This window comes from Xiphophorus hellerii, chromosome 5 (genome assembly GCF_003331165.1).
Source record: "Xiphophorus hellerii strain 12219 chromosome 5, Xiphophorus_hellerii-4.1, whole genome shotgun sequence".
Lineage (NCBI taxonomy): Eukaryota > Metazoa > Chordata > Actinopteri > Cyprinodontiformes > Poeciliidae > Xiphophorus > Xiphophorus hellerii.
Genome location: NC_045676.1, coordinates 32,238,231 through 32,353,421, shown reverse-complemented (window position 1 = coordinate 32,353,421; position 115,191 = coordinate 32,238,231). Strand labels below are relative to the sequence as shown.

The following is a 115,191-nucleotide window of genomic DNA, read 5'->3' as shown; positions in this document are numbered from 1 at the left end:
AACTAATGGGTGATTACCTCCTGTCATAATTCTGATCACAGAAAAAAAAATTAACGGATGCATGAGCCAAATCAATTAGCATGGAGTGATGCACTGCTTCCTATTTCACCTGACTTCATCAGCAATTATCGTTAGCTTCAAAAGGTCAGTGAAAATCTAAATAATTAACTATAAGGAATAACTTAGAAAGCTCAAAATCTCTTGAGAATCCAGTCTTCATAAAAATCAGTTGTCTTCACATTCCTTTACTAAGATGCATGAATTGTATGTACCTTTTATTTTCATAAGGTATGTATTTGCAGGAAGTGGTGCTCAGTTGCTTCAATTTTCTCATTTGTTCATGAATTCCATGCAGATTAAGAACTTAAATGTTTTGTTTATTCTCAGGAGAAAGCATAACACAGCACAAACACTCAGGCAGACGTCAGAGGTGTGGCGGTTAGAGGATCTCCGGTGTGAAACTTGATTCCACAGGACTGCGATTTTTAAAATCTGTGGCAGATGTAAAATGTTTAGGTTAAAACATTTTACAATGCATGGTTAAAAAAGTAAATAAATAAAAGAAATGCTGCACATCATTCTGAGCCCACCATCCCAGTGATAGCACATGTTTGGTAGCAGCATCATGCTGTGAAATGTTCTCTGCTGGGCAGAAGGAGGAACGGCATAGGGAATGCGACTATGGATGTGCGCCGGGCCCTTCTAATGGATCTCCCCAGCTGCAGCACCTGGGCGGTGCATTGCACTGAATGGTTGCCATGGGAGATCTGACAATGTCTCAAAAGTGTTTTGTTGAGAGAATGACTCATCATGAACATGGCATTATAAGATATTATGCTCAAACCTAAACAGTTGATGGTGATAAAAACACCAAATAAGTACTTTTACTTTTTAAATAACCGGCCCTTTGTTTTTGAATCTTTGGGGTATTTTCTCTACTGTTGTTGGACGGTGGTATTAGATCAGACTCTTTTATTGAGTTTGTCTTGTGTCATTTATCCATTTCAGTGTTACTTGTGCCGCCCCCAGATGGTTTGGTGCCCTGAGCAGTGAGCCTCATCTGAGCCCCAGATGAGGCTCACTGCTCATATTCATGTGAGACATGTTTTAGTAGAAACATTTATATTATTTATTTATTTATAATATTTGAAACCAGGACATTGTGGGCAAGAGTGCTAATAACTGCCACTATTTAGTCCACAAACACAACAAGAAGCAGAGAAACAAAAACTGCAGAAAATATAGATGAACTGCAGGATAGTTTGTAGATCAAACTGTTGAAACAAGAAAGACAAAACAATAGTAAAAGAGTAAGCGAGAGAAACAAGAATAACGTAAAGAAAAAGAGAAATTAAAAACTGGACAGAGAACTGAGGTTAAAGAAAACCAAAGTGATGTAAGGAAAATCTAATTAAGGATAGTATTTGAATTCTGAGGCCTCTGAAATTGAAACGGGTAAAATGCTTTTTCCACATCGGATGAGGCTGCCTCAAATAGAGTTTAACCATGGACAGACAGACAGATGGACAGAATAAAATGGAGCACCACAACTTCAGATAGCGCCACAGCAACTGTTTCGTCTTGCTTCTAGGACAAATTGGCACATTTAACAAAAAAACATTTCTCTATTATTAATATTCTTTTCTTAAGATTTGATAAAGACACGATTCCAGCTTGAAAAAGCAGTTGTCGCTCTGCCAATCACAGTAATGACATGGAGGTCACAGTCTGCCTGTGCTGCTGTAGCACCGGCTGGCAGAAACAGAGGAGCAGAGATGACACAGCCTCCTCAATATGATCCCTCTTATGATGCATCCTGGAACACAAAACACAAAATCCTGAAATCCAGTGGCTATGGAGAAACATAGCGTCTCACAAAATATTTATAAATCTTGAGTTTTTTTCATGTGTTGACAACCACAAACCACAATGATTGAACTACAATGAGGTTACATGGTTTCATCTGAGCAGAGCCCGTCCCTCCACATGTTCGCTCTCTCCACTAAATGGTTTTAAGCAAAGACAAAACCTCGTCTGGCGTTCTTTCAGCTTTCCTCTGGCTACTCTTTCAAAAAGGCCAGCTTTGTAGAATGCCAACTAATAGTTATCTGTTGTTGTAATTATTCAGATCATATCAAGCTGCATATTTCAAATCTGTACATTTTACTAAAATGCCTACATTCAAATAAAAGCTGAAAGTTAGACAGTTTTTTTTCATGTTTATTTAAAAAACTGAAATAACAATCTTTCCACCAGAAAAACAATACCTTAAGATGAAACCAAAATCCTTGGGCATATTGGTGTTTGGGTAACATCTGCTGTTAGGAACCTTGGGATAACTACTGACTCAAGTTTATGTTATGTTTTAAAATCATGTCAAATTATGTTGGTTTGAAAATTATGTCATTGTTTCCATCATTTGAAAAACATTGGCAGACTTGGTTTAATTGTTTCTCAGTCTGAAATTAAAGTTCTAATTAATGCTTTTGATTTGTTTCATCTGGATTATTGTAATAGATTCTAAGTAAAACTTCCCCAGACTGGATGCAGTCTGCTGTATCCAGGCTCCTGACCAAATCTTTCATATTGTTTCATGTGACCAAGCTGCTGATGGAAAATGGCTCCCAGTAGATTTATGAGAGCATTTCAAGAATCTGGTTTTGACTTAGTGAGCTCTTAGTGAGCAGATAAGCAGCATAGTAGGTGCAACCTAGCGCGTATGGCTTCACAAATACGCAGAACATATTTTGATAATCAGAAAGTGAAAATGCTGGGTGGAGGACATGCAACTGCATTGATTAACCGCAATGTTCTTGCATCTGTGTTTAGCACATTTGAAAGGCAAGTGGAAATTGGCATGAATGAAATGTCTGCAGTAACTGCAAGAAGGAGTCAGGGATCAGGGACAGAGCAGAATGGACTTCCTGAGGAAGATAAGATCCTTCAAGATCTGCAGCAAGACGCTGCAGATCTTCTATCAGTCTGTTGTTGAGAGCATCATCTCTGCTGCTGTCATGTGTTGGAGCAGCAGCATCAGAGGCTTCTTCAGATTTGCTGTAATACAGACTGCTACAAGAGATCTTTTCTGCCAACAACCACCACTATCTGCAATAACTCTTTGAAGAATCTGAATTGAAATGAGTTAAATTGATGTTTAATTTCCATTTGGAATCAAATAATTTTTCAATTCAAATTTGAAACTAAAAAGTCCAAACAGAGGATCAGAACAGCTGTTTAGAGCTTTATTCTGACAGAGTTTTAAATGTTTTAGCTGTTGTTATAACACTTTGAGAGACTCAACAATAAAATACATAACTACATAATTACTTTTTATATTATTACAATAATAACTCCATGGTTTTCAGACTCATCTTTCTCTCATGCTCACTCTGCTCTCAGACATTTTCTTTGTTTGACAGCCAGATGCAAAATTCTCATTTAAAAGGACAGCCTGCACCACTTCTGCAACGGTTCACATAATGTAGATCACCCGCAACATGCTCTCTAATTGCAAATACTTTTGTTGTTTGTTATACAAGTCATTTAGCACTACGTATTTGGAAACCTAAGATTAGCCCCACCGTTTTAAACTACTCTGATAAGAAAGTTGACTGTCTAACTTTTTCTTGGTTTTGTTTCTAAGCTCTAAAAACTCAAAGATAGAGCAGCAATCTTTTAAAGAAAAGTTTATCGTTTTTTTCTGATCTACTATTCTAGGATCACCTCAAGAAAAAAAAAAATTCAGTTTGTGAAAATTTGGAGGGGAACAAATTACAATTACTGCACTGACAGCAACTGTAATTAGCCCTCCAGAAATCTACATCTCTGCTGGTAAATGCTATTTATTTATTCATATAGTTTAAGCCTGCCCTTCTTCAAGGGCTGACTTCACCATAACAGCAGTGTCCTAATGGTTGGTTATAGTGGCGGTCAGTCCATGGCTGTGTCAAATTGTCTTACTGTTCAACGTTCTGCTGACCGTACCCAAGGGCTTAAATTCACTTTCCGTTTATATAGAGTAGAAAAGTGTGAATAATTAAGGAGCAATACGTGAGATGAAACAGAGACATGTACAGGAAAGGTTTCTTTTTTAGAATTCAGCGTTCTGGAGTTTTATCTTTTAAAATGTACACACCATTATTACAGGTTGAATGTGTAACAACAGTCTCCCTTATCCTCCATATGTCTGAACTCTGACAGAAGGTTGCAAGATAGTATTTATGTTCTTCCAAAGGCTTGAGTAAAACTGCAGTATGTAACTTTTACAAAGAATATCTTTATATATATTTGTTGAAACTGTCACACTGTCCTGACAATATGGTATGAGACGGATTATTTGTGAAAATACTGAGCTCCTTGGATTCTCCCAGTGCTATCTAGAAACAAGCGTGGTACCTGTGACGGTGGATAAAGAGTTTTCCTGTAGCAGTAAGTTGTTTCTCCACCATTAGCACATTTATCAATGAGAACATGAGGTTGACTGACAGCGCAACGACCTCCTGACTCTGATTGGTTGTTTTTGGTCGGAAGCAGTGCATTTCTTCAGAGAGCAATGTCAGCTCTTGAAGCAGGTTGAGAAGATTGATCTTCTCACAGATTATCTGCCTCATAGCATACTGTCACAACATGGTGACAAGTTTAACAAATATGTAGAAAACAAAAATATTCTTTATAAAAGCTATGTACTGCATCTTTAAATCTCCCAAAATCTTACAAAATAATGTGTCATGATGTTAATGAAAACAAGCTTAAAGTATGTATTTTTCAAGCACATAGTGTCATATAGCCCAATCAAGTATATGTACCTTAAGTTATTGTAAAAACGCTATACGTATCAAATATGACTCAAAAGAAATTTGACTTTGTAATTTAACACCTTGAAATTGGTCCTCTGTCTCTTTAAAAACTCCTGCTCTTTCTGAAACTCTCCCTTCAGGCAGTCTTCATAACATGGCTCCTCTTTTAATCCTTTAACAATGTTTTTACAAGCGCTACACTGAGAAGTAGATCCTATGTGCTCAGAAAATGGGAAGCTAAACCAGGCTTTTGCTAATTGCTGCTGGCTAGTCTGAAGGAGCTTAGTGGGAGACTTGCAGGGGAAGCTGCTCTGTGAGGCAGAAGCTTGGAAATTGCAGCTCTGAGGAGGAGCTGCACAGCCGAATGGTCGCCGTGGTTGCCGTCAATTTACATTGACGGCAACCACGGCGACCATTCGGCACAGAACAAGACACTCCATCACTAAAGAGAAACATGCCAACTGTGGAATATGGTGGTGGCAGCATTATGAGCTGAGGTTAATTTTATTCAGATGGGACTGAATTTCTGAACAGTTTCAAATACAGACAGTTTGGGCTCACCATCTTCAAATGACTGGTAGAAAGCAAGAAGACAAAGAATTATTTCATTTTTCATCATCACAGGAACTCCAAGCATATATTCAAAGCAATAAAAACATCAGCTCATAGGAGAAAAAATTTTATTGCGTTATTTTCCCCATTTTGAAATGATTTAATATGCTTTTATTTTTTTTAATTATACAAACCTGACATTTCACCAGGAGTGTGAAGACTTTTGAAGAACCGCTGTACACATGAAACTGTCCAAAAAGGAACAAATAATTTTGTGGCTAATCGAAGCTCTGCTGTTTAACCAAGCAACTGGCACACTTTTAATACTGTTAATGTTATAGCCAAACCAAATTAAGTCTAGTCCACAAAACCAATTAAAATATCTCATCTTGAGGCAGTGAGTTTTTATTGCTTTTCTAACAACATCAAAGCTGGAGGCTGCATCACAAACCTGACTAGGAATAGGGAAAAAACAACTTCATTGTGAGACTGAAGCATTTTTACATGTCATACAAACACTATTTCTTTCAAAGGGGTGTAAACCAATGTCATATGAAGCATCTCTAAAAGAAATAGAGACGTTTTAGAACCTATTAACTGTTTCAACAAACTGAACTGAGGATGTTACAGTTTGAACAGAATGATTGTCGGCTTTCAGGATCTGCCTCTCTGATATGAAACTTCCAACAAGCATGTGAACCTGCGAGTGCTTTCTGCTGAACTATCCCACTCCATCAGTGTATTTTTAGGTCCCCCTTGAACACTTAAAAGCCACAAGTGCACTTGTTTCTGCTGTTTTCTATTAACAATGATGACTGTAAAAAACCACTTACAATCATTTCAATCAAGGGAGCAGCTTAAGAGTTTGGTGTTGTTGAATAAACAGGCTGCAGCCTTGCAGGAGTTTATCTGGGGGGATAACTCCCCAGTTATGGGGATGAATCCAACAATGAGACGATAACATGAGCACCCAGTTCGCTCATTAGCCAACTGCTGATTGTGTTTCTATCTTGATGGTCTGAAGCTGGAATCAACATAATAGGTTAATAAAGAGAAACAATCAGTTGTTGCTACTCTGGGGATTAGAAAAGATTGTTGTTTTTTTGTTTGTCTGGGAAGAAGAAGAAAAAGAGAGAATCAAAGCAACACTCCAGGTATGTTTATGATGAAGGAATAACATTGTAACATGATGTAAAACTCAAAAACGTTCGAGTTTGAGCAGAATCCTGTTCTGCTTTACAAATACTAGATGAGGTAATTATGAAAGTACAAAACGAATAACTTTCAGCTGAGCCAGAAGCATTGGTGGAAGGTTAGACTGCCAGGAACATTTTACATCAATCAGGCAATTTCATACCAGATTAGCTGATGCTTCTCTTTTGTGCCACCCTTGGCAACAGCAACTGACATCAAGCATTTGCAATAAAGTAGCAATGAGTCTTTATAAAAAAAAAATATATATATAGACAGTACAGACCAAAAGTTTGGACACACCTTCTCATTGAATTCAATTAGAAAGTGTGTCCAAACTTTTGGTCTGTACTGTATATATATATATATATATATATATGTGTGTGTGTGTGTGGGGGCGTGGGCGTGTGTGTGTGTGTGTTTCTTATTATTACCATTTTAACCACTGTCATATTACTACACTGTAAAACATTTGAACAGCATTTAGCTGTGTCTACTATCTTCTGATCTTTAATGTAAAAAAAATTCAGCGAGTTTTAGATTTTGAACCTAAATGTGTGAGTTTGTCGAAGATAAGCTTACAGTAGTAAGTTGTGTTAACTTTTATTAATTTTGTCAAACCTTGAGTTGAATAAACCAGACTTTTTAGGTTAGCACTTCTTATTTTGTGAAGAAAAAGAAGAAGAAAAAGACAGGAGTCTGAACTATTTCCCAGAGTGCTTAGCGGCATGTTTTTGTATCCTGTGTTGCACCCTGAGTGAGATGGAAGTGTGTTCTGACTCTTGTGCATCATTAAGGCAAATGTTTACATTGGTCCAATTGACAGTTCGCTAAATTTGAAGATAATGTCCTATTCACAGAAAATGTTACTGAGCAAAATTTATTGTCATGTTTAATAAAATTCATTGTTAGATAGGAAATTTTGTTCATGAAATTTGAAAGAAGAATTTAAATTACTATAAAGTAGGAAGAGTGGTTATTTTAACTTGATATTTTGTGTATATATACAAACATAAAGATTTTTAATTGTTTTTGATTTGTTAGGTAATTCAACCATCAGATTGAGCAAAGTGTTATTACATCTATTTAGCTTTAAAGTGTTTCAGAAACCCGTGATCATTCCTCTAGCTTCTTTGAAAAAATACATCTTTAGAAATGTGGACTGGTGAACCTTTGCTACCACATTTCTTCTTTCCACTCAATCATCTGTTAATATGCTTGTACCTTTGTAAACATCCAGCTTCTGCAGAATGACCTTTTGTATCTTACCCTCCTTCTGAAGGCAGCCAGTGACTGTTTTCTGGACAGTCATTGGCTGTCTACTCAAAAGTCTACAAAACAGAAACAAAGCCAGTCGAAGATTTCAAATTAAGCACATCTCTACTCCAAGACAAATTATCTGAGTCATGTTTTTGGACAAAGGATATAATAAGCACAACCTGAACTCTCATCTGGGAAGCAGCAAAAGCAAAAAGGGAGAATAATTTCATATTCCCCATTCAAAAAATAAAAATTAACAAAATTTAGCAAATATCCTGAAGAATAAATGAAACGTTACTCAATTCTTTTGCAGATAATCCCACAGAACATACAATAAAAGAATTATGAAGTGGACACCAAAATTCAACTCAGCAGCATCAAAAAAGTCACAATCCATCTTACAAAAACTAAAATAAGAAGTCAGCAAATATTTAGATCTCACCTCACTCAATTAAAACGTGGACAGGGAACATAATGAAAGATCCACTGGCAATAAATAACACCATCAGACAATTTCATTTTGAGTTATACACCAGTAATAAGGAAAATCATTTAAAGAAAGCTTGTAACCCAAGAAAACAACATTGCTAGACCTCCTCAATGGAGCAACAATCAGTAATACATAATAAAAACTATTTGAATATTTCATTAACATATATCCTACAATTTCAAACATGTCAATGCTGGTGAGTAAATGCCAGCAGAATGATCAACATACCAGGAAATGAGAAAGGAAAAGGAGAAGAAAATGATTCTTTTATTCCCCTTCTTACCATAAAAAAATGCACGAGTGATTCAAGATGAACTAAAACCAGAAATGTTGAAAAAAGAAATCATGGTAAAGTAACTGCCAAGAGAAAGAGCAAGTAGTGAATTTAATCTCTAAACTACAGAAATGCAAATGTCTTATTCTGCATTCCTGCTCTCCTTGCTGGTATTTGGTTATTTTAGAGAGGAAAAAATACATCATGAAGCAGTTGAACAATTAGTCATATTAAGTTCACAGGCGACACCACAACATATGCTGTAATCTGTTAGAGTGATGAGTGAACAAGTGAATGTGTCAGGCCTAAATCAAGTGAACTAACTCCAGCTGTTCCTTAATCTTATCTCACACTATTTCCAGCTGTTTCTTAAAAAAAAAAAAAAAAAAACATAATTATTTATACATTTCTCACAGAGGTCGGGGTTCCACATAGTGATGTGAGACAAAAAATATACTTAATAGTCACAAAAAGTTTGTGCTGATTAACTGTGGGATCATTTCTGGAAAGAAGCACCTTAAGTTTTACTGGGACAGTTAAGACCAGTGAATTTCAGCGTCTGTCAGTGTACCAGGACCTCTGGGACTTTTAGGACACATACAAACAGGAGGACCCGGTGCCTGTGCAGTCTCAGTAGAAAGGAAGAGGAACATGCTATGTGGTTGTGGGATGAATTGAAGAAATTAAATCATTTATTTCAAACGAGGGGGTCCAGGATTTGTCTAGAGAAGGAAAGGCAGGTTCATGACCCAATCTTTGAAATTCCTGTAAAAAGTGGACCTCAGTGGTACCATCTGTCCTCAGTCATTTGCTGCTTGTACTTATGTGACAAACAGCAGGTTAGATTCATATGCAAAATATCCCATTTTTACATGTATATATGAGTTGGAAAACAAGACAAATACAAAACTTACATTTCTGCACATTTATTGACTAACATTTACTAATTTAGATGTCTATGAATGCATTTTTAATTAACAGTAATCTTACCCCATTCATAACTCCTTGTGTTTTCATAGCAACTAAAACAAACAAAACCCTGACACGGGTTGTTTGACATTATCGTATCCATGAGAACCTCTGTGTGATGTCAGTGATGTCATAAATGTTCAAAGAGATACAAGAATTCTCAGTTTGCTTTTCAACTTGGTTGGAGGTAGATCGATCCCAGAGAGACGACTTCAAACTGACTTTACAAACCATTTTAACTGAACACCAAGTCAAGAGGATTTTTGACTGTGATGGGACCTTGGATTTCTTGTTACGAAGGGAGTTGTAAATTTGTTAGAATATATCACAAGAGGCAATGACATTTTTGTAGAGAGCTCTGAGGACGAGAGATCAAACTACTTTGCTTTTGACATTGAACCCTGAAGACCAAAAGGACATGGAAGATTCCTCTAAGAATGAGAAAGTTGCCGTCAAAACCACAACTATGGATTTGACAGTAAAGGCATCAGAAGACTTTGTTGCTTTTGAAAGTGTCAATGTTCCTCATGACCAAATGGACCTGGATGTGTTTGCTTGCTCACAGTTTGAGTGAGTTACCTTTACAACCACACTACTCCAACATAAAGACAAAATGCTTTTTCAATGACACTGATGTGTTGACCCTGATACTCCCATGGTCAGTCAGTCCAGACGATTTAAGATATCCTTCAATTCCTGACCCAATCTTTGAAATTCCTGTAAAAAGTGGACCTCAGTGGTACCATCTGTCCTCAGTCATTTGCTGCTTGTACTTGTGTGACAAACAGCAGGTTAGATTACCCACCTTTTTTGGAATTGTTGGAGAGGTGCTGTTGAGTGGCCCTCCTGGGGACTTCCTTATACTGCTTTGAGATTTCAACGCTCAGGTGGGCAATGACAGTGAGACCTGGAGGGGTGTGGTTAGGAGGATCGGCCACCCTGATCTAAACCAGAGTTCTGTTCTGTTATTGGACCTCTGTGCTCTTCATGGATTGTCCATAACAATTTAAATTTGTTCATGAGTATTTTCATATGTAAAATATCCCATTTTTACATGTATATATTAGTTGGAAAACAAGACAAATACAAAACTTACATTTCTGCACATTTATTGACTAACATTTACTAATTTAGATGTCTATGCATGCATTTTTAATTGACAATAATCTTACGCCATTCATAACTCCATGTGTTTTCATAGCAACTAAAACAAACAAAAACCTGACACAGGTTGTTTGACATCATCGTATCCATGAGAGCCTCTGTGTGATGTCAGTGATGTCATAAATGTTCAAAGAGATACAAGAAATCTCAGTTTGCTTTTCAACTTGGTTGGAGGTAGATCGATCCCAGAAAGACGACTTCAAACTGACTTTACAAACCATTTTAACTGAACACCAAGTCAAGAGGATTTTTGCCTGTGATGGGACCTTGGATTTCTTGTTACGAAGGGAGTTGAAAAGTTGTTAGGATATAGCACAAGAGGCAACAATGTCCTTGTAGAGAGCTCTGAGGACGAGAGATGAAAATACTTTGCTTTTGACATTGAAACCTGAAGACCAAAAGGACATGGAAGATTCCTCTACGGATGAGAAAGTTACCGTCAAAACCACAACTATGGATTTGACAGTAAAGGCATCAGAAGACTTTGTTGCTTTAGAAAGTGTCAGTTTTCCTCATGACCAAATGGACCTGGATGTGTTTGTTTGCTCACAGTTTGAGTGAGTTACCTTTCCAACCACATTATCTCTTTGCCAACACAGATATTACAAAAAAATGTCTTTACCAGTCTTCCCATAAACATAATGGACCTGGATGTGAATCCAATCTGTAACAACAAGGAAATTGTGACAAACTTTGAAAAAGTCTCTGAGGATTCATCATTAGAAGAATCCTCTTCAGCAGAAGAAAATTGACAAGATGAAATTCAAAATGAGACACATGATTTCAACAGAGTGGATGCTAATCTTGAGCCAATCATGTACTTTTGCAAATTTTCCAATTCAATCTTCAACTGTTGGACGAATGCCACAACATATATCATTATGAACTTGATTATTACCTGATGGTTTGTGGCTCAGAATCTGGACTTTTGACAGAGACGCCATTGTTTGTGAGGTGTTTTTTTTTTTTTACAGCAATCCACCATTCAGGAAGATATTTTCCCCCAGATGAAGTTTTTTCAGTTCAGAATGTAATAATTGAAACACTGAAGATGAAGGTTGTAGTAAATCTGGACAAGCCAGGAGTCTTTTTGTTTATGTTGCACTATCTGATCCAATATGTCATTAACACAGACTGTGAGCTGTACACAACTGACTATTGTGAACGATGTCAGAAGTCTTCAAGTGTTATATGTAACCTTGGTCCTGTCATTCCCCTACCAAAGGAACAACGAGAGGACAATACAACTACTTTTCTAAACTGTTATATGTGTGAAATTGTAGAATGTTGTGACACCTCCTACTCCAACATAAAGACAAAATGCCTTTTCAATGACACTCATGTTTTTACCCTGATACTCCCATGGTCAGTCACTCCAGACAATTTAAGATATCCTTCGATTCCTGACCCAGTCTGTTTGTACTTACGTGCTAAACAGCAGGTTAGATTACCCACCTTTTTTGGAGTCTTTGGAGGTGTTCTAGAGAGTGCCCCCCCTGGGGACTTCTTTCTGCTGGGAGATTTCAACGCTCAGGTGGGCAATGACAGTGAGACCTGGAGGGGAGTGGTTGGGAGGATCAGCCACTCTGATCTAAACCCGAGTGCTGTTCTGTTATTGGACCTCTGTGCTCATCATGGATTGTCCATACCAAACACCATGTCCAAGCATCAGGGTGTCCATATGTGCTCTTAGAATTCTTGGGTGAAGACATGGGCAGAGCTGTCCACTGACCACTCCCTGGTGATGAGTTGACTTTGATGGGGGAAAGGGCCAGCACAATCCTCCATGGTCCCTAAGTGAAATTTGGTTTTGGGGCCCTCTAGTTTTGCTAATAATGTGTATTGCTGCAATCAACAGTCAGACCATTAGATCATTCGAACACCTGCTATAAACTTATTGCATCTCTGCCTGTGCTGTTTACATTATATCCTATATGGAGTTGCTTGACTTTCTGTCATATCAACCAGGTTTATGTTTCTTTTTAAGATTCATGTTTTTTACTGATTGACCAAAACAAGACCTGGGAAGAAGCCCTGAGCTACTGCAGACATAACCACAAAGAGCTGGCCTCCATCTTGTATAATCAGATGCAGACCTTTGCTGAACTGGAGGCTGAGAAAAGCCAACAGTCCCTTCGTATGGCTCTGCCTTCACTGCACCTCTTCCCTCCATTACTGGTTCTGGGTTGATGACAGTGCTGTAGAGTTTAAACACTGGGGCCACGACAAACCAAAAGAAAACTGTGACACCAGTGGAGCCATGGAGAAAGAAGGAGACCATCTCTGGTTCAGCAAGTCTGATCATGATGAGTTTCATTTTATCTGTGCTGTAAACTAAGAGCTGCAACTTAGTTTGTGAGTGATGGTAACCATAAAGTGAAAACTTCACATCTTGTCTAGTATTGCTTTGCTCATAGAAAAACTTTTTTTGACAATTTGAAACATTTAAAACATTTATTTTTGATTTTTCTTGTGTATTGTAGATGCTTGCTGTAAATTCTGACATTTGTGATTAGTGTAAATTTGACTCATAGCTTTAAATGCTAGTTAATTTGAATGTTCCATACGTTTAAGAAAAAAATACAAATGACATTTTTTGTTTCTTCTATAAGTGTATACAAATAGATTTCAAACATATTTTATAAAAAGACTTTTAGAAACAGTTTCTATCCTTTCAGAATATTGCACACTTTGTGTTGAACTATCGTACAAAATCACAGATTTAGTACGATAGTTGTATCAACAGAGATTGTGGATACATCACTACATCCACAACATCTGTTATGGATCTAGTGATACAAGCTGAAAAAAACTTTGAGGTTGAAATAATCTCATGACAAACTGTAAGGCATACAAATCAGTATGAAGAGTGATACAAAATAAAGCAAGCATATTTTCTTGAGATATAATCAAACTATTCGTCTGAAATCACAAAACAGTTTTGTCAGAGCAACAAATCTGTCAAGTCTGCAAACAAAGGGGTCCATTTTACCACAGGTTTACTGCTAACCTGTCATAGTAAAGCAAAACAACAACAGGTATGGCAGCCCTTGCTACACTAAAACAATAATTCATATAATATAATACATTTATTTTATTTATTTCAGTGCCAAGTCAAGTGTTATCTCTCTTCCACAGCAGAAAACATAAAAGCACAGGGTTGGATCCAAGTGGTTCCTGGTGATCAAGCAGGAGGAAATGCATAATAATTTCATCTGTTGGCCTAAAGCTACAAAATGTACAGCTGCATATTTGAAATATTCACCAGGTTCACTTTTTTGAACAACAATGACTCTGTGAAATCTAATTTGTTCAATATGTTCTCATATAACATCTCCTCACATTTAAAGATGTTCTGAGAAAAGGCTGACCGTAGAAATGTCAAGAAATCTGCTCTTCCTTTTTCTTATCATTCCTACATGTGGAAAGGGATCATGTAAATTCACTTCACTTTATAAGTTGAAATAAAATACAAACTTATCTTATGCTAATCATCCACAAATAATAAAATGGTGGATTATAACTGTGACTAGGATTTACAGCTCCAAAGTAGGTATGTTACTTTGTCAAATCTCTGTCAGCTTGTCTGCTCTGTCTTCCTATCCATCCTTTATTCCTCTATTGGGCACAGCAAGTTCATAGAAAAAAATATACTCCTAAATAACCTACAGATTATTACAGAACAGGATGAAGGATAAGGTAGCAAACATTAAAGACAGTATGTACTGTATGAACCTATCCACATATGTTTGTATCTATTCATGACTTATAAGTGCCTCTTAAAAGTCATGCATTTTAAGTGGCACTCAGATTGATATCTATTTACACATGTACGAATTCATGGCACCATAACTGATGGCGCCATGAATTCAGCTCTGTAACAGAAAACCGTAAAGGAGAATGCCATCAGTTTGTATCCTTAAGCTCAAGAGCATCTATGGTAGGACCTTAAACAGGTCACTTGAAAACCTTCTAGTATGAGTGAGAAAACACTATTCTACCATCATGTGAAGGTCTATTGCAGGATCTCCCTGCAACTGTTAGTTTGTTTTTCTTTTTTTTTAATGTCTCACTAATAGCTTGTATAAATACATGTGCGATTGTGTGATGGCTGCCACTGTTGCAGTGAGTTCCCCTTTGATTATCTAGTGAAGTGACGGTCAAAATTCCTTTACAGATTGCCAGTTATCGGATAAGGTCTGATGATAGTTGATGCTGCCAAGGGTCATTTAATTTAAGGGGTAATTACCTTAAACCCCATGTTGGAGTTCCTCAGATTATAGTTATCCTTCCAGTAAATGGAGTTAGTCCAAAATTAAACAAAATCTGGTAAAAAAAAAAAAAAAAAGACATAGTTAGATTCAGCAGTGGGCTGCACAGTGGTCCCACAGTGACACGGAACCTTCTTGCAGCAAGAAGGTCCTGGGGTCTTTCTGCATGGAGTCTTCCACACACAGTCCAAAAACATGACTGGCAAGTTGATTGGTCTCTCTAAATTCTCCATAGGTGTGTGTGCGGGGTTAGGCGTGTGGGTGTGTGTGTGGGCGTGGGGGCGTGTACGTGTGTGTGTGCATGATTGTTTGTCCTGTCTGTCTTTGTGTTGCCCTGTGATGGACTGGTGACCTGTCCAGGGTGACCTTACCTCTCACCCATTGACCTCTGGAGATGGGCACCAGCACCCCTCATGACCCCACTATGGATAAGCATGTATGATAATAGATGAATGGATTTTAAATGTTGGAAATAAGCAAATTATTCATTTAAAACATTACAAATCTCTAAGTTCTATCTAGGAATACAGTGTAGTTACCTAAAATACTAAAACTGTTCTACACGAGAAAAAAGTTACGCATTTGTAATCAGTAAGTTGACTGAGTAAATGTTTGTTTTTACATTTTAATGACTTAATTATTATTTCAAGTTCTTTCACTTAAATTCGTTCAACAAATTTAGCTTTTTCCTTTTGTAGTGAAGATCATTTGTTTAAAGAAGATGTGGTCATTTAACATTTAGGTTTAAACAAAAAACACAAACATTCATCTGACATTGTCTGGTTGTCCTTTACTTGGCAGAGGAGCAATATCCCAGAGTTGTCTATGAGGGACATATGAGGCAATAAATCTCAATAGCAACAAGAAAAAAAGGAAGTCATGCACTCAGATTGAATTAATTTACCATGTTGTTTTTGTGCAGCATTTTCAGCAGCACTCTCAGATATTTTGTGACTTTTCCTAGTAAGAAGATTCAGTTGTCCCTCACTTCATAAAAATCATCTAACACTTACTGTAGCACTCATAAAATCAATCAATTACAGAACATTGTGTGAGTAGTATCATTCATATGTAGATGGAATGACCTTCACTGTTAGGTGCAAAGCTCCATAAAACACACATGGGGACCTTTCTGTTCTCCCCAGTTAGATGACTCTAACTGGGGACTGTACTGCCACTGGTGTCACTCTATGTTAGGGCAGCAGAGAGAACCATAGGCTGCCCCCTCCCCACTATGGAACAGATTTACACTTCCAGGCTCCACAAGAAAGTTTTGGACATTTTAAATGACTCTTCACACCCTGGCCATGGTCTCTTCCAGCTGCTGCCATCAGGCAAGAGATACAGAGCAATAAAAACCAGGACAAATCGCCTAAAAAACAGTTTTTACCCGATGGCAATCATGGCACTAAATTCAAAGGCATAAGAACTTCTGCTCTTGACACCGCTTTGTTAAAAATGTAAATTCTGTTGCGACACCTCCAGGCGCTGCAACCATCTTCTGATGTCTATTTATTTCTCATTTTGTACTATTTATTTCTTTATCTTTGTATGTTATGAATATACACATAACCTGCATCTTAACTCGAGTCGAGCAAATCTCAATCTCGTTGTAATCTGTTGATGACAATGACAATAAATCTTATCTTATCTTATCTATCTTATCTTTGTGAGCCCTCACATCTTCAAACACTGACATGAATCTGGTCTGGTGATCCAGTGATGGACAGAAACCTCTGACATTAAGTTGTTTTTTTATTTATTTGTTTAATTTTTTTAATTTTGACATGCAGTAGAACAAATCAGGTTTAATAGATATAGGTGATATTTATCAAAACAAAATGAAAAACAAAAACAGCCCAATTCAAGTCATCAGTGATGGCAGCTTTAAACTCGGGGCTATAACCTTCAGAGAACCGTCACATCTCTTGTGTGATGTGAAAAAGTGTTCTGCAGCTGGAAAGCCACATCATCCTGGCGAACAAAAGTTTTATCTAAAAACATGAGGGTTTTTTTTTGTTTTTTCAAAATTGCCGTGTTGCTATTAAGCAAATTTGTTTTTAATTTCAATTTGCCCAATTTTATGGTTAATGGAAGCATGGCTATTTACATGTTCATATTCTTCTTTTCATCAATTATATACCTCTGACATTTAAAGTCAATATTAAGTGTGTTCAGTTCAATTTGCTCTTAGCTATGAATAAAATATGAAAAATACAATAGGGTGTATTTTTGTAATTAGCTAGGATAAACTTGCCCTGGGCTGGAGTACAACAGCAGTGAGGTGTGTCTTTGAACACGGAGGGATTCCATATTAAAAAAAAAACTGATGCTCCAACCACAGCAGGGATTATTCAAAACTGATGGACACACAGCGGGGCTTTCACCGCTCAGATAGCCTTGTTATCCTACACCATCCTGCCTTTCCAGGTGGAGCCTCGATTACTCAGATGTGGAGGATGTCCCCCGCTGCTTTCTTCTTTTCCTTCTTCCACTCTGGTCTCTCTCCTTCTCATCTGTCTGTCAGAGAATCTTTTCTGCTTCTTGCTGCTGTCCTCCACACAAGCACACACCTGTCCCCTGCTCCCAGCAGAAGCTTTCTACAGCCACCCCTGACCTGCTGCAGAGTGTGGATATCTCAGAGCAGCTGTTCCAGCTAAACACGGCAGACTTCTTCAGGAGGAAAACTGATATTGGTCACTGATTCAATGGCTACTGTTTCACTTTTGACTTCACTTTGCTCATGTTTTTGTTTGCACATATCAAACAAAAACATGTATATTCTAAATAAACTAACTTGCTCTAATATCTTAGTTTTTCCAATGGTGTGCCTTCTGATTGGATTTTTTTTTTTTTACCAAAGCAGTTGTTCATGTCAATTTGAAAACTTCTCTGGAGTCAGATGGTAAGGCCGATGTATTTTTTGTTTCAGCTATTTGAAAACTCAAAGAAAACAGCAGACCTCTCCCATCCCCAGTTCTTGATATGTAATTAGTTTTGTAAAGTAAGCAACTGCTGGAAGCCACAGACATGCATGGGAGTGATATTTTCATCAATATGAAGGATGCTTTCAACCTCATGGCAGGGTATGGTGACAGAAATAATTCAATTAGCATTCAGAATTAGGAAAAGCGGTTTTGAGGTTCAGTGATTGTGAATCATTCACATTATGGCATTGAAGTAAATTAATAAGCTGATAAATTTGCTAAAATTGCAACAAAATGAGATGTGATATGAATAATATTTATATTAATTTATATATAAACTTGAGCAAAAGTGAACTTGATAGTACAATCAAATATGAGCTAAGAACAAGTCATAGATTTGGTCACATTGGGTTAAATAGGTTCCATTAACATAATACAGCTAATTATGTGCATTGTAGAGAACTAGAAAAAGGTAAAGCACATATTCTTAGAAAGTACTACTTAAGGGATAGAAGAGGAAATTTTTGGGAAATATTGCTAGAATATTTTATAATGCTTAAATAACAAACATTAACCTAGATAGATAGATAGATAGATAGATAGATAGATAGATAGATAGATAGATAGATAGATAGATAGATAGATAGATAGATAGATAGATAGATAGATAGATAGATAGATAGATAGATAGATAGACAGAGACAGACAGACAGACAAATTATTGAATTTGTAATTTATTACAAATTTTAAATAAACTAGAATATAAAACAAGATCTGAATAAAGTACAAAAAAACATCTATCTATCTATCTATCTATCTATCTATCTATCTATCTATCTATCTATCTATCTATCTATCTATCTATCTATCTATCTATCTATCTATCTATCTATAGGCTCATGTCCTTGTGGAGGTTGTCAGTGACTCTTTGCTGGATAACTGTCAAATCAGCAGCGTTGTGTAGGCCATAGTGAGAAACTTCTTTCTTCAAAGTCTTTTTTTTTTAAACTTGTTCTCCTGTAGCCTTTAGATTTTCACAGGATAAGACATTCTACCACACTGCAATGATATTCAAATATTGAGATGCTCCTATTATATGAAGTGTATCACTTTAAAATCCATGCCTACAGGTGCTCTGACATTCATGCCTATATTTAGTCAGCTAAATGTATATTTTTATGTGTGCTCACTGAAGACATTGCAGGATTACATATAAAAAAGAGCTCTGATCTGACAGCTGCCTACCCTGACCAACACTGTTGAAGTTGTTTGTCTGCCAACTGCAACAGGAAGCCAAACATCTCCTGCAGTCTACATCAGTTCCTACAAATGATCGGATCTATAGTGTGTAAGTCACTGTTGCAGCAACAGCTCTAAAAATAGCACGAACGGAGCCAAAGGCGTGTTGCATGTTTTTTTCTAAAACCAGTCAGGTCCGAGCGTTGCGGGTTGGCCCCAGCAGGTATGATATCAAAGCCAAGAAGTGTTTTGATTCTGGCGGCCAGCTGGTGATGCCGGGAGACGGCAAGGTCGTCTGGGTTACGGATTGAATGCAGCAGTTTGTGGCGCTGCCTTCACTGTTTATCTGTTTGTTGTCAGGCGGGTCCATCTGGCGGACGACAGAAGGATTGCTCATGTAGAGAAGCAATGTTTTCCCCTTTTTTAAAATTAGTTGCAACTCTCGCCTTTATCTGCTGTGCTATGTCCCCCCTTGAGCCATTTCATGACACACTTTCCTGCTGTGTTCAGTCCGGACGAGAGGAAATGTTTGCAGAAACGCTACAACCAAGGCAGGTCGCTACAACGAAAACAAACTTTTTTCCCCCCCCTCCTTATGTCGAGCTGTGTTTTAAATTATTTTGTTGTCACAGTTATACTTGTTCTCTTCCCTTAAACACAGCGCATACGTGTGTGTGTGTGTGTGTGTGGGTGTGTGGGTGTGTGTGCGTGTGTGTCGCTGTGTTTATGAGCGGTACTGCCCACCCACGGAGCTCATCAGCTCTCACCGGAGTGCGTGGAACTCAAGCCCCCGGCCCGGCCGTCGAAGAATAACCGTCGTTAAATATTCATCCTCGGTTCCCAGTGCCACACGTCTCCTCCCCGCAGCCCGGCCCCTGCTGCTTTGAGCTCATGCCAGAGGAGCAGAAAATAAATTGGTAGCGTGTTGGCAATTAGGATTAGGAAAATATAAAAGGAACTTTTTTTTCCCCTTAATTCTCCTTTTAACCTATTGCCTAAGAGGATGGAGAAACGTGACTACGGAGCACCGGTGACGTCAAGACTTCCAGAGGTAGGTGTTCGGGAGCATGGATCTCACTACAACCTACACACAAGCATGCGCTGTCTACAGATGGTTACACACTCTAATAACCTTCTGTCCTGCAAAAATAATGTTTAGAACAAGAAAGAAAGAAAAAAAAAAAAAAAATATATATATATATATATATCATTTCGCCATAAATCAGCCACAAGCAGCTCCTTGCAAAAAGAATCAGAAGAGTTGTCCAATACTCAACTCAACTGCAAATAAAAAAAAATACTGAAAAAGTATTGCTGGTCTTCTTCAGAAGACCATCAAATTGCAGTCAAACTACTGCAATTTGACTAAAATATTGACACACTTACTTGCAAGATAAATATGCATGAATTAAAGATGATGAGCAAATAAACACGTTTTACGTTTGCATGATCTAAAAAATTTGAAAAGAAAATGGTGAGAGGGAAACATTTGAAAACTCCCAATTAAAACTGAAGTTCTTTTGACTAATTATGCTGGGTTCTGCTAACCTCTGAAGTTAGAACTTGTGTCTGGGAATAACACCAAACCAACCATAATGTGTTCCAGTTCCAAATTGGAAGCTGGTGGAATTTGATAATTGATAAGTTGAGTGACCATGCTAGCTATGTGCTGTCCTACAGTTGGACTTAAAACATCAGCAACATGGAATCATCATAAGAGGATGTATTGTGCAATGTATTTAAGATTTAAGGTGATACAATGATTCAAAACGTGTTTTGTATTGGCTGTAAACCACATCAGTGTACAAGCATTCTTATTAAATTCTGAAGTCTGACTTATTTGGAATTCTGACATCATTGTGCCTGTCTGGTAATTACGCTTATCAAAAATGTATAAATTGACTTTTTTTAAGTAAAAATGGAAACAAAAAAAAAGTAAGTTCCTTCAATTTTGCAGTGTCAGTGAATATAATGTTGGTTTTTTTTTTTTTTTTTTACATATATTTGACATAACTTATGATAATAACAAAGTCCAAGTTTTGAAAGCATGGTAAACATTCACAAGGCAAGCATGATGATATGGCACTCATTAAGAAAAGTTTGAGAACCACCGTTTCACCAACAACAAATTAAGAATGCTGCAGGAGTTGAACTTCTCCACTAGATAGCAGCAGATTGCTGTGTGTGTGGGGGGGTGGGCGTGGGTGTGTGTGTGTGGAGTGGGGGGGAGATATCTCAGTTTGTGAGTTAACTGCCTGAGATGATCTCTTACTTCTCCCAAGGATCTGAATGCTTTTGATGAGAATCATCATGTTCACCTCTGTTGTAAATCTGCTGTGTTCTCTCAGGCGTGTCTTGGGGTCTATTTGCTGTTTCCTCTTTACAAATTCTATCTAAACTTGGAGGACCACCTGTCAACACCAATTGTTTTGGGAAAGGAGGAGACTGGCTGCCTACATTTGATCAGTTCTTTTCATTTTCTTGATCACCATGTGAGCCGCTAGACACAAAATTGTGGGGAAAGGAATACATATTTTTGTGTAATATTAAGTCTTTTGAATGTCTTTGTGAAGCCTTGTGCACACATGCATAGACATTGACGTGTGCTCTATGCTGGTTGGTAATAATTAGATACACTTACAATCTACAAGATGTGGATCTAGCAACCTAACACCTGTACCCTGTAGCCGGACAGAACCGGCAATCTGACCCCTTCCCTCGGGAAGAAGGATAATTTGGTTGATGGCACTAATAATCACAGCCCTGTTACCGATCCTTCCCTGGCTGGAGCTCTGTGTGTTTGAGAGTCATTCTTGTGTCACTGATACCTTAGAGGGAAGACGTCATATCTTTAACAAGTGTGTGTAACTCCCACCTTTGCCCCATTTCGTTCTTTAACATATGTCAAAGTATCCTAGCAGTGTCTACATGGCTTATTTCAATTTAGTTTAAACATAGAAAGCATAACGATATTGGGTGGGGGTGTTAGTGATAATATGGGGGAATAAAAAACTTAGCAGATTCAACAGCAGGCATGTGCAGGTGTTCACACGCAACTTCTGTCATGCTAATAAATGCAGTCTGAGAGCGTTAATTGCTCAGCATTTGTACATTTTACAGTATCTTCACTGCTAATCAAGCTTATCTTTTCCATCCCAGAAGATTAGCCAATCATGCTTTTCTTCTGTTCCTCTCTGGACATTTTGTATTATTTATGCCCCGCCCCCTCAGCCGCTCAGCAATCTCAAGTTTCACCTGTAGAGCCAGATGACAAATTAAGGCTCCTTCCATGACCTGGGACAAGGAAGTGTCTACACAGACACACACGCCTTCACATAACTACACACATACAAGTCATCTGCCCATCTCTTTTACTTGCACACTCCCTTGAGGTCACACACTGTGCACAGGATGTAGTGTTGAGTAACGGAATGTATTATGCTTATCACTGGAGGGCATGATAAAATCAGAGGAGAAGCACATTGCAACCTGAAGTTATTATTTATTTATTTATTTTACTTTTTTCTTTCTTGATTATTAAAGAAGATACCTGTGATCAGACACGCTGTGTTTGAAGATTTCAGACCCCGACCACAACAAAGGCAGGTCTTCTTTGTCACCAAAAGGGAGGAGCCAATAATGGAGAACTGTCCAGGTGAATGAAATTGTCAACACTGTCTTAAGAACTTAGCTTTGGCTACGCGTCTCTTGGAAAACGACTGAGCCACTGAGGGGGTAAAGCCTTTTCTGTTTTATCATGTTGTGTTAGGTTTTTGCATTTAGTAAAAGGTAATAGAAGATCAGTAGATAATACTATTTTCTATTTAAATCTACAGCTAGATTAAGGTTAAACTGTGCACTCTGATAAATGTAGGCATTGGTTAAGATTCAAAAACATTGTGCAATTTTCTCTTAATACTAGGTTTCCAGGGAATCAGAGATGTTTCTGTACTATTTCAATGTGGCCTTGATTAACATTTCTCCAGGCTTTCTAAAGGTCTAACTGAGTTGTACTTTGGACATTGGTGGGGTTTTTTCACTAAGTTTCATCCACATTTTTACATTTAATCATGACAGTATATTGTGTATGTGTCCTTAAAAGCAAGGTTAGTGGATAAGCGGAAGAGAAAAATTACGCTCACAGATGATCAGTTTCTGAAAGTCAAGTTTTGAAAAACAGATTTAAAAAAATCCTGATACAGTATTTATTTTGTTGAGCAGATATTGAGAAAATAATGTAGCCTGCTGTCTGGACAATGTTAAATTATTTAAAAAGTCATAGCAGGCTAACCAAAGTTTCACAGGCTCTTTATTTAAGCAAAATTGGGATGTAAACCCTTGGCTAAACATTTTCAATGCAGTTTTCTGGGCTAAATAAAGACAAGAACCGGCCAAGCTTAGATAGTCAAAAATAAGGTGGAAGGACCTGAAAGGCAAATGTCATAACTGGTTGTCTACTGAACTCAGTGTTTTCAGCTAAAACCTCTTTTGGAATCACCTGGAGGTAAAATAATATCTTGTGTTCTTGCAAGCTTTGTTGTCTTCCATAAATTTTTATAACAATTAACTTTATAAAAGAGAACAAGTAAATTATTTGACAGAGATAAAAAAAAAAATCTTCTTATCGTCTATTGCTGGACAGAAAATCTATTGATTCCAAAAACCCTTTCAGATGTTCATCGTCAAGTGGTGACTACTCTCGAGGAGGACCACTCTAAAGGAAATTAACACATCTTAAGAGAAACGTAAAAAAAAGAGAATGATGAATTGAGATTTTTGTACATTATTTTATTTCTTTGTCCAATTCAGTTTTATTCACAGATACCTGTATGGAGATTTTATTCCTGAGGGTAATGTACTCTCAGGCCTACAGAAATTTGTAGCTAGAATGTAGGGTTCTTGAATGACTCCAGATTGAAAGGTGTGGAGTCATCTGACCTGAAAGATTGGGTCACAATTGAGCATTTTGTATATTATCTTAGGAACAAGCATGTTTATATCTGTACAGGAGCCTTCATGGGGATCAGATCTGAGCAGTGTGGAGCTGCTAAGGACGGGTGGATTCCTTCCTCAAACTAGTGGTGAAGATTCATAAAGTCACATTTAAAACAATACAATTTTTAAGGTTAGTTAAAAATTTCACTGTTTTGTGCATTACTGACAATCTAGCTTTACAAACATAATAAAAATTTTGTTCTTTTATGTTTTGTGTTTAAAGGCCAGCAGCATTGAACTTTGTACTGGGAGCATGGTGTGCTTCTAGCAAGTGGTCAAAATGCCTGGTAAGAAAGATACTAAAAAGGACACCAAGAAAGGTGGAAAACCTGAACCAGAGAAAAAGAAAGAGGATGACAAGAAGGCAAAAGATGACAAAAAGGGAGCAAAAGATGACAAAAAGGGGGGAAAGGATGACAAGAAGAGTGGAAAAGATGATAAGAAAGGAGGAAAGAAGGGAAAAGAGGAGCCATCCAAAGGCAAAGATGAGGGGAAAAAAGGAAAAGACAAAGGGAAAGGTAAAAAAGTAGAGTCTGAGGAGGAAGAGGAGGAGGTACTCAGTGATGAAGAGGAGGAAGAGTTCAGTGAAGAAGAAGATTGGGAGGATTCAGAGGACGACAAAAAGAGAAAAGGGCGAGGGGGTAAAGACAAGAAGGGTGGGAAGTCTAGACGTGGTGACGACTCTGAAGAGGATGATGAAGACTATGATGATGCAGATGAGGACGATGATGAGGAAGTGGCTCATGGTAAATCTAAAAAAAAATCTAAGGATGATCGTCACCATAAAGGAGGAAAATCAGATGCAGATGTGAAGAAGAAAAAGGGAAAGAAGAAGGAGGAACCACTGGTTCCTGTTAAAGAAGTTCCAAAGAAAGGTCTGAAGAACATGTCAAAAATGTTCATGAAGTTTTCTGGCATCAAAAGACGCAAGAACAGTGTAAAGAAACTGAAAAGCACATCACGTTTATTCCTTGGCTTGGGAAGGAGGAAGAGCCGGATTGCTAAGAAAAAACGACGAAAGTCTATGATGAAAAACACCTCAAGGTTTATGATGAGATTTAAAAGTAGCCAAAAGAAGAAAAAGGAGAAGGAGGCCAAAGAAAAGGCAGCAGCCAATGGAGGAAAAAAGCCAACTTACATGCTACTTCGTCTTGGAGGAAATTCAAATAAAAGGAAAGGGGGGTTCTTTAGAGGTCTATTTAAAAAGCAGGATGGCACAAGTGATGACTTCAAGAACAGTAGTGTCTTACTAGGTAAGATTGCTGCGGCAACTAATTGGCTTACCAAACGGTTTCTGTCAAAAAAAATGCAAGAAAATTCCAGGCATCATGGCTTAGATGGCCATAGAGGAAAAACACGACAATCCAGCTCCAGACGGTTTCTGCATGGTTACCAAAACAATGGTTATACATATGGGGAGGAGGATGACGGGTATGACCAGCACTATGTAGACCAGAGAGGTTACAGGTATGAAGATGGCTATGATGGTTATGGAGTTGAGTCAGTACCAGGCTATGAAAGATATGGTCAGTATGGATACTACGAAAATGAGATGGAAGGGGCAGACTATCAAGACCTGGGTTACTATGAGGAAGACGGACTCTATGATACAAATTTTGAATATTATGATGATGGATTTAATGATTACAATAACCTTTACACCTCTGCCCAAGGGTATTATGACATTGAGGAAGCTGATTATTATGGGTACCAACAACAACAACAGGCAATGTATGGTGATGAAGCCCTGGATTACTATCCTCAAATGCATATGGGTGGTATGTATGGAGGGGAAATGGGAGGATTTCTTGATCCTCAGACTCAGTTTTATTATGATGAAAATGATCAGGGAGCTTACTATGCAGATAGACAGTTGGGTTACTCTGACATTGGGCCTCAAGGTTATTATGGGGATCCTGCTGTAACTATAGGAATGCAAGGAGGATTTCAGCCTGACTTTCAGGTTGGATATAGTGAACCTGGAATATACCAAGACTTGAGCTCCCAACAGCCTGCATTCCCACAGGGAGGCCAACAGGTCTTTGAACTTGGACCACCAGGTATGGGTAAAGTAGACAGCCTGAGTGGGAACCAATATGTAGGTTATATGAATCAAATTGGGGATGATTTGGGAGGAATTCAGCAAGGGGACATAACATTTAGAGTTCCTAGACCGCAAGTGCGCCTGTTTGGAAAAGAGCGATTAGACGTTCCTCTGCCTCCTCCTCCTACTTTGCCTCCCGATCCTGAGTTTGAAGACATGTCAGATATCCAGTATGAAGACCAGATTCCTCTTACACCATATCAACTCGAAGACATGTCATTTCAACAGCAAATGCCAGTATCAGAACCACAACTGCCTATGTTTCCTTTTCAACAGCAACAACTACTGTCAACACAACAGATAGTATCCCCACAGCAGACAATGATGTTTCAACAAGAGAATATGTTTCCCCAAATGATGCCCACACAGATGTCATCACAACAGCAGTTGATGCCCCAGCAAATAATGCTTCCCCAGCAGCAGATGATGTCAGAGCAGTTGTTCCAACAACAACCAATATCTCCACAACTAATTTCACCACAGGTAATTGTAGTTCTTGTCTGTCATTGCTTTAGTCCAAGAGAGAATGGTATATTATACCTAAGAAGACAGTACTTGGAGATATTGAGGTGTTGTGACAGTGCTATATGTAGAACACACAGAAGAGATTGGGGTAGAAAGTAATGGTTTTTCCCAGCCAGCCTTTGCCATGGCAGAGTTAGGAAACTGTGGTCCTTGAAGAGGTTGCAGTTTATTTCTATCAAATTTTGAAACACCTTCCTGATAGTAATTTTTTAATGAAGTTTCTCCAAACTGGAAAAAATCTAAATCAAGCAGCACAACAAGATTATTATTGCCCGTGGTTGTGCTAAGTCCAGCTGATTGATCTGATTGTAGGAGATGTTATATATTATGTAATTTTGAAGGGAGGTGTGAAACTGCCCAGGCTGTTCCTCAAGTAATACACTGCTATATTTCACATACGCTTTATCAGCCTAATGTTAAAAAGAAAGTATATCCTTTTTTGGTTTTTGGATTTTAACATAAACATTAATTATATATAATATAAAATTATGCACTACACATTACACCATGAAAATATGTAGTGTCTTTGTTTTTACCATGAGCTTATGCTAATATCAGCAGAGTGTAATGTATGTCTTTCTTCACCACTACAGATGATGACAGACCCAATGATGATACCACAGAGGCAGGGTTACAGCCTCCCAACAATCCCAACACCAACAGCCATGATCATTAAACAAGCAACCATGTCTCCTCTCCCTACCCGACGCATGCAATCTTCTCCGACTCCATCTCGTCGCTCTGTCATCATACCCTCTCCACAAATGCAACACCATCCTTCTGCCATGAGTTCGCCAGTCCCCACCCCTATGGCTGCAAGAAGGCAGATCCCCTCCCCACAGCCTTCCATGAGGGGTGGGCTCATTAATGCTCAAAGACCTCCATCTGTTTTGTCTAGACAGATTTCACAACCTGCTTCTCCTATGGTGTCCCCAGTTCTTCATCGTACAGGGCAGCCTCCAAAGTCACTTTCCCCTTTGGCCAGAGCATCCTCACCTCCCCATTCTCCCCGTGCCTCCGTAATTCATCGTAGTCCTCCACCCTTGGAGAGAGGATCAGTGAGGCAGCATTCACCCCTTTCATCACCCCACATTTCCAGAAGAATGCGAAGTCCCCAGCCATCACCCACTTCTGCTCGAAGTCCGTTGGGAGGGAGAAAGATATATGATCCACCCCCCCTTTACCCTGGTCATGCATCGCCACCTCTCTCTCCTCAGCTAAGTCGAAGGCCTTCGCCCTCTCCTTCTCACCGAAGTTTATCTCCTGCAGGGCCTCGGCCAGCTCCATCCTCCCCTACTCTTTCTCGTCGTTCAACTCGGCTACTCAGGGACCCCACGCCATTGGCCAGGCCTAGGGCATTTGGAAATGTTCCTTTAGGTACCGTCAGGCCCTCACCCATGGGTCTCAGAGGGCGTCCAGTGCCCCCACCCACACAAAATGTGCGCCCATTTCGTGCTTCTTCTGTGAGAAGTAATCGATCTTCTGTACTTACCATAGACTCCTCCCTTCACTCTTCTCCTTTCCATTCCCCTCTTATGGTCCACCGAGCTCCCCTGGCGAGAAAAGAATCTGTCCGTCCTCCTCTTCGCCCCATTGCTCGAGGGCGTCCCCTTAGGGCCCGGCAGTCTGTAAGAAGCATGCCTCCCCCTTCCCCTCAACCCTCCCTTAAATACATGTCACGCAGTCCATCTCCACGCCTCTCTCCTCGACTAAATCGTCAGTCCGTTGTGTCAGATCCCTATGCTGATCCTTATGCTGAGCCATCACCACAATTTGTTTACCCCTCTTCTCCCATGTTATCCAGGTCTTTGCAGAACCAAGATCTTAGATTACATTCATCTTCAACCCTTAGACCACAAGGACCCCAAATGGTGGGCATGGGTCAGATGGCTCCGGAATTGGTAGAATTCCAAGGTCCTTCAGTGCAAAGACCGATGTCTGTTTATGATCAGCCTTTGCTCCCTTCATCACAAATACTCTCTGGAGCTCTGCAAAACCAGGCAGTGAGAGAAGCATCATATGTTTCTCCACTTCAGAGACCTCAGTCTCCATATGCTCCATCTGTACCGTCGTCTCCATTGCTTTCTGGAGCCATGAAACATAGTCAGGCAATGAAAGGCATGGCCTCTTATCAAACTCCACGGTTACAATCACCATATGGACCAACTGTTGTTATGCCATATGATTACATCTCTGAGCCTGGCCCAACACCATTACTTCAAGATGCACTGCAAGACCAAACTGGTTTTTCCCCGCATCCTTATACTGAGGTAACACAAAAACTTGTTGGTCCCTCATCTCCTATGTTGTCACGTTCTTTGCAAAACCAGGCTATTCAACCGGATGCTTTTTCAGCACTTGGACCAGAAACCGTCCAAATGGTAGGCATGGGTTTGATGGCTCCAGAATTCCTAGAACCTCATGATTCTACATTGCAGAGACCGACATCACCTTATCAGCAGCCTTTGCTTCCTCATTCACAAATGCTCTCTGGAGCTCTGCAAAACCAAGCAGTAAGAGAAGCATCTTATGTTTCTCCACTTCAGAGACCCCAGTCTCTATATTCCCCACATGTACCCTCATCTCCACTGCTCTCTGGAGCCATGATGCATAGTCAGGCAATGAAAGGCATGACCTCTTATCAAACTCCACAGTTACAATCTCCATATGGACCAACTGTTGGTATGCCATATGATTACATCTCTGAACCTAGCACAGTACCTTTGCTTCAAGATGCACTGCAAAACCAAACTGGTTTGCGTAATGTGTCTAATTTAAAATCTCCCATAATGCAACAACGGAATCCTTATGCCCCAGCTGGGCCTCAGCTCCAGAGTGCTCTGCAGCAAAACCCAAATCTCCGCCAGGCATCCTTTCAGACACCTGTGCAACTCAGACGGTCCTCAGTTGTAACTCAATCACCCTCTTCACCAATGTTGGGAAGAGCTCTGCAGAACCCACAGGTAATGCAGGCATCATACCAGCTGCCAGGAAGAACCTTTATGAGCCCATATGCAGATCCCCGTTCTTCACCATTGCTTGGCCATGCATTGCAAAACCAACAAGTCCGGAGTGCCTCATATATAATGCCCAATGGATCAGTTATCAGGGTAAATAATATGTTGAAATAAATGTCTCCTCAAAGGCAAAAAGTTATAATTTCAATTGATATCCCTTTTTGTTACTCTCTATCTTAAACTCAAACAGGACCCTCGTCTACTTCAGAAGCCAATGTCACCTAACCTTTCTGGAGCTCTTCAAAACCAGCATCTGAGGATGGCTTCATATACTCTTCCTGATGGCACCATTATAGATTCTAGACAGAAAGTAACCAATGACCTGTAGTATTTTATATTAAGTTTAACAGTAGCTAATGCATACATCTCATTTTGATAACATATAATGCTTGCAATAATATTATGCACCTTTTTTGTTCAGCATCCCATTTCCCCAAACCTGAGTAGGGCTTTGAACAACCCAGCCATACGTGAAGCTTCCTACTCTCTTCCTGATGGTACCATTGTGATAGACTCCAAAGCAGAAAAGACACCCAACCTTACAGCAGCACTTCAGAATCCTTACTTGAAGAGTGCTTCGTACACCCTCCCAGATGGCACTATCATCATTGATCCACGGAAACCTACCTCTCCCAACCTGTCTAATGCCCTTCAACAGTCGTCATTGAGGAATGCCTCATTTACTCTACCGCAGGGGGTTCGGGACCCAAATACTCCAGTGTCACCAAATCTGGCAAAGGTTAGCTATAAATGGAGTTTTCTTTTCTGGTTTTCTGATGTTTCTCCATATTTTTGTCCTTGTGTTGTTTTAGTTAGGACGTAAGGTTTTGAAATATTGATGTTTATGTTTTTCAGTAATCTACTCCTTTATTGTTGTTGCAGACACTTTAACAGAAGTCATTTGTTCTTATAGGCTCTTGCTAACCAAGCCTTGAAAGCTGCTTCATACACCCTTCCAGATGGAACTATTATTGTGGACCCAAGGAAGCCAAAGAGTCCAAACCTGACAGCAGCCCTGCAAAATCCATATCTAAAAGGGGTATCCTACACTCTGCCTGATGGAACCATCATCATTGACCCAAGAAAACCAGCTGGCCCTAATCTTTCCAAAGTATGTTTTCTCTGTTCAAAATTTCACACAAGCTGTTCAAATTGTGGACTAAATTTAAACATACGGTAGAAGCTTCAGCCGGTTGAATTGATAGAGTATAAATTTTATATATTGTATTGCAAAAATATTCATAGCCATTGAACCTTTTCACATTTTTGTTGCACAATATTTTAATGGTAGACAATGAGAGGAGCTTTTACAGCTTCTGGCTGGGGAAAACAAAGGCTGTTGCTACTCGGTTAGCGGCAGAGAAAGCTTCTACAGCTGCGAATTATTCACACTTGGGACAGTGAAGACAGAAAAGGGGAAAGCAGTTCTGGTGGCTGCTGGGATAAATGAAACGGGAGAGTGGCAGCAGCTGCCTCTCTGCTAGTGGTGGATTACATGTGTGGGGCCAAGCTTCCATTCCTTTCAGCTTTGGGTGCTTCTCTCAGGCTTCAGCTTGGCTCACTTTAGATCCAGGGCTTCTTGGAAGAAGCAATATCTTTATCCACAAGTAATAAAGGTGCATAAGTTGTGGAGAAGCTTAAAGCAGAGTTAGGTTTTTAAGCAATATCACAAACCTTGATTTAAAAAAAAGGACACCACAAGTGCAAACCTATCATTTATGGTCATTCACCCAAACAGACTGACTGCACAAACGGCACTACTCATAGAAGCAGCCAAGAGGCCTATAGTAACACTAGAGGAGGTGCACAGATTCATAGCTCAGGTGGGTGAGATAAGCTGTAGATAATGTTAGATCAATTGGAAAATTTTATGTAGCTCCTATTTATTAGCTTATAGCTATTTTGTTGTTTTATTCCTGTTCTTTCACTTTCATTTTTTGTGCTGCAATTCGGTCAGCCGCTATGTTGTTTTTAAGTACTTTAGAAAAAAAGTGGTAGGATTTTGGTATGGATTAGTAAATACAGGCCAATAATCCTGAAGTAAATACTATTAATTGTGATTGACAATAAGTGGCATGATTTGAAAATTGATGTGTTGTTAGGCCTGCCCAAGACCTCTGCAGAAACTTAATACAAGACCACATGGGTAATGAATGTTGAAGCAATAATAGCTCCCAAACATCATGCAAAGGGCAGAAATGCATCAAGAAATATTGTTGTCAATGTGTTGATCCACACTCAGCATGAACTGTACCATGGAAGCAGAATTGCCCTAACTGCTACCAAGTGTGCTTGTTACTGGTATTACAAAATGACTCTAACTTAATTGTTGCAAGAAGCCATATACCTAGGTCTGTTGCAATAAGCAATAAAACAAATATGATAAATTAAAAGGAGCTAAATCATTTCCATTTGCATAATTTATCGTTTTTGTCTTTGCTCTATCTTTCTACCAAAAACTGGATGACAGAAGTCTTCAGTCTGCTGCTTTGGTCTCAAGTAGTTCTTTCTTTTAAAGACAGTTTTGTTTACAGAGACTTCATAATTCATTTTATTTGTTGTCTCTTGTTCTGCTTATTTATTTTGGATATTTAGAATGTCTTACAGTTCCAGTGTTAAAGTTTATTGACCTTTGAGAATGTCTTCTTATTATGACATTACCATTATATTACTTGAAAATGGTCTGAAAACAAGATTATCATTCATCGGGATAATTTTTGAGACAATTTATCGTCCAGCAAAATTTGTTATTGTGACAGGCCTATGTTGTATTTCACAAAGAGAGTGTAAAGGCAAACTCTCCCTGTATTTTTTTGCTTCCCAATACTGCAATTTTTTTTTATTGATTCATCACTGAAAATTACAATAATACATAAGGTTTTTTTTGCAAGGCACCATAGGTTAGGGATTTATGGTGATATTCATTAAGTTCTTTGATCCACCACATTTAGGCTCTCCTGAACCAGGATCTTCGAAGTGCGTCATACCGGCTCCCCGATGGTTCTTTAGTTATGCCTGGACAGAAGCCATCCGCTCCAAACCTGGCAGCTGCTCTTCGGCAGAATCATGGACTTCGCTCTGCTGGTCTCTACCATCTCTCTGATACCTCAGTCCTGTCAGGTGCACCCAAACCCACCAGCCCCAACTTGGCCTCTGCACTGCAGAATGAAGAGCTGCGTGGTATCACTTACAGGTGTGGAACTAGACCTTTAATAGAAGCTGGATATTATAAAAACTGACTCAAGTTTACAGTTTTGCAATGAATAGCATGTTCAGCAGCTTATGCTAATAAGGCATAAGGTCTGTCCCCAAGAGGTTATCCCGTAAGGTCTGTTGAGGATCTGCCTGTGTGTGATAAATATTTTGTTTTTTAACATATCCCCTCAGTAAAATGTTGTTGCACAGATACAGAAAGGATTATGTTACTTGCAAACGGTCAAAAAATGTGGTTGAAACTGAAACGTATAAAGACATTTACAGATGTTCAGATGTGGTTCAAAAGATCCTTGACATTAATCAAATAGCCTAACTGAGCCTGAATTCCAACATCTTTGTCAAAAGCAGATTTTTCTCCAAGCAAAGGCAAAAACTGGTCAACCTTTAGATAGAGTTTACTAAAAAAAACAAAATACTTCAGTCATAGGCAATAGGAGAAACATTTTATAAGTACTTCCTTCAAGAATAATGAAAAGTTAAAATGCAAATTTGGTTCCTGAACTATACTGGCTCATATTTAGCTAGTATAATACAAGTCCAGGCTATATTTTTTTATACAAAAAAGAACTATTCTTTGTTTCATAGGCTTCCAGATGGCTCTCTTCTCACACGCCAGTTCCACAACCCAAAACTGTCCGATGCCATCCAAAATGAGCAGCTTCGTTATGCTTCGTACACTGTGCCAACAGAGCTTCAGGGGGAGGACCATCGCTATGCTGTGATACCTCCGTATGGGCCACGTTCTGGCCACTGGGCCAGGAACGCCAGAGGTGGAGGAGAAGGTGGGGAAAATGTTTGGGCAGCCGAAAGGGTTCTGCCACATGGGACGGTGCAGAATTTGTCCAAGTGGTCTATGTACAAAGAAGATGGAATGTTGGAAGGATATTCACCAAGCCCCCAGGCTCCAGAAAAGCAGCTTCAGAACCTGGTGTGGACTCCAGGCAGAACTAGAGTACCAGGTCAAAGCTGGTATGACAAGGTATCTGTTTTCATTCATGTTTCAGTCATAGTTCAAGCGTTAGGTAAAATATTAACCAGATGAAAAGTTTTTCTTCAATGTTTACCAACTCCACAATCTATTACATTGTTATGTCAGTTGTGCAACTAATATTGGTTATATTTCTTAAATTTAGAAAGGGTTTTGTTGTTTTGTTGATCTAATGCCACATTAACTGCATATTAATTGTGTCTAGATTTTTTCTATAATAAGCATGCCCACAACAAACCACAGAGTTGTACGCTGGGCAGAGGGAATGGAAGACATGACTCAGCTCCCGTAAGCACAATTCAGACCAAATAAAAATATTTCAGATTTTCTTTCTGCTACATTCTTTCGACGATTGTGTAGTTTAAAAAAGACAAAGCCTTTAAGTGTCGTCAGGCTTTTATTTGTTACAGTCCTAACAAGTACGACGCTACTTGTTAGGATTTTATTTGATGCAGCACTTTAGTAAATTTGTGTGAAACAACTTTTTTTCCAATCTTAAGAAAAGATGAATTTATGCCATTGCAACAGAAGTTTAAGAAAACCCAGATTGTCTCTTCATAATATTTAAGAATGGGTTTCAAAGTGAAATGCGTCACTTCTAATTAATTGTGACCCTGTGTTTTCAGTGGGTTTCTCTTTAATTTCCTCTGTTTAATTTCAGTGAGCTGAATGAGACCACTGTTCTAATGAACCTGAAGAAACGTTTTGACCATGAACTTACATATGTACGTTTAGCATCTAACATGGCAATAAGCTAATCTATCCAAATATCACAAACACTAAGCGAATTTCCTTGTTTACTCTGTCCCTTTCCCTCAGACCTACATAGGGAACATTCTTGTGTCTGTGAATCCATACAAGTTGCTCAACATCTACGGCACAGACATGGTGCACCAGTATGAAGGCCACGGTCTGAGTGACAACCCCCCGTAAGACCTTGGTGTTTTGATTCTACTTTGTAGATTGATGTGTCAGTGTAATTACAAGTGTTTTGTGGTGTTTCTTGTAAAGCTTTGCAATCAGGTTTTCTTCTATATTTGGGTTTGATCGACCGAAGATCATTCTGCTGTGAAATTAAGCACCGTTCTCAATTCTTTTTCCACCTCTAGCTGGTTTTCTTTCAATGTCGCTCTATATTCCACCCATGTCCCATTCAGCTTTGACCAGCTTCCTGTTGTTCCTGTTCAAGAAAAACATCATCACAGCATGATGCTGATACCTCCATGTTTCAGTGTGGGGATGGTGTGACTCAGGATGAGTTTTGTCTCTGTTTCTGTCACACAGTGTTTTGCATGTGGGTCAATAGGTTTAGTTTTGGTCTTGTCTGCTGTTGACCTTCTTCCACACGTTTGCTTTGTTCCTTACATTGCTTATAGCAAGAGCTAAACAGGACTTCTTATTGTTTTCTTCCTGCTGTTGTAGGATAAAAGCCAAATGTAGGAGAGAATCATTATTAATTCTTATTTATTCAGATACTCCCACTTAAACTGTGAGTCTCTGCATCTCCTCTAGGGTTACCATTGACCTCTTGTCTGTTCCTTTTGGTAATGTTCTGTTTGTTGTGCTTTTCAAATTAGTTGATGTCCTTGATAAGTTAGTAGTTGTGGTATCATGTTTCAATTTTTAGAAAATGGAAAGTGAAATACTTAAGGCTTGGAAAATTGCTTCAAACACGATTGTAACATAATAATAGTTTTGAGCTAAAAGTTGCAGGTATAAAAGCACTTTTGCAAGAATACTTTCATATTACTGAACTGTATCAGTTGCAGTTGTGCTCTTGTTCTAAGTACGTCTATGTGGTAAGCCGTACTTAGAGATGCAGTATCATGGTAAGCAGGGTGTAAATGCCTGCACTCTCATATGTAAGTGATAGGCTACTGTTACATTGTAACTGGTTGGTTCCCAAGGCAGCGTTTGGTCATGTTTTTCACTGCCACATATGCATTAAACACACACACTCAGCAGACAGAAGTGACAGGCCTAAAAATAATGGTCATGAAAAATGTCTCTTTGTGTTGCAGTCATCTCTTTGCCATTGCTAATCTCTCATATACAAGCATGATGGATGCCAAAAAGGACCAGTGTATTGTGATCAGGTATGAAATGTTGTCACAGTTGCTGCTGATATGTTTTTATTAAATACTGATTTCAGTAAGCAGCTCTTAAACTGAACAAAATATTACCATTTTACCAAGAAGTATGACATAATAAATGGTATTTTTGTCATTCAGAATTGTGTTAACTGAAGATACCAACTTTTTAAAGCTATTTTTTGGGATCTACAGAAATGAGAATATCATAAAAAATATGTCATTTCAGTAAAATTCATATTATATAGACAGCTTTTTTATGCACTCATCTACCCCTTTTCAGTGCACTACCTAGCCATTTTGAGAAGAACACTCTTCTTACCAATTAAAACTCCTGCATAATATGTCTGTACGCTCATCGTTTTTCTTTTTCCAGTGGAGAAAGTGGGTCAGGAAAGACTGAGGCCACCAAGCTGATCTTGCGTTACCTGACAGCCATAAATTACAAACGCAACGTCACTCAACAGGTATTCACTGATTACTGCTCTGTAGCTTCATTCCAATTTACCGGTAGCTTTATAGGTTTACATTTTAATGAACTTTTTTTTTCCCCCATATGCATCATGTTCATTCAGATTGAGGTATTTTTTAAATTTATATATGATAACTAACATTTTCATTTTACAAAACCAGTGATGTTTTATTGGCGATGTTTCATCAGATCCTTGAGGCTACACCCCTGCTGGAGTCTTTTGGAAATGCCAAAACAGTTCGCAATGACAACTCCTCACGCTTTGGAAAATACACACAAATCTACATGGAGGAGTAAGTAACTATGTTTTCTACTCTTGCTTTTGTTGAACAAGTCAAACGATGGTTTCAGTTTTTTAGGACTTTCAAGCATCTTTCAGTAGCCAGTCTCTGCAAGGCATTGGGGCACCAACTCATTTTTGTATGTGGAAGTAGGATATACTGTAATCAGTGGTATCAAAAGCTGTTGATAGATCTGACAGAAACGTAAACTAAATTTAAATAAAAAAGTAATACTGGGGAAAATATCATTGGTAAGCCCGAAGAGCACTGTCTCTATGTTTTTAGTTAAAACCTCAATGAATTTACTCAAATATGCCATTTTTTCTGTTGTACTCAATTGTTAATTAGAGACAATTTGAAATATTTTAGATAAAAGAGGACATTTAGTCATAGATTTGGTTCACTAGCAAATAGAGGTCTGGGTTCTATTTATCATGAATGGTGTGACTAAATATATTTTTATAAATGTCTAAATATAACACCAGTTCTATTTACACCAATTCAAAAAGCCTGTTTCCATTATTTCTGTAGTGTATTACACATAGATTTAATCAGCCTTATGCCATCAGGCTAATTTTATGTTAGTTCAACTCTGTAAAGACAACTCATCTGTTGAAATGGATACACAGGGTATTCCTGGCAAATATGTAAACATGTCCCAGGAGCAGCAACGTCATAATCAGATATGTTCTTAGAGCAGTGATGTCGTGGATCCAACCACATTGCACATGTATGACCTCTTACCTAACACAACAATGTATGTTTATGTGCCATTCACCAGGGGTGTAATCAGTGGTGCCATAACGTCTCAGTATCTGCTGGAGAAGTCCCGCATTGTCTTTCAGGTGAAAAACACAAGAGCACACACCTGTACACACACTCTGCATGTCAGGAGGAGTCTTCTTACACATGAGTTATACTGAGAAAGTGGACAGGATGTAACAGAGGTCCAGTCTCAAATTACTACTACCCCACAACGTTTGGATGCATCTGTTCTCCAACACAGCTGAATCACTAGCCTGGCCGTTTCCTTCATACGCAATTCTGTTTGATTCTCATCTCCCTTCAGTGCTCTGTTTGGGATTTGTCGTATTGAGTTTGATTTCTCTGGATGCATTTCATCCTGGCCAATCAGTGTACAGGAGGAACGATTGGAGGATATTTTCTTTTCTCCATTTTAGAATTGCAACCTGCCGTGGTTGTAGTTTAGCAATGACAGTGAACGAAGCCGTTCAGTCCATGTTGGCCACGCTTCTAAATCCTAAACTATTAAAGCTGGAGCAAGAGGAATGTTTTAAACATTTTATTGCTGGCAAAGATGTAATGGCCCTTTTTCTCATGGGGTTATTTACAGCACACACAATTTTCAGTAAGCCTCATAGTGTCAAACTGACGCACTACATTAGCGACTGGGTACAATTTTAAACTTCAACAGAATCTGTGCCTCCTGCAAGTGATGGCTCCTCAATTGCCTGAGATCCAGATAATCTGTACGAAGAAAACGTAGAACATAGCACCCTTCATGAATAATTTAATTCCAGTGTGTTAGAGAAGTGACGCATCCACAGGTTGCATGACATGAGCAAAGTCTGCAGTTGAGGCAGCAAGCCTTTGGTTATCATCCTTCCTTTGATTGATTTCAGCTCATTTGTGTTTTTTAAATGCACAGGCCAAATCAGAGAGGAACTATCATATCTTCTATGAGATGCTGGCAGGTCTTCCCCCTCATGAGAAGCGCTCATTGTATCTGCAGGAGGCTGAGACGTACTACTATCTGAACCAGGTTGACTCACACAGCACAGCATCACGGAAGACTTGGGTGCATCTCAATACATTAGAACACTATTGATTAAAAGTCTAATTCATTTTAGTAATTCAGTTAGAGTAAAATTAGATATTTATTTTACACTAAGCAATATTTTCAGAAATATAGTCTGTTTTTTTTTTTTTTTACTTACACCCCAAGAAAATTCAAAAAAGGCAATATTATGAAAGTTTATTGAAAATGGGAGTATTTTCACAGCCTACTGAAAAGCATGCTGATGTACTGTACAGTATTTTCTCTGAATAAATGGTCTGGGCTCCTTTTTTGAGGTGCTGCATCATTGCAGTTTGGCATGGAGATGATCAGCCAGTGGCCCAGCTGAAGCTTTCATAGTGATACTCATCTCATCTCTGTGGTGTATGATTTATTTTGTTCTATTTTTGTCTTTGACAGTATCTTCTCTCTGTGGTTTTACTTAAGGCCAGTTTTCTGGCCAATCAGTGACGGGGTGCCATAGTCATTAATGCAGGTATTGATAAATAGGGCTGTGAGCAAGTCACAGATTGTCAGGAGGAGGGAGCATGGATTTCTCTCTTCCAGTTCACTTCCCTTTCCATGGTGTGCCTCTTTGAGAGCATACATGTGAAGATAGAGGGCAGATGCTGTTTAGAGATAGAAATGGACTTTGTGTTCTGGGTGGCTCTGTTGTTAGAGCGTGGGCTCCACATGCAGAGGTTATTATTCTTGATGCAGTTGACCAGAGTCAACTGCATCAAGTTGACTCTGGTCAAATAACAGATGGAATAACATCTCTACTTATTGCTAGTAATCAAGTCACAGATTGTTTTAATTTTTTACCTTATGCTTTTTCAAGATGTCTTCGTCTAATGTTGACTCTTGTTTGTTTGTTTTTTCTAATTAAAGTATGATACAAAAAATGTTGCTGGTAAAGACCACATAAGTTTTCATTATGCACTGAAAATCTCAGAAGTGAAAGTGGGTGCACTTAGTTTGATAATGGAAAATGTTTTACATTCTGTTGGTAATAAGCACTAATGTGTTGTGATACACTGAAGTGGGTTTTCTTATGTTCACTGTAGCAGAACTAAACTTCAGAAGTTATCAAAAATAAGCAGAGAGCTGCTGATGAGTTGTTCTAAAATCAGAATGAAATTGGATGAGGTTAAGTACATTGTCAGTGATGCTAATGAGATGACAGCTGTGTGTGTTCATGTGTGTGTAGGGAGGAAACTGTACCATTGAGGGTAAGGATGATGGGGAGGATTTCAGGCGTTTGCTGAGTGCCATGGACATCCTGTGCTTCACCCCAGAAGAGCAAAATGGTATCTACAGACTCCTGTCCTCGGTGCTTCATCTGGGGAATGTCTACTTCCAGCCACATCAGGTCTCACTCAGTCAAACTGACACATACACACCTTGCAAAAGGATGCATACCACTTGAAGTTTTCAACAATTTGTCTATATTATAACCACAAATTTCAATGTGTTTATTGGAATTGTATCTGCTAGCTCAACACAAAGTACATAAAGTAGTATATAACTGTAAAGTGATTGATTCAAGATGTTTGGCCATCATTTGTATTCATCCCCCTGATTTCTACATTATAGAGTCGCTTTTGTCTGCTATCACAGCTAACGTTTTTATGGCTGTGACTTTATGAACATTGTCTAGGGGCAGATTTTTTATAGCTAGTCTCTGTCATACTAGAAGGAGAACATCTATGAACACAAACTTTCAGCACATTCTTAAAAGAGGGAATATCTCAATAAAGAGACAATGTCACCTTCAGTTGTTATGAAAATGCTGTATAAATCAAAATACAGCATTTTCATAGTAATGAAAATTACTATGAAATAGAAATTTGTCTTCACCTTGAGATTGTTCTGTCTGTTTAACAACCTCCGGTAATTCCTCTTCAGCACGTCATCACAGCATTGCTTCCCTATACTGTCCATTGATGATGTTTACAACCGTTCTTAGGAACGCTGTGGTTTGGTTTGAGCTCAGTAGATGTGCAGTTCCACCTGGAGTTTACTAGTTACTGCTTTCTGGTGGAGTTATAAGGCACAAGGGCGAGTGGGGCGAGGGCTCTGTCAGGCTGGAACTTGGCTGAGGGTTGAAGCTCCAAGGTGGAGCTCAGCCCATTAAGGCTCTCAGGCATTAAGACACTCTGAATAACCATGAGCTCAAAAAGTCAATTTTGCACAATACCTGCCCTCCCTCCCCAAACAATCACAGTGCAGGAAATTACAGTCCCACACAATATTTGCCCATTAGTAGCCACCCATTCTTCAGCAGCAAGCATCTTCTCAGTGACCGTTCATACGTAAAAGCAATGGAAAACTTTTTCAAGGTGTGACTGGCAAATTATTTTTATCTGGTTCTTTTGCACCGCTCCGTTTTCTAATGCCTACGTGGGAAACCGCCACCGAGGGCCATTTTTAAAAATGTCCCTGCAACGCACTCCCCTGAGCTGTAGATCTTTCCAGCATATGCATTGATGTTTGTGATGTCACAGTCTAATGTGGCATGATTTGAAAAAGTGTCAGGAGTATGGATGCCTTTGCAAGGTAATGCAGTATATAAGTCCATTCAGTTTCAAAGACACAGCAGATGGTGACAGCATGGCTGCATGCTTGTGCCTCCATCCAGGTTGAGGGCCAGGAGTCTGCGGCGGTGGTGAGCGCACAGGAGATCAGAGTGGTAGCCGAGCTGCTGCAGGTTTCACCAGAGAGTCTGCAGAAAGCTGTCACTTATAAAATGACTGTAAGCCCACGGTCAACCTCACACTCAACCTTAATAGAATGTTTCCAGACTGAGGGCGGTGCTAGTTATCCAATTTGAGTCTTTGAACTCTCTTCCCCTCAGGATACAGGGAGGGAACAGATCTACACTCCATTGACGGTGGATAGTGCTTTAGATGCCAGGTGAGTGCCTGGAGTAAATGTTTAGTAAAAGAACTGAGGTTATAGCATTTTGTTTTTGGAAGAACTTGCAAGTGACCCATGCTTGACAGTCTTATTTGAAGCTTTTTTAATGTTCTCGTTTTAACCCTTCTATAAAAAAAACTACACCAGGAGACTTCATACAGAGGGGGAGTGGAGAGTCTTTGATATTCTCTTCCAATCTTTGGTTGAGGCATGTGAGGACAAAGGATCTCAGGGCCAGGGGGAGATTTTTCAGATGTCTTCTGTTACCATAGGAACCCAGTTTTCTGTTTCCATAGAAACCTTATTGTGTGTTTTTTTTCACAGAGATGCTGTTGCCAAGATCCTGTACTCGCTGCTCTTTAGTTGGCTGACAGAGCGTATCAACGGACGGGTCTACCCTCGCACCGAAGCCCTCTCCATCTCTGTGCTGGACATCTACGGATTTGAGGTCACGCTATGAAGCAATCTCTTCTCTAGATTTTCCTGTGGTGATGGATTAAAGTTTGCCTCTGTTAACTTACCCATACACCTCCCAATGTCTTCTCTTTTGCTCTTCAGGAGCTACAGGTGAACAGTTTTGAGCAGCTATGCATCAACTACGCAAATGAAACTTTGCAATTCTACTTCAACAGAGTCGTCTTCCAGGAGGAGCAGGTCAGGGAGATCACAAGTTAAGATTTCTAGATCAAGACGTTATACAGAACTGGAACAAAAATTCTCACACATATATTTGCCTATCCAAAGCCAGACTTACTTTTAGTTTCTGTAAGCATTCTTAAGCAGCAGTTTTTTCAGACTTTCTGAAGGTCAACAGATGTTTTTCTTTGGACTTTGGTTGTTTTTTTATTCATTTTCAGCTTTATACCTGATCATATCCACAGGGACGGGTTTTGCTTGTAAATCCTTTTAACTCTACCAAATCATTCAGGGCTTAAATTTTACCTCCACCTAATTTTCTTCTATATCATTAACAATAGAGAACAGTTGGTTGCCTCTGTTAACTTACCCATACATCTTAAAAGTCATATTTTAAAACAATGTGATTCTGAAAGAGATATTAGTTGAAAGCTTTGTAAAAACATTTCTTCTTTCAATTTCCACAAGCCCTCTTTCTCTGCTAATTTAAGCAGAAACAGTATTGGTGGAAGGTTTTGTTTCATGATGCAAATGCATTAAGCAATTTTCATTGTACAAATGAATAAAGTCTCTGAGAAGTCAGGTTTTAAGTCCAGAGAGAACAACTCAACTCTCGGGTTTCCACTTCATCACATTTAAGTCAAAAAGAAAAATCTTAACTTACAGTGGAGTTTGAGACTCAAGTCTCATGAAGTCTTCATCTGAAAATCAGGACTTGCCTCTTAAAGACCAGAGACTTGAGTCCTGACTTGTACTTGCTCCACAAAGAATTGATATTTGACTGGATCTGCCCCTGAAAGACTTGAGGATTTGGGTTTTTTGATCATTGTTTTCTCTGACAGGGTCACTGATTCCCTATTGTTGTTAGCAAGGAAAGTCAGGCAGGGATATTATGCTAAGAGGCCTTAAGTAAGCAACAAAAATCACTAGGTGCATAGTCACATGCAAACAGTAGACACTGGTCCTGGCTAAGGCTTTAATGAAGTTGCTGCATAGTTTGCGACACACCAGGAGTATGTGAAATGAAATGAAGGTCTTAAGTACTGGAGAGCTTGATTACACACAGGCTGGAAGGAGATAGAACAGGGGTGTCAAACTCCAGTCCTCAAGGGCCGCTGTCCTGCAGTTTTTAGTTTTTAGATGTGCCACAGGTACAAAACACTGGAATGAAATGGCTTAATTACCTCCTCCTTGTGTAGATCAGTTCCCCAGAGCCTTGAAAATGACCTAATTATTCTATTCAGGTGTGGTGCAGCAGAGGCACATCTAAAGGTTGCAGGGCAGTTGCAGACCCTCCAGCTGGAGTTTGACACATGTGAGATAGAACATGAGAAGAGCTGAGGATGAAGTAAACAATAACTGAGGTAAAGGAAAGGCAGGAATAACTAAGCTGATTACAAAGACCGAACTAAAAAGTAAGATCTAGAGCATGGAAAAGTGGAAACATAGAAACAAACCTATAACCCCAAACAACCCAAGACCATGACAAAGCTCTGTCCATAACACACAGTCATGCTTTCACTCTAACAGTTGATGCAGCTCTTCTTTCAGATAATCTAATGGTCACACATGCAAACATAAATGTTAAACTCTATAAATGTTGTGCAAAACTCATTCCAGCCTGTATTTCATGCATACATGTGTGGTGTTTGTTGCTTTGAAAGCTCACCTTGCTGACCCCTGCCTGATATGAGCCTTCCTTTACTGGACATAGTTTGTGAAACATGATTATGCAATTACCTCTGTCTGCTGGTGGAGGATCATTCAGACAGAGCAGAGCTTTATACCTGTGGTCACAAAAATCAAAAGCTGCAGACAGAACCTCTGAGCTCTGCAAATCTGAGCTTAGCTGTGAATCTAAGAGCAGCTGTTGGAGACAAATTGGTGTTTTGTGTATTCAAAGACAGAACACTGTGTCACTTTGTCACTAGAGACATACTGTAGATCACACTGTCTGTTCAGGGCAGATATTCTCTTTCCTACTTTTTCCTTTAAGCTGTGTAAAGGCCTGTAGCTCCCAGTAGGTGTGTTGAATCTGGGACCTACAAGCTTCCATAAATTGTTCTTGTTCTTGTGCAGCTCCACGATTCTTTTCCTGATATCTCTGGAATCTAATCTGATTTCTCTTGATTTTCCCGTTGTGTCAGACAAGAAAGCAGCATGTTCAAGCAGTGGCCTTAAAATACATCCACAGGTGTTTCTAGAATTATTTCAGATATGTCAGTGAACCTATCAAACGTTTCCAAAATCTTGAGACATCATCATCTGTACTTTACCTCATTTTTTTAAGAAATGGAAATCATTTAGTATGTAAACTTCTGATTTATAAGACATAAAAACAATAATTCTCTGATATATTGAAAATAATCTTGATATTTTTAACTGACCTGAAACAGAACACGCTTGGTCTGACTTAACTTGAGACAGTGAAACGCTATGGAGCAATCTCTTCTATAGATTTTCCTGTGGTGATGGATTAAAGTTTGCCTCTGTTAGCTTACCCATACACCTCCCAATGTGTATTGTGTCTTTATTTGATGTATGTCAGTTTCAGGGTTCAACTGTACATGGTACTTTTTTAGTCACACTGGCCACTCAAAGAGCTTCACACCACAGCCACATTTATCCTTTTGCATCCATAAAGGTATGCAGATTTATACACTTGCACAGAGACTGGTCTGTAATTTGGGCTTAACACTCATGTGACCAGAGGAAGCTGAAATCTAACCTTAAGCCTTCCGATTGTAAGACAACTGCTCTGCCTCTGAGCCACATTTATAAGCCATGAGGAAATAGACGAATGAGATGGAAAGCCATCAATGAGCTTTGAGGTTACAGTTGGAAAGTGGAGGTTGGGCTTCAGTTCAAACCATATTTTCCAGCCAAAACAAAAGTATTGGTAGCAAAGAAAAAGATAAAAAGATATTTTTCAAATCATAATGTGAAGATTTATATGGTTATTTCTGTTGTAAGAAAGAAGTTAGCAGAAGCTTCTGCCTTCAGAGAGCATTAGCATTAACTACCACAACACCACTGTAAAAACAACCAGCATTTTTCATCCGTGGAAGTCAACCCTCCCTTTTCTCCAGATAATCATAGTAGTTATCTGGAGAAATGCATAAAGTAGACTAAATTAGTAATAGTTACAATTCTAATCAGATTCCAGATGCTGTTTAATTCATTTGGACACAAAACCCCCAAGTCCTATTGAGATGAATTATTGTGGTGAAACCATATTCCTGGATGGTTGGGACAGGGGGATTTTTGATTAAATGCAATTGATGGATATCATATGGACCCATAAAGATAAAACCTGGTAAAATAAAGCATTTTCTTACCTGATAAACTGTATGCTTTTTTTGTGATGGTTTATTGGTTTTATTAACCTCATGAACTTTGTTGTTGTGTGCTGAATTGTGTTCTGCAGGAAGAATACATGCGGGAGCAGATCCAGTGGCAGCCGCAGCTCTTCAGCAACAACCAGGCATGTCTTGACCTTATTGCTGCAAAGCCTCATGGGATCCTGCGCATATTGGACGACCAGTGCGGCTTCCCCCAGGTACCAAACCTGTTTCCTATTTTGACATTTAAAATGTGGATGAGAGTACACTGAATAAACACATGAAGAGTAAAAAGTTAGCTCTTCATAAATCATGAGCCTGTTAACCCTTGTGTTGTCTTGAGGGTCAAAAGTGACCCACTTTTGCCATGTAAACCATGTTTAGCTGTAAAAAAAATAAATACTTTAAACTATATTTTTGCAACTTTAAATTTCATGACTTTTTCTAAATTGACCCCATCATTAGAAAAGTGATACTTTGTTTTTGTTTATGTTTCTATGTGAGCTGTACACCACTAGGGTACAAAGATCGTCTTCAACAGAATCTGTGCCTCCAGCAAGTAACGAATAGTGAATATAAAAGAATGAACTGCTGACAAAAAAGTTACAAATTGTTGACTTTTTCCCCTTTAGCATAGTTAAATCAGAAGTAATTACTTCACATTTATATAATTACAATAATAAACCTTTACTGTGTGTAAAAGAAAACTGTTATGACAGTTGTTTGTGGTAAAAAGAAAAGTGTAAATACTATTGATCATCTTTTTTGCATTGTATAACAAAAAATACATGACAAAAATGAATTAAATTGAGTTGAATTGATAAATAACTGATTGTTTCATCATGCAAAATAGCTTTTGGATTTCAATTCAAGTAAGCTGCTTTATTTGGGGGCTTTTGGTAGGGCGGGTCATTTTAGACCTGTAGGACAAGGGGAGTAAACAGAATGTTAAAATATTATAAGGTTTAATATACTTTTGGTGAATTGAAAGCAATCTTATCCAGAGACAAGTTTCTGTAGAGAGCTGATGTGCTTTGAATGAAGCAAGATGTCATAACACTAAACTATTGAGAGCAATAACTGATTGAAATAGTTCATGCTTAATTTTTAGGAGAAAGGAAGTTTTAAAAGCTTCCTTTGTTGAATATTCCATGATTCAGATCAGATCAATATGAAACTATTAAACATGCTGACTTAATTATCTACCTGCCGCTATCATCACTTCAACATGACAAAATGATTGAGCTCATATTGAGCTAAATGTATTACAGAGTCTCTGGAGCTCAGTGTGAATTAAGAGCAGCATTACATCAGGGACTGAATCAGTTTTCCAAATATGTATGTCTGCTATAGACATATGGTTTCCATGACACATGAACCATTAACCATCCACAATTATCACTAGGCAACAGACCATACCTTCCTTCAGAAGTGCCACTATCACCATGGTAATGATCCACTGTATGCCAGGCCCAAGATGCCATTGCCAGAGTTCACCCTGAAACACTATGCAGGGAAAGTCACCTACCAGGTACATTTTTTTCTGTTTTACTTTGTTCATGGTTTTGCTTTTCTGTCTGAGCTCCAACAATGTGCTTTACAGGTTCATAAATTCCTGGACAAAAACTTTGACTTGGTCCGGCAGGATGTTTTAGACCTCTTCATTCAAAGCAGGAACAGAGTAAGATCATCCCAGTTCTATCTTCATCTCATGACTAAGCCAGAGTTTGTTATTTCCAAGCAGTGCATCTCTTCTCTAAAATCTTTCAGAACTAAAATCTTATTTAGCTTTCAACTAGAAGTTCAATTGGTTAACATTTTGGGTGGCATTCTGGAAGAAATACTTGACAATAATCACAAAATGTTTTTATTAGAAGATTTGAGTAAAAATATTGTTTTAAGCCTTTTTAATTTTTGTTACATTAAAACCGGCAAACTTCAACCTATTTTGTCAAATTTGATGCATCGGACCAGCACAAAGTTGCAAGTTTGTGTATGCTGTACATATTTATAAAATGCAAAGACAATAATTGGGCTTTTTAAAAACGTTCACAATAAAAAAATCCTCAGAAGTCTAGCATTCATTTCTGTTTAGCTTTCCTTCCACTGGCACTCAAAAACACCGTCCACCAATGACCTCTAGACATCGGCTGAGTAAATAGTGTGTGTCATTTAATTCAGCTGGTCAATGAAGGCCCCGGAGCCCAACTACCAGAGCATCATTCCCAACAATACAATAACTTTCTGAGTGTAATGTTGCAAAATGTGAAAAACGTCAAAGGCTATGAAAACGTTTTAAGGTGTGGTGGGTGTGTTGCGCTCAGTCGGTTGCAATGTGAGCTGTGATCAGTAACCACAGGCTGCAGACTGTAATTACAATACTCTCCATGTTAAAAAAAATCTCAGCTCTGCATTCAGATAGTTAATGTTTAATGTTTAGGCATCTTTAACAAATATCATCCTTCTGTTACCTGAGAAGATCCTCGTACCTAAGCCCTGTCTTTTAGGCTGACTGTACATCCTCTGTGTTTGTGACCAGATGGTCTCCAGCCTTTTCTTGAAGCATTCTGAGTCTTTGACGCAGCAGCGCTCCAATTTGCGTCGCAACAGTGCAGCCCGACGTCATCAGACCAACACAGTCAGCGCAAAGTTCCAGAGCAGCCTGCAGGAACTGCTGGACAAGATGAAGAGGTTTGTAGTTACTGCAGACTTCTCGCTTTTGGCTACCAGACATTCATACTTGAAAGCATAAAGGGCATCTGGAGGCCTTCTCACATAAACTGTATAGAGCCGAAATGGCAAATATGATTAAACTCTTGTCATTGGGAAAATGAAACCCATGATAAGTCATTCTGAACACCATCAACAGTAATGAGACAGTGCAAGACAAAGGGTTTATAAATATGTCCAAAGTGTAGGATGTAAAAGAAGAGTGATGGCAGGAGTATTTCTTCCATTGTTCTAATCTTTTATATCTGTTGTAAAATAACCTTCTTTAATGTAATAAATTCTGAATGTTTTATTTCACTTGGTTCCACAAGTGAACAATTCCAACAGCTGACTAAGTTCAAAGCCATAAAACTTGACATCTCACATAAATTGAGATTGAAAATCTTAGGACCACTTTCAGTCTTACGTTAATTTTATGTTCATCTAATAACTAAACTGACACATAACTTGTGGCTCTCAGCAGAAAAAGTTTATTCCCTATAAATCTACACTAATAAACTGACAAACCTTTTTAGACAAAAAGGTTAAAATAATGTCATAAGTTACTCATCTGTGCATCAACTGTCATCTGTCTGTGACAGGTGTAACCCTTATTTTGTGCGATGCATCAAGCCGAACCGTCATAAGGTACATTTGCAAGTTGGATGATGTGTGCCGGTTTGCAGTGTTGTTTTTTTATTCAGTTTATATTGATACACAGTTCACCTGTGTATGCAGAAGCCAGGAATGTTTGACATGGATATGGTCAACACGCAGCTGCTTTACTCTGGCATTATGGAGACAATACGTATAAGGAAGGAAGGCTATCCAGCAAGACTGCCCTTTCACAGCTTCCTGTCAAGGTTGGTTGTTGAAGATCTGGACAGTGACCATATTTAAAGGCAGCTTAGGTCGAATCAGTTGTACTTTTGTAGAAGAGGTGTTTCAATTGAGCCTGGGTTCTCTGTGGCTCTGCATTAGCTACCAGTCACACACTAAAAATGTATTCTCTACTGAATCTTATTATGTATGGAGGGCGGATCCTGCCAAAATTGACAATAAAATTGGAATAAATAAATGGCTTGATAAAGTAATTAATGTGCCAAATAGTGTATCCTAAAATAAAAATAATTTTCCCAACTTACTAGATTATACAGTGTGACAAAAAAAATCTCAAGTGAAGGTTCTGGATTTACCTACATTTAGATGTAGCTTAAGTCAAGATTTAAATCTAATTGAAATCAATTAGATTTAAATCTAATTGGGCACCCTGCTGTGACCTTAAACAGGAAAACCCAGCAGTGGAACTAAACTTAATATGAAACACTTTTCATTCATGGCAATCACTGATTAGTGTTTTTACACTAGACCTGTACTCCTCAAACATCACTCACAAACACCTTTATTCATTGATGTGCAGATCAGGAAGCAACTTGGGATTCGGTGGCTTCCCAAAGTCACATCAAAATGTGACGGTAGGAAACTAGAATCATCAACTTCCTTAGAGCAAAACGTCTTTTCCCATTAAGCCACAATTTCTCTAAAATGAAGGCAATCCTGCAAAGAAGATTGGGCCAGTAAAGGATTAAACCTTCAAATCGGCTGTGGATTGGTTTTTCCCTTTAAAAATGAAATATTCATTTAGAAACTGTATATCACATTTCTGCAGGTCATAGCTATAAGCTTGTTTCATGATCTGAAATAGGAAAAATAAGTAAAAACAGAAGAAACCTGTGAGAGGAATGACACTTCATCACATTACAGCAACAAACAGAATATTTTTAATTCTGATGGAATTGAAAATATTAATTTAAAATACCGTAGTATTTGTCAACCTCCCTTTTCACCATCCTGTCTTGAAAGACAATGTTCCTGTGGCTCTCGCCGCTCTTTCAAAATCGTTGTAATTATTGCCTTTCTCTGGAGATAATACATTTCACGCAAACTGATCTCTTCATGTTGAAAGAGCCATCTGGCATTTGTCAGCTACCTCAGTAGGAAAGCAGATGAAACCAATTGATCTCCCAGCACCTCTCACTGTTTGCTGCCAAAGTGATTTGACTTACAGCAGCACTCACGCAGAAGCTAGTAAAACCAAGCAAGCAGCCAAACACTCTGAATACACAGAACACCAATTAGCCCCAAACAAGAGCTCTCAGATTAGCAGCCAAACTAAGAATTGCACAGATCAGACACGCAGGCTGCAGCTTTGGGTTTCCTGTTCCTTGTTTACTTGGGAATTCATATTTCCTCGTCAAACCCATGTTACATGTGACCACAGGTATAAAGCTCTGCTCTGTCTGAAGGATCCTCTGCCAGCAGACGGAGAAAATTGCGTTATCATGCTTCACAAACTCTGTCCGGTCAAGGAAGGCTCTTATCAAGTGGGGGTCAGCAAGGTGAGCTCTACGGGTAACACACATACATACACACCCCCATATGCATAAAATACAAGCTTGGCTGTTGCGTGTGTCACATGTAGATAACAATAAATTTACATTTCATGTGTGTCTGTTAGATTTTCTTGAAAGAGGAGCTTTATCAGCTGCTGGAAGGGAAGCGTGACCGTGTGTTGGACATAGCTGCCATGGTGCTGCAGAGATACACTCGCATGTGTTTTGCTCGGCAGAAATTTCTAAAATTCAGGCAAGGAATAACCCGCTTTGAAGCCCGCTGCAGAGGTTACCTGGTCAGGTAATTGTATAACTCATTGCAATTGATACTTTTCTCTGTGTAAAATGCAAAAATGTGTTTTGCACAACAAAATACAATAATATTTACAATATTATTTATTTTTGTTGCAAACCTTACAATTTTCTTTCATGTATTTGTAAAATAAATACATGATTACATTGCATAATTTTCCTTCTACTTCATAATTATGCACAAATTTTGATGGTCTGTAATATTCAAGCCCAATAAAACATGTTGAAGTTTGTATATTTGTAACATGACATAATGTGACAAAGCATTTTGCTAAGGGCTGAACATACAGTAAAGGTTCTGAACAAGAGTTTGGAGAAAATTAAACACGACTGCCACACTGTCGCATTGGACACCGACTGGTTTAATGATATCATCCTAGTTGAGTCTGGAGTTTCACTCATCAGCTCAGGAATTTAGGCGTAAGAGTTTGGTTTCACTGACCTGAACATGACCAACCTTCTCATGGAAAACCTCTTTCATTGTCCTTGATGTGAGGAGATAAGGCCGGGGAGTTCAGGCTGCGCACATCCATCAAAGGTGATAGATTTCCCAGTCCTGCAACAACGAACGCGAGTGGCGCAAATTTGCATTTTAGTCAAAAGTGGAAGAAGGCAGTAAAAAGGCAATAAAGTGAAGGTTAAAGAGTATGATTCTTTGATATTTCAGAAATAGCTTTTCAACTATGATAAATTAGAATGAATGACACTTTGTGAAAAACGTGCACTGAAACTATAGCAGAGCCATAAACATTCTGCACTAATCCAAGTGCAGTGACTGTCACTGATGGTGCAGCACTCAACTAAACTAAAGCAAACACGAGAATGTCTCTTAAAGAGGGTTTAGTTTTATGATACTTATAATTTATCCAAGTCTTTTTTTTGTTGCTTTTTTTCCCTCTTTTTCTGTATTTTCATAAATCATCCATCAATGATGGCAACACTTTTCCCAACAGAAAAAAATTTGCTCTGAGGAGGAAATATCTCATCAGGCTACGTTCGGCCGTTTTGCTAATTGTAAACCGTCAGCGCTATATGAGGGTATGCACACAGATTCAGCATCTTTCTGATTCAGAGGAAGCAATTAAAAATGAGCAAATGTGTGAAGTGTGATACTGTTGTCTTATTGTCAGACAGTGGTGGAGCCTGCAAGGAAGGCGGAGGAAGTGAGTAAAACTGCAAAAATAAATTCACCCGAGAGTTTAGCCACTTACATTAAATGTGCTGCTGCATTGGTTAACTCTTTGTGTGCAGGATCGGATCAATCGTGAAGTGGTGAATGTGACGACATTACCTATCCCTGCAGAGCTGGCTGGCCTGCTGCAGGCTGCTTCAGGTGTTCACACACAAACCTGGGCTCTCACAATAACACTGTAAATGTTGCTGAGCCAAGCTGCAAACACTGAGATTTATTTGTGGCACTGACTAATTTCATACTGTTGCATAAACATTCCTGTGCGTATGTTGGTGTCCGTGCATGTGTGTGTGGGTGTGTTGGTGTGCGTGTGTGTGTGTGTGTTCTTCTGTTAGGGGGTGAGGAGCTGCATTCTGACTGCTTGGCAGTGGTCCAGGCTCCAAAGGTGCAGGTGGACCCTCAGCTGACCTTGCCCCTCGATATCAATAACTACCTCTTAACACACTACATCCGGATCATGTTCAGGGTAATGACACTAACACACACTGTTACATCAGCGACAGTGTGTGCATCAGTAATAGTGTATACTTGCACACAGCGCAAATTCTTCTTAAGTGACTTTCTGAGAGTTTCGAAGCAACCAAGACAGTTTTTTTTTTTAAAGTAATTTGAAATAAACCCAGTTCCTTTGGGAAACGTTATGACTTTAAGTTTCACAAGAAATGGTTTCAACCTAGCCTGGTCTCAATTAAAATCTTACTTCAATAACAGTCTGGGATTTCTCTCCTTTACTTGGATTAAATCCAGTCAATTTTTGATCAGGCCAATCAGTGAACAGAAGGAGAAGTTGTGAACGATGACGTTGATTTTTTGCACCGTTTTAGCGATGGCAGTGGAGGAGGTGAAGGAAGCCATTCAGTCCGTGTTGGTATACTTATATATATATACATACGTATATATAATATTGAACTAACATTAACAGCTGCCTTGTTCAGCTTAGTGTTTCTCTCTTTACATTGGGGGATTGCGGTTTACAGCACAGGTAATTTCCAATAAGCTTCATACCTCATTACATGTGTCACAGGCAAATATTAGCTATAGGGTCAGATTTAAAACATCAACAGAGACCACGGCTCCAGAAAACAATCGTTTCTCGGCAGCTGAGAGCCGAGACCCTCTGGACGAAGCAAAGTAAGACAAGGGCCTGGTTTTTACCAGGCTAGCTTCAACATATTAAAACCTAAAATAAATACAGTTAAGTGAAGCCTACACGACTGGTTTTGTATGAAACATAGAACAAAATATCTTCCACATCTGTAAAAATGTGAAAATAGAAAATAGTGTAGAAAAAAATGTGTTTAAGTTGCCCGTCTATCCCTCAATTCCTTCATCTTGTGAATGATATGAACTTTGATTGCTATTTTATTCTTTGTGAAGTTGGAATTTTCACAGCACATGCCAACTTCCAACATGACTGAGTCATATTCTGTTTGTTTTGGGGTGCACTGATTGCAGTTTTCTGGCTGATCGCCAATTACAGATGCTTGACCTGCCGATTCCGATTTTGGCCGACACACATTTTTTTTGTGTGAAATGTTGCAAAATCGCCAGCAGAATCGTTCATTCTGCTGGCGATTCAAAGCTGTTCAGACGAACAGAGAGAGTCGAGTCTCTCAGCAAGAAAGTTGCTGAGCTGGCAACAGTGGGGTGACTATTGTTAACTGCGAATGAGCAGACATGACCTGGTGGGGGGGTCTGTCAGTCAGACTCTCTCATAGCAGAACAAAAAGAGAACAATGGTTGATTTTTAGACATTTGCTGAGGTTAATAAGATCCATGGATAATATCGGCTTCATATATAAGTATAGCCCGATCACTGATCTCCCAAAATTAAGGAAATCATGGCCAATAAATCAAGTGGCCGATAAATTTGTGCACCCCTAGTTTGCTTAGATTAACCTCAACATACTATCTTATCCCCAAAATTTACAGCTATCCCTTTCCATTAAATCCAGTCTCTATCTTGGTTTTATAACACTGGGAGAAACACAAGTTCTTAGTTCTGTCTAAAGAAAACACAGAAAACATCAGCAGCTAAGACTGTGTCACTGTTTAAATAGGAAACACGGTTGATCCATGGAGAAGCTGTTAAAATCCTTGTGTTTGTTTCTGATGTAGGAGCCTCTGTTTGGAATGCTCACGGCTCCACTAGAGAACTCCCTGATTCGTCTGGATCAGGAGCTTACGCAGGGATCTCTCGACATCTTCATTCTGGTTCGTTTTGCATTTGTTGGCGAAATTGTAGCATCGACACTCAGCTTATAGATAAAAAAATCAGTCAAGATTTAGATATCACATGAGTGACTTGCACTATTTTCCATAAACATCCATCGGTGCCGTTGACAGATCCTGCGGTTCATGGGAGATCCGAACCTGAATGGAGCTCAAGAAAACATGTTTGGGAACTACATCATCCAAAGGGGCCTGGCCAACCCCAGCCTCAGAGATGAGATCCTGGCTCAGATAGCCAACCAGGTTTTAAACTGACAGTTTTTACATCGATATGCCATCTTATTTTCTTTTTTTAAGAACTTCATGGTTGTCCTGTAGGTGTGGAGGAATCCCAACGTGCTGAACTCAGAGCGGGGCTGGCTTCTTTTCTCCTCCTGTCTGTCTGCCTTCCTGCCCTCTCAAAGACTGGCTAAATACCTCCTCAAGTAAGAAAATCAGCTCTACTATTCATATCCCTTGAACTTTTTTACATTTTGTCACAATCAAACCACAAACGTCAGTGTTTTTCTTTTGGTTTGTTTGTTTTACAGTATTTTAAATAATAACAACTTAACATAGGATGTAATTGCAAAGTCAAAAGAAAATGATGGATGCTTTTTTACACAGCTCATTACTATTTGTTTTTTTTTATATCTGAAAATAAAACTCAAGTGCAATCACCCTCAGAGGTCAACAATTTAGTAAATAAAGTTCTCATGTGAATAAATTTATCTCAGTGCAGCTGCAGCTGCTCTATGAGCCCTGAAAGGTTTGTCAGAGAACATTAGTGAGCAAACAGCATCAAAGACAAACAAACACAGTAAACTGGATAGAAAGAGACTTGCAGAAAGGTTGAAAGCAGGGATAGACTTTAAAATAATAACCCAAAATGCCTTGTATTAAAATATGAAAGAGTACAGCACTCCATATGGTTTATGTGGAAGACTGGCAAGAACAAAGTATTGTTGAAAGAAAGTCATCAGAAACCCAGTCTGCAGGGATGGTATAATGTATTTTCCAGGTACAAAGTGACATTTTATGTCACAATCAAGTAACCATGTTGCCTTCAGTTATAAAAATTCTATATATCAAACATGTTTTGAGTGGAAGGCCAAAAACAAGAGAACTACAACAATCTACAGGGGAATTTACCAGACTATGAACAAGTGGAGTGAGAGAAGGATGGAGACGATTAATATTACAAAGATGGAAGAGTGCAGAACAAGTAGTTATTGACGTGGGAGGCAAAGGAGAGGGTGATGCTGAGGATGACACCCAGCCTCTTGACCTGAGAGGAGCGAGAGATGGAGAAATTTTCAGCCAGGATAGAGAAGTTATGGATTTTGTTTCATATTAATTTTGTGCCTATTAAAATAAGTTCTGCTATATTGCAATTTGACTTAAGAAACTTTAGGATGAACAAGTGTATTATTTAAAGGGTTAAATATAAAATCGTAGCACACTTTTCAGGTTTTTATTAGAAAAAATAAGAATTATTCCATCCTTTTACTATTTTATTCCATAAAATCACATTGACGTTTATAATTGTACTGTGACAGTTATCTGATCAAATTTGAGGTCTGATTTAAACTCAGGAAAGTAGCATACATCTGATATAAAGTTTTCAAGTCACACATTTGTTTTTGTAGGTTTGTGTCAGACTACGGCCCAGACGGCTACGACTGTGTGTGTCAGAACCGTCTGCTTCAGGCTCTGCAGCGCCTCGGCGTCGGGCCTGAGTACGTCCGGACGTACCCACCCTGCCTGCTGGAGTGGACCGCCAACCGCAAGAAAGCTCACACCGTTCTGCATGTACACTGCTTCGACGGTGAGAACAAACACTATTTACAGTCAAGTGGAATTTTACATCCATAAGCCTTTTGACAACTGGGAAATATACTTTCACTTTTTTACTTTTTACAAATGTTTTTGAGTCCTTCTTGCTGACCCAACCTACTTTATATTTTTACCTGAGCCCAGTCTGTCTTAAACATTCAGCGGGGTAGAGTTGGCCATCTCTCCTTCTCTTATTTCTGCTCTCGTCCACCTTATCTGCCCTCCAGTCTTTTGGCAAGTCCACTAAGGTTTAGAGAACACCTGATACTCTGGCTTCTTGGCTGGCTCTGCTTGTGTCCGTTTCTGGTTTGGTTTTGTGATTGCTATGAGAATGATGCTGGTGAAACCAGTTTCTGTTCAGATTTAGTGACCAGAATGAGATTTATAAATGATTTTCATAAAGTCAAAAGCTACTGCTTTTCCTCTCTAGGCATGTCCTTCTTATGTCCGCTGCATTCCTGGACGACAGGAGAGGAAATGGCTAAAAACATCTTACAGCACAGGTAATGTAAATGCAGAAAGAAAGGAAAGAATGATGCATGTCAGGGTGAAAATGTTGCATCTCATGTGTGGGCGTGTGTGTGTAGGGGTGCGGTGGACGGCCGCCAAGGCTGGTCGGTGCTGCTGAAGGAGCCGGCTCAGTGGGTCGAACTTGAAGGCTCAGACTATGTTCTGGACTTGATGTCAGACCTGGAGCTTCCTGCTGACTTCCCCAAACACAACAGCTACTTCATCATCTCTGCTCTGGAGCCGGCCAGAGTTCGGCCCAATGCCAGCATGTGAGACAATGCACACGCCCACACACACGCACGCACACGCCCACATACGCCCACGCACACGCCCACGCATGCCGGCACACACACACACACAGAAAAAAAGAGGTTTCATGAAGCTAGCCAGCTGTTAAAATGATGACTTTGTGATCCTGGCTGGACAAAAACCAGCAGGATAAAAACTATTTTCAGGACTCATCATATGAGATGAATCTTTGCTTTGTTAGAAGAAGTTTCTGTGTCAAATCGTTTGGTGCTCGGACCAATTCTCTTTACTACGTATGCTTCCAATTATAAAAATTGTTTGACTTTTCACTGTTATGCTGATGATACTTTTATTAGATTACACTTTTGAGGACATTAAAACCTGAATGAAGCTAATCTTCATTTTTTTAAATTCCAAAAAGACAGAAGTTGTTGTTTTTGGCCCATTCTGCTGGGTTTCCTTAGACAAAAACGACAGAATAAAATGTGTAATCTCTCTCTGAGTCTCTCTCCAGACATCTATTACCCCCAATTCCTTTAAGGATGTATTTATGTAGCTGGTTATGTGTGCTTTACTACTTTTTGCTTTACTGCTGGAGTCCAAAGACTGGTTTAATACAATATTTAAGTCCCCTCTGTAATCAATATTCCATCTGTTTCCTGTGTAATTTTATCAAATATCAGTTTATAAAAATGCTTCTATGTCTCAGGGGCGGATATATATTAAGTCATGTTACCAGAAGTTCTTCCAACTTCCCTACAACCACAACATACTCACCTTCCTTATCTTTTACTTCTCTTAGACATTCAAATTTGATTTTATTAGCAGTTAAATTTGCGAGTCCCCTTTTGCTACTCCCTTTAAACGAGCTAAAAAAAAGTATGCCATATTTTTCAGTTTTTGTTGTTCCAGGTCTGACAGGTGGATGACCTCTGCTTTCTCTTGCTGAGGACTTTGCTTTTTCCTTTCCGATTATTCAACTCATTCACATTTAGATGATGATTTTTAACTTGATAAGTTGCATCTGTAACAAGATAATTGAGTTCCTTTGTCACCTTGACACCAACAACACATCAAACAATGTGAACTATAACAGAACAGAAACATCTGTGAACATTTAGTTAGTGTAAAACTAACAAGAGGATCATTGTGATATGCAGACATGGTGGTGGCAGTGTGATGCTCTGGGATGTTTTGCTGATTTTGAATCTGGACAAATTTCCTCTAATTAAGGAAAGCATGAATTCTGCTCTCTACCAGAACATGCTGAAGTGGCATGCACTACATAGCACCTTAAACACCAGATTATTATTTTATATCCTTATAAAGAAAAGTCTGGAATAAGAAGAGAATGTTCTTTCTTTTCTGTACTGAATGTGCAGAATTGTTTTACTTGGGGATTCTGTGACCATTTCTTTAAAACTATTGTTGTAAATTATTTACAGAGAAGAACCAGACATTTTCTTCTAATATTAGTTTAGATCAGTAAAAATGGATTGACATTTATCAGGTATAAACCAAAGCAACGTTAATGTAATCTTCATTTTAAGTGTTTCATTAGGCAGAAACCCTCCACCTTGAGGTGTTCTGCATCGATCTCCTCCGCTCCTGCTGGATTTACCATCTTCTTATCATCTGTTATTGTTTGACAGAAGCCTGTTGGGGGGTGGCTTTGACATGAGCAATGACGTCAGTCCTTCAGATCGGTTCAACCAAGGTGAGTTACTGAGACCAGCAGACCAGCTCCTCACTGTAGGAGAGGTAAAGACGTCTTTCCTCTTCCCTCCCTGCAGATTTAGAGCCTCAGAGAGGGATGGATCGTTATCTCGACAGCCTGTTTGACCCTGTACTGTCGGATGGAGTTGGAGTATGTTACATAATTTAATCATCCTGACACTGTTTACCATCAAGTATTTACTATCAACTATTTGCTGTCACTGCCTATAAAAGCTCCTACGTGTTCTGGATCCTAGAGTCGATCTGAAGCAAACCTACTTCATGACACACAGAACAGTGTAAAATGCTAGCTTAATTTTTCTGCTAACATATAAAATAGTCATGTCCTTTTGTTGAAAATGAATATCTGGTCCCTCTGAGGGGACATATACTCTTATATTTTGTTTAGACTCTTGTTCTTGACAATTTTTAGATGGATGCTTTTTAGTTTGTTGATTTATTTGGTTATTCACTTAGGTCTGACTTTTGAGTCATTATATCAGTCGACACTTACCAAACAACTTAGCATTTCAAATTTACATGGAACACTTTGTTAACTGAATGTAGGAGAAACAACAAAGATAACACAGTTCAGCTGATATAAAACTGCAGTTTGTTAATCCATGTAAATTACTGCAAGAGCAAACGGCACCAAATTCCTAAAGTCGAAAGCTTTTTGTATTACACATATTGGGAAAAACTAAGCTAGTTTCCTGACAGCTGGAAGATAAATGGGGGGAAAACATAGACATTTTTTAATATTCATTTCAATATTTAATTTAATATTTGTTTCAATAGATTTTCAACTTCAGTCATAGGTTCTTAAAATTCTTGAATTTAATCTAGTAAAGAATCCCTGCCTGGGACAGTCAGATTTTTTTCCCTTCTAAATTGTCAGATCTGGTCAGAAACTAAAGTTCTCAATTAAAGTAAATAATCAGAGTGTACCTTCTGACTGTACAACTGTGCAATTATTAAAGATTTTTAAAGATTTTAAAATTCAGCTAATATTGTAATTTGACAGACTGTCAGATGTGTTAAAGAAAACAGCTGAAGCAAAGATCAAAGTTTCAGGATAGTTACATTTGCATCAGTAAAAACTGATTTGAACAAATTCTGCCTTTCCTACCACCGACCATTGATGGATCAGTGGAAGGAGTTCGTCCCTCAATCTGTGGGTTGCTGGGTCGATTCACACTCTGCCAGTCTCTGTCGTTGTATCCTTTGGAAACACATCTCACCCACCCTGCCTGCTGCAGAATTCGCTTCTGTCGGAGCACAGTAGACTACATAATGTGAATGAATGCATGTAGTATAAAGCGCTACACAAGTACAGACCACTAACAAAAACTCAGAAAGTGAAGAATTCGGATCTGTTTCTGTGGCAGTCTCTCCATTTGGGATGTCTTGGTAGCTTATTTATAGATTCTCTGTGACATTGTTTGTTCATATTTCATATTTGTTATCAATGTCAAAAACTCTGGTGTTTAGGAATTAAAACAAAAATATTTTACACAGTATGGTATCCCTTTCCTTGATATAGGACAGATCTTATTTACAAGTTGGACATTTGTACTAAAAGTGTGTATAAAAAACAAGTGTCTGTTCCATAGGATCGTGATGGTAGGAATATTGAGATACAAAAAAATGTAACAGCAATCCATTAAAATCATGACTTTGGACAGTGATGACCTCCATCTCTGACAATATACCTCCCCTGTTCAGTCTTGCAAAACTGAAGAAAACTGGGCTTGATGACTGAGATAAAAGTTTTCTGTGAAAGCTGACCAGACTGAACCGATCTCTGTCCAACTCTGCTATCGGATGTAGCTGACAGGAATTAGCATGTATCAGATGTGTCCTACAGGCCACTCCTGCCCGTTAACCTATTATATTACTCAGTTACCGTAACTGTCACAGTCACCTAGTCGCCACGGTAATTTCCCACCCTGAGCAAAGTGAAGATCTGCTTACGAGAAACTGACTCTCTAGCAGATGAAGAGGTTACTATTTAATGAGACACAGCCTACAAATGAACAGTCAATGCACTTAGGATTTATGGTAAGTTCCTGGTTTCTGACTGGCACATATCATTGTAAAATACTACGATACACAAAACAATAGCTTAGGAAACATTAGTCGAATACAGATGGTGACAATTTGGTGGCACAACAGATTTGTTTAAACAAACAACCAAAGCCATATCAAACCTATTGATGTTGTGCAACAATAGGTTTGGTTTGGCAATGAATAACTGTTAATAAGTCCCAAGGGCACATATTAACAAAATTAGTGTGTTAGTTAGTTTTTGGTCTCAATTACAACCAAGCAGACCAGAGACTGCCCAAAAGCAGGAAGTGGACAATAGTGCATTCTGGGTATACCTCACCTGTTCTGTCTTGCAAAAATGAAGAAAACTGGGCTTGATGACCGAGATAAAGGTTTTCTGTGAAAGCTGACCAGACTGGACCGATTACTGTCCAGCTCCGCTATCGGATGTAGCTGACAGGAATTAGCATGTATCAGATGTGTCCTGATACACATCTGATACAAACACAAGAGTCAATCTGTAGCAGGAGAAATGGGTTCGTGTTGAGCCCACTGCTGAAAAGTGTTTGTTTGGCACATTATGAGTGATCACAGCCCTGAGTCTGACTGTCAGACACAGCCTCCAAAAGAGAGAAATCATTTAGTAGTTTCATATTTTCAGTCTATATCATATTCATCTGTCCGTCTGAACCTAAACTTTTATCACATTTGTTTATATTTATCAAAATAATGATAATAAAAAGAACTTTGAATTAGTCTCCTTGGGAGTACATACTGTATCTCCTTGCATTTAGTCACTCTCACGAACAAAAATATAGCTCTAAAAATAAAACTTTCCCATTAAAAAAACAGACAGACATGCCGTGAAGGTGATGTGATAAAAACATAATAATGGATGAAAAAAGTACAATACAACTCAGGTTTTTGTACATTCAAAGACTGTCTCTATTCTAAGGAAGAAGAGTCGACTGCAGGCCTGTCACACAGGATGAAGGGGGCCGGGGGCGTCGGTGGGAAGTGGCAACAGCCGGGGCAGTCATCTGGCCACCCACCTCCACCTGGAGGTCTGCAACAAACTCAAATACATGCTAAATATTCCCATTTTCATTCCCATTTTTTAAAGACCAGCTGGTTAAAAATCTTGTGAGCTCAACGGGCGGACATTGAATCTGTCAAAAGTTGGCTGCTTGTCTGTGCTTGTGTCCACAGCTGTGAGAGTCCTTCCTGTGGGAGGTATGATGTCGCCTCCTGTCGCTGCTGTGGCACCTGTAACACCTGGTTTGTATCAGACATGACAGTAAAAATGTAAAATACAAACACACCAAACAGAGTTTCCATGCCTTCATCCTGTTTACTTGCTGTTTCTCCTCTAGGAGACCAGCAAGCTGTTTTGGCCCAGCAGCAGCAGGCGATTGTGAACCAGCAGGCCGTCATCATGGTAACTCCCCCGTTTGGATCCTTGACTGTTTATCTGTGTCACTACTGCTGCTGCCTTTTGATTCCATGCATCATTTTCTTGTTTCCCAGGCGCAGCAGATGACCATGCAAGCCATGGCCATGGTCAGCAGTCCTGTGTCAAGCCCCCCGACATCCCCCATCACCAGCCCTCCGATGAGTCCCGTACCCCATCATGCCCTCGCCAGCCCGTACGCTGTCATACCTCCAAGTCCATATGCGAACATCCCGCCGAGCCCCTATGCTAACTTCACTCCGACTCCCTACGCAGCAGCCGTGTTTCCCTCCAGCCCTTATCTTCCTTCTGCTCAGCGGGATCAGACTGAATCTCATCCAAACACTCAGCGCCCTGCTGATCCCCCGACTGAGCCTCGGGCCCAGCGGCAGCCTCGGCCCGCCTACCGTGACCCTCATCTCAGCTCCTCCAAAGCTGAGCCAGCACAACCAACATTTAAACCTGCTGTACAGGTCAGAGACTTTGACACCGTTTACACTGACATGTTGCATTGTCTAAAAATGCATTGAAAAAGAGATTCAGTTTTTGTTTTGTGGGTGGAATAAATCCTTTATTTGAGGCTATTGGGAGGAAAAAATGGATTTTTATCGGGGCAGAAATTCAACTCTGATAGTTTTCTGTTGTAATAATGCCTTGAAAATGTATTTACACCTCTTGACATTTTCTCCTGTTTATTATGTTCCATCATGCAACTCACTGAAATTCTGGACATTTTTCTCTATAAAATAGCTCAAACTCAGTCAGATTGGAGGGAGATTGTTTGGATTTTCAAATCTTGTAATTGATTCTCGCTTGGATTTTTGTGACCTCTAACAAGCTTTCTTCCAAGCCTGAACTGTATTTAGCTCCATTCATCTTCTCATCAACTCAAACAAGTTATTCTGTTCTTACTAGAGAAAATTCTCCCCACACCATAATGCTGCCACCACCATGTTTCATAGTGAGGATAGTGTGTTTTTGTTTCATTGTCTGATCCATCCACCTGAGGATCTCTGCAGTTAGCGTGGGCTTCTTAGCTGCTTCTCTGGTTTAAGTTCTTCTTCTGCTAACTTTATTCCTAATCTTTCTAATGTTCTCTAACAACTATTTTGGGACTTCATAGAATATATGTATTTAAACTGCAATAAAACTGCACAAAGGTATATTCTTTACATTAATAAGGTCAATGAATGCAGCTGGTTACTGTGAATTTATTTAGTGGCATGAAAATAAAGGGGATTGAACACAAATGCACACCAAATTGTATCTATTTGTTACATTTTCCTTTGCAGTTTTGTTGTACTTTTGATATGGAATCACAAATAAAATATGGAAAGCTCAAAGGGAAGGAATACATTTGTTGCTAATGTGTACTTGTTATTCTTTTGCCTGCTACTCCAACTAACTGCCAACACCAGTTGAGAAAATCCTCATTGATTTCTGTTTTTTTTTTTCTTCTTTTGTTCAGACTCAGTCAGGCATAGACGGTGTTTCTGGAAGAAAAGCTCCAGGCGTCCCGGCTAACAAGGAACCGGCCAGGAAATTTGGTATGAGCATGTGAGAGGCAGCAGATCTTGTCAAAAAATAAAATTCTCGTTGATCCAAGCACAACAGAGAATCATCTGTGTCACTTTGGCATGTTACTGAATGTGTGTGTGTGTGTGTGTGTGTGGGTGTGTGTGTGTGTGTGTGTGTCAGCCCCAGTGGGGATGTCTCCTCCACCCCCTGCTGGAGAAGTGGTGAAGTATTCATCTCAGACTGCAGATCACATCGTCCCCAGCCAAGACATTCAAGGTGACTCCTCTGAACAGTCATTATTTAAGGAACAGTTCCTTAAATAATGAACTGTATTTAAGGAACAGTTCCTTAAATAATGACTTCTGCATATTTTCAATATCTTGACACTTCAGTTAGTCTTTGAACCTGGAAAAAAAAGACTAAATGTATTTAAATTTCTGTTATTTTAAAGCAATTATCAGAAGATATAATTCCCCGTCGCCACCAGCAGAACCACAACCAGCTGGCCAAAGGTCAGTTGGTATGCACACACAGACTCAAAGCTAAAGAGAGCGTTTCCACTTGGTCTCTCTGAAGGGTAATTACATAAAGCATGGCTCCAACTCAACACAGAAATGCTTCTCTAGGCACAGAATCAAGCTCCTTCTGTAGCCGTCCAGTCCATAGAATGAAATCCTATAGAAAGGAGGAGAGGATCAGTGAGCAACCAGAACTCCGAACAAGGTTTTGAGCTCCAGCCTTGACAAATGTTATAAGAGAAGACTGACCATGCAAGCCATGGCCATGACCATGGAGCTTTTCTACCAGGGAAAATAGGTTGTACAAGTTATTAACAGCAGGGGTCCAAATAAGTGTTGGATATGACTCTTTGTATAAAAGTATATATATATACCTAATGAACAGGACTTTTGTAAAAATTTGAAATATTATACTCAATTAAAGATGAATTTATTAAGCAGATTTTTCTGTATCTTTTTTAGGGCTTCAAATAAATGTGGAGGTGTTGTAGCTTATAGATATTTTGGTAGATAAATGAAAAAAATATTCCAGTGTGATGTTCCATTTTGTTTAGCAGACCAGATGGGAAGTTCAAGAAGAAGCAGACGCCTCGTGATGAAGCTTTACAGATCCTCAAACCCCAGATGGACAATCCTCCTGCTCCACAGGTAAACTCCAACCTGCCTGAAACAAGCAGGCACAGATCGATAGCAGCTGCTCACCCTGACACATGAACACCCACGTTACAAAGAATTTTCACAGCATGGCTCCTTTCTTTCTGTCCAGCCCAAACGTCCTGTTGGTCCAACACACTCTGCGTCTGCGACGAAGCAGCCGGGCCTCAAACTCATCAGAGGCACAAAGACTAGAGCTCCGGATCGGCCGCTTCCTAAACCTCCTGCAGGTGAGCACAGCTGCTAAAAACTGGTCTCATTCACATGTTGTAGAGGTTTAGATGTTTTGAAGGCTTTTCTTTATTTGTCTGTCTCACAAAAATGAATTTGTTTGTAATGTCAATTGAAAGTAATGCTTGGGAAAAAATCTTCTTTAATGTATGCAGTTTGTAGCCCTGTGATGACTTCTGAACGATTACGGGAACCAGCTGACTTGTGATTTTCTCTCTAATGCCTCTCATTCCTTTGCTCAGATTGTATTTAAGCTCATCTTATATTTTCTCTGTTCATTTATGTTATTAAGCCAATGTCTTTTATGGTACTTGGAGCTGGAATTACTTAAGCTGATATTTTCCAGTTATTTATTAACATTTCAGCTCACAGATGGTTTAATGTCAACCACCATCAAACTAGAAAGTTTGAAAACTTTATTTTCCTTTTTTTTCTCCTTTTTATCATTTACACAAATCTCTTATCATCAAAGGTCAAAATTCAGACATTTGATCTATTTTGGCTGTCAATGTGACTTTAGCATGCGGTTCTTAAAGTGAAGGACTGGTACGAATGGTAGTACTTGGGCTCCTTCTAGTGACAGTCAAAGGAATATTTTGATATCCACTCTGCATGCTGCACAATCTTCATAGCAAATCAGCTGTGATGTAAATGTGAAAGGAACGAGTGCTTGAAGCAGTTTGTGATTTCAGATCCAAAAAAAAACTGTTTGAAAGTCAAGTGCCGAGGAGAATATTTTGAAAATACAAACACACAGAGAGGAAAAAACCAGCTCAGACACCCCCAAGACATGACAGCTAAAAGCAGGGTCTGAAGACAATAAGTGGCCAGGCTTTTAAAATCGGCCAATTTTCTCAGTTTCTTTTTTTGAGTGATTTATAATAAATCATACATAAATAATATAGAAGAAAAAAAAAAGTAATTTGCACTATTAAAAAAACATATCAATCATTCCAATTAGTTAAACATTTAAATCCATGAGTCACATTTACACTAATCACAGTCGGAAATTACAGCAAGCACCTACACTACACAAGAAAAAGAAAAGAGAAACATTTTAAATGTTTCAAAGTTTCAATAAAAAAAGTTTTTTTATGAGCAAAGCAATACTAGACAAGATGTGAAGTTTTCACCTGATGAAGGTTACCATAACTCACAAACTGAGACACAGCTCTTAGTTTACAGCACAGATAAACTGAAACTCATCATGATCAGACTTGCTGAACCAGAGATGGTCTCCTTCTTTCTCCATGGCTCCACTGGTGTCACAGTTTTCTTTTGGTTCACCCCTCCAGCAACTCCAAGAAAAAGGTGGAAAATCTGAAGTGCTGTTTGTCACATAAGTACAAACAACAGTCAAAACTGTCAGCTTCAACACAAATAGGTGAAGGGAAGCTACCCTATTTACTGGGGTGAACCCCAACACACAGGCACCAAGACGGGAGGCCAAAACTATGCCCACTCCTTCTCTGCACCTCTCACCATGGTCAACTCAGCAGAGCCTGATCCAAAGTCCCCAGGTTCCCCTTCCTCAGTGGAAGACGTGATGATGGGATTGAGGAGGTTTTCGAAGTACTCTGCCCAAGTCATTCTCCATGGTCTCTATGAACTTCTCCCAAGACCAAGTGTTTACCTCATCGACCACCCGAGCTGCATGCCGCTTGGACTGCCAGTACCCATCAGCTGCTTCTGGGGTCCCACAGACCAAAAAGACCTGATAGGTCTCTATCTTCAGCTTGACAGCATCTCTCCCTTCTGGTGATTCTAGGGTTGCCCCCCAAAACAGACACTGAAACCTTGTGGTCACAACTCCAATAAGTTGTGACCACAACTTATTGGAGTTGTGGTCACAACTCCACAACTGGAGTTGACATGTCATATACTGACATGTCATATACTGACCATGTCAGTATATGACATGGTCATATACTGACATGGTCAATATATGACCATGTCAGCTTCATGGTCATATATTGACCATGAAGCTGACATTTGCCATAATGGGTACATCTACATCTATGAAAAGACCACAGAAGGACAGGACAAATATAGTGTTGGGCTCAAAGTGACCCCTGACCAACTACAAAGAGAGTACTACAGACACATTTTGGAGGAAGTGGGTGGAACATGGCCCCCACAGAGTCAGCCACATTCTGTGGCAACAATAAGTTATATATAAGTGATATATAACAGAAAAACTCCTGTATTGTCCTGATGTACTATATCCTTTATCTTCAGTGTTTCAATTATTTTATTCTGAACTGCAAAGACTTCATCTGGGGGAAAATATATTCCTGGATGGTGCATTGCTGTAAAGAAAAACCTTGGAAACAATGACGTCTCTGTAAAAAGTCTTTGGGATACTGAGCCACAAAGCTTCTGGTAATATTCAAGTTCATAATGCTATGTGTGGTGGCATTCATCCAAAAGTTGAAGAATAAGTTGGAAAATTTACAAAAGTACATCGTTGGCTCAAGATTCGCATCCAGCTGTGGTTGTAAAGGTAACTCACTCAAACTGTGAGCAAGCAAACACATCCAGGTCCATTTGGTCATGAGGAACATTGACACTTTCAAAAGCAACAAAGTCTTCTGATGCCTTTACTGTCAAATCCATAGTTGTGGTTTTAACTTTCTCATCCTTAGAGGAATCTTCCATGTCCTTTTGGTCTTCAGGTTTCAATGTCAAAGCAAAGTATTTTCATCTCTCGTTCTCAGAGCTCTCTACAAGGACATTGTTGCCTCTTGTGCTATATCCTAACAACTTTTCAACTCCCTTCATAACAAGAAATCCAAGGTCCCATCACAGGCAAAAATCATCTTGTCTTGATGTTCAGTTAAAATGGTTTGTAAAGTCAGTTTGAAGTCGTCTCTCTGGAATCGATCTACCTCCAACCAAGTTGAAAAGCAAACTGAGAATTCTTGTATTCTTGTATCTCTTTGAACATTTATGACATCACTGATGAGTACATAGAGGTTCTCATTAACATGATGATGTCAAACAACCTGTGTCAGGTTCTTGTTTGTTTTAGTTGCTATGGAAACTGAAGGTGTGAATGGGGTAAGATTACTGTCAATTAAAAATGCATGTGTAGACATCTAAATTCATAAATGTTAGTCACTAAATGTGCATATGTTTAAGTTTTGTATTTGTCCTGTTTTCCATCTCATACATGTAAAAATCTGATATTTTACCTATAAGAATACTCAAAAGAATTAATCAATAAAAGTGTTTTTGATAGGTTTTATAAAGAGAGTAAGTATTTTTCCAGAAGTTAGACACACATCAGTCACAGTCACTCCAGAAGACACAGGTGGAGGCCTCAACTCTGCAGCTGGTGGGTGAGTTAGAAATGGACAAGAGGCTGAGTACAGAGAGCTGGTGGAACGCTTTGTGTCATGGAGGGAACAATCATCTCATCTTAAATGTAAACACAACAGTTGATTGTAGATTTCAGGATTAGATCAAATCCTATTTCCATCATGGGAGAAGAAGTGAAGGTAGTTGAAGAATATAAATACCTTGGTGTTCATCTGGACAACAGACTGGACTGGAGACGCAACAGTGAACCATCTATAATAAGGGACAGAGCAGACTGGACTTCCTGAGGAAGCCAAAATCCTTCAAGGTTTGCAGCAAGATGCTGCAGATCTTCTATCAGTCTGTTGTTGAGAGCGTCATCTCTGCTGTTATCTGTTGGACCAGCAGCATCAGAGCCAGAGACCTAAAAAGGCTCAACACCCTGATAAAGAAGGCTGGTTCTGTTCTGGTTCTGTTCTTGTGACGACTATGGAAGCTTTGGAGATGATAATGCAAAGAAGGATTCTTCATAAAATCAAGAAAATTATGGACAATCCTGACTAAGATTTGTTTGGTATCCCTGTCTTGGGAAAGCAGAACATCTTCAGTCAGAGGCTTCTTCAGGTTCAGTGTGGTACAGGCCGCTTCAGGAGATCTTTCCTGCCGACAGCCATTATCAGCTCAATGGCTCTTTGAAGAATCTTGATGACTCCCTTTTGGAATTAATAAAGTATTTTTGAATTGAATTGAATTTTGCAATATCTTTGTAATGAAAAGTTTTCATCATTTTATATGAATATCTCATATTCATATACTGTAACATGTTTTTTCCTCAAAAAAATAAAAGCCTGTCAGTCTTTAAAATGCCTTACAAAGTTCTTACTGCTCTGTGTTAGTAAATCCAGGTTTGGCGTGGATTTTCCACTGTTAATTATTTATTTTTCATCCGTGAAAGAGCACCTTGAAAAAGGCGATTTCGATAGGTCTGCAACTAGGTCAACCGGAGTTAAAGCAGAATGTTGTGTTGGTGTTTCATTCTGCTTATTAAACATGTTTGTTGCAGTATCTCGAGAGCTCCCTGTGGAGACGAAGACCATCCAGACACAGCTTCACCAGAGCACCAACCAGGAGCATTACACCTACACCAATGTGCCCTGGAGGCTGTATCTCAGAAAGGAGGTTAGTACACGAATACAGCAACGAAAATAAACCATAGAACATCAGTTAAGGCTGATAAAAAGTACAAACATAAATGTACATGGTCATGGTAAAACAAAAAATACTGTGATACTGCACAGAAACAGACTCCACACACTCATAAATAAAGATGAAGCCAAACGGGATAAAAACTCACCTGAACTTCTAGAAACATCCCTTTGCAGAATTGACTTTTAAGTCACACAAAAAGAATCACTTTATCAGTTTCTCACTTTATTGTGTATGAATTTTATGTCACTCACTTTTACTAAAAAATTATCACATTGAGATCTGGTGAATAAAACACTTTGGGCTCCCTCGCTGAAGGTCCAGAAGCTGGAGAGGCTTTCTCCTATCTGTTCATTCAAACAAGCCATAATTGTGCAGTACTGTACTGATTTGTACTGTCATAAACATTAAGTTACTGACTGAGAATGTTCCAGTTTAATTTCTCTTTGATATAGAAATCAGAGAGATTTCTAAAATCTCTCTGAACATTTCGTAGACCGCCAATTCTGAGATGACTGGAAACTTTCATGTATAGTTTTCAATTGTGAATAGTCCTTCCCTCTGAAGAATGATGGACTTCATTTTTTTGGAAATGGTCATTGGCTTTAACCCTTTCCAAACTGGTTGGCAGTAACAATTGCTCCTGTAGGGCTGTGTTCACACAGCAGGCAAATGCAACCCACATCCGACTATTTCACAGCAGTCTGAACTATTCAATTCCAATCCTTCCACACCATAGAAAAAATCAGATCTGTACTACTTCTATACTAAACAGAAAACATATCCAGTAATTCTGCACCAGAAGAAGCTAGACTCTGTAAATCTGGATGTAAACAATGGCTGAAAGTTACATCTATGAAATTATTAAGCAGGTCTGAGTCAGTGAAACACATCACATCACAGTCCCACTGCTCCTGGTCCAACTCCACATCCAAACAGACTTCTCTACAGGAGCTGCAGTCAATGTGCCACAAAAGGCCATCGCTGATAGTAGGACTTTCTTTTGTTAGCTTCCTGATATGATCTTGTCACAATACTGTTGGTGCTGGATAAATTCCGTTATAATCTCCACAAACTGTGTGCTGCTGTGTGACGTCTAAGTCCTTCTTATGCACATGCGGGTCACTTTAAAGTCATATGAACAACTACCCAAAGAAAATTGGATTTCAGAAAAAAAAATGGGAATGAGCATCAAGACCTGGTGTGAGAATGTAGCCTAAGGTCATTTCTGATGCCATATTGTCACTTTGTTAACACACATCTACATACCACAGAACAGCAGCCTGCAGAAACTCTTGCTGTGGTAAAGCTGATGATCTGGCTGCTCTCTCTTTTAAATCTTGCTGAAGCAGTAATGGCGTACTTAGTTTTCCAAACAGTGCTTATCTGTCTGGTTGGGTGTTCTTGTACACTTTAGTCAAATCATTTTCAAAAAGTCTACAAACATAAGATTTCTTGCAGTGCAAAACCCTAGAATTGAGTAAGGGTATATTTTTTTTTACCATGACTGTAAATATCCTGCTCTGCATCTCTGCAAATTACTGTGCAATAAAAACAGTTTTCCGATAAATAAATATATGACCCCTCAGGTGTTTTATCCCAAAGACAGCTTCAACAATCCTTTGTTGCTAGATCTCATTTTCAAGCAGGTAGGTCATATTCCTTTTTTTTATATTTCATATTATTTCTTCTTTAGTCCTACAGGCTCTCATGATAACTGAAAGATCACAGAGAAATTCAGCCAAAATCTTCCTCTTCTCTGCTTTATTCCGTTCCTCCAGATAGTGAATGACACCCTGTCAGAGGCGTGTGTTCGCATCACCCGGGATGAAAGGCAGAAAATGAAAGCCCTATTCGGTAGTCCTGTCTGTTTTTCCTGTAGTTATTTTTCATGACTGCATTTCTCAAATAAGTACAACTCTGTGACATTCGTGAGTTTGTGTGTCTGTTTCTGTGAATGACAGCCAAACATGGTGTTGAGCAGAATATGGATCCGGTGGAGGAGCATGTGAAGAAAACGATCGTGACAGCAGCCAGGGAGACCTGGGAAATTTACTTCTCCCGACTCTTTCCTGCCTCGGTGAGTTTGGCGGGACACTGTGCAATGCTAAAATTGCTTCATGTGACGTATCAATTTTCTAAGCTGTTCTCAGTGGATGTGTGCATCTGTCTGAGTGCAGGGCAGTGTAGGAACAGGTGTGCAAGTGTTGTCAGTGTCCCACGGCGGTATCAAATTACTGAAGACGGTGAAAAGCAGCGCATCAGCTCCAGACTACTTCAGAGTCCTTCGACCATACACGTAGGTTCCGTTTTTTGAGGGGTTTTTTTTGTTTGTTTGTGTTTTTTTTGCTTCTTATTAGCAGTTTTTTTTAAGCTGTGACGTAAGAACCAATAAATATTTATCACACTGTGCAAAAATTTTAAACCAACCCTCATTTATTTCTACTTTTTATTTTTTCAGCAAGTTTTTGATCTTCTAAACTAGTCTTTATTCTTAGTTCTCAGACAGTATCCAAGTCTTTCTTTTTACATTGGCTGCTATGTATTTTAGCTTCAGTCATTGCTCCTAACAACATAAATACATTTAACTATTGGAGTCCACAAATCTGTCTGATTTAAAAACGTGTATAAGTACTTTTACACTTATTCTTATGCTAACTCAAACTCAAATATTTAAGAAATAGTGAAAACATCCTGCAAAGACATCATGCTGAACATGCAGCATCCATCCCAAGTTTTCAGCTTGGTAGTTCTTTCAGGATTATATTGCTGGAGCTAAAACTATTTTCTATCAATTTAACTTTATCTTTGCAGTTTTCTTTAGTGTTGGGAATCAGAACTCTAGAAACCAAAACTGTTGTAGCAACCTCACATGGTGACATCAAAATTCCTGGAAATCAGAACTTGCATCGATGCTTGGCTTCTGTAATTATTAGTTATTGTAGTCAATTATTATTAATTAAATTATTGTTAAAATTAAAATTCTTTAGTTTAATCAGGGCACCAGTTCCAACAGATCTGGAATCATAAGCCTCTAATTAAGGAATGAATTCACACCCCAAGCAGAAGAAACTCTTCACATCAAGGAGTGATCACTGACGCGCCAAATCTGAGAATTAATAACAAAACAACTTTACAGCTGAATTATTCACATCTTTCTTTAACTATTGTACAATATAAATACTGATAAGACAAAAGGAAAATACTGAATAATAAATGGGGATCAAATCAAATTGATCTGGAATATTGAAATTTAATATTGAAAAATAATTTAAAAACTAAATAATTAAACAAAAAACATCAGATATACACCAGAGAATTCAACCATTCTAGACTGAGACAATCTTTAACATGTGGCTGACTTAAAACAGCAAAGCAGCAACGTAACATTAAACTTAACACAGCAAAACATTAAGCAAGCATGTACTGTAACAGAAAGGCAATTTACAATAACCTTAGTTTAAAACACCTAATTCAGCCCAGATCATGGAACGACTGATAATCACTTTGAGTCGATTATCAGATCGAGTCAAAGCGCTGTAAAAAATCCAAATAAATTCTGTGCTCTATGGGAACACAGAGACGGGGGGTACATGTCTCTGTGTACCCCCCGTCACAGAGACGGGTTTGTGGATCCAGTTTATCCAGTGTATCCAGTTTGTGGATAAAAATGGATTCCAACTGTATATTCAGGTAAAGAAATGGGTTCAAACTGTATCTTGATGAGCGATTACTTTTTTACCAAGTTGCTATGACCTCCTAAACACCAGATTAGAACTGCCTAATGGGGTCAATACTTTTTGGAAAAGCTAACAAAGCTTTAGCATTAGGGCAATCATGACCTACTGTCAGCTCCCAGATGTACCTTGTTGTTTTATTGGTTATCCTGTCCCAGCCTTAAACTGAAATACCAAACAAATCCCAAAAATCCTAGCTGAAGAGCACTGAGTAAATCCAGCAACCTGTTCCAAAGAACTCTGACTAACTTTAGTATCATAAGCTTTTGTTAGAGTAAATATGCATTATTATCATTTAGGATTACAGAGAAATATGAGAAAATGAGAGCTGAGTCGTTCAGCTGAGGGAATGTGTGTTGATGCCCTGATCCACTCCATGCCTTATATGGAGTTCCTTGTCGCCTTTTCTGATCATATCTCACCTCCACCCATCTTCTTGCATCCAAGCAGTGGGAAGTTCCTCCATCCATGAGTCACAACTCCCCCACTTTGCTCATCCTCAGCCGGTGCCAGGTGTATTCCTCTCTGTGAACTAAAGCAGCTATATCCAAATGTCTGGAGGAAGCCTCCAGATTTCAGGCTGGAGTGTCTAGAGGGTTAACCTCTGACCCTTCAGTGTGTTTCTGCATTGTAAGGAGTCAGTTGCTTGCTTCTTGTACTTTTCCACAACTGGAATTTATAATGACAGTAGTTGAAGGAGTTTTCTCTCATATGGTAAATTAAGTCTGGATGAATGAGTTATGTACTTTACTCCAGCTCCATCAGACAGTTTGAGGTCAAACATTTGGTGAAGTGTTACAAAAAGTTTGGATTCCTGGAAGGGATTTATTAAAAAAAATAATAGATAGCTCAAAACTGGCGCAGCAAGCATATGCCCCACATTTTAATGTTTATTTGATCTTTATTGTATTGAGAGGTTAGGACCCAGGTAAGTAGTGCATATTTTGAACTAATGCTGCTTGTCCTTCTTTCTGTGTCAGATACGCAGACATCCTGTTTGTGACAATCCCCTCTGAAAACATGCTGGAGTTTAATCTGACCAACGAGAAGCTGATCCTGTTCTCCGCCAAGGCTTTACAAGTCAAACATCTCATAGACAACTTCATCAATGAGATCAAAAAGGCAAGACGAGTCACAGTATACCAATGTACATACACTCACCGGCCACTTTATTAGGTACGCCTTGCTAGTACCGGGTTGGACCCCCTTATGCTTTCAGAACTGCCTTAATCTTTGGTGGCATAGATTCAACAAAGTACTGGAAACATTCCTCAAAAAGTCTGGTCCATATTGACATGATAGCATCACACAGTTGCTGCAGATTGCTCAATTGGTACTAATGGGCCCAAAGCGTGGCAGGAAAATATCCCCCACACCACTGCACCACCACCAGCCTGAACTGTTGAGACAAGGCAGGATGGATCCAGGCTTTCATGTTGTTGATGCCAAATTCTGACCCTACCATCCGAATGTCGCAGCAGAAATCGAGATTCATCAGACTAGGCAATGTTTTAAATGCACCCGGTGTGCCACTCCTGTCAGCTGCTGCTGCTGCTGCTGTAGCCCATCTGCCTCGAGGTTTGGCGTATTGTGCGTTCAGAGATGCTCTTCTGCATACATCAGTTGTAACAAGTGGTTATTTTAGTCACTTTTCTTCCTCATTCTGATGCTCACTTTGAACTGCAGCAGATCCTCTTGGCCATGTCTACATGCCTAAATGCTTTGAGTTGCTGCCATGTTATTGGCTAATTTGACATTAGCGTTAATGAGCAGTTGGACAGGTGTACCTAACAAAGTTGCCAGAGAGTGTATATCACAGTCATATGAGATATTAAAGATTGTAACATATCCAATAGAACAATCTGTAAAATTTCAGCCAAAGAAAATTGCTTTGAGGTGTTGAATAATTTAAATGATTTTGAATCACAAATCAGAGCTGATTAAGGAAAACTGGCCGATTCTGATCACTGAAGAACTAATTGATACTTTACTACTTATACAAGCATATAATAACTGATATTACCTGTGTACTGGTTTCCTGAACAGGACTCCGACTACGTCATCGCAGAGCGTAACTTTGTGACAGACGATCGATCGATGCTCAGTTTCCATAAAGGTGACATCATCAGATTGCAGGTTATGGACGGGCTACAGAAAGGTCAGATACTGATTCATGAGCGTCCTGGCTGAAATCTGTGATGTTAGAACATTTGCAGATGCTCTCTCCTTTAGGTTGCAGCTATGGCTGTGTGGTGAGGAAGAAGGTTGTGTTTTTGGAAGAGCTTAAAAGGGACACTGAAGACTTTGGTGAGTTTTTGAACAAAACAATAGCTCTTCTCTTTATGCATTGCACTTGATGTTATTGCAAAATATAAACATGCTGAAATATTTACTCCCATAATAATTAGAAAATTCCATCTGAGCATCATTTTTAGCCATAAATCTGAACTAAATGTATCTCTTTATCTGGAGCTGACAATTGGAAAGCTATGGAGGCTTTGGACCACGTCTGATGCAGAATAAGTACTTCCCACTTTGCTCGGACAATCCTGCCAATTTGTGATCACTTCAGTATAAGAGATGTTCCCTGATTTCAAAACTTAGGCTGCTCTTGTAATTCCAATCTGCAGTGGGGCTTCAGAGTGTGGATTCAGTGTCAAACCCTGAGACCTTTAATTAGGCACAAATTGGTAATCCATGTCCATGTTCATAGTTTAAGTGTGAGTTACATGTATCTGCTTGATGTGTGATTGCAGGATGTGGATTCTCTGTTCTGCTTGTTGAATATTAATTAGGGCTGTCAACATTCACACATTAAACCATGCGATTAATCTGAAAATGTTGATGCATTAATATTACATAACACAGCTTAATCAAACTACTATTTTGACCTAAAAGCTTCTGTCCCGCAGAGGGTTACAGCAGTTCATTATGGGCTTGATACACAGGGAGCAACGAATGACTGCGAAAGGTGAATGTTTTCTGTGACAGCAGCAAAAGTTGAACATTTCAAACTCTTCTTGTGTTGCATCACTAGCTCCTGTGTGCACGTCTGCGTGCACAGGCTCAAAATTTCACATGCACTGATTATTTTAATTTATAAATTATGCACTGGTGCCTCGGCTGGATGAGAACAAGAGATCCATCACACAATTTTCATAGGAAATAAATGGAGAGAGACATTTCTATAGACATTTAAAACAAAATGGCTTCCTTTAAGATATAAAAACCTGACAAACTGAGAAACTTCATATGTTTGGCTTGAGATAAATGAATTAAAAATTAAACAATTTCTGAATACATTAATACACTAAACACTACACTACAATAATCATGACCTTGTATCCCACCCAGGCAGTTCTGTAGGGTGGGATACAAGGACAGCCTTACAAACCAGTAGATGGAAACATGCCTAATTCACATTTTCTTTTTTGCAAGATTTTCCAAATTTGCTCCCAATTCACATCACAGTTGGATGAAAACACAGCCAGGGTGACATTAAACTGTTCCTACATCAGACAGATGGCAGAGAAAAAGTGTATTTAAACATGTACTTGTAATTAATTAAATCATTTGCTTTTATTTCCTTTGATTTTTGAAATCTGGCGTCAGAAATCTTTCATGTTATGCAAAATAACATTTGTTTATAACCAGAGGGGCTGAGGGCATCAGTGGGTCGTACCTCATGGTTTGAATTGGAAACTAAAAACTAGGACTGTAAATTGCCTCTTGAACATTTGTAGATTTTTTCATTTTACAACCACAGACTTTAATTTATTTCATTGGGATTTTATGTGATTGACTGACAGAAGGTCATGTATGGTTTCAAAATCTTTACATAAACATCTCAAAAGTGCTGTATGTATTTACATTGACCTCCTCTGACTCAGTGCTTTTTCGAAACACACTTACCTGCAATTACAGATATTAGTTATTGGGTTATGTGTCTACAAGCTTTAGAAATCTAGGAACTTTTCCATTTCTCTTATGCAAAATAACTCAAACTTTGTCAGATTGGACAGAGACAGTCTAATGAATATAAATATTTAGTGGTTTTAACATAAAAGCAAGAAGTATGAATCTTCTTAAAGGTACAGTAAATAATGGCTGCTTGTTCGCAAATAAAAAACAAGGAGTCGAGCACAGCTGAGAACAGTGTTGTCCATCATGACAGCAGTAAATCATCATTTTTTCAAGGTTATCAGCACAACCCCAGACAGGAGGGGAATTGGCAGATAATGATCTGACATCCAGTCAGAGGAAAGCAGACAGTGATGAGAAGAAATTGTGTGTCTCTCTGTAAATCTTTCCTGCATTTGTGTGTCAGGTTGGAAGTTTGGAGCCGTGTTTGGCCGCTCCGGGGCATTCCCCACAGAGTGTGTCCACCCCGTTGCTCCTCCTGATTTCCTGTCGCTGCCGCTGGACCGAAAGGCAGAGCCTCAAGGCGGAGCTGACCAGTTTGCCGTGTCGTCAGCCATTGCTGTCGCTGTGGCCTCCACCATGGCTGCACATGAAATAGATCAAACGATTGAGGTTCCCAGACACAAATGCACTCCAAGATGCTGTTTATTTTTTTATTTCTGTCAAACTCACTTCTAATCTCTGTCTTTAGAGAGTTTCACTTGATGGCTTCCCTGATGGAGAGCCTGATGAGAGAGCTCTGCAGGACAGTAAATATGATATGATAGAGTTTGCCAAGAAGTACTTCAGGCAGGCACCGAGTGGAAACGGGTGAGACTGAGACACAAACTCAGGCAGCCAGACAGTCAGATTCTCTGTTAACATCCAGCAACAGCAGTTAAGTTATAACATTTACAGAAGAGCTACAAAATTTTGAAATACCATAAACTCAATGTAGTATTTCATTTTTTTATCTCATGACCTTCACCCTCCACTGGGTGATGGTCATGAGACGCAACTGATTTGTTTCGATTGTTTCCAATCAACCAGCCCGTCTTGTATTTTTTTAAAGGATTCTTGTCTAGGCTTTTTGAAGCTTTAGTTTCCTGTCTTTTTTTTAGTGTTGCTTTTATTTTTATTTTTATATAAATTAGATTTATGGTTACTTTTCTTCTATGTGTACACACAACATCCAGAAACAGGTCAGAAATTGATTCAAAACTGATTCAAAGCCCAAACAAAACTTCAAAACATCTTCAGCAGGCTGAAAGAACTTATGATGAAGACTTCTTCAAAACATTTCAATACATGTTGATTCTTTGAGAGAAAAATGCAGTGAAGCAGAATTACACTGGACATTTGATCAATGTTGTAAGTGACAATGCTGTTTGCATGTTAAATAAAGGTTGTTTTTATTTTAGGATTCTTTGTTGGATATTGTTGAGCTATTTGAAGAAAACAAAAGTAATTAACCTAGAGGAGGTCAACAGTCTGAACTACAGACAGGACATTCCCTTTTAAGCAACAAGTTGATTTTTTTTTCTTGCTGTTCAAACGTTTTATTTGGAAAAGATGCAATTAGCAATAAAAAGATGTCAGTTAGGACTGTGAAAATCAAATGCATTTGTCACAATGACCAGAAGATCTAGTTCCTTTGCTGCTTGAAACAAATATAAATATCCAGCTATATTGAAGGTCATAAATTGTCATTTTAGTGCAGGTTTTTTTGTGTGCCATTGTTTTTGAACATTGTTGAAATATAAATGCGTTTTGATGTGTCTGTCCTCAGAGATTCCATGAAGAGCAAAGGCAAAAGGAACGATTTCAGGGAGCCTATTGACATGATCAAGTTCTCCAAGGTGCTTTTTACTCTGTATCACATGCTAACATCCATGATGTTTTGGTGACATTTTGTTCAACGGATTTCTCCTTGCAGAACCCTCTGACTGAGTCTCTGATAGAGTTCACAGATGTAGCTATGAACCGAGTAGCAGCTGATCTGTATCTGTGTAAGTTGTCAACTTCTCTCCTCTTCTCTAAAGAAATCCACTGGTTACACAATTTAGGTTCAGTATTGTCAAAATGAGAGGATCCTGAGATATTATACCTTTTTAGTTGCACCTTTGAAAGTTTCTTGAATATTGATGGAACCAGGCTATTTTTTTTCCATTTCCATTAGAATAACTTTTTTTAGTGTTACTGATAGCATTTTTTCCTTTACCATTTTATTTTTGTGGTTGAAATTAGGTTCCTAAAAAGGATTTTCTTAAAGAATTATTTATTTTTATTTTATTAAAAATGTATTTGAGATTTCCTTAATTTTCTTTTATGTTAAAAGAAAACAAACAATAACAAATGCCATTCGGTGTGTTTGTTTTTGCGTGATTCATCACCTCCCTGTGATGATGAAATCACAGTTTGAACTACCAGTCAGACTGGTAGTTCATTTTCACATGACTGGTGGTAGTAGTATGTCAGTGTGTTAGGTGAGATGCTGTACCGTAGCTGCCACAGATGTCGGTTTGTGGAAATAAAACCTTCAACTAATAATGCGTTTCGAAAGTGGTAACTGCCCAACTTCCTGATCCTGTCTTTTGCCAAGCTGACCAGACTGATGAGTTAATCCTACACCAAACCAGGAGCTCTGTCAAATCCCCACCACTTCTTCCAGTGCTACAGGAGGTGATCAAGCCTACAACCAGTTATCACTCTGAACTGAACTGGATCCCTTCCTACCATCCTCTTACTCCCGCCAAGGAACTAAAATGTTGCTTTGGCTTAGAAAAAGCATCTGTGGGGATTTCATGCAGATGAAATTTGAAGTATTTGTTTTTATATATTTTTGTAAATATTATCTGATACAATTCACTATATTTTACACTATATGGTTGTCGGTGTGTGTTTACAAGGTGCCACTTCACTCCAGCAGTCAAAGAATCTTCTAATCTAGCTTCATCATTAACTAACTTATATAAATAATATTTGAAATATACATCCATAAATGTAATATATGTTACATTTAGTATTTCATAGGTTTTATTTTGTGTAATATTTTTGATTAGAAAAATTATCTCTACACAGTGTTTAAAAATATCTTTATTTGTACATCTGGGTAGGTTTGGAAAGAGAAAAAAAATAGAAATCTAGCCTCCTATATATCCATCCACTAGTCTACAACCTTCCACCCATTAAAATCTGTCAGTATGTCTCCAATGAACAATTGTGGTACTGGTAGAGATAGTCTGGAAAATTAATTATTGAAATAAATGAAACTTAAAATCAGCTGGGAATGCCCCATGGCTGCTTTAATAGACTATAAAGTCTATGAATAAAACATTTAGCTACGTAAATGAAATTTGAACACTAATATTAGTCAGGCATTTGCTAACTGAAAATATGTATGAATTGTGAGTGGATGTTTAATTTGTGTGGGTGTGTGTGATGGTGTAATATCTCTAGGCATTATGCGTTTCATGGGAGATTCTCCATCCAGGGGTTCATCAGAACAGGAAGTGGTCAACATGTTCCTTAAGGTAAATATGCTCATTATCAATTTCCCACACCACAGAGTACTTGGTGCTGAAATGCAGGCCCTTATTCCCACCAAGGACGTTTACAACAGCTTTCACTGTTTAATACATTCTACTGCACAGAAACCCGACAGAAGCACTGGGATGTGATAAAAACTTATTAAAGAACTGGAAAGCAAACACCCACATTGCAATGTTCATAGTTGGTGATTTTAACCATTGTAATTTAAAGACTTTGTTGCCAGCATATAAGCAGCAAAGTACTTTTCCCACACAGAAGAAAAACACACTGGATCACAATGTCCAGGGGGCTTTTAAGGCTACACCATTTCCTCATTAAAACTCTGTATTCACATACATATGTGTACTGACCTCATTGTCCCTGACAAACGCATTGCCTTAAACCCCAACAAACCTCAATTAATGTGGAGGAACTGCAAACATTCTAGAAGACATATAACTCAGGCAACACCAAGGGCTACAAAAAATAAGGTACGATCTGCCCAGAGCTTTGAAAGGGACAAAAAATGAATACAGATCCTGCTTGGATGGTGGCTGTAGATGCGCCCCGGGCTAAAAGAAGTAACTTTCTGCTTGATTAATTTAATGAATCTTATGCATTATTTGAGGCCCACAACACCGAGCCAGTAGACAGGGTAAGTGCTCACCTCCCCCATTTACAGTAACCTGTGGAGGGGTGGAGAGGACAAACCCCCAGAAACCATTTGAGCCAGATAGCATCTTGGGGTGTGCACTCAAATTGTGTTCTCCACGGCTTTCTGAGGTGCTGGTGGACATAATCAACCTCTTCCTTGGTCAAGTCACTAGCCACATGCTATGAAACGACCATCGTCATTCCACTACCAAAGAAGGGACCAGGTGCTTACTGGCCTGTTGTGTTAACTCCTATTGTTATGAATGCTTTGAAAAGATTGTCATGCACCACATTAAGATAAGATCAAGACAAAAGACCGTCTACAATTTGAATATAGACCAAACACGTATGTAAAAATCCAGCTAACGCAACACTACTCAATGTACTTACATTCCCAGAAAAGAGGAACTTTTGTGCACATCTTCTCTTTATTAACTAAATCTTAGCTTTTAACACCATCATACTAGCTAAGCTCACCAACAATCTCTGCTTGCTAGGTGTGCCATCTAACCTCTGCATTGATTCTGAACTTTTTAATGGGCAGACTACAGCCAGTCAGACTGAGAAACAGCACATTCAGATCATCAACACAGTAACTCCACAAGGCTGTGTTCTGAGTCCCATTCTGTACCCTATTCACATAATGACCACCCAGCCAAACACTAGTGTTATCAAATTTGTAGATGATACCACTGTTATTGGACTGATCTCTGGGGAAGATGAGGTAACACACAGTAATGTTCTGTTTTCCTTCCTTATCTGTGTTTAATCGCATCACCCCGCATCTAATTATGCTGCTAATAATATGTCTGGCATTTGTGTGGCTCCTATTCCTGCATTCCCTAAACTGAGAACTTTGAAAGAATTGAATTATAGACCAAAATTTGTTTTCGTTATGCTTTTCATTTGCCCTCAAGTTTTTCATGTTCTGTCACAGATTACTTACCTGCTGTATGTAACTAAGTGATCATTCCTCAATTCCTCAAAAAGATTGCACCAGTCATTCTGCTAGTTCAACTTATACACTAAGATTTCTAAGCTACAGAATGTAATATTGTATTAGATGTCAAAGGTTAATGTTATCATTTTGCAGGAAGGAACTCCATCTAAAGTCTTGTGGGTTTTTTTGTGCTGTGATTTATTTGCTCCCCTCAGCTCATTGGAGAATTCACCTTGATGAGGGATGAAGCTTACTGCCAGCTCCTCAAACAACTTACTGCCAACACCAGCTCCAAACCGTAAGTCGGCTGGCCACACACAAACCCTCAGTGCATGGTACTTTGGTGATTACCTCTGTGATCCTGAGCACCTCTGTGCTCGCTCGTGCTTTGCAGCGATAGTTGCCAACGAGGCTGGAGGCTGCTGTACATCCTGGCTGCCTATCATCGCTGCTCTGAAGTCCTCAAGCCTTTCCTGTTAAAATACCTGCAGCAGGCTTCTCGCAGTGCAGGAGCACCGTATCAAGGTAAAAAAAAAATTAAAAAACACACACACAAATATCAAGTGGGACTATGCTGCAAATGTTGCAATCAGTGTGAAATATGTACCACACTTTTTTCAGGCATAGCTAAAGCATGTGAACAAAATCTGAAGAAGACGTTTGTGTACGGCGGTCGGATTGTTCCACCCAACGGCATGGAGCTGAAGGCTATGATGGTTGGTGCCTCCATTAATTTATCTGCTTTTAGGTCAAAAAATTGAAATCCTTATTAGAGATAAGATGGATAGAGAATAATATTATTTTATACACATAAAATCAGAAGCAAATAAGTGTCAGAAGGACAGATCTGAATTATGAAGGAGTATTCTAATACACTCACTTTACCATCTACATAAAAACACAATTGCGTATTATTATTATTTATTACTAGTCAAATTTAGTTTTTAATTGTTCACTATATATCCAATGAAATAAGATTTTTTTTATTTCATTAATCCAAGTTATGTGTTGTGGAAACCTCACTTCCCCCCCAAACATGAAGTGAGGTTGGACTATTAGCTGCACTCTCCTCGCCACCATCTTGGCATAGAACTTACCAGGAAGGCTAAGGAGGGTTATGGAACACATATTCTGATCACTCTTTTATGAAGGGGGACTACCACCCTGATCTGCCAGTACAAGGGCACTGTTACGCAACCACTACAGCATGTTAAAGAGGCATGTCAGACATGACAGTCCCATAACATTCAGAGACCTGAGGCCCTCAGGGCAGATCCCATCCACCCCTGAGACTCTGCCACCATCTAAATGACAAGATCCTCCATCAAGGTCAGCAGCTCTCCACCCCCACTCTAAACAGTGTTGGTAAAGCACTGCTTCCTCCTTCAGAAGTGCCGGACAGTTTGCCAGAATTGCTTTAATGTCAACCAAAGGTTCTTCTCCATGGCCTCGCAGAACTCATTTCAGCCAATGACAGAAACAAACCGTGTGGTTTGCTTCTGCAACCACACGGGCCACTGCACACTTGGCCTCAAAGTATCAATGAGGAGTTCCACAAGCTAGCCACCTTCACAAGCTTCTAGATGCTATCTCTCAATCTCCTGCACAAGTTCAGCCCGGTTATCAGGTCAGCAAGCCCCAACCGTAGGCCTGACTCCATGGTGGGGCCACACCGTGCTGGTCGACGTCTTATGAGTCCATTTAACCAATTATCCTTAAAGAAAAAATATATTAGCTTTTTAGCCAGTTTGAACAATTTATCAAAAATTTATGGACTTTCAAACCTAGAAAGTTTATTATCACCAAAGGGACATGAAGATAAATGGAGAGAAGGAAAAGGAAAATTTGGTCTTCCTGTGTTTTTTGTTCAGATAAGAACTTAGTTTTTTTTTCTTCATTATACATACACTTGAGCACCATTTTTTTATAGCCTTATGATTCTTCAGTCCTAATATTTGGACAAACTGTCTGTCCATCACCACTCATCTCTCTTTGGGGTGGCTCCAGCAGAGTCCTCCTTCAGCAAACATCAGAGGACTGTGTTAGCTTTCTGCTCTCTACTGGCTAGAAGACTCATTCTTCTTCGATGGAAGGATCCACATCCTCCAATATATGGACATTGGTTAAGAGAAGTTATGTCTTACATTCATTTAGAGAAGATCAGATATACTGTTAGGGGATCTGTAAACAAATTCTTTGACATCTGGCAGCCATTTATATCTTATGTCGGGAATATTTCGGCAGATAACTTTGTGTAAAGGTCAAATATTGGTTCTTTGTGTGCAAACCTGTGCTTTGTATCGGCTGATGTATGAATAAAAGGTGTATTCTTGTTGGGGTAGTAGATCCGGTATAGGAGAGGAGGGTTGGGAGGGATTTTTTGTTGTATATTTTGTTAGTCTTTTTTTTTTGTTTTGTTTTTTGTGTGTGTGTGTGGTGTATGTAAAAAATAATAAAAAGACCTTGATCAAAAAAAGTGAGTCATTTCTAGCATATCTGCCACATATTCTATGTGAACGTTTGACTGTGTTTCCTCAGGCGGGACGCAGTTCAAAGCGTCAGCTGTTTCTCTTCCCTGGAGGCATCGAACGCCATGTGAAAATCAAAACTTGTACTGTAAGCACTCAGCAGGTGATGATCAGTGTGGCGCATTAGTGTGGGCAGGCTGGGATTGACTGTTGTATCTGTTTTTCAGGTTGCCCTGGAGGTGATAGAAGAGTTGTGCTATGAAATGGGATTACACACGCTAGAAGCCATTGAAGAATATGCCATATTTTTAGTCACCAACAGAGGTACGCACAGTCAGATTTCAATTTAAAATGTTACAGAAGTGCCTGAAAACGAGACAGGATTTCTCAACAGATAATATATAAATGTAATGTGAGATCAAAATAATTGTATGTTTTTTAAATTAGATTTTAAAATGTCATGCTAAATGATTTACATCCACCTAAAAAAAGAGCAGACATATTTAGGTAATGCAGCAATTAGAAACCTTCCACAGTTTTTTACATGTTTCCACTGATATGATTTTTTGGGGGGATGAGCTTCAAGTCTTTGAGGACGGAAGGCCTCTTTGACATCACCCTAATCTTTGGCTCCCTCCAAAGATTACATGTCAGATTGAGGCAGAACTCTCCCTGAGCCAGTCCGAAACATTGATATCACTTCCAGTCATAAGAAGTGTGTTGGTAAAGTTAAAAGATTACTTAATCATTCTCCCATTTGTACGAATAATTTTGTACTCAACTGTATATAATGAACTATTTCTAAACCTCATGAATGAATCCATCTGTCAGAATTAGTCCTCTCTAAATATCCAGATAGTGAATTAAAAGTAAGTGGAAAAAGAATGGCTTTCACGAAAGCCAGTTAGCAAATTGCTAACATGTGAACAAATTGTGATTCCGGTTTTTGTCGTAGAAAAAATATTCCATCAAGGTAGCAGCTACGCTATCAGAGCCACAACAAAATATCCCACAGCAGTCAAACTTTTAAAATCAATCACATTTCTTAAAGAACACATTACATTTAACAACTGTAAGCAGTTCTAATAATATAGTAATTAAATTAAATAGTATATTTTATGGACAGAACACAAACACTTCTTACCTTAACCAAGCAGAGTCGGAAGCAGAAAGCTTCTTCTGCTTCTTTGTGATTTTAGCGGCGGGTGACATCTAACGTTAATATGTATTATCGCCATCTACTGTGCTGGAGTGTGTACGACAGCATCTCCCCCAATCTAAATTCTTACATATAATCCTGTTACCTTCAAAAATTTAATAACCGCTTTATTTATTTTGTGTTTAATTAATATCTTATTAAGTTTAAATGTCTCTATATCATATTTCCTAATTTATTGTTTTAGCTTCTCTCTACTTGCTTTATATTTTCCACAATTAATTATTACATGTTCTACTGTTTCCATATCCATACCACACTCACATCTACCTGTTGGATGTTTACCAATCAAATTTAAAGTTTTGTTTAATCCAGTATATCCAAGGCACAATCTTTTTTTTTTCATACTTGCTCTTTTCGCTTTTCAGACTTACAATACTTCATTTGAGCCAGCTGGGGGAGACAATTCTCTGTTTTAGCCAGTAGGGTATTAGGGTTTTCAATGGATTTTCCCCATTGACTTATAATGGGGTTTTTTTCGTAGTTTTTTGCGAATTATGTCGCCATGTTCATCCCGAATCCCACCAAAAGTAATAGCTGGAATGGCGTGAATTTTCTGCAGGTTTTGATACCTCTTTTGTAGGTGTGCACGCAGCGGTATGAGCCGCATTAACGGTTACGGATGAAAAATAAAGAATTATAATAATAATAATAATAAAGAAACTTTTCTTAAAATAAAATTTGTAATGGAGCTTCAGGAAGTCTGAGAGTTATTAATGAGCTTTAATTCGCAGAAGGAGCATCACTATTATATCTTTTTGGATATTATTGCATTATTTTAGTTTGATAATATGCTTGTGAGAATAACTAAATGTTTATAAACTTGAATGCTGTGAAGTTTGTACAAAAAAATACAAAAAACTTAATAATAAAAAAAAAACTTCATCATTTGACTTTCAATCTGACAGTTCCAGCAAAACAAAGACGCAATTTAAACCCTTTAATTTCAGCAACTCAATAAACTTTCCATGGTCTTTTCATGTAGTGAACTATATTTATCACTTAAAAATGTGACTGAGTCCATCAGTCATAACTTATGATTGAACGGGAGAAGTGACATGTTTTTATGTTACTACACTTAAAAAAATAATATATGAATTTATTTACATTAATGTCGAGGTTCATCTTGAAGTACACCTGTGCTTTACAATTCAAATGGGATTAAATTCAAACATATTTTATTGATCCCAAAGGGAAAATGAAATAAATTGTATATATGCCACTGAAAATCTCTTTATCCTTTAGATTATAGGTTAGGTTAATGTTTTACCTGCAGAAGATACATTTTTTTAGCATCTTCATTTTGTATGAACACAATTTATGTAGTTTACAGGGAGAAGCTCATGACTAACCAGAGCAGGGCCAAGACCAAAGCAGACTTCCATCGTCTTAGAGAATCAAACATTTAGGTGAGAGCCTGTAGATACAAAGGAGTCAGACATATGTCATATTTATACAACATAAACCAAAACTAATAATGAAATACAGAAAATAAAATCCCTAGAAAATAATCTCATTCACTCCTACCTAGGTCACCACCACACAGATCTGCCCACTGCATCTCTACCCTGACAAGAATGGAGCCCGTTTTAATAAAAATTAATTAATCTAAAATATTATTATGTAAACTTTTTGTATGATGATGAATCTTTGTATGATTCATAATATAGAATATATATAAGACATGCACAAAGCTAAAGTATTTGTTCGTAACTTGCGTTTTCTGTCCTAATTTTTCTAATCTTTTAGTATATAATATTTATTTCTATAACAACCTATCATGCTGAAATTCTGGATTACTCCATGAGACCATAGATGGATGACACTGTTTTGTTGGGGACAGCTCAGTCTGCTGGTTCTGCTGGTTTTTGTGAAATTGAGAAATTCCTACTGCAGTAAATATCCAAAAATACATTCAAAAATTATTATTCCTCTATCCTTTAAATATCCAATAAACAAACTGATTTTTTTCCAATTAATTGACTAGTATAAATACAAGCATTAGTAGTCCCTTTTGAAAACTTCAAGCACTAAAAAGAAACAAACAAACAAAAAAAAAAAACAAGTACGAGTACTAAAAGATTAAAAGCTTTTTTTTTTGAAATAACAAACCAATTTCTCAGGTCAGAATGTTCGACCTCTGAACAAGAACGAGTACATCCTGGACGTTGCCACAGAGGCAGAGTCAGTCGACTCAGGCTACAGTCTGTGGTTCCGGCGAGTTGTCTGGACTCAGTCGCTCAGGTTTGAGAATGAGCTGAGTGTGGCCATGCAGTACAACCAGGTACTAAAAGTGATTTTCTTTCACTCCACACACATATTTGGTTATTTGTTGTTATGTGTGTAACTCAGGTTTTGTGAATATTTTTCAGATCCTTCCAGACTACCGGAAAGGCCTGCTAAATGTTCTCTCACATGGAAAAGTGAGCGATCAACAGTTCCACCAAATGTCAAAGCTGGCTGCTTTGCAGCATAGAGCCAAGGACAACATCTATACTCCCAGCATGTGAGCAACAAGAGTTATTAATGCTCATTTCCAAGTGTAGTATTTTATTTAATTTTTTGGTTATGGACTTAGTCCCTTTCTAAAGTCTTTTTCAGTCTCTGAAATATTGAAGTTTCTTCTTGTTTGTTTGTGAATAAATTAAAGTGAAAGATTCTGACTTTACTGTACTTGGAGGAGTTCAGTAGCCTAAATGGGCTGAGCTGTTGTTCTTCAACTGGATGTCTTTTTTTTTTACGCACTGTCAACTATGAAAAAGCTCTATATTTTTTTTGCCCTTATCACTGCCTGTCACAGAGCAAAACACCGAGCAGCTCGCTGAGTTGTATAAAACAGTTTTTGAGAAAAGTCAGAAGCCACAGAGCGAAGCAGCTTCCATTTATCTGACGTTGTTGTTCTTGTCCTCTGTCTTCCAGACATGAGCTATCGGAGTACATTGCAGCACCTCTCTTCAAAAAGCAGCCCCCACAGCAGTGGGTCACCATGGCAACGCAGCACATGCAGCAAGTGCAGCCTCTGAGCCCGCATCAAGCTAGGGCACAATTTCTCGGTAAGATCCCTTTTCAAAGGAAGAAAATGCAAAAATATAAATAAAACCATAATGTTTTCACATAGCTTAAATATAAAATGTCTATAAGTTGTACATGACTAAACGTTTTTATTTTTTGGAAAGCTGAGTTCAATTTTACTAGCCACAGCAGGCCTGTAGAGAAAAATTTAAATACAAACTTAAAATCAGTATTTATTTTTAGTGTTTAAACTTATTTTGTTTTATTAGTTATTTGACATTAGTAAGTAAATGTTTGGCTAAACTTTAACTAAAAATAATTTTAGTGTATTTGTGTTGACTTGGTAAGGTAACCCTGTGAATAAAATTGCCTTAAAGGGTAGAGTTATTGTTAAAGTCCACATTGTGGCAACCCGGGAGGATTGGGAAAAAAAGTAAAGGGTAATCTCAGTAGAGGGAAGGCAGCGCAGCAGAGGAGGACAGAGAAACATGGTTTTACTACAGTACAGTAGTTTGTTTATTGTTGAGCATACCTTAGGCCTGATTCCTCCTGAACAAAGTTTCTTTTTACATTGGAGTCTCGTGGAAGTTTTTTTTATATATACATTAATTGAACCTACACGGATAAAAGTTGGTGGTTCAGTGGTTCAGACAAACAAAATTTTCATCAACTTTAATTATAAAGTATGTAAGATAATAATAATGATTTCATCCCTTTTGTTGCATTCTGTCTGTGCATGCAGGCCTGATCAGTGCGTTCCCCATGTTTGGTTCCTCATTCTTCTACATCCACAGCAGCAGCTCCACCACCTTCTATGCTCCTTGCATTCTAGCTGTCAACCCACGTGGTCTCCACTTTCTGCACAAAAACACACATGTAAGAACCACACACACACTTATCAGTGTATGATTGGCTCATGGCATCATTAACATGAGCCTGGGAGAAAAGTTGTCCTTTCTTGTCAGAGTAAAGTTTGACGTCTGTTCTGCAGGAGCTGATGGCAGCCGTCCCCCTTGTGGAGGTGCAGGGCAGTCGCACCCAGAGGCCCAGTGCTGGAACCAGCTATCCGTATGTGGACCTAACTGTGGGGGACATGAACACACAGCGGGTCATTCAGCTGCAGCTAGAGCAGGTGTGGCAGCAGACAACTGATCGGATAAATTCTGGTGTTTGATACTTGGTGCTATAAGGCTGACTGGTTTTCTCCACAGGGCCTGGAGCTGTGTCGAGTTATTGCCATGCAGGTTGAAAATATGATGTCTGTGAGAGAAAAGAGGCTCACTCTGCCACCCAGCGAAATCACCATGCTGTGATGTGTGCACATGTTTCATATTATGCACAAATGTTTCTGCACATGTACATGTAGCTACCTCCGCTCTCCTTCAGGGGTTTGTTGTGTAGTTCTCACAGTGACATGGGAAATATCAGGAAGTCATTCCAGTTTTTACTGGATTATTTCTCTGAACCTACAGAAAAACACAGCTGAGTGATAGATTTAGATCCTCCATCTTATTCTTTGTGAGAATTTATAGATTCACTCACTGTTGTATTTTCAACAGATATCTTTGGCGTCTTTAAATGTTTTATAGCTAATCAGTTTTATGCATTTATGCTATTTGTATGATTGGTAATGATTTGTAAATAGAAGAGTTGATATATTTTGTAAAACAAATATTTTTCATTAAAAAAATAAAAGCATAAATAGACCCACTGACTTGCTCATTAAATCTAATGAATGTTTTTTCCATTTCCTTATTTACATTTTTTTACAGAAATGTCAACAATTTGATTGCCACTGTTCTAATATTATTTACTATGATGTAGAGCTGCTGTTTTACGCGCAAAACTTATATTAACAGTGTTGAGTTCATTGCTGTTATGTTACACTGATCAGCTGTTCAGTTACTGCTGTGACACTTAGGAGTTTAAATTTTCTGATGATCTGTGGCAATGCCTCACTTTGTTGCAGTTTGAAGAAAAGAACACATTTGCTAATACAGTCTTGTGTAATAAAATGTAATAAGTTAGGGTTTTTTATCTTATAGCTAAATGTGCAAAAAAAAAACAACAAAGACATACATATGTTTTCCAACATTATGGAGCAGATTAATCTGAGAGATATTTGTAGGCTTGTAGCTAAAACATTGAGTAAAAAAGATTCTTGTTGATTCAGTGTTGGAACAGTAATTTAAAAAATATTTTGGTGATATTTTGTGTTTTCATCAGGATACAACCCATTCGCCCAGTACAGTTACAGTATATTGTGAATTGAATTGTATAATCTGCATATTTCATAAAACGCAGAAAAGAAGCCTTTGACACCCACTTCAAGATGGAAATTGTGACACTGTAGCCACGTCTCCCAGGGTGATAATCTGTAAGTAGTGAAAGAGAAAATCAAATTTTTTACATGGATCTTCCTTGGAGGCTGCTGGGTTTTATTTGAATTTTTGAAATAACACAAAAAGGCTGGGGGAGATATTAAAAATCTGAATGTCCTATTTGCTTTGTACATCTATCAGTAAACTATTGCAAACTGAAATCTCTAAACTTTTCCTGTACTTACTGAATCACTAAATAAATAAACCAAGTCTGGATGGACTGATGGAACTTTTAAATGTTGAATATGGATTCATCAGTCAGCCATTCCTCCATCCTATGATTCCATTGGTCATCCATTCTGCTGCTATTGTGATGATTTATTTTTGTAATGATTCCCAGTTCTTTGAGCATTGAAGGCTATTTCTACAAAACTCTCTTTGAAAATAAAGTAGGGACTCTGGCTTGGACCATTGCAAAAGGCCATTTTAAATCCTCGTTGAGGAAATATTTTGGTAAAATTAAAAGATAACTTCAAAGCTAAATCCACCAGGGGTATAAATAATTTTGAGAAAGTTCCATGTTTCAGTCTGGACCAGTGACCACTCCAGAAATATCTGACTTAAATTAATTTTGAACTTTTGCACTTATTCTAAAAATGGGCATAAAAGTACTAAGAACTCTGACTATTTGAATATTTCACATATTCATAAAAATTCGTTTAAACCTGAGGACGTTTTGTAGCATAACAGCCTTTTCAACATTTTTTAGAAACATTCGTATAATCAATAAACCAGAAACAAAAGATAATTTTATTTTCTAAGTTAACTGTATTGGTGACTAGTTAGAAGGTAAGCGAGACAAAATTAGCAACATTGAATTTGGAACCCAGGGAGTCCCTCCCACAAATCTACAATGAGCATCCCCAAACCCTCTGCAGGTTACATGAGTTTATTTCCAGGCTTGTACTTGGAGACTGACTGAGAAGAGTTGACATGGGGTGCAAGTTTTGAATCACTTAAAAATGTTTATTTGTCACTAATTTGGTCAAAAATAGATTATGGGAGTGTGGTGTTTGGTTCAGCAGCTAAAACTAGGTTTAAAAAATTTGATGTTATTCAAGTTAGAGCATTGAGAATTTGTCTAGGGGCAGTTCTAATGTTAAATCAACTCCAGTATGTGCTTTACAAGTAGAAACAGGAGAAATGCCATTATGTATCAGAAGACATCAGAAGATAATAGTTAATTACTGGATAAATTTAAAAGGACATAATGAAGATCATCCAGTTAAGAAAGTATTAGAAAATTGTTGGGAAAGAGGAAACGAACAAATTAATAGTTTTGGGTGGGTTGGGGATGACAAAGCAAAATCATTTAATGTATGTAACAAATAATTTAGTCCAATAGTATTATGGCCTTTGAGACCTACATGGACATGGAAATATATTAATATAGACAGATCATTATCAAATATTAAGGAAAGAAATATAACGGATATCTGCCAAGAATACTAATATAAATAAAGTAATAGTTTGTGGTTGAGTATTGAAAAGGGATGTACAAATAATCATCAGAATATATTATATGAGGTTATGGCTGTTCATCATAGAATATGTGAACAAAATTAAAATGTTATATTATTTTGGACTCCTGCTCATGTCGGTATTTTGGGTAATGAAAGAGCAGATAGGTTGGCTAAGGAGGCTATTAAAAAAGAAGATATTGATATGCCAGTAAAGTTATCTAAATCTGAAGGCAAAAGTATAGTTTGGAGAGAAAGCAAGAAGATATGGAAAATTAGGTGGGATAATGAAATAAATGGAAGGCGTTTATTTATGATACAAAATACAATTGATGTAGTAAAGATTAGAGGAACAAACAGGAGGGAGGAGATAATTACAAATAGAATAAGAACCGGTCACCGTTTTTTAAATGGAACTCTTTTTAAGATGTGGAAACATCTTCCAGGTTTTTGGAGTTGGTGTGAAACAATGGAACATGTTTTTATTAGTTGTAGAAAATATGTAAACCAAAGAAGATTATTAAAAACGGAATTAGGTTTTAATAGGGAATTGAAATTTGAGAATGTGGTTGATCAGTTAAATAGTATTGAGGGGAAAAAGAAGATTTTTCGTTTTTTTAAAAAATACTGGGATCATTGTGAGAATTTGAGGTATAGATACTAGGATCCAACAGATGGCAGTAGTGCAACAATAATGGATGCAAGCTTCCGTTAAAATCTAAAGAAGAAGAAGAAGAAACTGACTGAGAAGGCGTATTTAGCTTTGTGCTCATTTAACAATATAGTTTCTGGCTCTACTTATTTCAAGCGTTATTGGAAGAAGCTCAAAAATATCCAGATTGGGAATTTTGGTGGTGACATGTCGCTGCGTGTTTTGTCAGTATTTCCAGGCGGCGACGGACTGGCCAAGCCAGGGTAACAAGCTATCAGCTAACACCGTTAGCCTCTTCTCTGCCTTAGCTGGACGCAGAGTGGTGATGACGCAATATTTCTACGTTCGTTTCTGAAATAGGAGATATATGAAATGTAAAAGAATAGTTACAAAAGAGTAACGCTTCAAAGCAAAGACTGAGCTAGGAGCCATAGCTAACATGAGCTACTTTTGTGCGCTTGTTGTTGCTATGCGAGTTAATTGACTCTTGTAATTTTATTCAGGTCTAGTTTGTCCATAACAAACAAACTGTTGTAAATTTGTGCTGAAATGCAGCATTGAAGCTAGTTTTTTTGTGTGTAATTAGGAACCTTTATTTTTGCAACGCGGCGGTCATATTGTTTTGGCCGACATGGCAGCCAGCGGATTCTCTGACCTAAGAGAGAAGCTAAAGTCCATGACTCCGCACCGGGACGACTACGGGAACAAATACCAAGCGAGCAACGGCAGCGGGAAGGGTCGAAAACGGAAGTATCGAGAGTCGGACGACGATGAATACGAGCACAGCGACGATAGTTCTGACCTCCGGGAGCAAGAAGCCCGCAGGGTCAGGAGCAGTGTCGTACAGCTGAGCATCTTCACCCCGGAGGAGTGCGCCCGCATCGAGGAGAGGATCGATGAAGTAGTGGCCAAAGCAGAGTCTGGACAGTATCGGGAGCACACGGTGGATAGAGCGCCCCTCCGGAACAAGTACTTCTTTGGCGAGGGGTACACGTACGGAGCCCAGCTGGAGAGGCGCGGACCGGGTCAAGAGCGGCTGTACCGCAAAGGAGAGGTAGACGAAATCCCGAGCTGGGTTCATGAGCTGGTGATCAAGCGGCTGGTGTCCAACGGGGTGATCCCCGAGGGTTTCGTCAACAGTGCGGTCATCAATGATTATCAGCCAGGTGGATGCATCGTGTCCCACGTGGATCCCCTGCACATCTTTGCACGGCCCATTGTCTCTGTGTCCTTCTTCAGTGACAGCGCGCTGTGCTTTGGCTGTCGCTTCCAATTCAAACCCATCCGGGTGTCGGAGCCGGTGTTTGTCCTGCCTGTGAGGAGAGGGAGCGTCACAGTACTGAGGTGAGCATGCTCACCTCATTTATCAGATGTCTTCATGTATTGTGTCTGTAAAAGTATTCATATCCCTTTTTCATTTTTGTCCCCTTAGAACCACAGATTGTTATGTATTTCATTGAGATTTTAGTTGTTGAATTTCTTTTACAGAAAGTCAGTACAGGGAAAACTTTATACATAATTATGGAATTAATGTCTTAATTTATTTTGTGGGAGCGGAATAGAAAACTATTTGGTTCTTATTTTCTTTAGAAGTATCATTATGATTTTTAAACAAATGTTTTCTTCTCAGGGTAGAGGGGGAAAAAATTGATGTCAGAGTTCCTTATGAATTTCTTTTGACATTTTTGGTCTATAAAGTCACAACATTCATAGTTTCTTTTAAGATGGACAATTTAATCCCATTAGTCTTTTTATTTTTCACAATGTAGCATCAGGCCTTTTTAAAATTTTTTATATATTTGCCGTATGTTTGTCCTTAACTTGATCTTTGTACGTTAGCTCCACTTTATACTTAACTTTTAGCTGCATAAAATAGATGGGGTCTTTATAGTAACAGTTGATTATGTAATTATGTTTCTAATGTTAAATTCAATGTTAGTTTATTTTAATGTTTTTTTTGTTGTCTGTTTTTTTTTGTTGCTATCTTGGCAAATGTAAAGTGCTGAAATTCAATACTGAACATTTGTGAATACATCAAATTTTGCTTTGTATTCAACAAGTCATAACAAAACACATCTGAACAGTCAAATATCTCCAGCAATCACTTTGGAAAACAAAAATACCTATTCTGTACATTTAAAATCAATTTGTTTTGTTGTTGTGGTCCACAACAACAAAAAAAGGGATGTTGTGATATTATGGGATGTGTCAAAGATAGATTTAGGGATGGACACAAATAGTTGAAAACGAGTTCTATAAGGAAATTATCTCATTTTTTATTATTTAGCACAAGTGCTAAACAGTGACCAGTTCCGCCATTTTGGATGTCAAAGTTGGGACACAGGGGCGTACCGTCCCAATTCTCAAATTTTTACATGCACTTCAATTGAGTGAACACTTCATAGAGGGCCGTGGGGAGCAGTGTGAGTATTGGAGCCGTGCCTAAGTAGTTTTAATGATAATAATTATATATTTTATTTAAAAGGCACCTTTTTGGGGCAGATAATAAAAACAACAAATTTTACAGGAAAAAAAGTAAAATAGAAAAAAAGGAAATAATAAAGATAGTTAATCCAAGTGGAAATGCATATTTTTGATGTGAATGAGTGGTTTCTCGCCCCGCCACCGTCTAGGTTGCAGAACCGTCCTCTCCACCCCATTCAGCCATTTTTGTAGTTTGATGGCAGCAATACTTTTTATTTCAAAGTTTATTAAAGATGTCATCAGTGGAGGACTTGTCCATCCAGCCTTACATGTTGGAACCACAGTCTGATCCAGAGCAGTAGGATGAAGATGACAAGCCTGCAAAACCATTCATTCAAATGAATGCATCGCCATGGTGTTATTGTACTTACACCATCTCCATCCATACTAACTACCTATAATATGAAGGAGCATAGTGTTCATTGTCAGAAACCTAATATGATGAAAGAAGTAAATGAAGCCTTGACATAATTAAGGAGTTAGCTAACAGGAGAGTCAAATCGATCCAAACGAGACGGCTGTTAATGTTACTTTAATATTTGGAAGTGTGGCCGACACTTACTGAACAGCGAAATTTACTTCCTCTGCTGCCATTGCTAAACTACAGGAAGGATCTAATTCTAAAACAACGCAGAAAATCAATGTAATTCACAACTTCTCCTTCTATTTGCTGGTTGATCTGGTAGAAAATCGACTGCAAACGAGACAATTCAAGTAAAGGGGAGAAAGCCCAGATTGTGCTTGAAGCGTGAATTTTTTTCACACAGAATTGCACAGGTAGGCAATAGGGAGGCTACAGAACTTTCAGTCTCTATGAGAAATGTTGCATCAGTATTAATATTCTAATTTATTAGATTCATATTGTCTTCTTTGGATTTTTATTCCTACTACAATACAATAACTTTTGTGGTTGTAATGTGACAATGTGGAAAAAATTTATGGGTATTGATACTTTTCCATGACACAGTTGTTGAACAGAGCAGATTTTGTGGTAACAAAAATGTTTTTCTTTCATTTGCAGTGGCTATGCTGCTGATGACATCACTCATTGCATCAGGCCTCAGGACATCAAGGAGAGACGTGCAGTAATCATCCTCAGAAAGTGAGTCGGAGTTCTGGTTTTAAAAGGCAACATTTGCTCGGGTCAAATGGGTTTTTATTCAAAGCTTTGTCTCTAATCAGAACTAAACCTGATGCACCTCGTCTGGACTCAGACAGCCCTTTAAGTTCGTCTCCTGCCCTGAGACCTGCTCCTCTAAAAGCCAAACGCTCTCATCGAAAAGCAGATCCAGATGCGGCTCACAGGTATTTATGCCCACTTATCCAGATGATCTCTATGAAGGACTGCAAGCATAAAAACAGTTTGCAAATTTCTACCCTGTTAAATACATTTGAAATGAGCAGTTTTGTTATCCCTGTACTTAAATTCAAATTCAATTTACTAACAATAACAATAATTTACTGATCCCAAAGTGAAATTAAATATTGGTGTAACTCATTTAAGTAAAGAGTTACGGTAGATAGTGGTGGTTGTAGGCGGGAAAGATCTCTTGTAGTGGCAAGTCTGGAGAAGCCTCTGACTAAAAACACTCTGTTTGCCCAAGACAGTCTCATGTAGAGGACGGTCAGGGTTGTCCATAATTTTCTTGATTTTATGAAGAATCCTTCTTTGCATTATCATCTCCAAAGCTTCCATAGTCGTCACAAGAACAGAACCAGAACAGAACCAGCCTTCTTTATCAGGGTGTTGAGCCTTTTTAGGTCTCTGGCTCTGATGCTGCTGGTCCAACAGATAACAGCAGAGATGACTCTGAACAACAGACTGATAGAAGATCTGCAGCATCTTGCTGCAAACCTTGAAGGATTTTGGCTTCCTCAGGAAGTCCAGTCTGCTCTGTCCCTTATTATAGATGGTTCACTGTTGCGTCTCCAGTCCAGTCTGTTGTCCAGATGAACACCAAGGTATTTATATTCTTCAACTACCTTTACTTCTTCTCCCATGATGGAAATAGGATTTGATCTAATCCTGAAATCTACAATCAACTGTTGTGTTTACATTTAAGATGAGATGATTGTTCCCTCCATGACACAAAGCGTTCCACCAGCTCTCTGTACTCAGCCTCTTGTCCATTTCTAACTCACCCACCAGCTGCAGAGTTGAGGCCTCCACCTGTGTCTTCTGGAGTGACTGTGACTGATGTGTGTCTAACTTCTGGAAAAATACTTACTCTCTTTATAAAACCTATCAAAAACACTTTTATTGATTAATTCTTTTGAGTATTCTTATAGGTAAAATATCAGATTTTTACATGTATGAGATGGAAAACAGGACAAATACAAAACTTAAACATATGCACATTTAGTGACTAACATTTATGAATTTATATGTCTACACATGCATTTTTAATTGACTGTAATCTTACCCCATTCACACCTCCTTCAGTTTCCATAGCAACTAAAACAAACAAGAACCTGACACAGGTTGTTTGACATCATCATGTTAATGAGAACCTCTATGTTCTCATCAGTGATGTCATAAATGTTCAAAGAGATACAAGAATACAAGAATTCTCAGTTTGCTTTTCAACTTGGTTGGAGGTAGATCGATTCCAGAGAGACGACTTCACTTTTTCTCCCATGATGGACATAGGATTTGATCTAATCCTGAAATCTACAATCAACTGTTGTGTTTACATTTAAGATGAGATGATTGTTCACACCATTGCACAAAGCGTTCCACCAGCTCTCTGTACTCAGCCTCTTGTCCATTTCTAACTCATCCACCAGCTGCAGAGTTGAGGCCTCCACCTGTGTCTTCTGGAGTTTGATAAAGCAGATCAGGCTGAATTATGTTAAATGTTTTAGAAAAATCAAAGAGCATGATCCTCACAGTGCAGATGACAGTGGGTTTGTTGAAGCAGGTGTATGATTCCGTCTCCAAGCAGACAAGCACATATCAGGAGGTCTTGGTATGTGCTGGTCTGCTTACTGAGGTGGGCCAGCAGGAGTCTCTCCAGGACCTTCATTATGTGGGTTGTCAGGGCAACAGGTCTATAATTGTTGGTAACTATATTAGTGATTATTTATGTTGAGTAGATTTGATCAAATGTACAAATAAACAAATAAAAATAAATATAAGGCATTTTTAATAATCTTTATAAAGTACTGTATTTCCATTAATTGATATTTTAACCATTTGGCTGAGTTGACTCTTGTGAAATGTTAGAGATCAACTCCAGATCAAATCAAAATAACTGAGTGGTCTACTGGTAGAAATGATTTATTATTTGCATAGTTGCATGTCTTTATTCTACACAGTGAATGGAAATAGAAAATTATTAAAAATCATAAATGTTCAGTTTGGGTTTGTGCAAATTGGTTCTTTTTATGGCTGAAACAAAGTGTAGCAAGTGACCAAAAGTGCAAAAGTACAAAGTAACAGTTTTCTTTAAAACCACTATTTTCAGTTATTTTAGATTTTTTTGTGAAGGCTATAATCCATATAAACACATTCCTATAAGGTTTGTTTCAATTTTGCATACAGATGTAATGATGTAATGCATACAGTCCAGTTATACTGAAGGATTGTTGGAGTAGATTCCAGATTTTAACTGGGTGAGGAAAAACTTATTTGGTGGTGATGTATAGGTTTAACAGATAGCCTTGTACCTGTGCAGTAAGGGAGATGTTCTCGACCAGAGTACAAAAATAAATTTGTTATTTTTGTACTTAAAGGAAACAAGTTATCCAAACTAATTTGCCCTTGTGTTAAAAAGCAATCCACCACCTTGTTGAATCATGAATAAATTAATCTGCATTTTTGGTTCAGTTTCATGAGCCCACAGTACTGATCAAGTGATTTCCTGTAGAATCAAAGAAATCACTTGTAAAGAACCTGGTTGATAACTTGTAGTTGACTAAAAATGGGTAATTTCTTTCAATATTTTTAAAGTGCATCCTGGCAAACCTTTTTTTTTACATAATGGTAATCTAAATGTATCATCATTTAAGGTACAATACTGAACTGTCCTGAGGATGACTTACAGTGCTTCCTCTAGACATATAAAAGTGGATCAACATGTGACTTTTTTTCCCCTGCTAACCAGGCCAAGGGTTCTGGAGATGGATAAAGAGGAGAATAGACATCCTTCGCTGTCCCGCCACCGTCACCATAGCGCCAGCTCAGAGAACTACCGGAGACGTGCAGAAGACCTCGACAAACACCAGGAGAGCTCAGGGCGCAAAGTCAAAATGAGACGCAACTGACTGCCTCTTTGACAGGCACGTTCACATACTAAAATACCCCTGCTCCTTTATGTATGTCAGTATTGTAACCTTATTTGATCAGTTATTTTTTAACGCTCCAGTGTATTCTGGTTCATGAACAACCATTAGGTTTCAGTTTTGATTTGAGTCAAGAAAAGCTCGAGTGTACTGGCTTTTCTGCTGCTTATAATAGACCGTAACTTACTCACTACAGTAAAAGTCTGTTGTTAAACAGTTTATTTAGTTTAAATTAAACATTTCTTTATGTTAATAGAGGAGCAGAAAAGGCATGTATTTTTTCTACCTTGAGAATTGAAAAGAAAATGTATGTATGAACTTGTACAAAAGAATCCCAACCTGTAATCTAACTTCATAATGTACAATACATTAATGTACAGTCTTTATTTGGAGGGCTTTTATGAAGACTGATTCTTTATTTTTTGTGTTCTTGCTATATACATTTCAAATCTATTACTTTGTCAGTTTGCAATGTCAGATCTTCACTTTTTGTTCAGATTGCAGTTTAGGTTTCAGCAACAGGCAAGTCCATCCTTGCCGTTTAGTGGAAGTGGTGCAGGAGGAAAACAGAAGCTTCATGGAAGGCTGCCACATTTCACTGTCCTGTCTCAGTATAAGGTTGCTGTGTCGTTTGACCTGAACCATGTCATTTCTGTTCCTTAATAAAATTACTTTTTCCTCATTTTGGTGTGTTTGGATTTTATGTGGTATGTTATTATGGTATGTTATTTGTATGTTTCCTGTCTGAAAACTTGTTGGTGAAGAAATTACATTTTCACAAGCTCACTTGCAATTTGCTGTGTAAACGAACATCTGTTTATTACTGAGACCCGTATTTGGGAAAGGTGCTCCTTAGCCACCGACTGGGTTATTCTAGAGTTACACATGAATAAAAATAATCTCAGGTCACTGGATAAATTGCTTTCTAAAAATGGAATGAGTGAAGCTCTGCTGCACTTCAGAATGTAGTTGAAGATTTTCCTCACAAACCAAGCATGAGATAAAGAGTGGGAAATGGAGGAGTGTATAGGCAAATGTCTTGTCAAAATGTAGATAAATGATAATGTATCTCTGGCTTGTTCTATGTTGAAAGTCCAGTATGGGATCCTTGAATCAATCAGTATTCAGAATTTTTTTAAGTCTGGGGAATCGGCTTGTTCACCAGATAAAAATTTAGCTTGTGTATTTGCAGAGAGTTTAACTTGAATAGAGGTGCACAAACAAACCCACTGAGTGGTTTTATCTTTTTTTCCCCTGTTTTTGCATGTCACTATACAAACAGACTTAAGCCAAATCAAATATAAAAAAAGTTGGGACAGTTATTAAATGAATACAGGATGTGTGCATCATGTTAATTTAAAAAATGTTTGAAAATAAAGACCTAACCTGGTTGGTAGTTTCTTAAACTCCTATTTGTTTCTTAATGCAGATGTGGAATTTACAGTATGTAGTATGAAATAGAACATAAATAATTTGGTAATGAATAGAATGCTGTGGGATATTAGATTTTTTTTTCATGATTTTTATATTGATCCCTTTAGGGGATCAATAAAGTATTATCATTATTATTATTATATTTAAACAGTGTACTTCCAAATTCACAACACTTCCTCTTTTACACTTTGTTTTGCCTCAGTACAACAGTAAAATTCAGTGCATTTTATTAGTGCTACATGTAATGGAAAGGTATTCAAACAGGATGATGCTGCCACCATGTTTTACTTTGGGGGTAGTGTGCTGTGATAGTTTTCCATTAAATGTAGCGCATAGCGTGTCGGTTTTAAAAAGAGATCACATTTGGTTTCATTGGATCAGAGCACCTTCTCCCTTTGTTGCAATGTAACTCATATGGCTTGACTAGACACTCTTCTATAAAGACTAGATATATAATATTTTCTACTATGTTTTATTCCACACAAGAATTATTTTATATTTGAAATATTTTTTTCAAATATATAAATGTATATTTTCCTCTCCTTGGGCTGCCACCTTATCGTGGTGGAGGGGTTTGAGTTCCCCAATGATCCTAGGAGCTATGCTGTCTGGGGCTTCATGCCCATGGTAGGGTCACCCAAGGCAGACAGGTCCTAGGTGAGGGACCAGACAAAGCGCAGCCCGAAGACCCCAATGATGAATAAAAACATTGGACTTGGCGTTCCCTCGCCCGGACGCGGGTCACCGGGGCCCCACTCTGGAGCCAGGCCTGGAGGGGGGGCACGATGGTGAGCGCCTGGTGGCCGGGCTTTTACCCATGGAGCCCGGCCGGGCTCAGCCCGAAGAGGAAACATGGGTCCCCCCTCCCATGACGCGACTCTGCAATATTGCATGGACATCGGGGGCAGTTCCCCTGGATTGGCAGACCGGGGTGGTGGTCCCCCTGTTCAAAAAGGGGGACCGGAGGGTGTGCTCTAATTATAGAGGGGTCACACTCTTAAGCCTCCCTGGCAAGGTCTATTCAGGGGTCCTGGAGAGGAGGGTCCGTCGGATAGTCGAACCTCAGATTCAGGAAGAGCAGTGTGGTTAGGGTTAGGTCCTGTCATTCCCCTACCAAAGGAACAACGAGAGGTCACTACAACTACTCTTTTAAACTGTTATATGTGTGGAATTGCAGAATGTTGTGACAGCTGAAACTCCAAAATAAAGACAGAAAGCTTTTTCAATGACACTCATGTGTTGACCGTGATACTCCCATGGTCAGTCAGTCCAGACAATTTAAGATATCCTTCGATTCCTGACCCAGTCCTTGAAATTCCTGTAAAAAGTGGAACTCAGTCGTACCATCTGTCCTCAGTAATTTGCTGCTTGTACTTACGTGACAAACAGCAGCTTAGATTACTCACCTTTTTTGGAGTCGTTGGAGGTGTTCTGGAGCGAGCCCTTCCTGGGGACTTCTTTGTTCTGATGGGGCATTTCAAGCAGAAATCCCCCATCAGGGGGGGTTTCACTTGATGAAGGTAACCATCACTCACAAACTTTCTGTTTTGTTTTTTTTAGATGTGGTCGTATAGTTTTTAAAACAGTAAAACAGCTAACAATTCCTCAAAAACAAAACAAAACAGTCTTATTCCAAAAATAACATTCAACAACACAAAACAGTAAAATAACAGTCAACTGCCATAGCAGTTAACAATTACAATATTCACAAAATAATTAAAAAAAAAAAAATTCTTTAATTTCTACTTTGAACCCACCTAGTACGACAAAGAATAAAACACTCTTCACAATGTGACTTCTGACTGCATGCAAGTGGCCCCACAGCTGAAAAATAAAAGACACACTTAGTGTCGTGACTGAGTGGTCAGCCATGAACCACTCAGTCTGCGCATGCATTATATCCAATGCATGTAGGCTATACATGCATTGGATATAATGTAAACAGCACTGCCAGAGATGCAATAAGTTTATAGCAGGTGTGCGAATAATCTAATAGTCTAGCTGTTGACTACAGCCAGTCCACATTGTTAGCAGAACTAAAGGGCCCCAAAACCAAATTTCGCTTAGGGCCCCATGGAGGCTTAGGCCGGCCCTGGTGCAGACAGTGGTGATTTCTGACATGAATGATATGGACAAATGCCCAGGGCATTATCTTTTTAGATAAGCAGAACAAAGAGTTTGTTCTGTTTTTAATATTGGTTAAATTTATTTCAGCTCTAAGTATTTAACATCAAGGTGTGTTTATAGAAATGTGAATCTTTCAGATCAATTTGATTAGCAATTTTGATCATATTTCATATTTTATTGTGTCATGTAGCGCGGGGCGCTGGTCTTGGTCTTGACTCGGTCTCAACTTCCCTCGGTCTTGATCTTGACTTGGTCTTGGACCCGAAAAGTCTTGGTCTTGTCTCGGTCTTGATACATTCTGGTCTTGGTCTTGTCTTGGTCTCGGGTTAGGTGGTCTTGACTCCAACACTGGTGTGAAGTGCTTGGAGTCCTCTGGAACTGATAAAGTACTATCTCTACAATTGGAGGCCATTTTTATTAACCTGGAGCATTAAAAGGGCCCTCCAGAAAAGAAACAAAGGGCAAGGTGTATCTTGGGCATACATTTGATACATTATTAGAAACATCTAGAAATATTTCATGAATAGAGAGTAGTAGAAAAAAAAAAGCAGAGAGAAGAAACAAGCAGTCTGTCCTACGCCAATAAAAAGCTCAGAATAAGCTACCTGTGGCCAGTGTCATCAAGGATAGTTTATGACTAGTCTTAAAGCTAGACACAGTTTCTGTCTTATGGACACAAAATTGAAAGCTGGCTCCACAGAAAAAAATTAATAAATTTTTTTCAGTTTGATCTGAAAATTAGAAATTGACAGCCAAAATTTGAGAAATATGATTAGTACGTCTCGTTTACGCAAGTTTACTAGAGATATAAAGTTCTTACTGCTCACTGTAATACTATTGGTTGGTCACTAGAGGTGGCTGCTGAGTTTCCACAAACTAAGTGAAGTGAACACAAGAAGAAGTCAAAGCAAACAGCTGTTAGCATAATGGCTATGACAGTTTATAAAAGAACTTAGTTTTTTCTTGTAAAAGGTAGCTAACTGCGTTTTTTTCACCAAACATTCATGGTTTGAGGAGCGCACAGCTCTCTGCTGTAAGTGGTGAGTATTTTTAATACCTTATATAACTTGGCTGTCATTTAGAGCTGACCTAGCTAACTAGCTAAACTAGCTATCAGAAGTGGTAGTCGTTATTATTTGAAATGGGGATTAAAGTGTAGAATATCTTTGTAATTTTAGAGCCAGGTAATGTTATTCATATTCAGAGTGACGGGACATGTCGTAAAATAAAATACATTTTTGCTCTTCGTTGCCTTTCAAAAGATGTTTTGATGTTTGTCTTCAAAACAATACATCTGTTATTGTTATCTTTTATTCTCTGGTGCAGTTTGACCTCAAGCCTTGTAACAGGGAGAAACTGAGATATGAACTCTATTTTGAAATATGTCGTTGCACAGACTAAAACTTCATTAGAAAGATGGTTATACATTTAACTCAGCTTAGTGTGACCTAGGCAACGTTCAGCTTTATAAATAGAGCATGTACCCTGTTCTTCTGACCGAAATAGAGGCCACGTACTTCATAATCCAAAGTAATGCTTCAAGCTTTTCGTGGATGTGTGGGCGCTCTCGATTTCTTCGTACTTTTTTTTTCATTTTTATTTACGTTTCTGGCATTTATATCAGATTATTTAACACTTGTATGTCCACAAAGACAAGGCCAGTAATTGATTAAACGTGTTTTAAGCTAAATTACCAGACCTGAAACTATGATATTAGGCTGTATAACAATACAGTCTAATATCACTGGCTGTGTTTACCTTTTGGTAAATCAAAAGGTTTGACATGGGCGACTTTTTTTTTTTTGGTTTGATGAAAGTGTGTAATGAAGCAGCGAATTACAGTGAGGAAGGTATCACCTTATGCATCTGTATTCTAACTAAGAAAAAGAAAAGCAATTCTGTTCAATGAATATTTTAAGCCAATCGCCAAAACTGAGACTGGGCGCAATTGAATATGTCTTGGTTCTCAGAGGATTTTTTATTAAACTTTAATCAAAGAGAGTTCCTCAGTTTTGTCTGATAAATATGCAAGTCAAGTTATTCATTTCCAGACAACGCTGGATCAGTATCCTTCATCGTTAGCCCTTTGTGGACTATATAGGTTTTTCTAATGCACCTAAGTTGTCAAGCTTGCAGAATTTTGCATTCCTGAAGTAAGAGTTGACCTTACCTGTTTAACATCCATGTGTATGAACTGTCAAAGCTGTTTAAATTATTGCATAACAGGCTGTGTAGCTGGTGACCACATAATAAATCAGCTGATGTATGCAGATGATACTTTGCCCATACAGTGCTGCGGTCCTACTATGAGCCTAATACTGCCATCTGTCTGTAAATAAAGCTGTGTAGATGTGGGCTGCTGAGATCAGGCAGATCTACCTCAAGATTGGGGAATGCCGTTATTATTTATTTAAAACTCAATGATCAATGTAGAACATATCATCATATTTATTATTTGTATGTGTTTGTTTTTATCTCTTTGTACTACAGACCTTTCTTGTGTTAGGAATAAAGATGTATTGATTAAGAGAAATGTAACTGTTCTCTTCTGACAGCTAATGTCACATGTTTCTGTTATTTGTTTTTTTTTCCAATCATAGAAAACGAGCCATGAACTTCCAGGGCAGTCGAAGGAGAGGAGAAGATGGCGTTGCCACGGTGATTGACTTCCTGCTGTCCAACGCTCGGCTGGTTCTGGGAGTCGGAGGAGCTGCTCTGTTGGGCATTGCTACGTTGGCAGTTAAAAGAGTAAGTGTTCCTGAGGTTTTTAGTGCAACATCACTACACCTTTACCAGTCTGTCTGTCATGCATGTGGAAAAGAAGGGATTTAGGAGGTGCAGAAATTGACGTATGACTCAAATAATCAGGTTTCTACTTATGAATTCCATTGTTGTGTCGCTTTTGAACCTGAGTTCAGACCAGAACCAAAAGACCTCAGTGGTCTGGAAGGTTGATACAACAACAGCTGGTTTTTAATGTACTGTATTTTGGTGTTAATCTGTTCAGTAATATGTAAGCTAACAGAAGTATTTTAAAGTCTATTCTCTGAGCTCCAATGTAAGGACTTTAGAACTGGTGTGATGTGCTCTATCTTCCTGGTTTTAGTGAGAATGCGAGCAACAGCGTTCTGGATCAGCTGCAGCTGTCTTGACTCTTTGTGTGTCTCTGAGGATGCAGGTCAGAGTCCATCACTATACAACATCTTTGGGGTGTTCAGTAGTAGTTTCTAGCGGTAGTGACTGAAGCTCAGCACTGACTCTTGATCGTTTTTCTTTAGGAATAACTTTAGTTTTGTTTCTATTCAGCTGATGGCTTATGGCACATACATTCATTGTATGAATGTATGTGAACATACATTCATTGTATGTTCACATTAAATAAATAAGTGAGAAAAATACACTGTCGAATCATTTTCTCGTCGTGTCACAGCTTTATGATTGATAAAATAACTGCTGCGACACATACAGAAAAGAAGAAAAGGAAGAAAAAAAAGAAGGTGAAGGAGGAAGAGGATGAGTGAAGAGTTGTCATAGTGTATATACTATGACAAGTATATACACTATGTATATACAAGTATATACAAGTATATACTTGTATGTATATACAAGTATATACACTATGTATATAGTGTATATACTTGTATATACTATGTATGAATTCATACATTCATACATTCATTGTATGAATGTATGTGCTGTTTTATACATCTGTTTTATACATCTGTTCAGTTTTATACATCTGTTCAGTGCTTGAATGTTTTCTGCACAGTGATGGTAGTGAATAATCTTACTTGTTATAACCTGAGTTAGTGGGATCATGTCGATATTGAATAAGATGTGTCCCAGGATTGAGAAAGAAAGAAATTCTGTTCTTTATGTAAGATTCACTTCAGTCAACAGTGTGAAATGCTGTGCTGACGTAAAACAGAACCAACATTGTGACTCTTCCACCGTCTGTGTTTATGTGGATGTCATTAAACTCTGCCCTCATGGAAACTGGACTGAGAGACATCAAAGCGATTTGTCATCGTTAGGAAGCCATTTTAATGTTGAAACAGCTTTTTCAATAGTTTTACTGATGAATGGAAGGTTGGAGATTGGCCTGTAATTCTTAGTTATCTGTCCAGATTGTTCTTTTTAATCAGTGCTTTGAAAATAGCTGTTTTTAAAGCCTGGGGGGAAACACATGATAAGAGCTATGAGTTTACTATTTGAATCAGATCAGCTGCAATAACAGGCAGAAATATAAGGAAAGCTGTGGGTATGATATATAGTTGACAGGAGGTGGAGCTGAATTGATTTATAATTTCTTCTAAGTTTTTTATTTTTTGGTTGAGTTTGTAGAATGTTGTTATTTTGTCCAGATTGGTAGTGGGCTCGATATTGATGCACAGATTATCCCTCTAATTTTCAGAATTTTCTACGTAAAAAAGTTAGCCAATTCATTTCAGGGCCTGGTAGTGTGGAGTTTGGATGTCAAAGTAAAGTCATATAGTGTTATGACTACATAGTTTTTCTAATCTAAAAGGCCATTTTAAACATGAGGGAAACACACTTCTTTTTGACTTTTAACAACTGCCCTTTATATATATATATATATTTATATATATATATATATATATATATATATATATATAAATATAAAAACTTCTTGTTGGGGGTGTAAATTAGTTTTCCTTTTTGGAAAACTAATTTATGAAAATAGTTGGTGTATTTCATCTCTGACTAGAGGTCTAAAAAAACGAGTGTTTGTGTTTAGCTGATCGAGCGTGCAGGCCGTGCAGCAGAAAATGAGAAGGTGGAGCAGAAGATGGCAGAGAGCTGGGAAGAGCTGAGTTTAGTCTCTGCTTCTCCAACATTGCTCAGGAAGGGAATAGAGGGCGTTGTAATGAAGCACGTCTCTAAGGCAACTAAACGACAGACAGGTATGGATGACATTTTGATGACACAAAATGTACCATTTCCTGATTTTATTTTTCTTTGTCAGCACACTGATGTTACATGCCAGCTATTTTCCCCTAACCAGCTGATCTCTGCCAAAACCTTGAATTGTCCTCTTCTGAAGTTCAGCCTAAACATGAAGCAAAGTCTAAGAAGTCCCAGCTTTCTGTGCTCACACTGCAGGTACAGTTCACCTCTGATCTAATCAGAACTTACATGATAAAATCAAGTCATAACATCTGCACTGTTGGGAGCTGCTGTTTATGTTGACTCATAAGGAAGAGGAGTTTTGATAAAGCTTGCAAAATACGTATCTGAACACAAGCTAAAGAAGACTCCATTTTACTTATATATTGCACTTTTAGATGTTTGAAATGCTGCTGCTAAGTAAATATTGAGCTTTTATGTAATCATTTGAAACTGAGCTAAAAGCCTTATCAATCTTTGTTGATTGTTGCAATCAACAAATATCTGTTGAAGTCCCTTTAACAGAAAAATCCTCATAATGATCACACTTTAGGTTTGTGATCATTATGTTATTGCTACCTGGTGTCATTTTTTGCACTTAACAACACATATATAGATGAAATATTAGGCTTGTCGCCATAATAAATTTTGTAACTCCACACAGGTTAATATTTAGTCCAGATTTAAGTATCCAAAATTAATAAACAAAACAACAGAACAAAAAATAAAGTGAATTAAGATTTATCTTTAAACATTGCCCTTCAAAACTGTGGCTTGTTGGGAATAATTCACCGGACAGTTTTTGGTAGAAGGAGAGAAAAACAATAAATCATGCAATTGGAAATTATTGAGTTTGTTTTAATGTGATTAATTAATTTATTGCTTACTGCGACAGGCCTATGAAATAATGCACTTGATGAATGAAACAATCTTAAGACTTGTGTAATTGTTTTTCCTTTTGCTGTCTCTTGTTGAAGTATTGTGTTTGTCAAATATTGTCTTTGAAATGGCTCAGGAGCGTCTGCAGCAGTACTACTCCAGCAGGGTGGTGCTGGCTCCACATGAGGTGGAGAAGGCTCAGTCTCTGGCTCTGGATATCTGCACTGAGATCCAGGGCTTTCTCCACAGCCGTCATCCGGACATGCCTCTGGGAGAAATGAACCTCGGAGGTTCTCTCCTGGATGATTTACAGGTAACTTTGCATAAATGGTAATTTCTTCTTTTGTTTGGAGATGCAGTTTCTCATAACTGGCATCTTTTTTTTTTGTAGCAGGGTGTTGCAAAAATCTTCCCAGAGTGTTTTAATGTGTGTTTATATTTAGGTGGTCAGTGCAGACCATGCATGTCTGCTAGTGCCTCTGCAGCTGGAGCCTTCATTATGGCGCCTCATTCCTGGGGAGGAGACGCTCCTAACACATCCTTTGCACTGGATGGTCCGACGGATCAACCTGGAATATTTCCCTAGAGGACACAGTTACTGGGACAGGTGATCTCACACACATTAAACAATGTCATGGTGTGTTGTAAGTAGGGCTATCAATGTGAACATGTGCAATTAAAATGAACATTTTAGGATGTTAATATTGCATAGTGCAGATTAATTGAACTACTTATATCGAGCTAAAGCCTCTCCCCTGCAGAGGGTTACCTAGTTCACAGCAGCAGATTATGAATTCCACACTGCAACAAACCACAGCAAAAAGTGAAAGTTTTCAGCAACAGCAGACAGCAACTAAAGTTGAAAATGTTTAGCCAGCGTGTCACATTTACATGTATGAGGTCAAACTTTCACATGTATGAATTATGCCGACTGGATGAGGACAAGAGACTATTGCCTCATTCCACAAGTTCCATAGGAAATGAATGGAGAGAAACATTTATAAATTAATGTTTAAAACAAAATGACTTCCTTTAAACTTTCCTGAATATTAAAAACCTGAAACACTGAGAATCTTCAGAGATCTTTGGTTTGAGACAATGAAACATTTTCTTAAACAGTTTTTTGAACCTGTGCATACAGTGGTGGTTTTTTGATCTGAGTTATCTGGGCATTTGCTCAGGGCAGCATCAGAAAGGGGAGGGGAACCCGAGAAGTAGAATATAAAATATCTACTAGTTGTCCCCTGAACAAGTTTGCTACTTCTTGAATGCATGTGTAGTGGAGAAAGCTTGAGTACAAGGAGATTACATTACCTGCTTTCTGCTGCAAAAACCCAGATAACTGCTTGCACTTTAATTGGGTGGAGTGCAGCAGAAGGATGAGTTTGCTTAGGGAAGAACCACAACTGTTCATACTGATATTTCAAGGTTAGAGAGTTAGGCATAGTGATTAATCGTGATTAATCACAGTGCTAGTGTGATTAAGCTGACTATATTTTTTTAATCGATTGACTACAGTAGTTAAGTCTTAATTTGTATTATCACAAGTTCTTTTGATTTGATTATAAATTCACAGTAAATCTATCTTAACTAACCTAACCACAACTTGGCTCCTGTTAGCTTGTCTGTTTAATTTTAGGATCAGCAAAATTCAGTTACTCTGGAGTCAAAACAGGGGGATACTGCTGATGAATATGTTTTGTGTTCAGCTTGACATGTCTACCTTTGGATTTTGTAGGTACTTGGTGGGAGGTTACCTGTCAGCAGAGACTGTGGTGAACATGTTCAGTAAGGCTGTCATGGAAACTGCAAACTGGCCATCAATCAGCAGCACTTTGGACTGTCAGGTCAGACCGGTCCTGGGAGGGCCTGAGCTGAGGCTGGAGATCCGGTGTGTGTGTGTGTGTGTGTGTGTGTCCTTGATGTTTCAAACTTGTTCACTGAGCTCCTCCCATGGTAGCTTTTTGTATACTAACATGTTGCATTTTAACTTTTAACTGATTTATTTTGTGAATGTTGAATTCACATTATGGATTGTTCTGTATCCATACATTAACTTTAGGATTTCTATGCGGTTGCCAACTTTGCTAAATTCAACATATTTCCAAAATAACAAAGCTTGGAAGTCTAAAAGAAGAAACAGAACAATTTTCTGCTAGCTGATAGATCTGCAGTGATAAGTATCTCACAGATGCTGAAAATAGTTTTCATGGAGTTTTCCTCCCTCAGTAACAAGAGTTTGATGGATTTATTTGTGCCTCTAACTGGGCTTTTGATTACATGTGTCTGCTTAGGATCTTCACATTCCTCTGTGTGTGTGCATGCGTGTGTGTGCGTGTGCGGGGCTATGGGTGTGTGTGTGCGCGCGCGTGCATGTGTGAATGCTGTCCAGTGGACTGGAGGTACGGTGTATTTACTGAACAGAAAATATTTTATTTTTGAGTTGCACATTGGCAGATTTTGATCATCAGCTGATTGAAATTGTAAAATGGTGAAAATGTTTTTACACCTGTTTTTGTAATCCTACAGGCCTGAAAGCGAAGCAGAGAGCAGCAACCAACCGCTCTTCATCTCCATGTTGCCCGTCCTCCGGGAGGGCGATGTAGTCCTGACTGCCCAGCCTCAGCTCACCTCCCCCTGGGTAAACGCCTGGCACCTCTCCCTCTATCCTTGGGAGACTCGGCACCTGGCCCAGCTGGACGCCGGCGACGCCGGCTGCCGCAGACTGATGCTTAAAATCCTGAAGGCCGTGTGCAAACTGAGCCCACCTCTGCGACACCTCCAGGCCGCCCCGCTAACCAACCTGATCCTGCACCTCAGCGACAGCGAGAGCGACTGGTCTAAGAACAGTCTTGATGTCAGATTCCAGCAGTGTATCACTGAGCTTATTGGTCATCTAGAGCAGGAGGCGTTACACAGTTACTTCAAACCGGCCGTCAATCTGCTCAATGGTCTGTCTGAGGATCAAGTGGACCAGATGGGCTTTATGCTCTACTGTGCAGTGTCAGATCCTGACATATTGCTCATTTGACTCCCTGGACCTCCACAGAGATTCAGAAGCTCCTTTGATGCCAACAGCTGCAGTCCCTGTGACAAGGCAGATGACGCGTCTGCAGAGTGATTGTCAGCGTGATGCTTAAACTGGGAAAAGTCCAAACAGAAGACGAATCGTGCCAATGGACAAAATGGAGGACAAAACGTTAATACTTTGGGATGCACCTCTGCTGCCAGTTTCCTTTTTTTTTTTTGCACATTCATAAATTAAAGGCTTTTATTTCTGTTTGTGTATTTGCAGTATTGCTCCATTATTTAAAAAAAATCATTTGAGCATGGGTTTGATAAATGTGTTTGATCCTCATTTGGATTTGTTTAACTTTATCTGAAAAACAATCATGCGCCAACATTTTGTGTTTTCTTTCTTGACTTTGCAGTTCATGTCAAACATTAATTTATCTCAAGTTTCATCATTTTATGCACTTCGTAAACAATGGAACCTTTGTGGGCATATCTCATCTGATTTTAGTTGAGTGTTTCTTGTGTGTGTGGATGTGAGGATGAAAGCAAATAAAATAAAATATTAATTTCCTTATTTACCTACAATCTTGCATAGTGTTTGCTGTCCATATCACATCAGTATAGTAATGGTAATCAGATAAATAAACCAGCTTCCCCAGTAATTAAAGGTAGACTTAAATTTGTGTTAATATTCATGATTTGTTCTCCATTATTTCAGATATAGTTTTCAGCATCTGCATAACACTATAAAACAGCTTTGGAGACTTTTAGGTTTAGAGGTAAATACATGTTTTTTATTTATTGTATATAGGCCTGTCACGATAACAAATTTTGCTGAACGATTAATTCTCAAAAAATTATTGCGATAAACGATAATATTGTTTGAAGACCTTTTTACACTGATTTAATGGAAATGACGTAATAATGCATGCGATTTCCTGCCAAAGATACACTTTATTTTCAAAAGAACACTAAACACTGGAACTGATAAACAAAATAAACAAAACAACCACAAACAAAAATAAAATGGATTCTTAGTCTCCATTTCAAAAAACGCACTTGAAAAAAAACTAAACAACATAAAGCCAAAGTGGAAATAAATACTGCATTCAACCAAAAGAGTGCAGATTATGAAGTCTGTATATTATGTTGCCATTCAGTAATAATTAGATTTAAATAGAGAAGATGGGCACATCGACTACCTGATGCAATAATTCACACTACATGATTTTTTGCTCCTATTTTTCCCCATACAACAATCTTAAAACGTTGGTCTTTCTAAGATTGTGTGGTGTGTTATGGTAGATCGTTGTTGCCGCTCCGATCTAAATCAGGGTTTTCTCCGACTGGGATCTTAACGCAGCCTGTTGAATGTGACAGGTAGCCAATCAGAAAGCTTGGATTCTCCTCCGTGCTTTCTGAGGGGAAATTACGTCGGGGAATCCCAAACAGCTGATACGGCGCAACCCGAAGTCCAGCGGAGATTGGAGCTGATATGTGGAAACAACATTAATGTTTATTCAAAATGCAAAGAATATAGAAATGACAAGAGGAGGAGTTGGAGCGAAATTGCTACCGCAGTTGGTAAACCCGGTAACTTTTCAGCTGTTCTTCGTTAACGTGACGTAAATAGGTTATAATGATTTTCATTCAGTCAGGACTTTACGCTGACACTAGCCAAATGCATTGCAGGTAGATTGTAGTAAAGCATTGATTAATGCCTGGTTTTAAAATTAGTTCACTGGACTTGTAGCCATTATTTTGTGCCCATTGTTGGACACCACACGGCAGGAACGAACCGATCGAACCGTTATACCTAGGATTTCTGTCGGCTAATGTGTGGTCTGTCAGGTTTTGAAAATGGGCCGACAATCGGCCGACAGCTCTAAGATCCTGTCGTGTGCGCTGGGAGTTACTCTAAGGAAATGAGGAAGGGAGGAGTCAGTGGAGAGCACCGGAGTTTAGCCTTTTTTCGTTCAGTGTCATCAACAGAAAGAGAAAAAGGTCAGAAGAGACGATAATGCCGATAAATAAAATGACGTCGGTAGTTTTAATTTATCGTACGATTAATTGATTTATCGTTTATCGCGACAGGCCTAATTGTGTAGCTATAAAGTAAACCAGTGAGATTATGGAACTGACAAGAAGGAAAGACTACTACAGGTTCAAGCTAAAATAACAATAAGAAACATTTTTTTTGACCATTTTTTCTCCACATCTGTCCTGCTACGTTTATTGTTCCTACAAGCCTTCCTTTGTTGTTTCCAATAATTTGGATCATTGTAGAATCTATTTTTTTTATTTCAGGTTTGTAAGAAAGATGACTCAATAGGTTACTACTTCACTTACTGTAATTTTAGGTTTTATTCTGCACTCAGTTCATTTCTATTGTTCCATTTGACAACAAACACGTCTCAGGGATTAAGACAGGGAGAGGTCGTATCAACTTTGACCCAATTCCAGTCAGTCCGATTTATTCCAATACTATTCAATTACAAACCGTTAAATTTAATCAAAAGTATATATTGAAATCTGTTAAT

The 115,191-nt window shown here is 38.6% G+C and overlaps 3 protein-coding genes across 5 annotated transcripts; all 3 read left to right on the top strand.

Moving 5' to 3' along the window:
- The first annotated feature begins 24,357 nt into the window (after positions 1-24,357).
- On the top strand, positions 24,358-91,729 carry myo15ab (myosin XVAb). The gene is made up of 74 exons (XM_032564114.1): positions 24,358-26,715; positions 27,351-29,867; positions 29,965-30,084; positions 30,196-30,513; positions 30,688-30,885; positions 32,726-32,967; positions 33,576-33,969; positions 34,184-34,266; positions 34,640-34,703; positions 34,798-34,907; positions 36,000-36,074; positions 36,445-36,535; positions 36,644-36,649; positions 36,730-36,833; positions 37,603-37,666; positions 38,491-38,604; positions 39,830-39,991; positions 41,261-41,374; positions 41,477-41,535; positions 41,863-41,986; positions 42,097-42,192; positions 45,602-45,733; positions 46,921-47,046; positions 47,119-47,196; positions 48,055-48,206; positions 48,827-48,872; positions 48,963-49,087; positions 50,506-50,623; positions 50,743-50,918; positions 51,883-51,967; positions 52,060-52,092; positions 52,181-52,262; positions 52,457-52,587; positions 54,240-54,335; positions 54,468-54,596; positions 54,672-54,778; positions 55,982-56,160; positions 56,599-56,671; positions 56,756-56,947; positions 58,580-58,644; positions 58,721-58,794; positions 61,648-61,756; positions 61,902-61,970; positions 62,066-62,130; positions 62,220-62,615; positions 63,611-63,689; positions 63,841-63,936; positions 64,112-64,172; positions 64,733-64,826; positions 64,945-65,062; positions 69,427-69,542; positions 71,159-71,218; positions 71,351-71,426; positions 71,534-71,649; positions 71,750-71,868; positions 74,287-74,428; positions 75,353-75,464; positions 75,539-75,613; positions 77,634-77,839; positions 77,919-78,037; positions 78,996-79,065; positions 79,143-79,215; positions 80,666-80,739; positions 82,547-82,629; positions 82,726-82,856; positions 82,953-83,047; positions 84,870-84,947; positions 85,027-85,123; positions 88,139-88,299; positions 88,388-88,521; positions 88,935-89,068; positions 89,770-89,903; positions 90,019-90,159; positions 90,239-91,729. Exons 1-74 carry the CDS (start codon positions 24,409-24,411, stop codon positions 90,338-90,340), a joined length of 13,296 nt encoding a protein of 4,431 aa, XP_032420005.1. The 5' UTR covers positions 24,358-24,408; the 3' UTR covers positions 90,341-91,729.
- Positions 91,730-93,570: 1,841 nt separating this feature from the next.
- Positions 93,571-100,970, top strand: alkbh5 (alkB homolog 5, RNA demethylase). Its single transcript, XM_032563649.1, has 4 exons — positions 93,571-94,864; positions 97,026-97,106; positions 97,187-97,309; positions 100,111-100,970. The coding sequence occupies exons 1-4, from the start codon at positions 94,152-94,154 to the stop codon at positions 100,268-100,270; spliced, it is 1,077 nt and encodes a 358-aa protein (XP_032419540.1). The 5' UTR covers positions 93,571-94,151; the 3' UTR covers positions 100,271-100,970.
- A 3,751-nt stretch (positions 100,971-104,721) lies between these two features.
- Positions 104,722-113,231, top strand: mief2 (mitochondrial elongation factor 2). 3 transcript variants are annotated; one of them, XM_032564067.1, is made up of 8 exons: positions 104,722-104,882; positions 106,450-106,597; positions 108,609-108,774; positions 108,876-108,973; positions 109,773-109,949; positions 110,080-110,243; positions 111,375-111,527; positions 112,166-113,231. In XM_032564067.1, the coding sequence occupies exons 2-8, from the start codon at positions 106,460-106,462 to the stop codon at positions 112,665-112,667; spliced, it is 1,398 nt and encodes a 465-aa protein (XP_032419958.1). In that variant the 5' UTR covers positions 104,722-104,882; positions 106,450-106,459; the 3' UTR covers positions 112,668-113,231. The 3 variants fall into 3 exon arrangements, with proteins under 3 accessions (XP_032419958.1, XP_032419957.1, XP_032419959.1); XM_032564066.1 differs by having other exon boundaries at positions 104,722-104,889; XM_032564068.1 differs by lacking the exon at positions 104,722-104,882 and adding an exon at positions 106,956-107,027 and having other exon boundaries at positions 106,482-106,597.
- Positions 113,232-115,191: the final 1,960 nt, after the last annotated feature.

Coding starts and splice junctions, on each gene's coding strand:
- mief2 (XM_032564067.1), top strand. CDS start 106,460: ATGAACTTCCAGGGCAGTCGAAGGAGAGGAGAAGATGGCGTTGCCACG. Junction 108,775..108,875: donor GGCAACTAAACGACAGACAG/GTATGGATGACA, acceptor TCCCCTAACCAG/CTGATCTCTGCCAAAACCTT. Junction 111,528..112,165: donor GAGCTGAGGCTGGAGATCCG/GTGTGTGTGTGT, acceptor GTAATCCTACAG/GCCTGAAAGCGAAGCAGAGA.
- alkbh5 (XM_032563649.1), top strand. CDS start 94,152: ATGGCAGCCAGCGGATTCTCTGACCTAAGAGAGAAGCTAAAGTCCATG. Junction 94,865..97,025: donor GGGAGCGTCACAGTACTGAG/GTGAGCATGCTC, acceptor TTTCATTTGCAG/TGGCTATGCTGCTGATGACA. Junction 97,310..100,110: donor GATCCAGATGCGGCTCACAG/GTATTTATGCCC, acceptor CCTGCTAACCAG/GCCAAGGGTTCTGGAGATGG.
- myo15ab (XM_032564114.1), top strand. CDS start 24,409: ATGCCTGGTAAGAAAGATACTAAAAAGGACACCAAGAAAGGTGGAAAA. Junction 50,624..50,742: donor ATCAAGTGGGGGTCAGCAAG/GTGAGCTCTACG, acceptor TGTGTCTGTTAG/ATTTTCTTGAAAGAGGAGCT. Junction 52,093..52,180: donor CTGCAAGGAAGGCGGAGGAA/GTGAGTAAAACT, acceptor CTTTGTGTGCAG/GATCGGATCAATCGTGAAGT.